The 124,443-nt window shown below is 31.2% G+C and overlaps 3 protein-coding genes across 5 annotated transcripts; 1 reads left to right on the top strand and 2 right to left on the bottom strand.

The window, feature by feature from the left end:
- Positions 1–21,221: 21,221 nt before the first annotated feature.
- SCAP (SREBP cleavage activating protein) lies at positions 21,222–33,584 on the bottom strand. Of its 2 annotated transcripts, none has more exons than XM_077445991.1 (23): positions 33,439–33,584; positions 31,774–31,953; positions 31,515–31,687; positions 30,144–30,272; positions 29,949–30,057; positions 29,486–29,672; positions 28,787–28,932; positions 27,291–28,628; positions 27,010–27,221; positions 26,497–26,677; positions 24,995–25,082; positions 24,761–24,924; positions 24,602–24,693; positions 24,459–24,523; positions 24,239–24,366; positions 23,583–23,895; positions 23,346–23,505; positions 23,050–23,217; positions 22,684–22,790; positions 22,461–22,605; positions 22,236–22,381; positions 22,036–22,159; positions 21,222–21,626 (listed from the first exon to the last, which is right to left on the bottom strand). In XM_077445991.1, exons 2-23 carry the CDS (start codon positions 31,890–31,892, stop codon positions 21,484–21,486), a joined length of 4,437 nt encoding a protein of 1,478 aa, XP_077302117.1. In that variant the 5' UTR covers positions 31,893–31,953; positions 33,439–33,584; the 3' UTR covers positions 21,222–21,483. The 2 variants fall into 2 exon arrangements, with proteins under 2 accessions (XP_077302117.1, XP_077302118.1); XM_077445992.1 differs by having other exon boundaries at positions 21,232–21,626; positions 24,239–24,363.
- Positions 33,585–40,270: 6,686 nt separating this feature from the next.
- On the top strand, positions 40,271–50,944 carry NUCB1 (Nucleobindin 1). 2 transcript variants are annotated; one of them, XM_077445670.1, is made up of 9 exons: positions 40,271–40,442; positions 45,351–45,480; positions 45,550–45,657; positions 45,743–46,024; positions 47,009–47,131; positions 47,218–47,320; positions 47,393–47,730; positions 48,245–48,298; positions 48,671–50,944. In XM_077445670.1, the coding sequence occupies exons 2-9, from the start codon at positions 45,358–45,360 to the stop codon at positions 49,400–49,402; spliced, it is 1,863 nt and encodes a 620-aa protein (XP_077301796.1). In that variant the 5' UTR covers positions 40,271–40,442; positions 45,351–45,357; the 3' UTR covers positions 49,403–50,944. The 2 variants fall into 2 exon arrangements, with proteins under 2 accessions (XP_077301796.1, XP_077301797.1); XM_077445671.1 differs by having other exon boundaries at positions 40,302–40,442; positions 48,707–50,944.
- Positions 50,945–56,330: 5,386 nt separating this feature from the next.
- On the bottom strand, positions 56,331–112,562 carry LOC143922314 (uncharacterized). Its single transcript, XM_077445539.1, has 11 exons — positions 112,466–112,562; positions 67,994–68,045; positions 66,758–66,984; positions 63,798–63,861; positions 62,058–62,254; positions 61,807–61,938; positions 61,559–61,729; positions 61,246–61,486; positions 60,133–61,152; positions 56,498–56,848; positions 56,331–56,383 (listed from the first exon to the last, which is right to left on the bottom strand). The coding sequence occupies exons 1-11, from the start codon at positions 112,466–112,468 to the stop codon at positions 56,331–56,333; spliced, it is 2,511 nt and encodes an 836-aa protein (XP_077301665.1). The 5' UTR covers positions 112,469–112,562.
- Positions 112,563–124,443: the final 11,881 nt, after the last annotated feature.

The following is a 124,443-nucleotide window of genomic DNA, read 5'->3' as shown; positions in this document are numbered from 1 at the left end:
GATGAGAATGAGCCGAAAGTCACGGTTAATCATCATCAAAGGATCATATTAATAAAATAAAGGTTGAGGCTATTTGCAGGTACTATATCTGCGAATTATTGGCTATTTGCAGGTACTATATCTGCGACAGGCGTAAAGCCTTCTGCGCATACGCGTGAACTGTCACTGTCAGCGTGTTTACTGTTAACGTAATCCAAATTAGTTAATGTTATTAATTGTTAGAAAATTATTATCATATACAACGTATAATACCTAGATACAAGTACAAGCCACGAACTAGCTAAATGATGTAAATCTATTATAATAACGTGCGAAATTTATTTGCCTCGTGTATAATGAACGATTGATTAAACAAGTCTAGCATACATTAAATGTAAGGAACTATAATCAGATTATAAGTTCACGCGCAAGCGCAGAAGGCTTTGCGCCTGTCGCAGATATAGAACCTGCAAATAGCCAATTATTCGCAGATATAGTACCTGCAAATAGCCACAACCTAAAATAAAATGGCTTTGAATAAATCCCCAGCCCCCAAAAAAAAGTATACCTGCATTTACCGTAATTTGAAAGTGGACACTTTTTCATTGACCGTTACTATACTTGATGCATTATTATTTTTGTACACTTCAATATACATACATACATATGTACATATGTACCTTTCTCGGAAAAAGTAAGTATACAGACTCTATTCCGTCGAGAAATGGGAATTTACGTTCAGCCAATGTCATAATTTATGAAATCGGAGAACGGTTTACGACTCATAAACCGTTCTCTGACTTCATGAACTGAAAAAAGCCAAAAAATTATATTTTTCTAATAAATTTTTGCTAATATGAAACACGTGTTGAAAGAAAAGATTTTTATTTTTCGGGAATGCATTTCACGATCATTTCGTTCTCAACTTTTGAGGAGTCAAATTGTTGGTTTCGATACTTTATCATAGCTAAAATAGTTAAAAACATTTTTTATACTTCAGCGATTTCGTTATTTTTTTGCTAAAATCTTCATTTGGAGGAATTCAAGGTAAAGTTCTTTATATATTTTTTTAATTTGTAAATTCAAAAATTCATGTTACAAATAAGTATATATGTATGTACGTATGTATGTATTATATTTTCTTAACTATAATTGGTTTTCATAAACATAAAATTTTGTATTTTCGAAAATTCTTATTTGTTTCCTTACCACACATTTTTTAATGGGGTTAATTATTGCATAAATTTATCATAGATCACAGAGATAATTATAAGTTACTAGTGGTTTTACCCGGCTTCGCTCGGTATTTGTAATATAAATAGCTTAAATATGGCAAAACAATCTATGTAAACAATCATTTGTTTTTTTATTAAATTTATTTGAATCGAAAAAAAAATAATATTCAACGATGTCGATACCGTCGTCATAGAAACTTTGATTTATTTTCGATGTACCCACCAAACCAAAAATTGAAGTCATTACTTTTGTTTTCAATTTTATTACGGGGAAATGTCATTGCAATTTAATCAAACACGTATAGTCATTAGCATATATACATAAGTAATGATCGTTATATGTTTAAATAAAATGAGAATGGGGGTTGGAGGGGCCTCGTAAGTGTTGTAGCCTAGGACTTTTTTTTATCTAAATCTGGCCCTGGATCAAGGCCATCACGATTGTGCTATATTGACATTTAAACAGATTCCTAACCTCAGATAAACCTACTAATCTCGACATAATCCTTCAAGAAGTGGAGAATTCCACCAGAAAGATGAAAGGTAACAAGTCTGCTGAAAAAAACGGAATTCAAGTCAAGCTTTTAAAGAGATTGGATGATCAAAATGCAACTGGGTTTTTGTTTATTCAGTTTGGAAATCGGGAAGAAGCGGCAGTTTATCAAACATTGAAAATAAGTGCTTGGGCCCTCCGAATCTTGGGGGCCCCGAAATGGGCCTTTGCTGCCCAAATTTACAACTTACAAATTATTATCATTGTCTACAATACGCTCGTGAGCCCAAGAAAAGATAAAATTAATACCTATTTCATACTACATATGTATGGAAAAAATTATACCATTTGTCTAAAGATTGGGATGAAAAGTCAATGGGTCAATTGAATTGATGCAATGTCATTGTCGAAAAATGGACTGATAATAAATATTATTCTGCACTCTCTTAGTATATGCACGTAATTTGTTATGCGTAATAATAATATTCCACGTTACGAGGTCAATGACCGTTTGTGTATAATCGGAAAATATTGCATTTTGTTAACTTTAATTAACATTTTGTTAACGTTAACTTTAAGAATTGAAAATTATTACAAATAAAGAATTGAAAACTATCTATGAGAGTCTACGAAAATAACGGTTCCGGTTCCGGATTTTTTTTTTTAGTTTTATACGAGTACATAATAATTTTTTACCCATGCGATGATATTTCATCGGGCTATCCACTAGTTTAATATATTATCCCTATTAATTCAATTCAGATTCGTGTAAATACGAGTAAACACTAGTACGAGCTTTTTGCTCGAAATTTTACCGGTTTAAAATTCACCACACATCCAATTAACCCTTTTAAACGAAATCAAAAAATAGTGTGGCCAGAACACTATTTTAATAAACATGTTTCAATAGAAAATACTTAATATAATATAGTATTAATAGTGGGAAAAAATCCCAAGTGAAAATACGTAATTTTGACTTTTGATTTGAACTGGACGACTACTTAGAGAGATTTGAAAGCTGAAAAGTACTACAAATGAAAGATAAAAGACCCGACTGTAGATTCCAATATTCATTTTGAACAGAAAATTAACAGATTTTGAGAAATCGACCGAACAACACCAAGATATAGAAAAATCGCGCGATTTAAAAAACACATATATCTCCGAATCTCGAGCTTATCAACACTTTTTATTACCAGATTCGTGTTCACTGGGCATTGATCTATAAGAAAAGTCATATCTCGTCTCTGAAACATTTTAACCGCTTAGCTGCCCAAAGCGCCTTAAGGCGCAAACAGCCGTATCTATTATACGCTCAGCGCGTCGGCTGGGCGTCTAAGCGGTTAAAAGTCGTCATTTGTCGAACAGTGTTATTGGTCACTAGTACAATTCTAATATGCCCTAATTCGATTCGAATATTGCTTTTATATAAAACTAGCACAATAGAAGTTTAAAATACGCGTTTTTAAAGTGAACACAATTGTACATAAATACATATGCACATACATATATAGAAAAAGCATACATATATAGAAAAAGCAAAAGGTTCAGTTTATGAGTGCTGATTATAAACTACATAAATATATCAGAAGTTATAAATAAGTTATATAAAGATATTAACTTATTTAGCTAATCTATGTAGGTGTATATTAGGGGGTCCATTCTCAATTGTATAGCTTTTTTTTTTTCAAATTAGGCCTACAAAAACATGGCGCAAGATACAAAAATGCCTCGTTTGTGAATTTGTGAAGATCCGATTTCATTTATATTTATGCATTTTTTAAACTGTCAACTTTCTACTATAACAAGGATAATTGAAAGACGAAATATAACAACATTTGAAGTTCAAGCTGAGATTAGCTTTATATTTATGTAGAATATGACGAATATTAATACTATTTGCCGTGCATTTTGACTGTAATATCTCATAATATACATTTTGAAATTATGCGATTCTTAGTTGACATCATTGATTCGACGTTTTGGATTCATGTGTAACAATAGCAGTGTATGAAAAACTATTATATTTTGTAAATTTAATATATAAAAATAATAAAAATGAATGTCTCTTTGTCTGTCTGTCTCGTATAGGCTCCTAAACCAGTCAACCGATTACGATGAAACGTTCAGGATTTGTTGTATGCATGTCTGGGAAGCTTACTGTGAAAAAAAAATCGCCCAAAAACGGGAATGAGTGGCATTGCAACGCAATAATTTCAAATGTATTCACGTCGCGACCTGCGTTGTTAGGGTAAAATAAACAAACAATTGAATAATTTCAAATGTGCCTGCTTGTTTCCTACAAATGGGAACGGGAACGAGACCGGGAACGGGAATTGCATGCGTTATTGTGGCATTGCAACGCATTCCGGGTTCAGCTAGTATCTAATAAAAGTAATAGAAGCAGTGCATTTTTTGTAAAAAAAAAATGGTGCCAGAACTCACCCTTTGTCAAGCTTTTTAAAATAATATTCAAATATCATTGCACTGAAAAGAAAGGTAAAAGAGCAAAAAAGTGCCAGAACACTGTTTTAGTGCATTGAATTACAAAAATAAAAAAGGATTTAATACAAGTATGAATTTTGATTTTCGTACTATATATTTAGGTTAAGGAGACCAGTATTTTCAAATTTAAAACCAGGACATCTTATCCAAAAAATATTTCTAAAAACTTCGATGCCAACATTTTTCGACTGAATTTAAAATCATTTACCATTTGGATTAGTAAGTCAAGATTAAACTGAGATTGATGCCAATATTTATAAACGTGGAGAAATAAAATACTACCCGTTAAACTTCTAATACAACATTGGAAAAAAATATGTAAAAATATATACTATTGACTTGTAAAATTCGATAGATAGTTAATCGTAAGTATTTAAAATAAAAATCACAATCATTAAGAAAAACTTCTGACTATTGATACCAATACTCACTTTTAGCATAGCAATACTTGATTTTGAGTTATAGACTGCAAAATCAAAAAAAACGCGCATTTTTTTTTAAACGCTCATATATCATAATCGAAAGCAAACCAACAAAAATCATTGTCATATTCGAATTTAATGAGTAAAACTTGGTAAAGATTGATTAGTCTCCCCTTTGGTAACTTAAAAATGTGATTTTTTGTTGCTCACACATAAATCACATTTATGAAAAAATTAATTCATTTTGTTGAATGCTCTTATAAAATTCTACACAAGACTGGTTAAAATTATATTTGTTAATTTTTGTACGAGTCATCATTTTTGCTGAAGAATTTGTATATTTTAATCCGTCTATTAGATACTATTGGTGAAGAAAGTGTACTGGTTTTATCTCACGACTTGCCAAGACAAATACCCAAAAAACCACTACTGTAATGGTAAAATCAGTACGAATGGTCACCTTAATTTAGGTGGCAAAAAAGAACACAAAATAATAATTTGTGTTTGTATGGGAAAATCTGGATTTAATAGAATATTATCATTATTACAAAAAATATATAATATTTGTATTATATAAGTGACTATTTTGGAAAAATAAATACGTATGTACTAAATATAGTAATTTTTTTTTATGTTCTATTAGAAATTGATTTGCATGCGCTTAAATATATATTATATAAAATTAAATAAATTTAAAAAAATGTACCTAAAATATAACACCGGTGGATTTGTTTACAATTTGTAAGCAAAACAACGTTCGCTTGGTACAGATATCAAAGTGACAGATACCACAACGTATACAAATACGACCATAGCAATTATAATTTTGAATACATACATTTATGAAAATTTCATAGGCTGCGCTAAGTTTAAAAGTGTATTGTAATTATAAAAAGAATCTTCGAGATGGCGCTCCATGTCATACGTCAAAATTGAGTAAAAATTACTGGCCTGGCCACACAAAATATTCGAATTTTGCTATGGCCTGGTAATTCACCCTATTTAAATGGTTCGGTGATTATATTGGTCACAAAGCGCTCGCCCAAAAGTTACTAAAATCTCAATAATGGAACATCTGGCAGCCGAAAAGTCCATCATACTAACGAGAACTCGAGTGTCAAATATTCTGTATTCGCGATTTTCATGGCAAAAATTGTCTTTTGGGCGATCGTGATGTGACTCATAATCCAATTACCGTTTAAATATAATTGAAAATTTTGTGGGGTATTAAAAAGTATTGTTTATAGCAGCCCTAATACTACGTTGGATAGTTTAATAGAAAAAATAATTCGTAAATCAAAAAAACAAGAGTAATGCATAGAGCATGCCGTGAAAGATTAGAGTGAAATCTCACAGGAAGGAACGCAGCACATGGTTTCTTTAGATACTTTTAAGCATGCAAAAAAAGTGGCATTACACACCGTCCCAAAATCACCCCCTGGAAATTTTTCGGTAAAATTTTATCCTTGCTTGACAGTAATCGATAACAGCGTATTCCATATTTGAAGAAATGTAGGAGAACCCCCACAACGGGGAGCCAAGCACACAACGTGCTGTTCTTCCCTATGTAATTTCGCTTCCCCGTGTCGTTCTTCCCTATGCTGTTATAAAAATAGGGAAGGGACCACTAAATATTAATTTAATTATAGTTTTTTTCGTAAATAATATTGATAAACATATTATGTACAGTAGCGGTCATGAAAAGGTGTTCACCTTAAAAAAATCGATATTTTGTTGAATACTGATGTATATATGTTTTCTAATATATTTATTGTACATTAATATTGAAATCAATGTATTTATGATATGTACGTTTTATTTGTAATAAATATTTAATTTTGTATTAAAGTTATATTATGCAAATTTTTTTTAGAGTAAATAAAAATTGAAAAATATTCTTTGTTTAAGATGTCTCAAGGATCGAGGAAAAAATCCGCGGTTAACAAATATTTTGAGAAGACTGAGGACGATCTATTTGTTGATTCTGAATTGGTTTATAATGAGGTTCGTTCAATTGACTGGCGCCAAATGTACCTCATGAATACTGGTGATGCTGTTGAATATTTGTATTATACACTTTATAATATTTTTGACAGTCATGTTCCTCGGTTCATCAGTTATCCTAGTTCAGAACAACATAGGCGGGTATTTCCACCGTGTTTTGGGTCCAAACTTAAAGCTGATGTCCGTGCAAAATGGTTGTTTTCTTCGTTTTCTTCGCATTTCTTAATATATAAAAAGCATTTCTTCGCATAAAAAGCATTTCTTCGTTTTCTATATAAGAAAGAGTTTGGGTATTACCCATATCTCTATCCTACTCCTTTCCTTTTGGGCATGCTTGGGTATAATTCCCTTGAACTTCGGAGAAACTTCTCATTAATTCGTTTCGTTCTCCAGCTACTGCGTGGTAATACGTCATGCCCGTTGTTGCTGGAACAATTGGGGCTTTATGTACCTAATAATTATGTGCGTGGTAGATATCATAATTTAATGGTTGTACCTTCTGCTCGCACAGTTCTTTTTCGAATGGCTCCTATACCTAGAGCTATTCGACTTATCAATGAAATCGTTGCTGCTGTCCCTGAATGTGATATTTTCCACCTTGGGGAGTGTAGATTATCGGAGGTTATTTTAACATATTTATCTGGTAACCTGCGCTCATCATTACTTTATTAATTTGAATGTGATGTATGAGTGGAATCTTAATCTACTCTCTTCCATTTGGGCCTCGCTGTGATTTTATTTTTTATTCATATTTTGTTTGATTTATTTTACTTTTTCTTTTTTCTTTGTACATTTTTATGTACTATTTTAATTGTATTATTATTTTCCTTTTGTTACTTTTTATTATTATTTTATTTTACCATGTTTTCTGCTTTCTAATTTTTCTGTTTTTTACTTGTATTTATCTTAATGTAGGCCATTGTGGCGCATTAGGTTCTTCCTGTAATGCCACGATGGTCCAAAACTATTAAATAAATAAATAAATATTTCAATGAACAAGATTAAATAAAGCGTCCTCGTTTGAGTCCCAATATAGCAAACAAAGAAGACTCGATTTAAAATTTTAAAAATAAATTTTACGATGCGTTGAAAATGGTGGAAAAAATTGACCGAGCTAATAATTTAAATGTTAAAATGGCAATACAGCAGTATCCAGAAATCATAAAAAAATTCAGCGTTGATCGTTACAGCATTGCCGCCAACCCAAGTGTCCGTAGAGCGGTTATTTTCCGCTCTTAAAATCCTTAATTCTGATTTGAGAGCTTCTATGAATACAGATTTATTAGAAGCAATGTTGTTTTTAAGAATAAATTCAAATAAATCTAATATATAATTTGGAAAGAGACTTTGTATATATGTATAAGTGCTGTATTACCCGGCTTCGCTCAGTATTTATAATATAAACCGCTTAAACATGACTAATCTAATAGTAAACATTTTATTAAAAAAAATTTAAAATTTTTTTTTTTCCTTCTAGTTGCTGTTAAGGGCTGCGCCCCTCTGCGCCCCCTTCGGGGCCCCATGCGGCTGTGCCCCCTGTGGCGCCCCTGGCGGGGCCTCATGAAACTACGCCCCTTGCACCCCCGCTGGGACTTTGAATCCATTGAATCGAAAAAAATCAAATCTGCGCCTATGAATCGAAAAAAAAAAAATCGAATCACGTGTTCGATGACGTCACCGATCTACGGACGACGAACCAACGAACGAACGAACCAAGGATATATACAAAGTCTCTTTCCAAATTATATATTAGAAGAAGATATGTATGTATTTAATTTTTTTAATTAAATGTTTACTATTAGATTAGTCATGTTTAAGCGGTTTATATTATAAATACTGAGCGAAGCCGGGTAATACAGCTAGTAATTAATAAAGTTTGATTTGATCTTGTTTTATTTTTATGCCTATAACAAAAAAAAATATTTGTAAATATAGGAAAACACCCTGATAAAATTTAACATTTTTGAGTCGGAGTCGGAGTCGTGTTATTGGTAAATATCGGAATCGGAGTCGGAGTCGGAGTCGTGATTTTTTTTAACGACTCCACAGCCCTGATTATATATATTGAAATTATCATCATTCTTGTAAATTAGTGTTTTTGGGAAAAAAATTCATAGTTCAATGAAATTTTTTTTTCTGCCAAACTAATTTATTTATCTAAAAAATTTAACTTAAATTATATTAAAAATAACAATAGCTATACAAAATACACAATTTAATATTTAGTTGGGCCCCCTTTATTTTTTAAGACTGCCTTTATTCTTCTAGGCATCGATTCTATCAGATTTTGTAGGTAATCGTCCGATATTTCGTTATGCCACTCATTTTCCAGACTTGAATGCAGTTCTCGTTTGCTACTGGGCTTCTTATCATTGAATTTAGAACCCATTATGGTTCCAAAAAAATGGTTTCATTTTATAATAAAATCGGCGGAAATGTAGTTTTACACTCGTAGAAAGAGTATTTTGTCATATGTCTGTATATGTACCTATGTATGCGCATATTTATCAACTTACTAATAATATAGTTGCCTAGAATAAATCAATCAAATTTCAATTAATAATAAAAAAGACAGTAAATTAATATTCGTATATTGTTTCCCAAATATTCAACATTACAGAAATACGCATTTACATATATATTTATGTATACATAACAAATAATCTGAAATTGTGACTAAGTCTAATCTGTAGAAACACATATCACATTTACACACAAACATGTACATAGTTCTAATAAATCTTTTTTAATATTACAACATTCATATTCTACCCATTGATGGAAACAAAAGAAAATTTTAGATACAACATACAAATACGTTTTGGAAATAGTCATGCACAGGGGTCTGTAGCTACAATTTTGACTGTCTCAAAATTATACATACATATATTATATTATAAAATAATATATTGCATTGTTATAATATAATATATTACAACGATACAATATTTGGAATAAAAATAATTGAAGAATCGATGTACATATGTATATGACTGCTTCATTGTTAAATATATTAGTCAACTTTTTTATGTATCCATTGCCACTAAGGATTCTAAAGTCTCGGACTGTTTTCGTTTGACTCGTAGAAAAAAAAACCTATTAAAAAACACACATATGTATATGTAAATTTATTGGATTTTTACTTTTGTAACAAATATATCAAAGCAATATTAACTACGGTTATTCGATCTTTCGTTAATTGATACATTCATAAAACAAAATAAATTATTCTACTCTACTTCTTTCAAAATATTCTAAGAATAACACGTGCGTCATATTTTTAGGAACGGCATCAAAAACTAAGCAGCGGCTTTCCCAATAAATTAATAATCACTAAATTAAATACATGTCCGCAGTGGAATTACTTCTTACTTTCATAACTAATAAACTAAAACCTCTTTTGAATTTCTAACGAATACTTTTATTTTTTTCTGTATGTATGTAATCAAAAAAATTAAAAAATCGTTAATATTCATTTTAAATGTTTGAAACCAAGCAAAGAAACAAGTAGCTCACCGATTTTCAAAAACAGGTGGACCGAGTAGGCTGCAGCACACCCCTGGTAATACACGTTATTAATGTATTATTCACATGTATACAGACTGTGTACAATTGCAGTAACATATGCATATGTATGTTACATATGCACTACGTTGTTTAAAAATTAAATGCATATTTAATAATACTGAACAAAAAAGAAAAATAACCAAAGTGGAGTATTTTAAAACAATAAAAATCACAATCAATAGAAAAATCATCTGACCATTGATTCCAATACTCACTTTTAGCACATCAATACTAGATTTTAAGTTAAAGACTGCAAAAGCATTTTTTAAACGTTCATATCTCATAAACGAGATGAAACCAGCAAAAATCATTTTCATATTCGAATTCAGTCGGTCAACCATAGTATAAAGATTGATTAGTCTCCGCTCCGGTAAGTAAAAACGTTATTTTTGGTTGCTCAGTGTTATTAGGCGAAAACCATTCACATTAAATATAATTGACATATGTACGTAAATATATGTACACACACATGTGTATGTACATATTACATACATTGGAGTACATCGAAAACAGCGAATTTTGGAATTTGGAAACACCCCTAGGTGGAAAAGATGTTTGTATTACGGAGAATCAGTAAAAAATAATATAAAAATTCTAAAAAATATATTTGCAAAGCTGCCAGCCCATTCAAAAAGTTGGAAATGAACCGCATAAGGATACAGGGGCGATTTCAAAATGTGTCAATCCGTCATAATACGTCACGCGACTTCTTAAAACTTCTTTTGAACCCTGTTTAAAAGTTTACACAATAAAACAACAATCCAATAGGATAATTCCTACTTTATTTCTGCTCAAATTAGATTTAACCATGTCTGCAACAAATTGACATCCATTTCATCAAATTAATTCACGCCAATAAAGTTTTACGAAGCTTTGAAAATTATTTATAGCTCTGGTCTTAAACTCATGACCGGTAGTGCAGTGCTTCCCAAATTGGAGTTCGCGATCCCCTGGGGGGGGCCGTAGGATTTCTCGCGGGGGTCGCGAAAATATTCAATAGAAAGTACAAATATTCATTTATGAATATTTCTCCACATTACATATTTAGGGAATGTATATATTTAAGGAAATATTTCCCAAACTTGAATGAGGATGAAGGGAACAATTGGATAAGAACACCATTTGCCAAGTCCTTAAAATATGATCATGTTACGTGGACAGCCCAAGAAGAGTTGATCAATATCAGATCAGATAATTTACTTGAAGTGGAATTTAATGAAAAAAGTATTTCAGAATTTTGGTTAAGGCGACAGCAAGAATATCCTGCTATTGGAAAAGAAGCCCTGGTAACTCTTATTCCTTTCGCGACTACGTACCTATGCGAAACAGCATTTTCGTCATTACTTATATTAAAAAATAAGCAAAGACCATGCCTTTCCACAGAGACTTTGGAAGATGCTTTGCGATTTTGTTATGTAAAAACATGCGACCTCATCTATCGCATTAAATTGTTTCATGTGTGTATAGATTTTATATTAGAAAAATGATTTTAAGCATGTTCCAATAATTTTGTACTGAATATAAATATGTGTATTATAATTGTAATAATCACTGCCAAATAAACCTTTTAACTAGAAAAACATTTTTTTTAGGGGCCGGGAACTAATTATTTCAAATTTAGGGGGTCGTGACATGAAAGTTATTGGGAAGCACTGCGGTAATGTACATACATACATATAAATGTATATATGAGGTAAAACATTAAAAAAAATCTTGATTATTGACTGTAACGTTTTAAATATCAATTTTGTAGGAAAATTTAAATATCAGTGAATGGATTAATGCTCACATAAATAATGCGGACATGGAAATTTAATTGTAATAGAAATAAATCCTTGGCGTATGTAATGGGTGGCACATTGTCGAATGTGCCATCTCCGAAGATCGTATCCTTTATTATTATTAGTTTATCTCCCAGTGCAAGAATTCTTTTGGGATCATTTAAGCCTGTATCGGGAAGCAGTACCGGTTTTATGGGGGGGGCTGGGTCCGATCCGCCAAAAGCGCTTTAAAAATAAAATTAAAATTAAAAAAGCGCTAAAGGTCCTACATTTGTACTCAGCAAATTCTATTCGATCTACTGGAAAAAGCCCATCTTTAAATTTAGCTCACCACGAATTCAAAATCTGATATTATTAGCAATGAAATTATCAATTTAAAAGCTTTTCTTTCAAATAAAGTTCTATGCTTTTGTTGACACTGCCTGAAACTGTAGCTAGGTCCCAAGGCCGGGAAAAAGATGGATGGTAATCCAGTTTTTATAATTTTATTCTAAGGGTGTTAAGAAAAAATTGCCCGAGGGCGTCATTGGGTGTAAGGCCGGCACTGCCAGGAAAAACAGAATCATAATATTGTTCAGGAATTACAAAATTGACCATCATAGAATTCGACTAGTAGAACTGTACTTCTCATCACGTTGCGTGAATTTGCACTGACTGCCCTCATTTTTACATACCTCCTTTGCATTTCACATGGTTTTCATGTTAGTGGTAATTGTTATACCTCTTATCTTTTATCCGATCGTTTTCATACTTTGCCATATTGTTCTCTTTGTGACATGAACTTCTGTTTAAGGGATGGAATCGTGACAATGCAATGATCACTCATTGATGAAATATCTTTTAGAAAACCTATTTTAACGTATGAACGTATAAGATAGTTTCTATTGATAAGCAGTAATAAAATTAAATAAAAAAAATCGTTTATTAATATATATATGTATATATATATATATATATATATATATATATATATATATATATATATATATATATATATATATATTGATAGTCAAAATTAAGTTCAAAATTAATTCGTTTATATACATATATATATATATATATATATATATATATATATATATATATATATATATATATATATATATATATATATATATATATATATAAATATATATATATATATATATATATATATATATATATATATATATATATATATATATATATATATATATATATATATATATATATATTGATAGTCAAAATTAAGAATACAATATCACATAGTGATATTGTATTCTTAATTTTGACTATCAATATATATATATATATATATATATATATATATATATATATATATATATATATATATATATATATATATATATATATATATATATATATATATATATATATATATATATATATATATATATATATTGATAGTCAAAATTAAGTTCAAAATTAATTCGTTTATATACATATATATATATATATATATATATATATATATATATATATATATATATATATATATATATATAATATATATATATATATATATATATATATATATATATATATATATATATATATATATATATATATATATATATATATATTGATAGTCAAAATTAAGAATACAATATCACTACAAAATTGAACAGGGAAATCTTAAAAAGTTTGAAAATAGTACCCATTGATATTGATGAAGAATTTAAAATAGCCTTGGAAAAAGGGTTGGCTGGAAAAAGTTATAAGCTACCTACCCTACCTCTCAAAATCAATTCATTGATTTCCTCTCATAGAATGTAAATTCATTCAAAACATCTATGAACATAAACTAATAAAAAAAAATAATGGTGACCATCAGGAACATGTTAATTATGAGCAAAAGACATTCAGATATATGTAAAGAAAATGCCATACCATCTTTAAAATAAATTTCGACTGCAATGTATTTACAGTTGAAAAGTAAATAGTGTAAATCAGGGTTTCGCAAATACTGGTGTTCCGCAGAGCCAAAATAGGTGTTCCGCGGAGCCTAAATAGATATTTCACAACAATTTGGAGTAAATTAAAAAACAAATTGAACATACAGTAGCGTTCATGCAAAGGTGTTTACCTCCAAAAAATCGATATTTTGTTGAATACTGATGTATATATGTTTTCTAATATATTTATTGTACATTAATAAGTGTTCTTAATGAGCAAGCCACTAAAAAAATAGATGCAATACAATTATTAAATAATACTGTTTCACGACGCATTAAAGATATTTCTACTAACATAGAGAAAGAGTTAATTCGTCAACTTGGACTTTGCAGTGGATATGCAAATGGATGAATCTACAGATGTCGCACGACTAGCTGTGCTATTAATATTTGTTCGATATATATATGATAAAAATATTGAAGAAGATTTACTCACGCTTGCATATCTACATGGAAAAACTACAGAAGAAGATATATTCAACTGTATTAATGATTATATTACAAAACAAGAGATAGGCTGGGAAAAGTGTATTGATATTTGTACAGATGGTGCTCGAGCAATGGTAGGAAAAATTTAAGGTGTTGTATCACGTATCCTGAAAGTAGCTACAAGAGCTACCAGCAGTCATCGTATTTTGCATAGGCATGTACTGGTGACTAAAAATATTTCCACAAATTTAAAAAATGTTATGTTCATAAGCCGTAAAAATGATAAACTATGTAAAATCTAGACCACTTCAATCCAGATTATTTAAAATTTTGTGCGATGAAATGGGTAGTAGACATAAAGCACTTTTATTACATACTGAAGTGAGATGGCTATCCAGAGGAAAAGCACTTTTAAGAATTTATAAACTTTGAAGTGAATTATTAGTATTCTTGTGGGCAGAAAAAAATAATTTGCAACATTTTATCGACTTTTTAAAAAATCCTTTCTGGTTGATATATCTTGCATATCTTGCGGATATTTTCACAAAGTGCAATGATGTCAACTTATCATTACTTATTTCGTATTAAAAAAGTATTACAATTTTTAATACGAGAGATAAAATTGCATCTTTTGATAAAAAAATACAATTTTGGATTTCATCAGTTGAATCTAACAATTTTGATTGTTTTCCAGTCTTACATGAATGTTTGAATGAATTGAATTTTTTAAGTTGAAAAAGAAGTTTCACAAGTATTTTTAGAACACCTACATAACTTGAAAACAACTCTTTCGGAATATTTTCCGAAAACTAGTATGGACGATTCCTGGTTTCGGAATAAGGACGATTCCTGGCTTAAGCACAAGTGATTATGAGAATTTAATTGATTTAATCAATGACTCTGAATGTGGAAGGCAACGGAAAACCACCACATTAAATGTTCCAAGTAAATATCATGATTGACAAAAGCCTCGGCCCTCAGTCCCCGGCAGGCCTTAGATGGTCAGAGGGTGCTAAGAATCTCCGGGTCAATCATGAAATTAGCAACATGGAAGTACGAAGCAGGGCAACCATGGATAGAGAGAAGATATATATCATGATATCCTACCTCCTACGAGGAGAGGAATAAAAAATAAGAAGAAGAATGACTGATTTGAAACAAAAATATAAAGATCAGCCATTAAATGAATTCTCGGCGAGTCTGACTGAAAAGTACCCCAATGTGTCAAAACAAGCTGTCATTTGTCTACTTCCGTTTTCCACGACGTACATATTTATGGGATTCTCTAATTATGTTGCAACGAAAACAAAATACAGAAATAGACTCGACGCCACGGCAGATATAAGAATTCATCTGACCAATATTGTGCCTGATATAAAAAAAAATTTCAATTCAAGAACTCAAAATCATCAGTCATTGAGAGTCTTATTTATTTGTATTTTTATGTTTATTAAATAAATGATATTTTTATTTTTTCTATTATGAATTACCCGACCTAAAAAATAAGCCAAGTGTTCCATCAAAATTTTCGGATTTGCCAAGTGTTCCGTCGCTGAAAAAGTTTGGGAAACCCTGGTGTAAATAAACCCGATGCGGTGCAAACGATCGAAAAGCGCCAGACAGACTGAACCACAGATTAACGACACGTGTACCTTATGCGTGCGCACTGCTCGCACTTACACTAAGCGAAATCTACCCGAAGTCCCGACATACCTACCCTGTATACGTTCTGTGCTTTTGATACTTAAGTTCCGAATTTTTCCTTATTAAATTATTAAAAACTCGCCAGAAAGATCCAACTCAATTTTAATAATTACCATTTCAATAATTGCATCTGTGCACATCGAAAGGTTACTCGCCATCTGATGTGCAATCTATCATTCGTGAAGACGAGAATTGCGTTTAAATCAGCCATCCAGTTAATCTGTGGTTCAATCTGTCTGTCGATTTTCGATCGTTTGCACCAAACCCAAATAAACCATACGAAGAACAAAAAAAAACCGTACACAAAAATGGCACCCCACTTTTGAAACATAGAGTTTTCAAACATTGGACCAAAATTCTGACGTTGACATGTCCCAATACATGTCACTTTTATTTTCGCATAGTAAATACAAACATATTTAAAAAAAATTTAAATAATTTATCACAATTCATGAAATCTATCAATGATTTATATATTCTAAACACTTATAATCTACAACTGGATTATTGGCATTATTACAACTAGGATATCCAGGATGCATAGTTTTCAAAAATTGTGAGCGAAATAAATTGATAACATGTTTTCCGTGAGTTTCCACGGCTATCTTAGCTCCAAATTATATACTACATTATAATTATTAACATAATAAAACTGAAAAACAATAAGTAATTTTGCGTAAGTAAAAACCAGAATAAATCAAATTAAACACCTTTTAAATGCAAGGCAATAAGAAAAAAAGTTTTATAGTATTTTTCGTATCTTTGGCGTTCGAACAGTATACAACCAAATGTCACATATATTTCAACAATGTCCACATTAAGGTCTGTTCATATGTAGTCGACACGTATCGTCAGCAGCAGGTAACCTGCACATACGGACAGTATTCTTTGGTACATTCTACATATATGGACGTATATGAATGCGTCCATAGAATGTACTAAAGAATACTGTCCATACTTGTAGGTTTCCTGCTGCTGCCGATACGATATGAAGAGACCTTTAAACGTTTTTTGACTGTTTTGCCCGTGAATTCGTATTGTTTTGTTCTCTCACTACACTGTGAGAGAAAAATATAAAGTAAAAAATGGATCCACACAGACAAATCGTTCGAAAAACGGCTAATGTGTCGAAAGCATTACTAAAAAATAGAGTTTTATTTTAAGTGCATAAATACCAACCAACTTTATCCAATAAAAAAAAAAAGAAAACTTATAATATATTTTATATTAAATATAGACGCTATTATTTGTATATACAAAAATATGTACAATAATAAAACTTAAATATTAAACTTTTGTTATATAAAAATTGCACACATTCAAATTAACGTACACAGGCAACTTTAATTTCATACTTCAGGTACTATTGAGTTCTTGTTTAAAATTTTTGATCTTTTATACAAACAAACGTTTATGTTCATTTTCAGAGTTGCGCAATTAAACGCTTTAAGTCTTTGATAAAAATATTTTTTATAAATTCTCCTTAGACTATAATATGTAGATACATACATACATACATATACTATGTACCCAATTATAATTTTTGCTCTTAAATTTACCATATGTGTAATGTCATAGAACATATATGTAATAAAAATATCTTATTGTTTTTATTTGTTTTTTCTTTAACATACATGCATATGTATGAACATTATTGAATGGTGAACTCTCAATTATCCATTTATGACATTTTTAATTAATTTTACTATGCATGTATAATACAATAATCCAGAAGCAACCAAGTCGGTACTTATTCGTTGCATTGGCGCAACCAAGCATCAAGTATACACACATTTACACTAGCACAAACAAATACACGGCAGTTAAATTAATGATATCTAGGTTTCGCACAAACAGTTTTCGTAAAGTGAAAGTACGCAACCATTGATTGACGCTGTACCGAACAATATATACTGAATTTGGGGGACACTCCCTTTGACAAAAGCAGTGAAATTAAGTTATTTAGGAAAATTAGGGGTGGTTTTCACAACGATTGCAATTTTTAGCATTCATAGAAGTATAAAAACCAGGGCTGTGGAGTCAGAGCATTTCAAGCCCAGTCGGAGCCGTCAAAAATCAACCGACTCTGACTCATTTGTTTAGTTTCTGTAATTATTAGTATTACGGTATGTTTCTACTGATTTTATTGAAGTAAATTCACTAATAAATTGAAATTTAATAATAATTTCTCTATAAAAATCATGAACTTAAATAAAATTATAATAAAAATCGTTAAATTGCATGTATTTTGATGTGTTCTGGCCAAATCGACTGTTTTCTCCGTCACGTCACATTTTTTTGTTAATTCTCATTTGTTTTTTTTTATTTTATTCTCATTTGATTGATTTATTTGTATATGAAATTCATCATACACATACATTATTAATGAACTTACATTTTATTTATACCTATTTAATTACGAATAATTCAATAAATTGGATAACATGTCAATTTTTAGTGATTATTTAAATTTTTTCTATTTTGAAAATATATGAATTGTAAATAGGTTTTTGATCTCTTTTTCTTATTATGCTGTAGATTAACATTAGAATAATATAATACTATGATTACTAACCAAATTAAATTAAATTGTAAAATAGAAAATGATCAGTAGATTAGTAGCTATTAAAGTAGATATAAGATGTATTGTGAACATAATTTCGTAATAATAAAAAGCATTTAAAAATCAAAAAATATTTTGAAAATCGCTATTTTTATTGCTAGTAATTTTATACGTTGGCAAAAGAAGTCGATGTTACTAAAACCGTTCAAATTGGAGTCGGAGTTGAATCATTCAATAAAGTCCGAGTTGGAGTCGGTATATTTTGAACCGACTCCATATCCCTAGTAAAAAGTATGACGCAGTAGTCAGTTACCTTTTTGATGAATAGACAATTTTTGATTGAATATTTTTAATTATTTAAAATATGGAGCTGTCAGACAGAAAATAAAGCAATTTCACATATTAAACACAATTATTTACTCTGATAAAATTCAAGTAACTGCCATGTATTTGTTTGAGTTAGTGTAAGTGTGTATACTGAATGCTTGGTTGCATCCGTATAACCAATATGTAGCCCCAAATCTACCAGCGGAAGCAGACGAGACAAGATTCGAGGTCATAGATACAATATACAAGATGCTTGGGTCATATTTACATATCAATATTGATTTTTAAAGCTGTCAACTAGTGGTTTGAGTCCTACTGAACCAAATAATAACCTTTTCAAAAAAGCTTTATATATACATACATATATGTAAATATTACAGCATTTGATTGGACCAACTGAACTCAAACTCTAGTTTATAAAGCTAGAATTTGGTGTTGAATTTTAAATACATAGATTTCACTGCATTAAAAAACAGTCCTAAGCAATTAGTTTCATGTCGATATTTTATTAAAAAGTATGTGTGTATATATGTACATGTTTTATTGTGTGCAATACAATAATTTACATACATACATAAAAGATATACCGAAAATTATTTTAGATTAATTTTAGTAAAATCACAGAATGTCATTAAATATTGTGCGTAAAATACACCTTAACCCATTGTATGCCAACGACACATGGGTGTGTCGGGCTTTGACATGCCCTGTATGCCAGCAATGCACAGGTGTGTTTTGTCGATTTCCTTCCAAATAGTACGACATTTAACGTTTAAACATAGTTTTACAGGTACCACCTATTAACGAAACATGGGACATGCGTTACGAATATGCATACAAGGTCACACCAATTCTGTGTGAGCCTTGAATTATGTCAAGTCAATTTATTTTGCATTTTCAACTAAATAGTAAAAAAATTGCTGGCGTACAGGTAAAGATCAAATTTTTCCCCAGTGGCAGTTAAATAGTTACATAAACTAACTTTGGAAATAGTTATAGTTTGAAAATACTAATAAAAATTCGGTCTATCCTCACCATCACTACTAATTTGGATAATTGGGAGTTTTTGTGTGCGAATACAGAAGTTGATTGGCATTAAATGGATGCTGTTCGCACAGAAAATGGTTAACTATTGTCAAATTCTTATAAAGAGCATGCTTTTTTCCTTTCTTGCTTTGAACACTGATGAAGTGGTCTATTGCTATTTGAAAAGCATCCATGGAACGCCGATCCCTGCATATCACTATTATTTTTTTTTTAAGTAAAACTTAATCACTAATAAATATGTATTATATTATGTATATAAGATTTATGAAGTAATGATTGGCGTAATTGCATTAAAATTCTCTCTATTTGCTCATTTTATTATCTACTAAGATCTTTTTATATAAAAGTTAAAACTTTGTCCTACGAATGAAAGGAAAATTTCAAAAAAATAAAAAAATATGAGTGTATTATATATACATTCAAAAGCAATACATAACAATGAATCACATTCAATACCGATCCTAAAAACGAAAATCGATAACCGTTTCAACTTAAATATACTATAACATGTATGTATGTATGTATGTATGTATGTATGTAGGAATAAAAATAATTCTTAGAGATAATCGTTTATAAATTGGTCAATTCAGATATTCGACACCCAAGAAACTCAATGTAGGTTTAACTTCAGTAAAAATATAAAGTGTTTGAAGTTATTATATATTAATACAATTTTAATTTGTTTATAAAAATATTGATTTAAATTTTAATGATAAAATTTAAAAAGTTCATCTGACAACGTGAGATAAATTGCTATGCAATATTTATTTATATATATTGTATTATATAAATAAATATATATATATATATATATATATATATATATATATATATATATATATATATATATATATATATATATATATATATATATATGTATTTAACTTATCCATTTATTTACATATTATTGTGCTGCAAAAATCTGAAAGATTTGTATGTACCTAATTATATACATATATATCATTATACAAATTAGTCATTTATCAACAATAGATCAAATCATCAGTACTTATTAATGAATTATTTTTAACGCGTATTTCTAATGCAACTTTCAAGATTACAGTTATCCTTTGGAATTTTCAACTTTAACCACTTAATCGCCACGCGCCTTTAGAAACCGATTCGATTATTTTATTACGTGTGTTTAGTGTCAATCTTTGACATTACCTCTTGAATATATCACAAACTAACGAAATATATTGACTTTTTTCAATTTCATTAGTATCATAGGATATTTATAGATGTCACTGTGAAGAAACCAAAATTAATTTCGAGTTATAGCTTTAACCGCTTGGACGCCCAGCTGACGCGCTAAGCGTATAATAGATACGGCTGTTTGCGCCTTAAGGCGCTTTGGGCAGCTAAGCGGTTAATAAATACGAAGGAGAGCACACCAGTTGTGCTTACGGCGATGGAGTGGTTTAAATATAATAAACATATTCACTGTTTTCTTTTCTTGCTTACAAAACAAATCAATTGTTTTTTCTTTCGAATTGACGGTCTATTCTAGAAACAATGGGAAAACGAATTATTCTAAGCTCGTTGGCATAATCACACACAATAGCATCTTTGAGGGGAAGTATTTGTCGGACGAATACATAACCATCGCTAGGACCTGAATAAAAAAAAATATATATATATGCTTTAGAATATATGTAATTAAACGCATTTTAAAATATAAAAGGCATGATCAAAACTACGGCGAATATGTTTAGTACATTGCATTCAAACTAGTAAATGCTACACAGTAAATATTTATTTTACTCATAAATGACATTCTATATATACACATAGTGATACAAATACAAGATTTCAATGACCACTTTATAAGTATATATCAAAACTACCTTTTGGAAGTCATTCAGTTGAAATAGTAGTATTATTTCAAACTACTTTTAGAATATCTCTTGAGATGAAATAAATTGCTCGAGCTTTTTTTATCATTATTCAATATTGTGTATGTGTATTCACCGAATATTTTGATCACACCTGGTATGTATATATAATTTGAATATATTTATAACCTAATACAACTTTTCGGACGGCCTCTCCTGTGCTGGCGTCCCAAACAATGAGACCACCTCGACCTCCAGTTATAACCAAAGAATGAGTTAGCGTTAACATTCCACAGTTACCAGCACCGTGACCCTAAAATAAATATTTAAGATTAATAAAATTAACAACACTTCGTATTAAAACATATGTATGTACAAAACTTAATTACAATATTCATGGAGTTCAAGAGATGTCCTCGAAAACGATCCCAAATGCATAGTCGTTCATCAGTACCCAATGAAATGACATATGATTCCGAATACACTAAACCCGATATGGGACCGTCGTGAGCTTGGATACTGTATAAACAAGCACCTAATAATATAAATAATATTAAAGATTGTCAAGGTTGAAAATCGAAATAGAAATAGTTCTTGTTATCGCAAATATTTACCGCTCATCAGATCCCAAACGCACAATAGCCCATCTTCAGATCCACTTCCGCTGATATGCCAAAAACGATCTATAAAAGCGCATGTTATGGGACCACAGTGCCCGTGTAACGTATATAATCCTGATAAATCGTACGCTGAAAATACCTGAAAATTTATTGCACTTATAATATATAATCAATAATCAATTGTTTGTAATGTTAATTTGTATTTTGTTGACAATACTTTGAGTGTATGATCCTGACTGCCAGTTAATATTCTCCTTCCATCACATTCAAGTATAGTTATCGGTTGTTGGTGGGCTCTAGCTATCGTTAATCGTCGACATTGAACTAAATGAGAGTATATAATAAAAATATATATACTGTTCAATTTTGAATAATATAAATGATATATTATTAATTTAAAGGGACAAACTTTAGATACAATTTCAAGTTTTTACTAATGAGCTTTATCCCAAAGAACTTTTTTTTAAAAAAAGCACTTAATTAATACAAATATAAACCTTAAAATGAAAGTTAAAATTACTAAGACATTTTTTTAAATGTTTGTCCGTTTAATTACACACTTAAAAGTGCATGTTCAAGTCACCACAGTTCGATTTTATGTTTTCTTCTATGTCGTTAGATTGAAATAAAAATTCAAAAGGTGGTGCATCATCACCAGGCATATTTAAAGGATCATGTTCGTGACCAAATCGATGGTGGGTTGATTTCTCTCTCAACAATATTGATCCAGCTGATCCAGAACGTACGTGTGCTATTAAAAAAAGGAAAAAAACGTATTGAGATTACAAAAATATTTGGTTAAACTGATTTTCATTATTCAAAAAAATCTCAAGTCAACATTTATAATTTAACTAGTGTTTGAATATTGAAATAACTAACTTTTTTTGTGAGGTTGTTGAGTCGAAGGGGGACATTCTAACAACAGAAGGTCCAGGTGTCCAGTGAGTCTCGCCACTACAACGTGCATGTCCCGACATGAAACTTCCTCTAATAGTTTCACATTACTGACACTGTTACCGAGACCATCATCGAAAATGCACTGAAAAAATATTCATAGACATAAAATTAAAAAAAAACTAAAACGACATTAATAATCGAGAGAAATGTAAGACTAACGTGGAACTTTGCTGTAGACGCTTCCCAAAACTCTAGCCGTCCATCAGAACAACCCAAGACGATGAGATCATCAGCGAAATCCATACACCAAATCGATGGTGGACAATTTTTATCATTTATTATATTAAAAATAGGCTTTTCGTGGGATTTACTATCCCCTGGTGGCGTTTGGTTGAATTTTTCGCAATATGTCGACTCGCCGATCGATTGCGATGGGGTCTTCTCTTGGCTAAGATGGTATGATTTTAAAATATCCCTTTTTAAATGAGATTTATTTAGCATCAGGGAAGGTTTCTCTTGAAGTTGCAAGTCACTGAAAGTTTAAAAGAATTAAAATCATACACATGTCACATGATAACTATTAGTCAGAAAAACAACGATAATAAATTGTAATTTTCATACAACATTCTATCACTTTATGTTTAGTTATGCACTGTTTTATTTAGTCATATTTTAGTTTTTATTCTTTTCTTTTTCATCTGTTTATCTATATGTACCATCTTATGTAATTTGTAAAATCTCTAATTGGGCTCAGATGTTATTTTGTTACATTTATTCTTTATTTTTATGCATTTCTACATCTGTTGTCTGTTGATTTTTCAATAAATAAATAAAAAAATAAATAAGTAAGTCTGAAATTAATCAATGAATATTACCTTGAACAATTTTCTTCATTTATGTGTGGTCGCAATGCAGAACTCTTGTTGTATAGATTAATTAAATCATTTTCTTGAGACAAATAATCGGATTCAATTGAAGTAAACGAAGTATTTGAACAAAACTTCTGGAAACAATATTTTAAAAACATTCATCATTATTTCAATAATTTAAAAATATACCCTCATGGTTATGTATAGTATTTTATTATTTTATTACATTAGTTGTGTTTGAAATTGATGAGTCTTCAACACAGCTTGAAAATTTCCTAGGAGGTGTCGAGTCTGAAATGAAAAACAAATTTAATTTTTCCTAATACCTTTTTTTTATCAACACATCCGTTTTAATAGTAAATTTTATACCTGATTCATCTGAAGAATGCAGTTCAAAAGTAGGCGTGTCCTTATGATGAAGTCTGTGGCTATTCTTTTGAAGTCCATACTTATATAAATATCTAAACAACGATCAAATAATTTGTGAGATGAAAACACAACATCAAAAATTATTTATAATATACTCACATATTATTCCTGGAAAAGTTAGCTATCAATTCACCGTTGGACGGATTCCACATTTTCAATTGTCCTTGAAGGCAAGAGCTGACAATGCTTTCGCCGTTGGTAGCTAAACATTCTATCTCTTGTGCGTGACCTGATACTACTATCGGCACAGCTTCCATCACGAACTATAAAATACAACGATAACATTAGCATACTATTAAAACATACCAAAAAATTTTAATTCATATATCCCACCTGTAAAGCAGGTCTCGTCGATTGATTTTCCTTTTCTAAAGTTCTCCAACTAGTTCGCCATTCGGCGTAATTTTTTGTACAAACACAACTGTGAAAAATAACACACATATTTATTTTTCAGTACATCAAACTTAAATGCATTCATATTTGAAATGATCTTAAATATTCGAGTAGCCAAAAATTAATTAATTGAAAGGAGTTATTTTTTTTTATTATACGTTTTATTCAACTTGATGGTGCTCAATAAAATTTTGAAGCACATATGTACAAAGAAAATTTACTTAAAATTTTGCAAACAAAAATATTTCCGATGACAAAACATTGTTACATCAAAATTTGAGTTGACCCCCTCCAAAAAAAAAAAAATTACATTGTCTATGAATCGTTAGTTCGAGTGATAGAAGCTATTTTGGAAAATGGTATACATACATATGTTTACTAGGTTACTATATCAATCAATCAACATTTGGATGTAGTGTGTGCGTATGTCCTGTTTCAAATGACAAATTAACCAACCATGCATCATAAAAAGTTTTCAACGATTTTATTAATTATGTGCATACATAAGTTAAAAAAACTTTAGTTAAAAACAAAGTAAAATTCAGATCACAAAACTTCATCTATTGTTACTACTGTCACATGAAAACACGGGAGAGAGAATCCACTGTCTAAGTGCATTTGGGGGTGAACAATAGAGCTCCGGATTAGGTTAAACGGGAGTCAGTAAGTGCCCGCTAGAATTTTCAGAACCGGGGCGAGTGCGTGTCACTCGCCAGAGTAGACCTATGTATCTACACAGTAGACACATTAATGGATCAGGGAAGCTGTGATGGGCAACTTGTCCTTTATAAGGAGGTACACACGGTAGAGTAGATTATTCTGGTGTGAGTGCTGATTACGTGTGGACCTCTTGGAATCATTAAACAAATGCTGACTTTGGCCTTTCATTTGGATCCTAAACCCACCCCTACGCAACACTACTTACATAGATAAAATAATAAGTAAATATATGTAAATATATGAATGTACTACCATCCAAAAATGCAAAACTCCAATACTTTGAATATAACGAATCCAATTAAATTATTTCAATAAATTCACCACATTGTTTATTCACACCGTGCATACGTATGTATTCTTACCCCGGTGGCCGTCACCGCATCGAAAGTCGAAAAATCGAAATATTTAGTCTTATTCGTTTACCATGCATACATATGAAGAGCTGGTAGTATATATATATATATATCAGTGGCGTGTGGTAAAATTCTCTCTCTTTTTGTCGTACAGCCTTACTTAATGTGCGCGAGCAGATACAAGAAGAACAGGCTGTTCCTCTTGTATCTTGCCCGTGATATATATATTATATATACATACTACCGTTTACCATGCATACATTTTTTTCGATCTTTCGACTTAATTACTTTCGATTTTCGATCTTTGCTTTCCGATATTTTCTTTTCGATCTTTCGACTTTCGATACAGTGAACCAGATCTATTCTTACCCATATAGTACAACCATTGTATAAGCTATAACTAAAACACTAATGAGACAGAGTATAGCCAATAGTAGAATTTCCATCGGTGACGATGGATAGTATGGAATTTCGTTAGGCGACTGAGGTATACCCCAATTTGTTTGCAGCTGAAGAGCAGGTATAGGTATGCCATGACCAATTTCAAAATCTGCAATTATAGTAAGAACATTTCAATATTACATCAATAGCATACCATGCAAAGCGCAAATATTAATATGTAATTAAACTGTTTTAAGATAACTGAAACTTATCTTAACTTAAGCTACTACAATTATTCTTATTTCTCGATGCGCCAAAACGAACTATCGTTTGGTCGCAGTGTTATGCAACATACCAACTTAAACGCTCAATTCAAGTATACCAACTTAATAATGTATATGTGCACTCTTCTGGGTTTGAAAACTTAATCCTACATATATAAAAATAATACGTTTATATATTTATTTTTATCACAACTTATAATCCAGTGTAATAAGTTACCTGTAAGGTCGAGAGGGTCTAGAGCAGCGACAAGAGCTCTCCAGCGGGACGATGGAGCAATGCTATCCTTTTCAGCAGGATTTCTAGCTGCTATGGCTCTTTCTGGAGAAACTCTATGCTTTATCAGTATGGGAGGAAGTACAGCCAAGTAACGTCCAGCACATGATACATTATATTGAGATAAAATTGACGACCAATGAAATTCTGACAACCTAAGACAATAATGGTTAAGTGAAGATTAAAATTAGAATAGAAGGACAACAAACGAAAAGGCAACAAACCTCAACCAAGGTTGTGGATAAGTCATGTGTTTCAACGAAATGTGTTGCAGTAAAGTTTTATTCAACATTTTTGGATTCAACTCTAAGTTTTCAAGGTCCAATTTGTCGAAATTTGTTTCGACGTTCAAACTGGAACCACCCTTGGAAATGTGCTCCACGTTTAATTCTATAGATTGATTCGATTTTTGCTGATTTTCTTTAGGTATTGAAACAAAATCGCCAAGTTTACTTTTTTCCTCTATGGTGACCGTTTTATTACTCATATTGTAGCTCACATTATTATTGTATTCAACTTTAGCATCGTGATTGCCCATATCAGTAATATCAAAAATGTTTTCAATTATGCCTGAATTGTATATAATCATTGATATCCAAACTATCATCCACACCATGAACGCTCGCTGAAAAAACCTTGTTCTTGCCCATATTTTAACAAGTCGTATCCTTTTTGGTATTTTTTTTTCATCTGTCTTTACCATCAAAGATGTGGAATTTTGGTGAAGGTTAGCCACGACATTAGTATGAGGCTGATATGTCAATCCATTTAGCTTCGGATGCGATTTTGATCGGATTATTTTCGAAGACGATGAATAAAAGTTGTGGCCAGAATTCAAATTTCCTTCAAAGTCGATCTTAGAAAATCCTGTGAAGTTTTGAATAAACAGCTTTCCTTGGTTCATGTGCCGATTCAGTTGGAATTCACTAGTGTTTTCTCTCAGAGCTTCTTTGCGTCTAATATCAATTCCTAAGACTGTCGTAAAGAAGACCATTTGTAAGAAAAAGTCAGAGAGTAGACTGACAATCATAAAAATGCTGAACTGTTGAATGACAGGTACAAACGTGAAAAGACTTATTGTCAAAATTGTAATTTCAATGAGCAAGTTCTTAGTTATCGACCAGCCCTCTTTGCTCAGTCCTTGGGCCAATCTCATCTTCACGTCTAATTTAGAATCAATAGACATCACACTTTTCGTGAGAACAAATACGTTTTCGACCCCAACAAGTATTACTAAATATGGAAATATCTCTTTTCCTTGAAAACTAAGAGTAATACCAAAAAAGAAACAAATTCCAATAGTCATTGTTAAGCTTGCAGCGACTGATGCGACCGCAGACACAGCAAGTCCAAGTTTTGATCTCACAAATTCCAATTTTCTTACTGAGAAATATATGTAGACAAATAGACCGACAAATGTCAAACAAAGTGGAACAAATTCACGATAGTTGAATTCGCCTGGATAATATATTAGCATGATTTGGTTGGTAGTTTGGTTTGAATCCCATTTGTGATGTAGTGGATACGCATTTGATAGCTTTTCTTTGAGGGAATTTATGTAACTAAAAATATATTACGTTATTAAAATCCAAATATAAATAAATTTTACATCCAAATTTACATTTACATCTAAATTTTACATAAAATCCAAATATAAATAAAATCCAAATATAAATAAATAAATTTTTAAAACATTTTTAAATAAATAAAAAAAAATTACTTGTCATTGAGCCGATGAAAAAAAATCGTCACCGCATATTGTAAAGCCCTGGGTCTCGCTCTTAAAGGATACCTCTTAATTCCAGTTTCTTTAATGTGCATACCAAAAACCATTTCTGCTAGAGAAACTTTACTTTTCAGTGAGTTCTAAAAGACCACATGAAATATTAAGACCACATGAAATATGTAAAAAAAACCTAATGCGAAGTGTAATAGAAAAATATGACGAATTTCGAACATAATACAGTACTTCAATTTCATTATTAGTCTGACATATGTATTTATAATAATATTAAAAACTACATATATGTATGTAATACAACGTCATATATGTATGAATTCGTTAGAGATAAGCCTAAAAACATATGAGTCACATTATATGTACATGAATTCTGCTAAAGTTTCTGTTTTTATAAATTTATATAAAATGCATAATTCGATTCAAAACTTATTATTTTTTAATTAAATGTTCCTAAAATAATACGCTGCGGTTTTCAGAATTTGTTAATTTTCGCATTTTTACCTTCCAATGGTTTAAATGATTCTAATTCTTTGAACTTAAATTTGATAATAAAAAGAGGCGAAAATTTTTAAATACATATGTGTAACTATCAAAAGATTATTTGCTCAAATTTATATTGCATTTTATACTGTTTCAGATTCACCATATTTTTAATCACACATTGCAGTTGATATTAACCTGATAACTGAACACCGTAGATACTATGTTTGCGTCCGATACGAATCGATGTACATTTTGCTGCCATAAGTTTGCTGGAGACAACAAAAGGCAACTGTATTCAGGCAAAACAGAAGTCGACTTGTGGGCGGCAATATCTCGCTTCACATTTTCGACATGGAAGCAAACGTGGCCGAGGGAAGTTTCTCTGTTAATTACGAGGAGCACACGGAAGAAATTTCAATTAAAACCACACAAACAAAGTTGATTAAAGAAACCAAATAAGTATACACATAAATATAGTATAATCTTAATTACATTAAACGATATACGCACTCAGATTTAAAACATATTACGCTAGCAAAAATATACATATGATCGCATAAAATAGTGCATCGCAATCGTGATAAACGATCACTTTAACCCTTTGTACTCTAAACCAAAAAAGAACACAAAAGGTTAAAATGAAGATTGTAACACCTACGTTTCTTGATCTTGGTGATTTCTAATGACTTCGACGAGTCTAAATACTTCTTGCAGGGGAGCTCGGAAAGCATCGCTGGATTTCAATTCATCACGCCATGGCCACACTCCTTTAAAACAACACAAATTTACTTTATAAATCGGTTTAAACTCTTTATAGAGTGTTTAAATGATACAACTTGTGTTACGACGATACCTGTTTTAAAAATAATTTGTTGCACATACAAAAGTGGTTCTTCTTTAGCCCATAGATATGGCAAACTTACAGTTTCGTTCATTAGAGATGACAGGTTGATTGTGGCGTTTGCGTCATTGTTCGATATATCTGAAAACAGAAAGCTTCGTAATAAATTTAAGGAGCTTAATTTTATTTAGTTTTTTACTCTGATTTAGCACAAAATATTCCCAATTCCTCCTGTATGTTCGAAACATTGACGATGAGTTTAAATACAAATTATACCATGTATTGTAAATTGGAAATCTTCAAACCCTTGCTTCTTACTTGGATCTAAATCTAATCATTATTTAAATAAAACATATGAAACTTAATCAATTTGTTAGTTTTAACTGATAACAATTTATATAAATGTAGATATTTACGTATTATAATATAAAAATAAAAGTTTCTTGATTATTATATTATATTTATGTGTACTATATATTATATTTATGTGTGTTATATTATATTAAGAAACTTATTTAAACTTATTATAATACGTAAATATATACATTTCAATAAATTGTTATCAGTTAAAACTAACAAATAGATTAAATTTCACATATTCTATTTAAATAATGATTAGATTTACATCCAAATAAGAAGCAAGCGTTTAAAGATTTCCAATTTACAATACATGGTATAATTTGTATTTAAACTCATCGTCAATGTTTCGAACATACAGGTGAAATTGGGAATATTTTGTGCTAAATCAGAGTAAAAAAATAAATTGACATTTTTTAATTCATTGTATGTATCATGCAATGAATTACTAATTGTTTTATGAAAATGAAACAATACTTCTTAGATAAAATAGTCAATATTTTAGGTTCGAATTCAGACTGGTGAATGAATATCATACTTCTACATACGGGTCTACCTCACGGGACCGAAAGTGAAACGCCCGAAAACGCAAATATCGGAAGGCAAAGATCGAAAATCGAAAGATCTTAAGTTGAAAGATAAAAAAAGGGTCTCTCCCCCCGTCGTACATACTCACTTAATTTGCGCGAGCAGGATACAACAGGAACAAGAGGAACAGGCTTTTCCTCCCGTATTCTGCGCGCGCACATTAAACAAGGCTGTATGACAAAAAGAGAGATAATTTCACCGCATGCCACTCATATATATTATATATACATAGTACAGTTTACCATGCACCCTTTTTTTTTATCATTCGACTTAAGATCTTTCGATTTTTGATCTATGCCTTCCGATATTTGCGTTTTCGGGCGTTTCACTTTCGGTCCCGTGGGGGAGACTGTTCTACATACATACATACATACATATGTAGTCCAAAATTTGAATACAAATTATGTAAATTGAAAACTCTAATATATATATACATACTTTCCATTAAATTTTCGGTCCGATTCTTGGCCTGATCGTTAGACACTGAAGCGTTCAATTGAACAAACAAATTCGTTGCATCATTCAATGTATTGTGCGTATCTGCATATTTGTATGGAAGATATGATTTATGGGGAATACTTCCCGGTAGCGGAATATTCATCAGAGGAATACTGCAATTAGATTTGTAAAATTGTTACTGAAAAGAATATACATACGTACATAACAGATGTTCGAGTTTCAATTTATGACTATTTACCAGCAAAATACAAAACAAATTATTGCAATGCATATTGACGCAATAGGGTGAGAAGAACAAAATAGACCATGTGAGTAGTAGTATTGAGATATCCTCTTTGGTAAGTCCGGCGTTGCCATGTTACGTCTTCTCACATTGTGATTCACAGCTCATATCAAAACATGTGGCATATTCAGTTATCTGTAAAATTTTATATGCGTAAAAAGAGCAGTAAATAATGTTATTCAATTTTAGATAACTTAGTTTTAAAAAGAAAAATACTTGGCATAAGAATTTTAATAAATAAATTGGATGTAGTTTTGAATAGTGGAATCACACAAGTAATTTTTTTACATTTGCAACTACATGAATCTTTTTTGTGCAATTTGAAAAAAAAAAATGTTTACTACGTCAGATAAACTGTATCGGCAACGTCGCGAATACCAAAATACGAACTAATGTTTGGTTACGTTTTATTTATTTATAGTTTGGTTAGGTTAGGTTAAGTTAGGGTTGGTTTTATTTATTTAACCGTTTGCCTACGGCCGTCTTCTATGGAAGCTTCCATCGAATTTCTGAACTTTGCACGGGATTTTGAGCCTTATATGCGCCTATTTCAACTGTTTTAAGGTTCAAAATTGGTTGAATATATTACTGAGAGTTAAATGCCATCTATTCAATTTGCTTAAAATTCATATATACCAGTCAAAAATTAGTTTTTTGTGGAACCATACTGAAACCTCGTTTATGTGACGTCACGTCGTCATACAATTATGAAGAATGATTATTTGACAATTAATCCAAAATTACGATATATATTATGTATTTTATTGTTTAAAATAATACTTTATGTGTTAATTATCATATCTGGTTACTTGAGTAAATATTAAAATCTGTATTTAAGGTCGAAAACTCGATTGCCAAATTCGCGAAAAAGGTGCCGCGTACATGGCTTGTTCGCTATATTTATTGCCGTGGGCAAAGGGTTAAGATTACATTTCACTAGTGAGACTATAATTTCACTAGTGATAAACATAAGTAAACAGTTTTGACAGTCGACAGTTGTCAATAGCGGAAGACTGCGACGTTGCTACTTTTTGTGTCTATTCTAATGCTAAAGTCTATTTTTTCGAATGATCGTTTCATATATTTTTTAATTGACACGTTATAATGCCAAAGTATTTTATTCGTTGCACAATACAAGATTGTTTAATGCACCGAAAATGATGCAAATATTTAATGCACAAACATTTCTTTTAAGATACAAAGTATTTTTCTCACTACAGTTAAATCGTACTCTAATGAAGCTTAAATACAAATTTAAAAATAAAAAATTGTATCGTCTCATTTGTAGGGATGACGAAATATTTTTGTTGAATTTTAAATTATTTTATAATTGCAGATGTTACTAGATAATTAAGATTACTGTATAATTTATAGGGATATATATTTAGTACAACTATTTAGTAGAAAAATGTTTTCCATACATCTCTACTGTTTATTTTTAATAGTGAACAAAGTTTGTGACTTTTGAAAATATTTTTTTAATCAATAATGGAAATTATACACATTTCATTAAAATTTGTATGATACTCATCAATTATTTTAAAGCAATGTGCGTGTTTAGACGAAAGGTTAGGTAGATATGGGAGGTGGGAGGGGGGGAGGTAAAATATGAAAACTAACCTATGAAAACCGAATTAGCTGAGGCAAATGATTAAGAAGGGGGCGTAGGTTCCAAAGGAGGCGCGAAGGAGCAGTAGCTCCAGCGCGAGAAGGTGCGCGCTCAATTTCAATCACTAAGTGACAGCGCACAATGCACCCAGACAAATATGATAACGGCCATTGCCAAGCAATACAAAATTAATAAAAAAATATATGACAGTCTACAATATAAATCTGTGATGTGGTAAACCCATTTTTATCAGTTAATAGTAATCAGGAGAACTACCGAGGACATAAAATATATAGATTTTTATTGCGTTGCTCTTTATTTCGTCCACAAACACGATAAGCAGGAATGAAAAATAGGGAACTTGCCACTCTTTCTTGCTCCCAAGAAATATTCTTCTGGAGGTACAAATCCTTCACTGTGTAGGAATATAGCACGACTTGTGCTATTACATCAAAACCAGTGATTTCATCATCGATGCTGTACAAACATGCATAACTCAAGGGCAACGACCCCTTCGACCATTCCAGGAGAAAGAGTTCATCGCTCGATCGTAAAACGAACAAAACCCAACAGTGATGTCATCAGGCAACCGCGACACATGTCCTGAAAAGTCGTTTTCGCGTGGCACGCTGACCCCATAGCTATAAACTACACGTGTACCGAGCACGCGCCTCGAAAATAGGTCAACACGTGTCTCTAGCACACGTGTCCTGGAAACGAAGACAAAGCGTCTGCACACGGCACGCTACAAGCCAGAACGTATATAAAGTGACGCACCAGCTCCCAACACTAAAGTGAACCGAACTTCATACATATAATAACCATTGTAACAATTGAACAAAAATAAACGATCCTCTTTCAAACACAAACGGTGTTTTCTTAGACCGAGACACGGTCAACACATTTGTCCCGCGTACTAAAACTGTTTATTTCAAAGTCTTTCTTTCAGCTATCTAGGGCTGTCCGACAGTCAATTGCTATCTATTGATCGATCATGGCGTAACTTTAAAAACCACGCAGATATACGACCGTTCTGAGTTTCGCGTTCGGACCGTCAAACCATTGGTCGGCAGTTAGACCGCCGCAATCTGACTGGTTGCTGTGTGCGTTGTTGTTAACAAGTCCATACTTGACAAAAAAATGTTGAACTCCGAACTCGGATCAGCGGACCGTTCTCTGTCTGCGTGGGCTCTTATAGTTGATCTTTACATCATTCCAAATATGTATTTATTTTGACAAATTTGACCTAAAAATATTTGAAACATAATCGAAGTATTCATTTTCTGATATGAACGATGAACTATTTGAATATTAAGTATGTAATTTAGAACTATTTACAACCGTGTCCTACTTCTACGGCTTCCAGAAACGTGGATGATGTAGTTAAACCAACTTTCGACTAACCTGGAGGATGACGTTACGTATAATTAGGTGGGCTCGTACTGGGTCGGCAAACTCGTCAAAGATCGGCTAGCTGGTTCAAATTGACCGAAGAGGTGGTGGAATCCAAATCACGAGGTGCACTCTCGTCGATGATGGACTGTGAACTTCTCAAGCTGCAATTGATAATTGATGACTGTTCTCAGCGGATCGCTCCACTCAACTCAGGACAAAGCTTTTATTCTTTGGCTCTAACTAGACTCCCACCCGCAACCGAGCGGTAGGGTGGGATAGTAAACTTACTAATTTAGCTCTCCAGCATAACTACAACCATGGACGTCATAGAACGTGGCGTTACAATTATATTTTAATTTTTTTATTTAAATTTGTAAATGTGAAATACCAATTTTTTTGCCAAACGAAGTAAATAAAATGAATCTGAAAACAGGGTTGCGTCTGTAAAATCAAATGAAGAAAATAATATCAATTTAGTATCTGTTAGTATAAATATAATAAATGATAGTAGAGATAGTGATGCGATATGTGTGTCTTCTTGGCCACGGAGTACGGAGATGTGGGAAGAAAAAAAACGCAAATATCCCTGGTTAATATGTAAGTCTAATAATATTCGATGTGATATTTGTTGTAATGTAAAGTCTTTCAACTTTTAAATCTAAAGGAGTTAGTATTTCTGAAGAATGGAGCTCGATTTCAATTTCTACGTACGGACACAATAGGAGCGCTAAACTAACAGCTTTGAGAAAAAAAATTGGCGATCATTTGAAATCACAAGCGCATATAAGCGCCGAAAAAATTATAGTAGGTTCGAAAGAGCAGCCTTTTGAAAAGATTTTAGATATTATGAATGACTCGGAAATTGTATCAACCAGTAAAGTTTTTAGAACCGCGTATTTTATAGCTAAACATGATCGACCATATTCTGATTGTTTTGATCTATTACGTTTACAATAATTAAATGGATCGGAAATAAGCCATGGTTTGCGTTCGCGTTATAATGCAACAAATATAATTGATCACGTCGGTCAAAACATGAAATCTCGGGTATGCGAAAAAATTATTGAAATTGATCGTAAAATATCTGTTCTTATCGATGAATCTACTACCGTCAACATAGATCAGCTAATAATACTCAGACGAGAACTTGTAATAAATCGATGTCATTGAAGATGAACTCTGGAAGATATTTTAGTTGTCTGAGTTTGTCACTACATTAAGTTTGTCTTTGTTAAATTAAAGTAATAATTAATTGCATGTTTCTAACTTTTTTTATCTGTAGTATCGTTATATTTACTAATTTTCAATACCACTCCAGCTTCTAAATTAACTTCCCTTTTCCATTTGCTTCCTTTCCCGGTAAGGTGTTGGGCTTCCACCTTCTCGTGGTCCTTACCGAACAGTACTTTTTAATCAAGTTTAAAAGTACTGACAAAGAGGAGCCTTCCGGCATGTAGCGTCATTTAAATAGAGTCGAAATTAATTATGTAAAAAAGCATGTATTGTAAAAATTGTACAAAATTTTTTGCAAAAATCGAAATTTTGCGAAATCGAGCGTACCGTCACCTCAAAATTTAGCACTACACCACTGAAAGCAGGGAAGGTATCTTGACCGTATCTCGGCCCAACGAAACACATGTTGTGTAGTTTGTAAGAGGATCGTTTATTTTTGTTCGATTGTTACAATGGTTATTGTATGTACGAAGAGGTTGAGCTTCGGAGAAGTGAGCTGGTTGAACTCCAGAGGTTCACTCTGGTGTTGGGAGCTGGTGCGTCGCTTTATATACGTTCTGACTTGAAGCGTGCCGTGTGCAGATGCTTTGTCTTCGTTTCCTGGACACGTGGTGACCTGTTTTCGGTACACGTGTGGTTTATAGCTATATGGGGTCTGCGCCAGGACGTCGTTCGTTTAAGAATGGGGTCGTGTGCCACGCGTAAACGCTTGCCACGTCTTTACGTTTGCCTGATGACATCACTGTTAGATTTCGTTCATTTTAAACTCTTTCTTCTGGAATGGCTGAAGGGGACGTTGCCCTTGGGTTATGCATGTTTGTACAGGATCGATGATGAGATCACTGGTTTTGATTCGTAATAGCACATGTTGTGCTAGATTCCTACAATGTCAATGATTAGTTTGGTATGGTTTACCGGGTTCCCACTCTCCGGACCAGATGGTTTCCGGGCGCGAATATACAGAACACAGGTCAGTTTTCCCTGGGCCAGAGTAGAATCAACACCCGGGGAGTTGGGCAGATTGTTCCCGCGTGCGCACGAGACCGGTGGTAGCGTCGACGCTCCCGGATCTTCCCGCCATTTTCTCTTTACGCAGTGTTGTTTAGCAGAACCTCATCACAGCCCAGCGCCGACGAGAGAGCACCTCGTGACCTGGTCTCCAGCTCCTCTCCAATCAGCTCGTACAGCTGACCGTGATTCGAAAAGACTACCAACAATGTCCTAGACGTGAGGCTGGGGGTAAAAACACTATATTTTCATGAATGAACTTGAAAACGTTGTCTCTCTTGTCGTCTGGTCCTGTTCAGAACTAAAAGTTTTGGTTTTCTGCCTGTTTTTCTGGTTAATTTTTATTGTGATTATAAAATTTTCAACACTATATTTCTCACAAGGCACTACTCGCATGCACTTTTGAACCATTGTGGTGTAGGCGGGGTAGCGATGTGTTGACCGTATCCCAGCCTAACGAAACACTGTTGTGCTAGTTTTATAAAGTTTTATTGTTTGCCTATGGTTGTACAAAGGTATTATATTTGTGGGCAAAAGTATGTCGTTCAGCGGTCTCTGGATATGGTAGAGTGTCGCTGGCTCGGCATTCGTTTATGTTCAGAAGGTCTCTGGATGCGGCAGTGTGTTGTTGGCTCGTCGTTCGGCTATGTTCGGAAGGTCTCTGGATACGGCATTGTGTTGCTGGCTCGTTCGGCTGGTTGATCTTCCAAGTCCGCGTGGTGTAGTGGTGGCAGGTCAGGAGCTGGATGTTGACTGGTCTGCTGCTGTGTGTCGACGCTTGCTGCTGTGGGTCGACTGGTCTGGTGCTGTGTGTCGACGCTTGCTGCTGTGGGTCGACTGGCGTTGTTTGGGTTGTACCTCCTTTTATAGTGTTTCTGGAATCACCTGATCGATGGTGGGGTTGTTGATGCGTAAGCGAGGAATTTGCTTTTGTCGAGGGGTAGAATTTTCTGGAATGATTGGCGCCGTTTCGCTTGATGTAGTTTAATGGTGGCGGCGTGTTTCGACCGTTTTGGTTCCACTCGACTGGTAGGGGCGTTCCGCTTGAGTTTAATATAATGACTGCAGGTGTGCGTCGTCTGGGTTTCGTTCCGCTTGTTTACGTGTGTGAGTTCTGCAAGGAATGTGGTTTGTTGTTGCGGAATATTCTCGAATGTTTCGATGACGATGACGATGACGAGATTCCTACAGTGGTATTACAGGAATGGGGCATGCTATCCTATCAATATTTGAAACAGTTTCACGCGTATCAAGATCCATATTGCTCGTGTAATAGGTTAGTATCGTGATAATCAGTAGTGTATTCGGGCTGTTAATACTACAATCATGATCTGTATTGACTGTGTAGCATGCGCCATTCGCTAATGCGCCACAATCGTTGAAAATATAATAGAGTATGTATATTAGCCAGCAGCATAGCTCGGTCGTTAAGCTTCTGCTTAGCGTCGATAGACGCCGGGTTCGATTCCTGGGCCGGGCCTCGAATGAAAATGAATTTTTCAGAGTATGCTGTTGGTCAGACCTGGATTTATGACTCCAGGTTGATCGTTTCCTATCAGAGTGTAGGAATCTCGTCACCGCAATCGAAACATCTATTGCGACGGAGAATACATTTTTCACGCTCAACCATTGACGTCATCTCGAGTCGAGAAACTTCCACCCCAACAAATCAAGCAGAACGACGCGAAGTCGAAGAACACCTGCACCCATTAAAGTGCACAAAAAACAACTACATTGTAACCCATTGAACAAACATCCAGACTCACTGGAACAAAGGGCGATAAAAACTAAATCGAGTGGAACGACGCCACATATTCGAGAATATTCCACCCTTACAACGCACCACATTCCTTGCAAACGTGTACTTCCAAGAAGCAAACACCACCTGCGGTTCTCAGAATCAATCTTCAGTAAACAAGTCACGTGGACCCCCAAAAACAATATAAAAGGAGATCCAACCCAGACAACTTCAGTCAACACACAGCAGCAGACCATGCTACATTGACAACCAGTCAAGCTACCACAGCCACCACGAGTCAACAACAACCCGTCAGACTTCAGTAACCACCACGGCAGCAGTCGACATCCAGCATCTGACCAGCTACCACTACACTACCCTACAATGGAAGAACGCTTGCAACTCAGCCGGATCTAGAGCAACGACACATTACAGATCCAGCAGCCGCACGACACCATTCAGCAGCCAATAGCCGCTTCGAGAAACTTCCCCAAATATTCTAATACACTTGTACAATATTTAGGCAAACAATAAAACAATTTAAAACAAGCACAACAGTGTTTCGTTAGGCTGGGATACGGTCAACACTTCCTACCCCGCCTACAAGAGTTTGCCAATTTTCTCTGATTTCATTGTTGAAACGGTTACCGGAAAAAAAAATTGGCTAAAAATCCTTCCTACCTACTATGTCACCACTATTTGAAGCATGATTGATGTACAATTCATAGATGTCTCGTTAATTTGCGAGTTTTTCAGTGTCTCGTAAATCAAAGAATTGTAATAAAAATGCTGCATTTGTAATTGTAATTGGCCAGGAATGCGCATTGGGATTTACCTGTAAGGCCTTCCTGGTATATATGTAAAAATGAAAATGAAATTCACTTACATCGGAACTTTCAAATATGTTTGAAGCAGTGGCGGCTCGTGCATATGGGCTGCGGGGCCGCAGTCCTCCCAATACAGAACAAATTCATGCTATTTTTGTCGTCCACGTGGGCTACGGGGCTGCAGACCTCCCAGTATAGTACATATTCAAGCTATTTTTGTTTTCATTCGATCAACGGTTTGGTTAACGAGCTAGTACAGCCTGAATAATCTCTGCAGCCCCCCCCCCCACTATGAAATCTCACAAGCCGCTACTGGTTTGAAGGCTATCAAAACCTATATTTGAAATCGCGTTTTTATATCATATCCATATTTACTAAGTTTAATCATATATGACGGGTTATTACCCACCCTATGCCATTATAGAAAACAAACATGGCCAGTGGCCACACTCTAAACTTTTCGAAAATGGGTGAATGTTACAATATTACAAAAGTTCATATTTTTTTTATTTTAAAATCCAAGCATATAACGACTGTAGGGTTTCTCTTGGTTTGGTTTTATTTGGTTAAAGAATATTTCATTTACTATTTAGGTATTCATTTTCAAATAACTAATCGTCCAAGTTCAAACGAATAAATGACACTTGAATGCGTTGGCAGCACTGGCACGACTAATCCTTTGATAGCCTAGCCCACGTCATTACGGACGCTCGGCGAGTTCAGTTGTCCGTTCGATCGATCCGATATTTCATCCCTTACTGCTCAGATTTAACCGGCCAAGTAAAAATCATCGCGCCGAGATCATCAGAGACGCGTATGATCATTATTCTAAAAAAAAAAATATTGTGTTGCTATGCCTTACATATATATACTTGATATAATATTTCGTTGTCTTCAAAATCAATTGACATGTACATAATTTCATCAAGACCTTCAATCACATATTACGTGCACTCACTATAAATTTTTCAAATGCCATTCTATGTAATTTATTATATCCATATGTTAAATGCTGTTTATCATTCACAACAACAATCCAAATCCGAATTTGTTTTCCTCATCACCTTCGAGTTCTCTATGTAAACGCATGTACCAAATTAAGTATGCAAACTGTCTTTGAATTGTTCGAATTTTGTTTTGCATATACATTGCATGCAAGGTTATTTGATATAAACACTACCAAAAGTACTATAGATATATACATTTATTTATGATTGTCAGGCTGTTGTATACTAATGACGGATTGATGACCTTTCCAAGAGCAAGTCCCGTAACGTGTACACATAGATACATATATATTTCTCCAGATGTAGTTATATCATCGTCATCATTCACAGTAGCCGTCTACTGCTGGTTAAAGGAGGCCTCTCTAACATGCTTCCATTCTTCATCTCTCTTCAACTCTCATCCTTCTCATACCACACATTTTTCTGATTTCTTCCTTACACCCTTTTAAATTGTCTCGGGTACCATTCGAACAGTGGTCCAATGCTAAAAAGATAAGTGCCGGAGTGCCAAACTTCTCCCCACCCTTAAAATTGTTCGAATTTGCCAGTATTGATTTTTCAGAAAAAAGTAGGGCTTCGTAAACACGTTTGCAGAATTTGAAATATTGCGAAACGAAACGTGTTTTTTTTTGTAACACCGTCGATTCCAGGGAAATATGTCCAGATCTGCGACAGTAATGGAATTCAGCGGAGAAAGAAAAAAATGTTGTAAAAGTGGTCGTACATATGTTAAAATAGAAATCATATGCACATATCAATCGTCCAACTTTAGCGAAGGATATTTTGAAAAAATAGATTTATAGCAAATAAAAGCATTATATTTTTATGGTCTTTTAATATAGAGGTTCGAAAATGAAGTACTGGCGCGTCTCGTTTGACCTCGCCCACCCCACACCACTTTTATCGCTTATCTATCGTCTGTTCTTCCAACTAATTGACCCACTAAGTGTCCATTGCCATTTCAATCTATTTACCCTAGCTATTACATCCAGGGCTGGCTAAAAAGCTACAGCAGACTAGCCACGTGCTTAGGGCACTGCGAGAGGTGCCCCCATTTTTCTTTTTTTGATTATTAAATTGGAAAAATAAGAAAAAACATAATTTGGCTTTCTTAGAACTTATAAAACCATTCTATATTCGACTTCATTTTTCTACCCAAAGTAACGATACTGTTTGTAAAATATTATAATTTACGAGGAACGCAGGAAGTCGACTGTCAAATATCAACGTCTCACGAATGAAACATGTAAAATAGCAAACTTTTGTCTTAATTTAGTATTGTATTTTATATAAAAGTAGCTGAACCCGGCATGCGTTGCAATGCCACAATAACGCATGCAATTGCCGTTCCCATTTGTCGGAAATACGTAGGCAGCGAACACATTTTAATTTATTCAATTGTTTATTTATTATTTATTTATTAGTTTGCTAATTTATTTATTACCCTAACAACGCAGGTCGCGACGCGAAAACATTTGAAACTATTGCGTTGCAATGCCACTCATTTCCGTTCCCGTTTTTGGGTGATTTGTTTTCACAGTAAGCTTCCCGGACATGCATACAACAAATCGTGAAAATTCCATCGTAATCGGTTGAGTGGATTAGGAGCCTATACGAGACAGACAGACATTCATTTATATATACATATATAGATACCGTTGAAACATATTTATGTATATATTCAGGGATGGATTCGATTCACTTAACCAATGATATTCAAAAGAAGAATCTATATATAATAACAATCAATGTTTGTCTGTTTGTTTCCGTTCCTATACAATTCAACCGATTGCGATGAAACTTACATGAGCTATTGTGTGTATGCCCGCGATGGTTTCTGTAAAAAAAAATCGCCCAAAAACGGGAATGGGAACACAGGAATGAGTGGCATTGCAATGCAATAATTTCAAATGTGTTCGCGTCGCCACCTGCGTTGTTAGGGTAAAATTAACAAACAATTGAATAATTTCAAATGTTTTCGCCGCCTGCGTTTGTCCGACTAACTATCATTACTGCAACTTAACTTGATTATTAAGTATTAGTTTGATACATCGAGAAACGGGAACGGGAACTGGAATTGTATGCGTTATTATGTCATTGCAACGCATGTTGGGTTCAGCTAGTGTCGCAATAAAATTCTTCAATTCATTTTTGAATATAAATTAATGTTTTCACTACCGAATTTATTCATAGCTATCCGTATTTTATTCATTTTTTAGATACGGGAATAATTCAGATTTTTCCTTTCAAGGTAATTTATGTCGTATACGTGTGTTTTCGATTTTTATCGATTTGTTCGATGTGACGTCAATCACTGGTTGCTTACCGTCTCTTTGCTAAATATGTTTGCGACACCTAAAGGTCATCCATGTACACGTCTGTTACTGAGAGTTGGCGCGTTCTCGAACGTCAGTAATATGCATACAGCGTCAGTTATACTGCATTCAGTAATAAAAAAACGGAGCGTCTTTTGATTACTGAATGCAGTGTGACAGCATGCTATACACCTATTCACTGACACTACACAAGTGGATTTGCTCGCGCCAACTCTCGTTAACAGACCTATAACTGCTGCGTAGTTGTATATGCTAGTGTGTAATTGATTACTTATAGCCGATGTGTTTACACTTATAATTAAGTTGTTTTTGCGCGTTAGATATTGTTGCGCAGGGGTGGGTTCAGGATCCAAATGAAAGGCCAAAGTCGCTTCACAGCATTTATTCAACGATCCCAGAGGTCCACATGGAACCATCACTCACTCCAGAATAATCTGATCTATCGTGTGTAGACCTCCTTATAAAGGTCAAGTTGCACAGCACAGCTTCCCCGATCCATCATGTGTCTATTGTCTAGGCACGTTAAGGTCTACCATGGCGAGTCTATTGTTTACGCACGCACTCGTCCAGGTCTGTGAGAACTCCAGCGTATCCTTTGTTCGGACACTTGCTGAGTCCTGTTAGCCTAATCCGGGGTCTCTATCGTTCACCCACGAATGCACTTAGACAGTGGATACTCTCGCTCATGTTCCCACGTTACAATATTTTTGCCGGTCTATACTAGCGCAGCATAGACCGGCGACTGCACGCACATAAACAGCAGTACGAAAAATATTCTTTAGTACATTCTATATAGACACATTAATATATTCCGTAACATGCACTTGGTTGCGTCACAGCAGTAGCCGACACTACGTATTTACATAAAACAGTAGTACATGTCACCAAAACGTATGAAGCAGAACCGGTTTTCTTTGGCCAGTGTGGAAATATTCACACATGACGTGACGTCATAGTGGCGAGTGCACCCGTACTAGCAAAAGTGCGCATGCGCATATGAATAGTTTCGGAAACGTCATATTGTGACAATATTAACTCGACGCAAGCAATATTGCGTTGTATCGTCACGCGGTACCGTGTATTTCTAAGCTGATTTTGCTTTGCACTCGGCCAAAACATGTCTAAACATACTGAAACGTGCGCTACTGTATAGTATGAACAGATATAGTCTGTTCTGTGCACTGCTGTGCCAGACGATTCCACGAAAAATCGTTCATGGACATTACACCCACAGATAAATGGCTTACGCGACATTAATTTCACGGGACAATACGCTCACGCGACAAATCGCTCACTGAATTATTCGTACGTACAAAAACGTTATTTTTTACACAAGAATTATTCAAAAACTCAAATTAAACGTATCGTGACGAATAAATACACCATCCTGTCACAGATAAATAAATAAAATATATACAAACCAGTTTGATCTCAATTTATTCACAAAGTAGAGTTATACTCTGTGAATAAATTGAGTGGAGTTATACTCAATTTATTCACAAAGGATTTTCGTTCAGTTACAATTATTTTTTTAATTGGTGTTAATGTATGTATATTATATATAATTAATAATGATTTATTAAGTGTTACGAACTCAAATCCGATATCAAGACAGGTGTTATCAATTAAAAAATTTTAAGTGCTAGACACCAATCCGGACGGTTGGCGTGCAGTGCCGGATAATGTAAATAGATCTTAACTTGTCTATTTCAATAATGAAACGTACAAGTCGATTGCAAAAGCGCACATTGTTATAGTCCAGATACTGAATTATCTATCAAAAGCTGTTGTGGGTTAGTTCCACATGTTTGACGATATCTTGTGTATATACATAGGTATATGTATGCTTATATTTTACAATAATACCAATATTGTTGTGAGAAATTTTGTGATAAGCGAAACTTGTTGATCCATTAAATGTTAACTTGTAGATTATTTTGTTTACATGAATTTTCTAGAATGGAGGTTATAAACCTATTTTATTTTATCATTGTTTGTTTTGCATTGTCTCCACAGCTTGAATGATTGATCTATATATGTATGTTTTTTTTATTGACATTATCTTTTATATCGATCTGATATATATATATATATATATATATATATATATATATATATATATATATATATATATATATATACATATATATATATATATATATATATATATATATATATATATATTATTTTTTGATTGTGCGCTATATGTGTATTGTACAGAAATGCATTTTTTTAAATTATATTTATGTTTATTTTATTATTGGAATTTATAAACATGGCGATTTCAATATGTACGAGTATTAATTTAACAATTTGCGATATTTGAAGTCACAAAAATATTATTTATATTAACTTCTCACTCTCGTTTTCTCTTTGTAGGTAAAACATGATGGATTTAAAACTTTTTTTAGTTTTTGCTTGTCTCGCTGTGGTTATCACAGCTCCGCCTGTAACGCAGAAGAAACCTGGCGACGAGAATGAAAAAGATAGCGATATAAAAGAAAATTTGGTTAGTGAATGTGTTGAATTTTATTCGATAGATTTCTTTTCATTTTAAAATAAATTATGCGTATTACAGGAAGATTACATGGAATATCATCGGTATCTAAAAGAAGTAGTTGCGGCGTTAGAGAGTGATCCCGAATTCCGTGAGAAACTAGAAAAGGCCGAATATATCGATATTAGAGTTAGTGTGATGAATCATTATTATTTTATATTAAAAAATCCATTGTGGATTGATGTTATGATTTTTTTCTAATTTTTATGTTCAGACTGGAAAAATCGCACACGAATTAGACTTTGTTCATCACAATGTGCGAACGAAATTGGATGAAATCAAGCGAAATGAATTGGAAAGGTTGCGTCATCTGGTTACTAAGCAGTTCGAATTGACGAATAATCTTGACGCAGCGCATGCTAAAATTGCCAGTCATGCGGAACATCTTGACCATAGTAATCCGCACACTTTTGAAATTGACGATTTAAAAAAACTTATATACAAAACAACAGCAGATTTGGAAGAAGCTGACAAAAAGAGACGGGCAGAATTCAAGGTTCTTTTTTTTTACCATTTGTTAAATATTCAGTTATATTTAAATATTTCAATTGTGAACAGAATATTGTTGTCGATTCTACAAAACTTGCCATTTTACATAAAACGTAATATATATATATATATATATATATATATATATATATATATATATATATATATATATATATATATATATATATATATATATATATATATATATATATATATATATATATATATATATGTGTGTGTATGTGTATATAAATCAATGTTTGTCTGTCTGTCACGGTGCCGCGACAATTGGTTCATCGTATGCGTTCCTATACCATTCAACCAATTGCGATAAAACTTACATGAGTTATTGTGTGCATGCCCGCGATAATTTCTGTAAAATAAAATCGCCCTAAAACAGGAACGGGAAAACGGTAATGAGTGGCATTGCAAGGCAATAATTTCAAATGTGTTTGCATCGCCACCTGCGTTGTTAGGGTAAAAAAAACAATTGAATAATTTCAAATGTATTCGCTGCCTGCGTTTTTCCGACAAATTATCATTACTGTAATTTAATTTGATTATGAAGTATTAATTTGAAACTGAAACATTGACCTATCGAAACGCATCGAGAAACGGGAACGGGAATTGCATGCGTTATTGTGGCATTGCAACGCATGCCGGGTTCAGCTAATTGTATATAATGTTATAATGACAGTAATATATTATAAAAGTAATATATAATTTGTGTCTATTGATATATGATGTATTTGTTTTTTATTTATTTTAATATCTTGTTAATTTTGAGCAAAAAGAATATGATAAAAAAAAATATAAGCTATCCTATGATAGGTTTAAATCAATATCGTTATTTGATGCATAACAAAAAGGTTTTGTCGAAACAACCTTTATGCTATTTATTATGTTATATATGTTGATTTTGTTGTGGCATATTTATTTTTATGCGGTTTATTGAATTTTTATTACTGTCACGTGTTTGTGATTGTTACAGGAATATGAAATGCAAAAAGAATTTGAAAAGCAACAAAAGTTGCATTCATTAGATGAAAATCACAGAAAAGAATATGAAGAAGAGATCCATACCCGTGATGAGAAACATAAGAAGCACGAACCAGTATTTTTTTTTTCAAACTTTCAAACTGAATTTATGCCTTATTATTATGCCTTAAAAGAAATTTATTATAATGTCTGTTTTCATAGCTTCATCACCCAGGAAGTCGCCAGCAGCTTGAAGAAGTGTGGGAAAAACAGGATCACATGGAAAATCAACAATTTGACCCAAAGATATTTTTCATGTTGCATGGTAATTATTAATTTCGACTACTCCGTACCTTGAAGTGTGTGAAAAGATATCATTTGTTATCATTGGTTGTAGATGTTGACGGTAACGGCGTCTGGGATCAAACCGAAGTCAAAGCCTTATTTTTGAAGGAACTCGATAAAATGTATGAAAACAATGCACCTGAAGACGATATGCGGGAAAGGCAAGAAGAAATGGAAAGAATGAGGGAGCATGTTTTTCAAGAATCTGATACCAATAAAGATGGTCTTATCAGTTATGAAGAATTTCTGGTACAGACGCGAAGGTCCGAGTTCGAGAAAGATCAAGGCTGGAAAGCGTTAGACGAACAGGAGGTATACTCACAGCAGGAGTATCAAGAATTCGAAAGGAACAGATTAGAAGAGGTTCAAAGGCTTATTCAACAAGGCGTTGTAATTATTGCTTGTTTTTATTTTTTTTTACATTTACTTTTGTTTTGATTTTTATTAATTTTTATACATACCTATATGTAGATTTTAATATCACTTATCAGTTTTATAATATTCTTTCATGATATTTAATAATTTGCTCTAAATTTTGCATAGTGAATTTTATAAATACATTTATGGTGAAGGTTGATGTGATCGTACAAGGGAAAAAACCATGTTGAAAGAACAGTTGTGTTTTTTTCTTCTTTAAAGCTTTTAAACTCCTAACATGTAATGTGTATTTCCAAACAAAGTACATGTACATATATAATTGAAATACGTGTATGAAAATAGTGCGTATGATCTTACCCACGTTCACCTTATAATTATGTATGTATTCTAATGTTTGGTAGTTAGTTGCCGTTAGAAAATTTAATTTTATATATAATTTTTAGACATTTTTACATTATTAGTATTCCGTATGAATTAATCGCATTTTTATGTTGTTTTTATTAAGTTTTAAACATTTGTTTTGTAGATTCCCCCTCATCCTAATTACAATCCAGGAATGCAACAATATCCAAATCCTAATGTATGTATTATTTTATATGCACGTTTTAAAATATTTTATTGTTAATATAATATTGCATCAAATAGGGATTAACTCGATACAAATTTGGTCATGCATCTCATCACACACACACACACACACACACACACATTTGATGAGATATTTTTTTGCACACTTTTGTATATGAATATTTATAGATAACATTGTTGTCAAGACATAAATTTTGATATTATTTGATGCATATTTTATCCAACCTGTTATTTGCTGTCGTTGGTTGTTTATAGACATTTGACTTGTTTAAAAGCGTGTATTTGCCAAGTGCTCAGTATGAAATTGTGACTTGTTATGGAAATATTCGATTTTTGATCTCATGTTTGATTCATATTGCGCCAGGTGATGCCGCCTCCACATCCCGGTTATCAACAACAGTATCAGCATCAACAACCTCAGCCCGCGCAGCAACAGTTTCATCCTAACGCAATACCCCAGGGACAACAGTATTATCCCCAAAATCAACAGCAATTCCACCAGAACGCCATACCTCAAGGTCAACCACAATATGTAGCTCCTCAGCAACAACAACAACAATATCATCCCAACGCAGTGCCTCAGGGTCAGCCTCAAATGCACCCCAATCAAAATTTGCACGGACAACAACAGCATCCAAATCAGATTCCACAGATGCAACAACATCCCAATCAAAATCCACAAGCACAACAACATTCCAATCAAAATCCACAAGCACAACAGCATCCCACTCTAAACGCAGGTGGCCAAAATCAACCAATCAATCAGAACAATGGACAACCTCAACAACAAAATCAACAGCCTCAACAACACAGTCAACAGCCTCAACAACAAAATCAACAGCCTCAACAACAAAATCAACAGCCTCAACAACAAAATCAACAGCCTCAACAACAAAATCAACAGCCTCAACAACAAAATCAACGGCCTCAACAGAAATTAGCTCAGCAGCCGTCTTATCAAAACAACGAAGTTGAATCTCAGAAGAAAAATGAAGCTGCATCTCCCAATTCTCACAATACTATTGAAAAACAACCTAATCCTCAAGTCGACAATCAAAAACCCCAATCTCCTCCTCAACTTAAAGCTATCCGCTAAATAATTATCTCAATTATAAATAATATATACATATTATAATTTTATTCGGTTTATCATCAGCGTAACATTTCACGTGTAAGTTCTGTTGTTACATTTATTTCAGGGAAACATTAAAGCTGTATCATTTTGACTTTTATCGGAATATGTACATATATACTAGGTTTGTCAAATTTTCATCCGTGTAAGATATAGAAGTTTTTTTGCAAAACTTTTTTTACCTTCTTGTAGCTATGGGCAAACCTTGAAATGGAGTTTTATAAACCACATATGTACATACAATAGGCCATGTTATCTGAAAGTGGAATTATTATATTATACCATAAAACATTTTATTCAGCCATTCAAAGAATTTGCATTATTTTTTGATAGCATATAAAATTTACACATGTCTTTTCCTTTAATAATGTTGGATTTTGTTTTGCTTTGTCATCGTTCTTCACTACAATTGATATGTAATTGTCTTGAGTAAAAACAAATTTTAAATTTTCAATATATACATACATACATATACATCAATGTGTGTAATGTATTTTATTTTTAATGTTTTGGTACATGTAAAATAGGCACTTTTTTGGTTATTTGAAACAGTTAGTAAATCTTATAAATTCTAATTATTTTTCATTTGGACTTTTTACCGAGCATAAATGTTGTGACTGTTGTCAGATTAGGTAAATATAGATATGTTTATATGTACATATGTATGTGAATATCCGAAATTTGTATAAAAACTTGCATAAATAAAACATATTTTTGGAATTTGCCATGTGGTACGGATTAATTGTACTTTTATTTAAAACGGCTTATATATAAACAATTTGTGTAAAACTCCAGTGATTAAAATATGTATGCTATATGTACTATTTTAGTACATATGTGCATACATATTAATGAAAATGTGATTGATTATTGAGTATTTAAATTATTCTGGCGCTAGTTAATGTTAAAAAAATGGCCTCTTATAGCAAAATGATATTATAATATTATGTAATATATTAAGGTTGAATTTCATTTCTAGATCTGTTACGTACTACTTCATTTTACTACACACAATATGTATGCATTTTTACTAATCTTTATCTATAAAAATTCGACACCTTAAATTCAAAATTGTATTATAATATGTATATATTATACTTAAGGCTCTTTGTGTCAAAATATTAGATTGTTAAACATTATTAAATCTTGTTGTAATATTTATATATGTATGTGTTTATGCACAACATAAATACATATGTATATTGAATCTGGGGTGCATTTTCTGATATGACATTATATATGCTTGGATGGATTTTTGTATATCTTAAATTATTTATAACTTTTTTAAAGTCAACAATGTCCACCAATAGACGACGGTTAACTATGTATTTTCCCAAATCTATTTTTCAACATTACCATTACTAAGCATTATTATTGGTCACAAATTAAGATAGAACAAACAGATGGATTTATATATTTTTCAATTTTTTTGTAATTTTTTTATCAAACAATTTTGTATTGAATTTTGTATCGATTGAAAAATATTTATTAATTTTTAATATCAGTATTTTAAATATTTTCATTGATTTTAACCCGTTTCCTCTCTCCTCTATCATTTTCAGGTGTAAAAACGATAGGAAAAGAGCCAAAATTTTTACTGAATTGTGATCGTAAGGCGAAGTAAGAAGAGGTATGTAAAAAAGGAAAAGACATTGCTGAGAATTATTCTTTTATTACTCAAAATAACATTTAAATAAACACCGTAGGCTATATTATGAGATGCGTTCATATCATGAACCATAGAAGCGTAAAGAAAAACTCGTTAGTTTCTTTTTGGTGAAATTTGACTGCATTTTTCCATGTTGATGGTGGATCGCGGCAAAATATCAGTATTTATAATATAATACATATACATTAAACATCTATTTCACACTGATTTTATAATTAGCAACAACAGTAATTGAATAACATTAAAACAGTATCATATTTAATAAGAGTATACAACAATAATGAAACGTATAAAATATCTTTAAACAAATCTTTCAATTTCTGAGATCTTTATTCTCTTAAAATCATACAAAACGTGTATGTATACATATAGTAATCTTATTCATAATGAGACATGTGACTATGACAAGGTTGTCAAACTACAAAGAAATTATTTAGGAACAAAAATCATTAACAGACTGCCATTCAATATTGTAATAGTTATTGTTAACACAAGATTAAGTGAATTCATTAATCTTTACTTGGGTCGTTCTCTACATACATAAGAAAGGACATACATTTTAATAAATGTCACTCCATATCTAATTAGAATGTAAACACTTAGTACACGATTAAATATTGATATTTAAACATACGTAAACATCAATTAATCAACCTTAACTGAATTGTGGAACATCAATAATAGTTTTGGATTTGTCCATTGGTTAAGTTGATATGAGTATTCTAAAACAAGGTTCTAAATTACCCGCTAACATTAAGTACATTTTGTCAAAATTATCATATAATAATAATTTGCCACTCGTAATATACATTCATAGTATATAATATATAATTATCAATATGTAAATTTACCCTTTTGAAGTTAAAACATAGGCCTTAGCCTAATTGGCCCGAGGACAACTGCTAATTATCTGCATCTTCATTTCATAACAATGATTGTGAAATGTGTAACTTGTCAACGCAACACGATGCTCTCATATTATGCATGGAAACTAATTCATTCAATGATATATTGTAACGATAATATGAAATTGTGACTAGTACACAACTCACACGTATGTACGTGTCGTAAATTAATCCGTGTTTTATCTCCACTAATGTGAATTAGATTTATGGTATTTAGGAATTATAACACACTTATAAATATATAATATTAATAGAATGACAGAATTATAAAAAATAAAAAATTTCGAAGAAAATTAGGTACAGTATACTATCGATTAACCGGGTGCACATTGTTTCTACATGAATCCACTATTTTTTCAAATGAGAAATGAAATTAAAGCATTTTGAAAGCGAACAACTGTATATAATCAAAATATTTACCACCTGAATAGGTGAACACTTTTAAATGTATTCAAACCGTGGCTTAGGGATTATTTCATCAGTGAAACATTATTGTACTGGTCTTCTTATAACTGCTGCTAATGACAATGATGATATTACAATGTATTTGGAATCAGTGCCGGTTTTAGGGGGGGGCTGGGTCGGGCGACGCCCGAGGGTGCCAAATAAGTTAGGGCGGCACACGATGCGCCAAAGGCGCTCTAAAATTTAAAATTAGAGCGCCAAAAGCCATACAAAATTTTAGATTAGAGCGTTAAAGGTGAAATCTTTTTCTAAGGGTGTTAAGAAAAAATTGACCGAGGGCGCCATTGGGTATAAGGCCGGCACTGTTTGGAATAACTCTTATCTTGGTCTAAAGATAATATGAAAATGTGTCATAAATCTACATATTTTCTTCTCATAAATGTATGAGAATAGTCTTTTTGTATATATGTACAGCTATTATCGTAAGAAGATAGTATTAATTTTCAGAATATCTAAAAGATAAATGATGCTGAATTTCAGAATCATTTCGTTGGAATTAAACTTCAGTTTAGTATCAAGTTAATTGGTTAATTATATATTTGAAGTCAATAACTTGAATAAACAGTGAATACATTTGGATCATATTATTGTTTGGTATAAAATCGGTTTTTCAGAATAAAATTGTATCTAATTTCAAGAAGATCAAATATTAATTTAGGAATAAAGTCGTATTTTGAAGAAAAAAAATCATATGTTCGAATTTTCGTTGATGTAGAAATGCATTTATTGGTTTCTAATGAACCCGAGAGGCAATAAATAAACGAAAAATGAATGGGGAAAAATATGTAATAATATTTATAAAGCAAAATGTCTGAGAATAAAACATTGAGTAGTACTATAATATGTAGAACGGTGGCTGGAAAATTGCACTCTCGAGACATCTGAACTTTCAAAGATGCTCACGGAGAACTCAAGCAATAGAATTCCACAAAAAGCGTCAAGGGGTATTTGTATGTTACCTGAGGGTGCTAACCCTTTTTTGTGGAATTCTATTGCGTAAGTTCTTCTTGATCGCCTTTGAAAATTAGGATTTCTCAAAACTGCGCTATTATTCAGTGCATTTTTCCGGGAACCAGGTAGAACATGATATAAGTGCTTTGGGATTTTGATATGTAAGTACATACATACATATTCGTGTAAATTCACCAATGCGGATTCATATCAATACATAAAAAATTATAATGGTTTGAAAGAATATTGGAATTAATACAAGAAAATCGTTAAGAAAAATATTTTAAAAATTCACAGAATTAAATGAAATATGTTTGAATTATACGAGTTTTTTTTTTCAATAATATCTATGCCCCCTTTCCCCATCATAAGATCAGATAATCGGAAGTATACTGTATGTAAAAATAAAAATAAACAAAAACATTATGAAACTAGATGAACAAATAAACAATTTATTTTTCGGTCACTCTTCAACATTAAATAAAGGTGTATAAAATATTATAAATAAATACAATAGTAGGAATTTATAAACCAAACGGAATCAATTTTTTTACTTAACAATCATAACTAAATTTAAAAATTCTGTTCAAAAAGCGAAAAAATTTTGGTTGAAATTATTTGTCAAACAAATAAGTTTGGTTAATGATATATTATAACTTAGAGAGCTAGTTACTTGTATACAAAACCACCAATGTTTTTTTTTATATTTAAACGCATATAAAATCAAAAAAGTTAAAATATAATTAATATTACACAAAAAGTAACTCTATGAATGTCTAGAAATATGGAACGGAACTAAATAAAATTCAGCCAAATTCAGGATATGGATTTATAATAAGCTATGTAGAAAATAAGTCATTATGAAACTCATTCCATGATTATAATTACATACATATACAAAAATATGTATATAAGGCGCAGATTCAATAAAAAATAATTGAAATCGATGTGCATCGAGTGTCATACTATTACATAAGTGTTTGGCTTTCTAGTTGTTGGGAGATAATTTCTGCGAAAATATTTATTTATTTATTTACATTACTCAAATAATTATATGAAAATCACCAAGATTATATAATCCATTTCGTCTTTGGAAATGATGTGTCGCATTATGACCATTCAAGTTGAATATGAAATTTTTTGTCCGTATTTACATAAGTCTTGTGCACATAAATATGCATGCATAAGCTTAAGAAATACTTTTACAAAAACAATATCTGTCTTTTGAGGCGATAAATTAACAATTGTGCATGTTTTTTTTTTTAAATGTACCGACAAACATCAAACGGTAACTTCTTAGTCAAATATCAGTCAAACTGAGTGGCACGAGAACGCTAATTTTAAACAATTTTATTTTTCAATATTTGGACACCAAAGATAAGTACTAGTACTATTTTTAAAAATATCAAATTTAGATTTGGCCCATATGCCTCTTAATACTGTTATTCCCTATCAATCACATAAAATTATCATTCCATGGGATATTATTTTGTTTCATTAGCTTACATATTTTTTATTGTTTCATAACATTTTGTAAGACTATGAGAAAAATAATTACATTTTAAACTACACATAGATATATATAAAGCCATATATTTTAAAACATTTCAGTTTAATAATTAAAAATTTTTTAGTTTTTGGTTTCATAAGAAATACATGATAAATATTTAGATTCATGTACATGTAAATACATAAATATATACAGTTAATATATATCATATTAAAATTAAACCACTTCTTCATAAAAAATAGCCTTTTTAAAAAGATAATTGGTTTTATAAAAAATATTTTTTTTGAAGAATACAGATTAACAACAATGTTTATATTTTCATTTATGAAAATAAATTGTTGACAATTTCTCAAACATATTCTGATCAAGATTTCAAGCACCATTTTAATTATAGTATACATTGTATTAGAGAAAAATATATGTACATACATATATATGTATGTATATATATATATATATATACATATATATATATATATATATATATATATATATATATATATATATTATATATTATTATATATATATATATATATATATATATATATATATATATATATATATATATATATATATATATATATATAATATGTATATAGAAAATAGTATTTAATTCCCAAATTTGCAAACGTACATAAATATGTACGTGCACATGTATTTACTTTAAGAAATCATCTTTTTGGAATTACATACATCACTTTTTTGGTGATCGTAATGAAATATTATCGTTGAAAGGGATCCATAATCAAACACTCGTAAGTATCTTATCAATCTCATGGTACATGCATTTCTTTATATTAAATATAAAATTTAAAAATATCTTTATACAAGACACATTTCCATTTCCAATCAATCATTTTGGTGGTGATTCTTGCCTTTCTTCTTGAATAATATCACAATGCCGAAATATTTTATAGTTTAATACATAATCAGACTCCAAACATTCGGATCCTAAAGTTAGGGAAAAGTAATGCCAAACAAAAGCTGCCATGACAATTATTTTAAAGTATTATATAAATAGATATTTTCATTTATTTAATTCAACTGACATTCATAAGTGTAACTATAAAATTTGAGAGCTTTTACATTCAATATCTTTCTTATATCAGTTGAAATATTATACATATTTATAGACAGTATAATTATACTGTCGAAAACAGATATGTTAAGGTTTAAAATAGTAATTCAACCCTATATTGGGCAAGAAAATTTTAATATCTATAGGTAGAGATATCCCATAAAGGTTAACAAACAATATTGTCTTTAGATAAATTTTATAAAATCAATATACATACTATCAATTCTTCAGTCGTTGAGTAAGTAAACTCATGCTTGTTCTGTTTAGAGTAGACGAAGCGTAATAAAATACATAAATTAATAATCAATATCATTCTATATTCTTGTTGGTCCAGGTCCGAATTTTGCAGAGGGCGGGGATAAGATTTCTGTTACATTCATATTATAAATTGATCAGTTTGATTTATCTGAAAATACACGATATATACTTATTAGTGTTAGTGAGAAAATTGAAGAAAAGAAATTGAGATAATGTTTCTTACCAGTCTCAGTGAGAGCTTCCAACGGAAGAGACCCATAATGCCTAATATCTAAATGACTGACATTTCTGAGATTGGACATTACCGACCAATTTGGGAGCCTGTTATTGTCGTCGACATCACTGTCACTTGGAATCAACTCAGCACCAATAGAATGTCGTCTTTGCAGAGATATTTTCTTATTTATATATTTTAAATTGTTACGATTTTTGGAGAATGATGATTTCCTGACGAAATTGGAATCTAAAGAGAACGAATCCGATCCTGTTTCCTCCATATTACATACGTGACATTTTTTCGACAATTTTTTTTGATCTTCATAGATCCTTTTCTTGGATTTTTCTATTGAATCACCTACAAATAAATCAATTCTCATGAAAACAAAATATTTATATGAAATATAATGAATTCAATGAAAAAAAAATCGCTTTTGAATGAAAATGAATGAAGTTCAAATTTACTGAACAGCAAAGCCCCTTAAATCAGTAGGTGAATGATGACGAAAATGATCACTTCGATAAGAATTTGAGTGTTGAATAAGTGCACATCATAAGTTCTTTGATTGTATAAAATAAAAATAAAGGGTTGGAAATATAATGAATGAATGAATGAATGATAGTGTTCTGTTGGAACGCCTTATTTTCGAAGCATTAACTTAACTCTGGGTAATTTCAATCCACATTAAAAACAAATTTCCTGTAATATTTTGTAAAAAAAAGAAATATAAAAAAATATATAAATAAAATAACATAAAATAATTGTTTAAATAATTTACTGAAAAAAATTGAGATGTACAGACATATTTTTAATAAATAAAATATAATAACATTTCGGTCACACAAATATGATTGACTTTCATAAACACACAAATTAAGAATATTAAAAATAAATTTCTACAATACATACCAACTATTACGTATCATATCTAATGTAATATCTTAATGGCACATTCGTCTCTTATATCATCGTTGAAAAATTAAAATAATTGTTTTAGTTTTTTAAACATAATACCATAATTGATTTAAAAACACATATGTATTAACATTATTCCAATAGTCCATACATACATATATATATATATATATATATATATATATATATATATATATATATATATATATATATATATATATATATATATATATATATGTATGTACATATTTATGTCATACATAAATTAATGGAATGAGATTAACGAAATTTTTAATATGAGAAAAAATAAAAAAGTTCAGAAAGTTAAGAAATAAAAAAAAAAATAATTATTAAATTATAATAGTAAGAAAAATGCTAAGCCAGCGAAAAACAATAAAAAGTTAATAAATACCATTTTTTTGGGTGTCAATTATTGAATTTTAATTTTGGTCATATTCACTTTCATAAAAATAATGTTCACTCATAACTAATCGCACGAATAATAGAATAATTCAACTTTAATTAAATGTATTCAATATTAAAAAAAATATTTCATTAATATATTGCACATGAGAAAAATTATTATCACTGGAATTTATTTATTTCCACTTTGAAATTACTAAATTACACGGTATTTTTTTTACTGGCAACGTTATATCTCCAATAAAGTACGTTTGTGTCCATAACCTTCTTTTGTGTCCATAATCTCCTTTTGTGTCCATAACCGTCAAACTGAACGTTATCTTGTTCATTAGTGACCTGGTATGTACATATGTATATATACATATTTATATATATATATATATATATATATATATATATATATATATATATATATATATATATATATATATATATATATATATATGTATATATATATATATATATATATATATATATATATATATATATATATATATATATATATATATATATAAATTCAATTTCAATTTTCTAAATTCAAATGCATGACATTTAGCTTATTGGTATTGGAAATTATGTACCAAGCGAATAATATTTATTTGTAAGTTAATAAAGAGCGTACGAAAATCGCAAATATGGAATATCTGGCAATCTAGTTTTCGTTAGTATGATAGTACGCGTGCGTAGCTCTCGATGGATGGAGTTTTCGGGTGCCAGATGTTCCGTGAGCGAGATTTTAGTGACGTGTGCGAGATCGTTTTGTGCGCAATAATCACCGAGCCTTACCAAATGTTTATTTTAAAGTAAAAATTATTCGAAATAAAGTTAAGGTGAACAGTATCTAATTGTAAGTGTTAAGTAGCCGAATTAAAGTCCAAATATATACTCCCTTTGTTGTGGATAAGGACAGCATTATATTTAGAGAAAATTTGTTGCACACCAAATTACATTTTGGGTGTTTGTGTTATATTTATATTATACCAATCACCAATTATTTATCATGCGGATCAAATATACCCAGAGTTTTCTAAATATTTCTCTATACATTTTATGTACATATGTCTCTATGAAATAATTGTATCCGAAGTAGTGAATATGATATGAAAAGAGGAAAATGGAAAAAAAAACAGTATCTCGCGAAAATTATACGATAATTGCATATTAAGTTTTGCATTTTAAAATTTCATTCAATGGAACAATGATGATTGGCAAGTTTTTTTTTTAAATTTCAACCTATTGAATATTTTCATAGTCCCTTGATTATTTAACTTTTTAAATTAGTAGGTACGTATGTATGTCAATCAAAGTGATAGCAATTTGCAAAAAAAAAATGTTTTTAATTAGCAATATTATAATCACTTTCATATGTAATGTATGTATATGTAAAACGGTACATTATTTTTTGTTAAAAACATTTATATTTCTCCTATTACATTATCGAAAGCCACAACCAAATGAATTAGTGAATTTTCAAAGATGCAACAATTATTCCAGTGGATGCAATTTCGAGGTTTTTGTTTTCAAATTATTGAGAACTCAAAAGTAATTTTAAAATGTAATTTGAGAAATGAAAAATCAGTTGGAAGTTGCTCAATGTTTTAGAATGTTAACACCACCACAGCCCAGTTCATGAGAGTTTAAAAAATCAAAGTAAGTAAAAATGAGAAGATTTATAAGTGTCTACTGATTTTATTGTTTATATTAAATATATTTAGTTATTCCTCCCCTGATTAAAGTACCACTGGAAATAATTTGTACTTTAATCTTAATATAATACTCGTATATTTACAGTATTGTGTTAGGATGGGATTTAGAAGGTACAAGAAAAATTAAAACTTTCCAAAGATAGAATGACTTTAAAAATACATATTATGATATTTTATATGAGTTTTTAACTAAAAAGAGTTATTTATATTTTATAAAAAAATATTCAAATATAACCGAGCTATTTTAATGTAATTGTTTAAGTACTGTATAATGACACTGCCATTGTAATAAGTATGTTTTGTTTTTAATTATAGATTTCAATGCAATAGAATTTTTAAAAAATTATAATTTCATCATTAAAAATCATTAGTCTCAATTCTAAACTTGTATTAAATTTTATATTTTAATTTAAAAATTGCAATAAATTTAAACGGCTTAATGGTTTGATAAAGTAATTAAAACATAGAAGTTTCTTTAGAGAAATAACCTAATTAAAAAATAACTTAATAGTCACTGGTATCTTAATGATAAATGGGGTATCAGTTATATGTGTTTAGAAATAAAGGAAAACATTAGTCTTTTAGGGTCATAAATACCATGGGATTCGACAGGTGCAGAACAGCGCCTCATAGCCAGTCTAGGAATTTCACTTGCATTACTTGTCGATGGAGCTGAACTTCTACGATTCAAGTGAAGTGTGCCAATCAGTGAATCGCCTTTTTCTTTTCCAAATTCGATATAAGTACTGTCAGAATTTTCGGTCCACTCGCTAGCGATATCAGTGTAGTCAAAATTTTGCCAATCATCCTCATCATGTTCTTGGAATGAGTCTACGCCAGCAAGACAAGGGGCGCCCATAGATGGACCTCTCATATCCAATGATTGAGATAGTGTCACTTGAAGTTCTGTGTTTTCAGATGAATACAAAAATGAAGAAATACTACCGGAATTTAAAGAATCACCGAAATTGTTATACGTTGATAAGGTAGAAGTCTCTCGAACGGGTGGACGTGGTTGCTGACGAATCAGCGTAATTGGTTCGTTTTCATTCAAAACAAGACTAATACGACTTCTCTCATTCGTGTTTGTTATTGATGCAATTGAAAATTGCGGTAGGAGACTCTCAGCGATAACTACACGTTTAACTTTAGGTTCTTTGATGGTACGGTTGAGACTAATTGCCGAATAGAAGAGAAATTGGCTATCTTTAAAACCCAATTTTTCTTCATCGGTAGTGGCAATTTCATCAAAAGTAGATAATTTTGAAATATCAAAGCTTTTTCTTCTCGAGGGATCGATAGGTGCTTGGGGTTCCAAATCGAACGGCACATAATATCCTCGATTATCTTCACATTTTATGACGTTAACACTTGGAGCTGTCGTAGTTTCAGCATTGGGAAGCAGTGTCGACAATTCAGCAGATTCTGCTTCCATATCTTCCAAAGATTTCTCCTCTGCTGCTTCAATTCTTTTTCTTTCGATACTTTCTTGGACAACCATAGACTCCCACTTCTTTTGATTGAAGTCAAGATTATAAATCATTTCTTGTGTCAGATCACTCATAAGGAAATTATGCCATTCGCTTACCAGAGGAGTAACAACAAATTTTAAGAACCCTGAAAATTTGATCAATTAACGGATCAATAAAATTATATTAGCATAATTATGTAAATACAAGCCCTACAAAAAAGCTTTCAGTTAGATTTTACCTGCTTGAATTTTAGGTATTGATGTAGTAGTACGATCGCACATTGATGTTATAGGCAATTGAAGGTTGCGTTCATGGTCTCCTTGGCGGAAAAATTCTTCGCACACTTTCATGCTCCATTTTCGACTCAAATCCCATGGCCGGCACGGGTTTGATATATCAGCACATTTCAGTGCAATCTGCAAGACAAAATGTCTGTCTTCGCGCTTATGCAAATCAAAGCTGGGGGTACCGACGGATTGCTAAAATAGATGACGGACGTTAAGTGGAAATTCAAACATATAACTAAACCATACGATCGATAGTATCCATACCTTGAATAGGGCCAAAAACTCTTGTTGTCTTGTAATATCTGTGGCCAATATCAGAGAATTGATTTGGTCTCTAAGCCGAGGCCATAAGTTGGCCATTTGTGCAGCGATTCCGCTCTCAATAACGCATCCTATGCCAGAGCGCCAGTGGTGATTTTCTAGTACGGATGTATTCTATGGGAAATAGATGCTGTTAAAAATAAAGTCACAAGAAAAACATTCAAAATTTTAATGAAATCAAATTGACTCACATTATATAATGCAGATAAGTGATTGGATGTAGAAATCATAAATGACTGGTTGACACCGGGATGCTCCATGTCATGAGCTACAGCACCGATCAAAGATGCCATTATTTCAATGGGCTCCAGATGATCTCGTATCTGAAGATTGAATCAAAGTTAACAACAGTACATTTATGTACATACATATATTCATATTGAGAAATATATAGTGATCGTGTGAGCAATTAAAAAAAGGAAATAAATAAAATTGTACTAACCTTCTTTTGCTGAAGGAAGCAATGCATTGCTTGGGTAACGTCAGCGGCGTGAATTGAATTATGGTAAGGATTCGCACTATGGTAGCCTTCTTCGATTAACATGAAGAGTTTCCATACACTTGTAACGTCAAGTTGAAAATGGTTCAGCAAACCATAGTAACGAAATAAGTGCAAACATAATGATGTGATGCACCGTCCTAAAATCAAAATTAAAAGTCAATTATCGAACTCTCACTTTATGTTTTGAGTTTAAAAGCGGAATTTAAAAAAATTTTTACGGTGAAATTTCTTACTTAAAATTAATTTAATATTATTAGGATACTAATCGATACAGATTAGAATAAAAAAATACATATTTCATTGTCATGAACTGGTTTAATTTATACTTTATCTATGTACGTAGTAACAAAAGATGAGGTTTTGTAATCATGCGTGAATTCGAACTCGAGATTTTGACAGATTCGAACTCAGAATCGATCACTGATCACTAAAGCCCGGACCCTGAGGGGGCTGTATATTGTTCAAATGCATTGTTAAAGGTTTGCCGAACCTTTTTTACAAAGGATTTACAACAATTGAACAATAAACGGCACGCTTCCGGTCCTACCTCTACTGATCACATTCTCATGGTCTAGAAAAATTTGTGTGTTAGTATGGGTGTTTGTGTATTTAATCAAACTGAAGCTTGTTACCACTTTCTAAATTGTTTATCGAGTTGATCGTTTATTTGTTCAAACTGGATTACAATAAGATTTATTTTATCCCGCCCCTCAAACATTTTGATATTCCGAACCGGCCCATTTCCCAAAGGTTATGTTTATATTTTTTCGACCCTTTAAATGTGTTCCTGTGTATACATACCTTATACCAATCAATCATTCAATTAAATAAACCGGCAGTGGGATTTTTTCCACACTACTAATGGTATGGGGCTGAAAATTTATATTTGTATTCTTTATGTAGAGCAAACTGATAAGGTTTCGATTAGAATTCGTATTCGTATAAGTATAAATTTTTGTTAAAACAATATTTCATTATTTTATTTCGACCTTTTAAACCATTTCTATTTTTATGATTATAATATTTATAGTGATATAAATTAATAAAAAAAATTTGAACAAAATCCAACAACCGGAAGTAGAACTGGTCTCGTGCTAGTTTACCTACATTAGCACTCAAGCTTGTATCGAAAATGCTCTCATAGCCGGTATGTGTGCGTCATTGTCGAATTTTGTTTTTGTATACTTCTTATATTCTTTAAATACATAGATAAAGTCATGGGTTGGTCACATTCGAATTTTTTTTAATAAAAATCAAAATTTATTTTCCAATTGATATTGATTCTTTGGGCTGAATAAAAATTAAATTGCAGAAAATGCTCACGTTACACTTACGTAAGTACATAAATAGGAATGATTAAATAGTTTGAGTATTCTTTTCCGATCTGGCAATTTCAAACCGAATTTCGATTTATTTCAATTTCGTTCCTTCAAAAATATCGGTTAATATCGTGATTTAATTTTTGATCTCATGAATTTAATAATGACTTTTACTTATTAATTAAAAAGCGATGTTTTATAAACCAATTAATTATATTTAATTAGAGGGCAATTCATGACAAGAAATAAAAATAGAGAAAGATTTACTACTTATATGTACTTATTATATAAAATAATACACTAATTTAGCCAATTTTAATTATCTATGAATGTACATAAGCAATTAATTTTTTTTTCTTACCGCCACTGACGTTTTCTAAGGTGAAGGCGTTGAAGCGCCATTGTACAGATTGCTCAAGGATGCACTGAAATTCAAGTGATTCAATAAATGGAAATGTGTATGTGGAAAAACAATAATAAATCAATAATACAGGTCGCAAGCGCGCGCTTTGCAAATCAAACATCGAAAAATATCCCGAACGCAACTGGCACATGTCGCAAAATAAGAAATTGCATTTAGATATAGAATAATATAGGACACATACATATGTAAGTAAGTATTCATTTACAAAGCAACTCGCATATGTCGCATAATACTAACTCATCTCCTCATTACAGAGAGGAGGGGATGGGATGTGAACGGTTAGATGGAATGTTAGAAGTAAAAAAAAAGAGGAAGAGCAAATTCTTAAAAAGTGTACATTTGTATTTATAATAATAATAAATAATATTTCCATGGGACCGGTCACGCTGTTTCTCACATATGCAAATTCAGTAAGAACGTTCCGACACTCTGACAAAAGAGCTACGCTGTTCCGCTGTTTATAATGTTACGTTCCTAAATTTGACAACAATTAATCTTGAGAACGATAGTAAGTACATTGACTCTTGAACCTCTCCTGTAGCTTTTCCTGAGCCTGAAAATGCAGTAAATGACGTTACGATATGGATTTTTTAGTGCTTTCATTATCAAAGATTCAAAAAGCACATACGTATGTACATATGTACATGCAGTACACACGTATGTAGATACCGAAATGTATATTGTACATGTGCTACGGCGATTACCATTTGATTATTTTAAATTTTGAACATTAAAGGATCGCTTGTTTTATCCTCACTGTAATGATGTTTGTTCAAAGTCACCAAAATATTGATAAATGAATGAATGAAAAAAAAGGTGTTGTGTCGACAGACAGAAGCTGTGATCGTTATATTACACAGATACACAATTGTTAATGGAATATAATATACGTACATAAACAACTGATATATTTTAGAATATTTTCTATATTTATTACGGTATCAGCGCGAGAGACAAAAGCGCCTCGACGTAACCGCCCCGACATAACCGCGAGGGGTCAAAGCCGCACGCTAACAAAACCACCCCAACAAAAAGCGCTCGGCGAGAAAACCACATATAGAAAAATTAAAATATCCATTTCGATTTCTATGTATAAATTTATTTACATAAACCGAATTTTAAAAGTGAAAGCGGAATGTCTCAGTCGAAGAAATCGAAGTTGAAAACGAAGTCGAAATTGATATTTGAATTTTTTCATATTTTCTAGTGTGGTTTTGTCTCCTGCGGTTTTGACGGTACGATTACGTCGGGGCGCTTTTGACTGGTCACCACTTATTACTAGTCACCGGACCCAGAAGGTGCCGCGTATTGTTCAAAGGTTGTAAATGCATTGTTAAAGGTTTGCCGAACCTTTTTTACAAAGGATTTACAACAATGGAACAATGGATAGCACTGTGAATATCCTACCTCTACTTATTGCACCGTTTAACGTCTTCTTTAGTATACTACATACGTATATTGTATATGTTGGATGATTTTTTTTCTAACTAACTAACTAATCAGAAAAAAACTCTCGCTTTTCGTAGCTTTTTTTTTAGCGGAATTTCGTTAGAATGAAATTTTAAAAGTTGTATTTTAAAATTTGATATACGAGGATAAAATTAATGGGTTTGGCACCTTTTTAAAAGTAATTTGATCGATAAAAATAGAAGAGCTCCTGTTGATAATAATCAAAATAATAAAATAAATAAACGGTAAAGTCGGAATTCTCGACAGGGCGAACCCTCTAGGCTCGGTCGACCTGCTCCTTCCTGTCATTGGTTGCTCTCTGCGAGTTCTCTAAGTATTGCCGTGCTCTGAATTAACTCGACTTTTACCAGATGAAATACTCCGACATATACTGCCTGGTTCGCATATGATTTTAGACGGTTGGGCAGCGTACGGAAATATTCCGAATTTCGGTAAAAGTGGTTATAATTTCGTGTATCCAAATGATAGTGAAATACATACGCAAAATATGTGGATGCGTGTGAAAAGAAAGATAAAGCGTCAATTTGGCACAACGCGTGCCCGTTTTGATTCAAATTTACATGGATTTGTATTGAACCACAAACGAATGCGTGTATATTTCATTCACATTATGTGGAATATTTCCGTACGCTACCCAACCGTCCGAAATTATATGCGAACCAGGCAGTATTTCATCAGGTAAAAGTCGAGTTAATTCAGGGCACGGCAATACTAGAGTACTCGCAAAGGGCAACCGATCATAAAGGGTATCCCCTGTCGAGAATTCCGACTTTTACCAAATAAGCAGTATGTATGTAGTTGTTGGAATATATATACATATATTCCAAGAAAAGGCAAAAAGACTAATTGAAACCCTAAGAGAGAAACATTTTGGAAGGAGCTCTCAAACAAAATCGTTCGAGATACCGATGGATGGATTCCTTTCGTAAAGCGAGGGATAGGCGTTCATTTTATAGACAAAATTTTCTACAGACAAAACAACAAATTGTTTTATATGTATGTATGTAGTTTGGAAAAGATTACGCTGTTTGGTATTTAAGCGGGTATAATATTGGGTAATACTGTAATTCAAGGAACGTGACCCAACTGAGCAACAGTATTTAAATCACCCTTGAACAATTATTTGATTTCGTGCGACACATGCAATGGTGCATAATCTCAGTAATGCCGATTGTACCCCGAACGAGCTCTGAGCACGTACGGTCGTCGTTATTGACAGAAGTGTGCAATTTGTAAATACATACATACATAGTTTATGCGTGTTTGGAGTTGGGTCGATTTATGAAAACGCATCGTGACAGTGATCAGAGGGATTTGATCACATAACCGACTGTTCGTACGTACGTGAGATGGACGACGGAGCTTGGATTTAGCCGATTAACGGGGAAAACGCATGCTATGTTTTTGATCGAAAGTATGTTGGATACCTTGACTTGTCCATTATGAAAATCATCAAGCAAAGCGACATCTTGGCGAAGAGTCTTTGTCCGGAGACGTTCCTTCCTCCTCTTGTTCAGAGTGAGGAATCTTCCGACGTGCACTGGATGGTCCACGGAGCAGTCCAGTGTGTCCAGCAGCATCTGGTCGGTCTCGGGGTGCTGCACGATGAGTTGTTCTATCTGCCCTGGCTCCCTCATCGGATCCTTGTTAGGAGCTGAGTCAGTCAAACACAATATACATATATATATAATGCATGTAATCGATTGAATTTGATGAATGCGTGTTTTTCGTTGATTTTGTGTACGTATTGAGGAATTGATGCATCAAAAATTGAAGTTAAAATTAAAGTAAAGCATAAAAGTACCTTTATATAAAAGAACTTGTTTTAATTGTGTGCGAGATACATATAATATTACGTGAATGTAACCCATTGTTAGCACGCTCTTTTCAGGGACTTTTCTTTTATCTATCTTAGTTTTTCTTTTGATATCATCTAAGACCTTTCTATACGGTTCATATTTCTAATTGATTCTTACTGCCCAATCTTGGAGCATATGTACATTGTTAACGTTAATGAGGGACTTCTAATATTACAAAATCTCTTGAAACCTTTGTACTTATTGACAATAGTTAGATCATAGACTTATTGACATAGACAAAGACGTACTACCTAATGATACATTAGTAGATGGGGGGATGTTTTTGATACCACCCCCTTTGACATCTCAATAGATTCTAATTTTGAATATTGTGCGTTTGTAGAATTTGAAATATATACGTAGATCTCGTGTATTTTGATACGAACTCATTGTTATTCGAAGTGAGATATGTATGTGTGTATCTGCAACAGTATTTGTCGCAGAAGGTTGGAAAAAGGACCAAATTTGATATTTCTTATCGCAAGGAAAATAAATCAACAGATGACTCGATTTAAAATTTTTTGATACATAACAATGTTTTTACCGATGCTTCAATTTTATTAACGGATGTAAAAAGTTTCAGCATATCGAAAGAAGATACATAAGTAGTTGATATATAGTAAATATATATATATATATATATATATATATATATATATATATATATATATATATATATATATATATATATATATATATATATATATATATATATATATATATATATATATATATACGTGGAAAACCTTCGATATGTTAAGACGTGTGTGTATATATCAAAACTCGAAGATATGTATTACTTACACGAAAATGTGATAATATCCTCGCTGGAAATCATAGCTAGCATCTCAACCGCCTGTAACAAAATAATATTATATTATAATATCTGTATGTTTAAAATTTAATGTAAAAAAAAATAAGACACGTCTATTTAATTATAATATAAACAATTGCAAGAAATAAAAATAGAGCTGAGAGAGAGGGCAGGCTAAACTATTTCGGCTAACTTTCGATGTGTGTAGATTTCGGATTGAAATTTTTGAAATATGGTGAAAAGAGTGACCATAAGCACCTTCGCTTGGGTAACAAAGTCTCCCGGTGTGACCGGGCTCTTATGTGACTGCTCGTAAACTTAATTATGAAGTAAGCGAACAAAACGGCGACTTTGAATGCTCGTTTATCAGCCAAAACTTATCATAATCAACCAAATAAACATCAATAGGTGAATATTTTAATATTTATTATATATATAAAAAAAAATTGTCGAGATAAATCGTTTGGTTGGAGGCACAGGATGACAGGGCATTGTTAAAAATTACTGATTTTTTTTATTTAAAGTTCCCTTGGGTACGATGACAGATTTCTACTATGCCACCGATCGTAATTAACATAATTAAAAATTCAAAAAATCTCGACTCGATGACAGCTCTCGATTGCGCTAGGGTGAAAGTCAAACATACCCATGCATGTTTGACTTTCCGTCCCCCACTCGTTTTACCAGATTTTAATTGTTTAAACGCCTATAACATTATCTTTTTTACTCTATATCTTATTTCTTATTGCCATGTTAGTTTAGAGATGAAGCACCATCAGTTAAAGCTTTGATATTTGAAATAAATTTAAATGAATAACTTTTTTATCGAAGTAAAAAGTGATGAGAACTGGATTAATTAAAACAATTAATTTTTTGGTTTTCCGAATTGCGTATCGATAAAAATTTATATACTCAAGATAATCAGTTAAATTTGAGATTTAATCCGTTTCAGCTACGATGTACAAGTCTAAAATCCAAAGATTTTTTTTTCAATTAATCATGCACACTCGCATGATTGCTCCAAAGCGGCAAGTGTGCTTAACAGATTATGACTCGAGAAAATTATATATTACATATATTAAATACATAGTTATTACATACATACACATGTAAATCGAAAAAATTCCTGACATCTATGGTCAGATATTACAAACATCGTATGCACAATACGATCAATAACATTTTTCATGTAACAATACGATTTTTACATTCAATAAACATCCACAGAGACATCTACGGAGAGAAATCTGGCGAAACCTGAGATATAACAATAACTCGAGGTTTGCAATAGAAAATTGGAGAGGAAAAGCCAATTTTTACAGGAACCGTTTCAATGAAAAATTTGGCAAATTCTGATAAGAAACGATCGACCTCGACAAACCAGGGTCTGGCCAACAACGAGACTCTAGTGGGAATCGAACCCACGACACTTCGCACGAAATAATGCAACACTCACCACTAGACCACGCTGCTGGTTAATTTATATATGTAATTTATGTATGTATAGTGTGCGCGCAACACGCAATTTTCCAATAGCGCTGCAGCGACCTCGATGCATACATATGTCTGTACGTACTCAGACGTCTAAAAAGAAACATCTCGACATTAGGCAAACATTAGTTTTTCTGCGTGGCGTTTCAATATGAAGTTGTGTTCTTTCACGTTGTGTTCTTTTGATGTCGGCGTACATACGTGTACGTGCGTACACCAACAAAAGCCGTGGCGTGGCATTGAAGAGCCGCGACTACTCGCACAAAAGCCTCAACGATAATTATTTCCGAAAGGAAATCAATGGAGTGTCTCTAACTGGGCTAATTTGCAACTTGTGTTCATGTGTTGTGCAGACGACAAACATCGTTCGACAATCATTGTCGATGGCCACGCCGATTAGCGCGTTTTGCAATTAGCCACAAAAGCACGTTTGCAAAAGCGTACGCGAACAACCGACCGGTAGCGTATTCGATTCAAACTATACACATGTTACAGACTACATACGTATATGTTGTATATTTCGGTACACATATGCGGGCACAGATCTATATAGGGAGGGGGGGGGGTGGGGTGGGTGGGTGGGCGTGCAATCCGTGCATTTTCCCAGAGCGGCAGATTTCAGGGGCGGCAAACATTGGAAAAATTAATAAAACATGAACGTGTCCTATATTCGAATTATTAGCCATTCGTTATTCGAATATTATTTGTGTATAATTTTTTTTATAAACTAAATACACAAAATCAACATGAAAAGAGTGATGACGAAGAAGCCGACGATTATGAAGATAAAGAAGAAGAAATGTCTACATGTGAAGAAGCGGATTTTTATTCATTAAATACGGAAATGTTTGAAGAAAATCACTTTTCGATCGATTATGATCTCTACGAAATTTTAGAAAACATCAGAAAAATAATAGGAATATTTAAGAAGTCACCGGTGATATATTGTACATTTTTAAAAGAAATCATAATGAAAAAAGAAAATAAAAATTGAAATTATTATTGGCTGTAAAAACGAGGTGGAATTCAATGGCAACAATGATAAGACGATTCATTCAAGATTCATTCAAATTTATGCTTGGTACATACATATGTACATATGTAATTACCATTTTTCTAAATTTTCGAATATATTCGAATAGCTCTTGATTTACTATTCGATATTCGAATAGTTGAATTCGACGAATATTTGGGATCCCTAGTTCAAACCTCACTAGTTTACAGACCTTTAAGTTTGCTGGAGCGGAAACTGATCAATATTTACTTAAGTTTGACCCATTGAATTCGAATATGACAATAATTTTTGTTGGCTTTATCGTTTATGAGATATGAGTGTATAACGATGTCCAATTTTAGAAGATTTTTGACATTTGTAGTATTTCATTAAAAATCTACATAGAATTGATGTGTCAAAAATGAGTATGTAGATCAATAGTTAGATGTTTTTTTCTATTGATTTTTGTTTTATATTGCATTGAGATTATTAACCAGCAGAATATGTATAATAGTGGTTAGCATATAATGCTTTGAACAAAGTGGTCATGGGTTAAAACCCCACTAGTTTACGCTGGCCAGACCTTGAAATTTTGTTACTCCAGGTTGATCGTTTCCTTTGAGTTTGCCAATTTGTATGATTTTCATTGAAACGGCTCCAACAAATTGGCAACCTTGCCCATTTTTTCGTAAAATCTCGAGTTTTTAGCAATCTCGAATTTCGTGGAATTGTATAAAATGCTGCAAATTTACAAATTTCAGCATAAATACATGTGTGGATGTTAATTGATATGTATTTTCTTTGTATAATATTAATAATAATTGTATCAAATGTACAATGTCTCTGGCCAGGAAGGTGGATTGGGGTACCTGTTAGGCCTTCGTGGTATAAAATAAATTTAAAAAATAAAATAAAAAGGGCTTGTATTTTACTGGTAAGTATTTTAGTCTATTTTTGTCAATATTCAAATATGAAAGGTCAGTATTTATATTAAATGGTCAGTATTAATATTAAATAGTAAGTTTTATTTTGACGAATAGCCAGTATTACTATTTGATCGGTATGAACACAAAGTTGATACGATCTTGATAGACCAGTGTTCGCCAAGTGAGCTGTTTTTGGGCGAAGTTTTTATTTTGGGTGTGAATCTTAATAAAGGACGAGTACTATTCAAGAAATTGATATTGTTCTCGTATATTTTGAAAGGAAATAACTGCAATTAATACTTATTGCATTTTAGTACCGGCTCTGCCCGTATATTGAGACTATTTTTGTATGAAATTACTGTTAACTAAATATTTATTTCTCTAAGCGAGACACTCTTTAGCTGCCAGCAGGGATTTTATTTAAAAAATAATACTCTCAAAAGAGCCGAATGGTTAAAAACAGGAAATAATGTTTATTGCGGACGGACAGACCGATGTCGTTAAATGTATGTACATATATATATATATATATATATATATATATATATATATATATATATATATATATATATATTTATATATATATATATATATATATATATATATATATATATATATATATATATATATATATATATTTATATACCGACATTTAATAATATAATACTGACCATTTTGCAATTAAAATACTGACCTAAAACTGATTTATATACTTACCGAAATTGATTAAAATACTGGCCACTTAATTTGTTAAACAATATGACCCTTCGGTGACAATGTTTAAAAGACGATTATCAATAAATAATGAAATTGATTCAAAGGAAAAATAATGGCGTCAAATTATGAGAAAAAATGGGTTGATCATTTCGCAGACACAAATATAGAAAAGACTGGGCAAAGTAATTTAAGAATTGCAATTTGTCAAAAAATAATGTTTTTTTAAACTTCGTTTGCATGACGATTAAAGGAAATTTAAGTTGTATTGTTTTTGACATAATATCTCAAATATAGATATATAATTCCTCACAAAGCGATCTCCCACACGCCACTAAAATCTCGACCGCGGAACATCTGGCACCCGAAAATTCCATACTAACGAGAACTCGAGTGTCAGATATTGCATATTCACGATTTTCATGGCAACGATTGTCGTGTGCACGATTGCAATGTGCGTAATAATCCGTTTAGTATTTAGAGATTACACTCAAAATTACCAGCACGAAGGACTCGGAGCATGCATTAGATATCGGCGTTTGAGCATAAACAATAAATAATTTCAACAAAATCTTTGTTCTATTTGACATTATATGTTAAAATTAAAGTCACTTGTGAATGGTGACCTTTATTCGGCGTGCTTCCTCAATTATGTTTTTACACCCTAATTTTGATAATTGGCAAGACATCTGCATGAGTGATATCTTAAAAGAAAAAACAATAAGCAGGCATGTTTTTAAAAAGGTTAAGGTAAATTTAGATTTTTTTTAATACAAAAGAACAAAACAGTTTTTTCTACTTGACAAATTTTAGAAAACTTATCGTGCCTCTTATATTTTTTTCCGTTGACACGGATGGTTGTGTTTGTTTTTGTTTAATTGAATAAACATTAGAAAACAAAAAAAAAATACTAACACACCACTTCTAACTTGGGTATTGGGTAGTATTTGAAATTAATTGTGAGATTTTGATGTATTTCTAAAAATCTTAAAATGAAATTGAAAAAAAAACCATAAGACTTTGTACTGTATGTGTATGTGTGGCTCAAAATATTATAAATGATATGAGATATCATCCATTTAAGGCCTATGTCCCAGGGAAATATGTATATATTATATAACAAAAAGGGTCGGTTTCGATTTCTTCAAGATAATTGACATATATTGTGTAGAAATTACATATTCAAAGATGTTCTCTTCAACTTATACATTCAAAATAATGCTGGGAATAAGCAAAATTAGGATTTTCTGAATAGACAGCTTCCGCCATTCAAATTGGTCGTGGTGAGCTTTTTATGAGAGTTCAAGGGAAAGTGGCGACTGGATTCCTACGTACATACAATACAAAGTAGATTAATTGATTTGATGTCGAGGTAAACAAATTTTCCGAACACATTTTCCATCTCAATGCCTTACAATCAATGGTAATTGGTGCAATTTTGTGTTATTTTTTCTATAGAAATATGACGAAGAGCATAGAGGGTAATACATATGGAAATTGGATTATTATTTTAATTTTCTTATGAATATATGTACAAACGTATAGAATATTGTTTTTTTGATGATTATATAATTACGAGTTTCTTCAAAGCGTCTGGGATTAGTAAAAAGAAAATTTCTACACAAGAGCTTAATATACCTACATATGTACTTATGTTATTAAATATTAGTCAAATGCCGTATATTGTGAATTATTGAAGCGGTATTTACTTACGTACATACTAAATTATTAACGTATACGTAAGTGAGAGAAAAAAGCCTTGAAATTACAACAAGTAACGTACAAATATATGTATGAACCAAAATCAATGTTTTTTAAATATGCATATAAATTTTATATCAATTAGGAAATATTTTTATGGGGTGACATTGGGAAAATTTTAGATCAAAAACAGTTTCACGACAGGAATCCGACCTGTTTTACACAATTGCAGCACAAAAGCAACAGAATAAACGCCAATTTTATACGTATTATGACGATAGGACGACTCGATGGGTTTATAAAATGGCGGTGTTTGAACAAACATTTTCACGTTTCAATAATAATATTTATACTTCATACACGTTCAAATAAACCGCAATGTGTACATTTTAAAGCGTAATCGATACAGAGCGTGATTCGATTTCGCCACTAAGTGAACGTTCATGCGAAATTAATTCGGAAAAAGACATGAAAATGATGATTCAGATAGTGTTGTGGTAAATTATATATGTATATTATATTATAAATACGCGTAATGAGGTGGAAATGTATAAATCAAACATTCTAATCGCATATAAAATTAATCCAAAATAATTTTGAGTATTATACTGTTTACGGCCACTTCAGAAAGATTGAGAGAACTAAGTTTTTTTTATAATTCAATTAATTGTATTATAGATATAGGTAGTGTTTTTATAGATGTTACACAGTATAAGGTATGCAATTATGCACTTGTTCAATGCATGATGCATGTAAATATGTATGTATGTATGTGATTACAGTATCGCGTTATAATTAATCTTCTATCTTTCTACACTATTTGCATAAATCAGATAAACAAAAATTATGTGTGGAATTAAGCGTTTTTTAGGTATACGAGAACTCGAGGAATTTTTGATGTCCCGTGTTCCGGGAAATTTGTATCTCGAATCCCGGGAAAAATATTTCAATCAAAACGTTATTTAAAAGGTTTAATAAAGGCGAACGTATGTCCTACGACGAATATTATGAAACGAGATTGTACTTCTTGTATTAACGATCCTTTAAGATTCTGAAGAAGATGAGAAAATTGTGTGTTCGAAGATGAATTAAGAATTAAATAAGGAGTTATCGAAGACAAAACTATAAAATAACACGAATAAAAATAGCTTCGACATTAAAAATTACATCATGTGTCTCGGGAACCCGGGAATCCTAGAAACGATCCCTACCTCCATCCCGCGTTCTAGGAATTGAAAATATCCGAAAAATCAGAAGCCGTAGTTTATATGCAAGCACATACAATATGTATATATATATTTTTTTTTACATAAATATATACCAGGAAGGCCTTACAGGTAAACCCCAATGCGCCTGCCTGGCCAATTACAAACAATGCAGCATTTTTATTACAAGTTGTTGAATTACGAGACATTTTATTGTATGTACATCAATCATACTCAAATAGTAGTGGCATAGTAGATAGGAAGGTTTTTTAGCCAATTTTAATCGGGAACCATTTCAACAATAAAATCAGAAAAATCGGCAAACTCTGATAGGAAATGATCGACTGTGAACTTTAAGCATTCGTCCATTGAATGTGATGGTAGCATAGAAAGCAGTTTTATTTCAGAAGTGCAGAAAGCCATTTCTATAAATTTATTATTGTATAATTCGATTGAAACTATTTTCCGGATAGTTATGTACATAGAAACCCTGTACGAGCATCGTATAGATGTACATATGTATGAGAATATACACTCAAATATTCTTATTACGGAATCTAAGCACCGTGGGTGAAATTACGTTGTATGAATAATTACATACATACGTGTACTGGTCATGTCAATCAAAACTTCATCAAAGGGGAGAGCCGTAAATGCAGGTTTAGCTATGCACATATGTACATATGAATGTCTGTAATTCGTTGTTAATTGCCGATGTCGAGAGACTTCGAATTGACCATTCCACTGAAAATCAATTCCAACACAGCAAATTCGATGCAGTTGTGTACATATGTATGTATGTACATGCATACATTCGATTCGATGTACATATGTATATAAAGCATCGGTACAAAGGATGCTTAAACTACAATAGTTATGTACCATACACGCGTATCAAATCAATTAGGAATGTCTACGTATATTTTATTCTCTAATTTTATAGCAAATGCAATAAGAACGCTGAAACTGTGATCCCGAATAAAATTTTCCAATCCCGTGCAATAATTACGTGCATAGTTTCTAACAGTTGCATTAGTTTTTCCCCCTTTGTGAGTACACCTATGTACATATGTACATATAATAAAATAATACGATTAATTTCAATTCGAATATTTTATGTAATATTTTCAAATTATTCCTACTATTATCATTGTCTAAATTATAATAAAAGAGCGTGTATTAAATTGGTCGACAACTGGTAAATGCTTTCTGGCGGTATATAATTATAATAAACGCTCAATTGTATAATACATTCATACGTGTTTTATATCAAACCGTATCTATTATAATGAAATGGTCTGTTAATTTGGAAAGTTCGATGGTAATTCGGCATATGTAGCTCTATTACGTTTTAAACAGAATGTAATTTTACAGAGTGGACATTTGATGATTCACTAAAAGTATTTACTAGCTGAACCGATAAATTGATTGAATAAAATTAATAAATACACTACATATGTATGTATGTTGTTGCTGACCACTTAATTAAACGGATACTAACCAAATGTAATTAATAATTGAAATTTGTATGGTCACAGATTGAAAATCTCCTAGTCCTTTAACAGAATGATTATTAATCAAACGGGAGGTTTTTTTTTAATCTTCATGTAATATATTGAATTATAATACTCATAATCAATACTCTGAAACAAAAGGTTTAGAATAAAATTTATTTTAATTCTCAATTTCATCAAATGTTGACATATTCATATTCATACGAGGCATATTCATTTACAAAATGCAATATCTAGTAGTGGTATGCCTCAAAAGATTGTTGCTGGGAATTGCGCTTTCTCAAAAAGAATGAATCCGGAGAGATGCAATTTTAAAAAATTTTGTAGTACATATGTATATGTATATGTATGTATGCATATAAGGTATTCCTTGTATAACTTTGAAAATTCAATAATCGTTATAATATTGGAATTAGTTTCCGAGAATTTCTTTATGTACATAATATATCAATAATCAATAGTTCAACATGCTCGCCTAGTACATGAAGTAAAAAAAATCATATGGACATAAAATATTATTATTACATGTTCCGTACAACTAGCAAGTAATGTACATAGATTAAAATATAGAGTGAAAATGATCACAATAAAACGTACATATCATGGCTGCAACCCAAATTATTATAAAATGCTTTGAAAAGAACTGTAAGTATTCATTAATTTTGTAAAGCCTTTTCAATAGTAATTTTCTGGAATACAAATAGGAAAACGTCATAAATATATGTAGATTATAGCAAAATTTTTAAGACAAGGGCTAAATAAGATTTTTTAAGTACAATATATATTTAATATTTTAGTACAATATATATTTAATATTTTTAAGACTAGGAAGACCGGATCTGGTTTATTACATTTTTTCGTACATTCTAGAAATTGACTGGAGTTGATGTTCCCATTTAAGATTCTTACGATCTGAGATGCATTGAGGGCCAGATAAAAAGCGGTCGTGGGCCACATTCTGGCGCACGGATCGTAGTTTGATGACCCCTGCTATAGTTTGAGGATTCCATATGTACATATGTATATAATATTACTACAGTTGCAATAATGCCCCAGTATTTTTATTAATTGAAAAATTTACAATAGACAGAATATGAGTATAAAATCAAGTATAATGTCATTTGAGAATGCATATAATCAGTGGTGTAGTGCTGAATAAAAAAGAACCAGGGCGGTGTTTAATTTTTACAACCCCCCCCCACGCGCTTTTTTCGATACTTAAAAAATATGTATCCTAATATTTATAAAAAAAATCAAATTCTAATTAACAAATATTCTTGTTGAAAACATGATGTTACTATAAAAACTTCCTTCCATATATCCTCTTCAACATCTTTGATTTTTCAAACCCGTGTTTGTGTTAAACAGCAACATTTGCTTTTAGCAATGCCAAAACCATATGTATGTATGTCAAAAAACTATGCAATTTTAACATGTGAATTTAGAGATGACTATTTATTAAGCTGAGTTCACTCATTTTATCTATCATCAAGTGCGTATGGTTAATAGTTTAAATAATGTTTTCTTTCGAAGTTGTGGGTGTTTTTACAAAAAAACGGCCATAAATTTCATCAAAACGTCTTTTAAATTTGAAAAAAAGAAGAATCAATTTATTCGATTGTTCTTTTTGGAGTCTGAGAATGTGACCTCTAAGATGAGTGTTTTCATTGAACATAACGAGTTTGGACATAGGACAATTATCATGATTATTTACTATTTTAAAGACTTCGATTAAGTCGCCTCTTATTTATTCTCGTCTCAAGTGTTACTAATATTAGCCAAAATATTTTTCAATTTTACTCATAGAACAATTTACATATCAATCAAAGTGCCAGGGCGGCGATTAGGCTCAAAAAGAAGTACCAGGGCGACGACCAGGCCCGACTACAGCACTGCATATAATAAAATGTGTACAATAGTACACATGTGTAAATAAATATACATATTGCAAATTGCCGGTTGCAGTGTCTCGTTGGGACGGACATTCGTTGACGACCTATCTGGTCCTTAGAAGGATGAAAAGGTCAATTCAAGCTATATTACGATTAATCGAACATTTTCTACCGTTTTGAGAATGACGATTCAATTTCGGCTCGATAATTCGTAATTATCGCCATATGCGAGAGCTTTGGAGTACGTGTGTGCATTAAACGTTGGCAACTCGTCAACTTGCCACTACACATCGATTCTGTATGTACATACATAGACTCAATCGGGTTTTAGATATCGGCACTGATTTGAACTCGGGACCTTTCGATCAGACGGCGTGGCGTGTAAGTTTAAATTCGAATAATTTAAATCGAAGAAATATTTTTGCGAGCAATAGATAAACACCTGCAAAATAAATTGTTTCAAAGTATTGTACATATATAAACATATGTGCATAGAATACGAGGGTCATTCCGTAAGAATCATTTTGTCTTCAACTTATTATAATTATAAGTATCACAATGATAACAGAAGATCTTAATGTATTTTTCAAAATAGTCTCCACCGACATTTCAGAGAGACATGAATATCAACTGTACGATAAACTTTAGCATTTTAAACTATGAATAATTAATGTTTTTTGCAAAGTTTGCCGTTTTTTGAGCGAATAAATAATCAATTGCGGGGATTGTTTGATAAATATTGTGGATTAAATTCTACAGAAAAACAACTTCCAAAGCACTCAAAAGCCCGGGATTAACTGACAGCGAAACAGACATTGTCCCAGATAGGTTAAAGTTCAAAGTTTAAACCTACGTTGTTAATAATATAACAAAAATTATTACGTAAACATGACCACTGTACATTAGTAGAAGGAATATTTTTGCATTTAAAGTTTTTGTTTATTTCTAATTTATATTTTTACTTTATCTATGTACGTAGTAACAATAGAAACGAATTTTTCCACACCATTGAACGTATCGAGCTGAAAAATAATAATATTTGTATTCTTTATGTACTAACTTATAGTTGGTACGATTTTGGTTAGAATTCATAAACCGGAAGTAATATATATATATATATTTTAAATAATATTTCATTATTTTATTTTGACCTTTTAATTTTTTTTGATCTTATTGATATTTTATATTTATAATAATTATAGTGAATTTAAGTAATAAAAAAAATTTGAACAAAATCCGACAACCGGAAGTAGAACTTTTGTCTTGTGTAAGTTTCCCTACATTTGTGGTCAATTTGTATCGAAAATGCTCTCATAGCCGGTATGTGTGAACGTGTATGTATGTTTCATTATCGAATTTTGCATTTTATACTTCTTATATTCCTCAAATTCATAGATAAAGTCGTCGGTTGGTCACATCGCAATTCTTATAATACAATTTAATTGTTGATTTTTTCACCAATTAATTATTATTAGTGCAGATTTTATATAGAAGTTATTAATGAATTTCCACGTCTAATATTTATTGTGTGACCTTTTGGTTTTACGACTGTTCAAACATACGCCTGTAGTATGTATAAGATTTTAACGATCAATTGTTGTTATTTATATTTCGAGAATGAACGCTCGTTCTAGCTAGAGTTTTATTTGCAGGGACGTTTCAATCTAGTAATCAGTTTTCCTGTCTTTACGGAAATAATTTGCCTGCCTTTTCCCGTCAATTCTACATATGTCCATATACCGTTCTGAATTCAAATTACATGCAATTTGAAAAATCCATCCAGCAAAAATCGTAGTCGTTCTTACACACCTAGTACGAAACAGGTATGCTAATTTGCCTAAAACAGAACTGCTTTTAATGAGCAACGCGTTACGCACAGCTCTCGACGAGTATTCGACATTGATATTAATACAAAATTTGTGAGAAAAACAATCCGTTCAACACGTGTTTGTGGCTCGAATAGAGTTTAAGACATAATCATCTACATATATGTATGTACATTCTACAACAATCATATACACATATGTATATTAACATCTATTTACTATAATAATAAAACCGGTTGTTTTCTTTCTTAACTCAAATCTTGACTTTTGATACGCAATAAATTATAAATAATACATAATATGTACATACATACATATATAGACGGGCAGTGTTGATCGATTTTGAATAGATTTATACGACAATCTAAAGAAATTTACGAAAAAAGACATATTGGTGACAAGAAATCACCAATCTTATCAAACATTTATCTTTCATTAAATATTATACGATCATAAGTAGAGTGCGTGTATGTCTTATATGTACATACATAGCTTTAAGCTACATATGTACATATATACGACTAATAATTTTAAAAATATTATATATGTATATAGCACATTATTTATAAGAATTATAAGAAAAAAATCGTCATAGTGATATAAAAATGCTACATTTATGTATTGTTAAAATTTGACAAAACTGACAGAATTTAATGTTGCGACAGATTGAAAATCGCACACAAAATTTCAAATACTTTGTAATGTTAACGGGTATTTTTTATATCAAAAGTATAATCAATGTATGTACTCAATATAATTGAATGCTAATAATTTCAATTTGTATATCATACATTCAAAACCTGCCTAAAAGAATTTGTAAAAAATACGCATTCGTCAGATAAAATCACGTACGTGGCGTGCCGTCATTGGACTATAGGATCAGCCCCCTAAAATTTAAAAATATCAATAATTCAATTACAATAAATTCAAATCGTTATTGTTCACTCGGATAAGCAGTGGTAGTGGATTGTTATGATATGGTCCGTCGCGTCGTTCGCTTGCACGGACTCGCTATCTCAATTCGGTTCCCTTCGCGGTACTGGCGAATTGTTATGTATAGGCGTTCCGTCGAAGCCAAAATAATTTTTAATTTATTCGCCTCCTCAAACATTTGTGGAATTTTCAATAAAAAAATTCTGATCATTCTGAACGGTGACACGACAATTCGTTCACAGATTTTCCGTAAACCGTTGATGCGCTCCAGGCATTACGTATACGGCCATCTCTTTCACACCCCATCTGTTCACCAATATCTCGTTTACTATGCCATTACGTATGCAGCCATCTCTTTCACAGACCGTCTGTTATCGATTGGAAAGAGATGGCCGTATACGTAATGCCTGGAGCGCATCCTCGGTTTACGGAAAATTTGTGAACGAGTTGTCAGGTAACCATTCTGAAATATCTTTTTTTTGTTAAAATAACTTTTTGAGTACAAATATGGCTCGCGAAACGATTCCCACTAATCAGTTCGGAAATATATAAAGAGGCCTTGAAATGTTACATTCTCGATCGATTCGACAAATCATTCAGAGGATTAAGTTTAGAAGACAAACAAGATGCTATTGAGGAAGGTAAGCAACTTGGGATATTTTTGTTAGAAACAAAAATGAAAAATCATACTCATCACTTCAAGGACAGACATTGAAATATTATTTTATATATGTACGTGCATATATTTGTCCATACCTAGTCCCCTGATTTAAAAGTCACGGCACGCTACTACTAGTACGTATGTATATACATACATATGTATACAACTAACTGGTTCACTGTGACCGAAACTTTGTAACAATTTCACGAACTGTCCAAGAAGATTTGGAACGGAAAAGGATATTCGAATCCCTCTGAGATGTTTCAAGATCCCGATTTCAGGAGTCAAATCCACGTACATGAGTGCCAGTATTTACTTACATACATACCTCTCAAATGCACACATTGGTACTTGAATACGCACATTTGTGTATGCATGCATAAAATGAGTATCATACATACATAACGAAGCGGTCGACGGTTGTTTTACATAATTAGCGTTGTTTGTTCATAGACGACAAGCCAGAGAATGGCCATCTCGATATTTGATTATTTTTATTTTATCTTTTTTTATTTATTTATTTTTTGCAAAACAAATGAACCTCACTCGGTGAGGTCATCAGTCATTGTTTTCCTGTGGAACCGTGCCGATTACAAAACGCGACGGTTTATTTTTATTATCGTTCTGTTCGAGCTCAAACATTGCTTTCGGACGAATGGAAATAATGGATTTATCACAAGTGGAGTGGTATTGCCGAGAGTTCAATTTAAATTTTGGTAGCGGTTGTGTTTGATTACTCAAACGAATCGAATCTGTTTTAACCCTTTGACTGCTACAACAACGATAAATCGTTGTTTTGAAATCGGCGAAGATTGCTACGACGATCGTTGTTGACGTCATTAATTGTCGTATTTCGATACTTTCTTTGAGCCACCAGCGCATCAGTGGCACGAAACATTTTTTTTATATACGTATTTATATTTATTTTTCAATCAAGCTTTATAAATATTTATCAATTTTTTAAATAAAAGCTCTTCAATTTCGGGTTCATCATCAAAGTAAATTTCGGGTTCGTTGTCAATGTCATATAAGGAGTTATTACTTGGGAATTGATTATTATCGATAAATTCATTTTCAGAATCAGTAGAGCTGCTGATTTGTCGAGTTCTTCGGCGAGGAGCTATTATTTCGCTTTCATCACTTTCACTGTCCGATATCATTTTGCAGAGTTAAAATAAATGGCAAAAAACAATAGAAATCCGCTTTCAATTATATAGGTCACGAGACGTCACGAATTCATGCAATCAATCAAATGCAACTGAAATTCATACAAAATGTTTATGATACATGTTGAAAAATTATTTGATTATTAGAAACTTCGCATCCTTGTGTGTCTCGCTCATACGTACACAATTAAAACCAAGAAAGAAAGAGAGAGAGACCGCTAACTGTTTCGAATATATCGCATGTTGTAAGGATACATCGATATCTAAAAATAGATTATTGAAAAGAATAAAGCCTCGGAAAACAATCGTCAAAACTTATTTAGTGTATATATGTAGGTATCTCTTTCGCACGCACGCATGTAAAAGCAAGACAGAAAGAGAGAGCACGAGTCCACGACTGCTTCTTAAAAATGTATATAAAGTATTATAAAAATTACGAGTGTTCGGCGAAGTAAGTATGTAAAAAAAAAATATTATATTAATTTTTTTCAAAATAATTACAAATGTTAGCATTTTTCGCTTGGACATTGAAAAACCTCGTAGCAGCCAAAGGGTTAAAGAGTAATGCTGTTTCAAAAGAAATTCTAACTGGGACATGCAGTTCTACGCTTACAAGCTTTTATCCTATGTTATTATATGATTCAGTTTGGGTTCAACATGATACATACATACATAAATACTACTTATACATATTCAGATTCCGGTTTTGGCGTTGAAGTTAAAAAAAAGTGGTTTTAGTCCAAAAATGTACAAACAAACAAATGTAATTAAAAAAAAAAGCTAAAAATTAAGAACTTTTATTTTTAAGATAGAATAATTTGATTTTGAATGTATCAACAAGATTTTTAAATATGCGAGAGCCTAAAAAATGACTTCATAATTAAGCTCAAAATTTTTTTGGTAATCCACAAGAGTAAATATTTATATTGGTATATTGTAAAGACGTCTCACACTAGATGTAAATATTTATTAGCAACCAACGCACACGCGGTTCTCGTATGTAATAATATAATACACGTACTTCAAATATCTACATATCTGTAATACATATGTATTGTATAATATTCCGAAGTGATCGAAATCAGTCAAAAATCAAACTTTTAACAGAAGCCACATACATAATGTACGTATATTAAAACCTTAATGATTTGTTTCAGAATTTTTTTTTGAGTGATTTCAGAATTTTTAAATAAATTTTTACGAAATCGACTTAAAACGAAAACATATTTATCTATGTATATTTTCCTGTCAGACGGGGAACAGACAGGAAATGTTTTATCTACGGATACGGTTTACATTCGTTGGCGTTTTCAACATTTATAGATATATTCAAAGCGTACATATATGTATTTGTATGTTTTCATATCCAACAAATGGCAGATATGATATGAATTATATAAAATATAAATTTAATAGCCGACTGTTAGCGCAATCGAAGATTTTCGCGCGGATTTCTCTATACGCGAGCGATTGCGATAGGGAACAACTGTTTTTTCCGCATTTTTTTCTGTTTGTTCAAGAAGTGTTCTTTTTCAGTAACTGTGTTTACAGCAAATTCTAATGTTTGGAGTGTTTTCTTTTGTCGGCTCTCGAAGCATTTATTGCTGCTACGATCCAGTGAGATTTATGCGAACGAGCGAGAATTTTTTATAGCTAGGCCGGTCGAAGCTTTCAGAAATACATATGTAGAAGATAAATAAATAATAAAAAGAAGCTTCGGCGAACAATTAAAAAGGGTTGTTTAATATATTGTTGAGACAAGGGCCGCTAAGCTGATTACGCTTGCTCTGTATTTACATACGTATATGTAGATATATATTTTTTTTGTTTTGTGCTCCCTTAATCTAACGTTATCTATTTATACAAATAAAGCTTATTTCGGTATTCATATTGGAAAAATGCGGTTATGCGTATTCAACATACGGATTATTTCTATACTTTTTTTCGTTATCATTTTCTTCGGCAAATGTATGAGGATTTTAATTAAAAGCAAATAAACATATTATGAGAGAGTAGAGACCGCATTATAAAAAATTATGCCATAAAAAAAAAACATTTACATTTATTAGATTTTATTTTATCATCTCATATAATTAAGTCCATTAAATGAGTATCAATACACATCTAATATGAAGTCAATTCATAACAATCATTACTATAAGAATGTAAATAGAAATATATTCAGGATAATTTATTTTGAATATTAACCATAGTTACATATGTACATATTCATAGATCAGAATAAAGTCACCTGAGTTTAATACAAAGCAATATGATAAAATTAATTCAATCCGAATACAACACGTACATACGTGCAAATAAAATGTTACACGATTTGAATGCTTGAATTTTTGCCTACATACATATATAATATTCACGAATATAAAATTGAAATATAATAGTATTACATTAGTGTATCTGTCTAATAACACTGTTCGACAAATGACGACTTTTTTTTGGTTCAGAGATGAGATATGACTTTTCTTATAGAATTATGGCCAGTGAACACGAATCTGGTAATAAAAAATGTTGATTGGCTCGAGATTCGGAGATATATGTATGTGTTTTTTAAATCGCGCGATTTTTCTATATCTTGGTGTTGTTCGCTCGATGTCTCAAAATCCGTCAATTTCCTGTTCAAAATGAATATTGGAATCTATAGTCGGGTATTTTATCTTTCATTTCTAGTACTTTTCAGCTTTAATATCTCTCTAAGTAGCCGTCCAGTTCAAATCAAAAGTCAAAAGTACGTATTTTCACTTGGGATTTTTTCCACTGTTAATACTATTTTATATTCAGTTTTTTTCTAGTGAAACATCTTTATTGGGATAGTCTTGAACGCTCAAAAATATTACTTAAAAATATATGCTCTAATATATTTAACTAAAAATATAATTACTTTTGTAGAAATTTTGATTTGAATATCCACCCCCGCCCCCCGAGTTTGATATTTTTTGTAAAAATTAAAAATTTCCCATACATAATTTTAAAAGAAGACTTCCACTTGACTTCGCCACGATTTTAATCAATTATTAAAGTTAATCTATTGAACTATAAGAAACCGCAAAAAATTAAGTCTTCACTTCTTACGTCAAACTTGTATCTACATTTGAAAATTGCTACACCGATAAACAAATTTTGACCTTTTTTGTATCTTCTGTATCTGTCAACCGGAAGTGGCAGTTTACTCTTGTTCGATTTTTCTTCCACTATTTTTTTCGACCCCTTAAACATGTGTGTTCGTCACAAAAAAATTCAAGTATAATTCTTGTAGCAATTTGATGAAAATAAAAAAAAATTATTAAATTTTATAAACCGGAAGTGGGATTTTTTTCACTTAGAAAGGTCAAAAATGTTGTGCCCACTACTCTGTCCGCACCCCTGAACGTATTAAGCTGAAAATTTATATTTCTATCCTTTATGTACTAACTTAGAGCCGGTAGGGTTTTGGTCAGAATTCGTAAACCGGAAGTGGTATTTTTTTTAAAAACAATATTTCATTATTTTTTCATTATTTTATTTTGACCTTTTAAATTGTTTTAAGCTTCTTGATATTTATTGAGTATAATAAAGATAGTGATTTTAAGTAAATTAAAAAAAAAATTACTTAATTTAATGAACCGGAAGTGGGATTTTTTTCCTCGTAGAAAGGTCAAAAATGTTGTGCCCACTACTCTGTCCGCGCCCCTGAACGTATTAAGCTGAAATATTTATATTTTTATCCTATATGTACTAACTTAGAGCTGGTAGGGTTTTGGTCAGAATTTGTAAACCGGTAGTATTTTTTTTAAAACAATATTTCATTATTTTATTTTGACCTTTAAAATTATTTTTATTTTCTTGATATTTGATGAGTATAATACTGATAGTGATTTTTAGTAATAAAAAAAATTTAAACAAAATCTGACAACCGGAAGTAGAACTTTTGTTTTGTGCAAGTTTCCATACATTTGCGCTCAATTTGTATCGCAATCATATTCATCAGTTCAATATCGAATTTTGTTTTGTAACCTTCTTATATTCCTCAAATACATAGATAAAGTCATGGGTTGGTCACACCCGAATTTTTTACTTTAATTACTTGGTATATGATAGCAATTAAAAAGTGGCGTTAATTAAATAGTGGATAGTATACATACATATGTAGGTAGAAATTAAAAAGTGTATTTAAATGTCAAGGCGACAGTAAATGTACACTGTAAATAATAATAATTCACTTGTGGAAATATGTAGAACATAGTCTCATCTATGTACTTCCTTTTCAAGGAAAAACGTAATTAAATGTTTTAATTACTACAAATGTATTTGCTTTGAGAGGTCTCATTTGAAACTGGTCGTGAACAAATTAATTAATTGAAACATTGCCATTCATAACAGAATGGCAAATATTTTATTCATATTTGAACGTGAGTAGATACGCAACGTTAATGATTTGAAAATCGCTTTTGCATAAAATTGACTTCAATTGCATTCAACCCTCTCTGCATGCACTTGAACGTGAAGTTCTTAAAAGTCAAAAGGGCATGAAATGAGAGATTCATCTGCATTTAATTTATGCCGACGTCGTTGAAACTAGAGCTATAGCTCACTTCGTTAATTCAACGCTAATTGCCTACAAAACACTAGGGACTTCTTCAGCACCGGTGCATTTTCGCTAATGAGTTACATACATACACTCGTCTATGTACATACCGCTTTCAAAAGGCGTGTACATTACCAGCTTCACTGTTTGAGACGTGCACGGAAACAAAAATCCATAAGTGAAAATATACATAAATATGTATGTACGTACATAGGTAGTATGGCGCTTCAAACACGAAATAAATTAAAAACATGCAAAGCATTCGACTGCCGCCGTTCAGTGTAGTCGAAGTTCAAAAGCAATCGTTCGAAAATAAACTCGTCCATCGGAAAAGCTCACAGTTACAAAATTGTATTAATTTACTCGCACCGGGCGAAAAGCTTTGAACTAGTTTTTCCACTTTAATTATGTTGGCAATGCAGAATTATTTACATACCTTTTTACCGATTGCATTTCGTGCATATTTGCGATGGAAAATACGTTTGCGCACCAATGACACAATCAATATTTACATATTCATTATGATGATTAACTTCGTAGGTTTGGTTGTAATTGAGATATTTCATAACAAAAAGATAGCTGTGGAAGAATATATATATATATATATATATATATATATATATATATATATATATATATATATATATTTTTAGCACCCCTCCCCAAACGTTTTTTTCTTATTTTTTAAAATTTTTATAAACTTATTTTTGGTTCGGAATTAAAATAAAAATTTTTACATTTAATTTCATGTTTTTCTAAATATGTTCTTCAAAGTGTGCATGTTATTAAATTGTTTAAAAAAAATGGGGAGCATTGAAAACTAAACTGGCTTGCCACTGAGAAATGAAAAATAGGACATTTTTATTGAATATATGATTGTATTAAAAAATTGCAATAAAGCCTCGACATAAAGATATAGTTCAAATTGTAACATAAAATCATTTAGATAAGAGGTCGCCAGCCTTTCGCATTATTATAAATAAAAATAAGTGCGTATTTAATTTAATACAAAGTCTAATTAACAAAAATATTACTGTAAGTATATACTTAGCGCAGGCGAATTTTTTTTACAAATTCTTAAAATTTCATTGCATATTTTCTGATAATGCACGAGTACATCTGCATTTTTCGCCCCGGCCTATTGTTTAATATATACTAAAGAAATGTCTGAATTAATTTATCAGACATATGCTAAAGTAGCTCAACATATAGTTATGATAAATTTAATACGGATTAGAAAATATCCATTGAAGGTATTAGGGATTATTCAATAAATTTTTAATTAGTGTTTTGTTTGAAAACTATGTATATACGTACTTATGTACAACTTGATATACATTAATACATATATGTATGGTTAACTCATTGAAGCTTTCTATTCACGTTGAACTTTTACACGGAAGCTGTGAACTCTTTAAACGGCCTACAAGGTTATTTTCTCGTTGTTATGAGACAGTAGAAAAATCTCGGAGCGTACGTAGGTAGACATATTGTGAGGAAGTTTCTCGGGTACACTTACGTAATGCTTTCTTATAAATACTTGTATACAAAATAAAACCAATAAAAAACATACGTGAGTAGTTAAAGAATAGGTGCTTTCCCAAATAAGATTTTATACATAAGAGCTTTTGTTGTTGGACTTTCCGTTTTGATGCCATTTGCAGCAATGTCTAGGCTTTGCTATACAAATCGATATCATATAAAGAATAATAAAGCAGTTGAACATTTATTTTTTAATAACAATAAAGACAGGAATGGAATATGAATCGCACTACATAGTAATGTAAAGTGTTTTCGGAAATAATAAATTGGATGCACTTCGGCAAAAATAATACTCATACATAATACATAAAAGCTTAAAAAATTATTGAAATGGGTATTTCAAAAGGAATATTAATGCAATACTACTAGCATCAATCGAGTTCGTAATACCGGTAGGCAATTTTAAACAAATTTGAATATGGAAATGGAAATTATAAATAACGATGTGATTTGATAGTAGAGGAAACACTACATATGTATATTCGCATGAAATATTACATATACACATACTAATGAAATTGAGGGATGATTTTCGCAAAATATACACATATTTTCAAATTTTATTATCAGTAAATGAATATATGTTTGCGTATGGCATTTTTTAAACATCACAAAATACTTAAATTCGCGTAAAATAACAATAATACATATTGTATGTGCATATATGTATAATTTTATTACTGGAAATCCATTGGTCTGGGAAAACGGAGCTCTTACTTAACGTGCTCGTTTCATATTATAGTGAGACAGAAATGCCACTGTAATAAATACATAAACTAAATCAATATGATCACTCGCAAACACTGCAAGATGCAAATTATGTTGTAATAGATGCATTGAAATGTAGCACGTATTGTAAATTGAAAATGCACAATGCATACAGAAATGAAGTCTAGTAATTTGACAATGGAGTCCATGCATTGTGCGATTCAAAACATCTCTACAAGAGGACACAAATGACAACCTCAATTGAATGTATTATTCGTATAATATAATCGCGCAATTCAAGTATGTATGTTTATAAATTTCAACTCGAAAACAGATCCAAGCATTTTTATGAAACTACCCTTTTCGACTCAACTTAAGGGAAACTCATCACACAATCATAATAAAATATCAAAGAGATTGAAGTGAAATGAATAAATAAATTAAAAAATATGGCCACTAATGACATCGAAGTTGAAGATAATAATGTGTTGTGTACATATGTTTATTGGCATTTTAAAAAGCTTTATGGGGATATACAAGTTTGATTCATTTAGCGTGAATGCACTAAAATTAAATGAAAAAATTATCTTTTAGATAATTTCTGGATAAGTAATGAAATGAAGAATACATTTTCACATATCTAGGAAAAGAAAAATTTATATTTTATGACGTGTTCTACACCTTATGTTGAATCTAGATTTATTTAGATAATTCGTCTGCTTATAAAAGCCCATAGCTGTTTTTAATGTCATAAAATGATCTTCGTTTATCGCTCATGAAATTAAATAAGACATTAAATAACTTTTTTAATGTCTGGCAAGAGAAAAATATTGAACATAAAAAGTGAACCCAGCAAAGATTAAGTACGTATGCGAATATAAAAGAAAAGAGATTTACGAAGAAATAAATACATGCAAGAATGAATACAGTTTGTACTTCCGTGTTATAACAGACATAATGTAAAGTAATAAATGAAAAATAGTTGTGAAACTTAGAACGGAGCGAAAAAAGGGAATTTTGAAATTTCTTCAATTTAGTATAAAACTTACATCGTATCAAGGATTAAATAAAATCATCGTATCAAGCGTTAAATAAATAAAAAAGATCAATTTTAAAAAATGTTCTGTGCCTCCAACTTATGTCGACGAAAATTTCGAAAACGTGTATTTTTTATATGTACATACATACATATACATATCTTCTTTTTTAGAATATTTTTTTTTTAAAAAAAATAAAGGCTTAATATTTACCTATTGGAATTTATTTCGGTCGATTAAGATAAAGTTTTGACGGATTAGCGAGAGTTCAAAGTCTCCGTTTCGACCGAAAATCCAAATTCTTCGTTCTTTTAAAGGAAACGTTCATTCCATTTTGCCGTGATTATTTTCAGAATAAATGTCGTTGAGAGTTTTCTTCTTTATATATGTTGAATTTGAACACTTTCATTTAACGTTTCCTTGATACTGCTTAAGTTTTCCAGTAGTTCCATTGATGGAAATTTAAAATATCGTTTTTCGATCAGACCTAATGTGCATGTATGTATGTACATATGTAGAATGTGTAACGACGAAGTTTAGTTTATTTTTATCAATATATTATATAACAAAATTATATTTGACGGATATTATCAAAAACAAAGCTGAAAGATTTGCCTACATCGCATCTCGTAACCAGACTATTAGAAACTTGCCTGCAGACAAAACAGCAGCTAAGTGAATGACCACCTTGACCCATATAGTTAATGATTTCTTCCGTCAAAAACCTCACTACCATCACATCCGGTATTTGGATGTAAGCATGTACATGCATATGTACATCGATCGATTTACCAAAGTTTTAGAGCGTGCCAAAAATGATTTAACATTGTTTTACGACGTCGATAAACAAGCGCGTCGAAATCGGCTAATTGGGCTTGTGGATTGCTACACACTATATGTAATACATATGTATTAATAGGTCACATCCAAGCCGATCCAAGAATATTAATTAAACCGGATACGGAAATAAATTTCGGATCTATTATTATAGAAACGCATGCGCGACGATACGTAAAACTCGCTCGGTCGGATGCAACGACTCTACACCCCCGAATTACATAATATTATACATACAAGTTAAATATACATTATGGTGTTCATTATCGGTTTACCGATAATCCGATAGTGGCCCAACATTGGGTTAATCCGCACTTCTACCGCTAAATACATAAATCATGGAATACTTCAACAATACTGATTGTTAACTGTGAAAATAAATAGAATGATTTGTTGGTTTTGCTAAAGCGCTTTTTAGTGATAGAAATGAAATCACATATCACATTAAATTTGAACTGATCGCTGAAATAATATCATGATTGCAGCCACTAAAAGTACATTAGCACAAAAAATTATTATTATTAAGTATTTTAAATACAACGATGATACAACTAGGATCATCCGACCGATTTTATTGTGTTGTAAACAAAAGCATCTCCTGTTGGCAAGCAAGTTGTTAACCATTAAGAAACTGTCGGATGCTTTTCTGTCGATTTCATTCACGGAGATATTCGTCTGTCTACGGACAAATATCTACGTGAATTCTTTACTTACGGATGCAAATAACGAAACAGGTGAGACATTGTTTTGTACCTATGAAAGCGTGCATATTTTATATCACGTTTCGCACTAGTAATATGGACGTATTTTATTCCCCCGTGTCAACAAGATTTTTACTATTATTGATCACAAATATATAATAGTTTCAATGGACGTGTATTTTTTTCGTGTAAATTGAAAACTCACTGATCTATGTACATATATTCAATAAAAATATATCATTTATAGCGTTAGCTGCGCGCAGATATTGAATCACAAAAGTGCATCCGTTGGAAAATGAAATGAGAAAAAAACCTCGGTTACATTTTACCGGATGTGAGAGAATATGAAGAGAAGCGCAGTATTTTTTTTTTATAATAAAATAGAAAAGAGAAAACTCACTTACAGGGGAAACATTGTCATGTACAATTTTAAAAATAAACTCCATCGGTAGCTCGCGGGTTTATAATCAATAGAAACAGGACAATTGTATGCTACATCATATTACAATATGTATATATAAATATTGTATACACACAAAAGAATAAAACATCAATTGAATGTAGAAAGGATAGGAGAGGATGTATGTATGTATATAGAAGAGCTTTTCGAATCAACTGAGCATTGGAAAAAAGTCCCCCGTTACTAACGAGCGATTTTTTCCCATTGTGTTCATCGCAAAATCTGTCAAAGGAATAAAAATGACAGGGAAATTCGATGCAAATTATTAAACAATAATAGGATACGAAAATAAAAGGCATAGAAAATGCATATACATATGTACATACAAAAGTAGCGCTTTCACATGTTATATGACTTTCATAATGTATAAGCATATTTGGATTTGTGGCATTTTGATGTATTATACATACTTCTTTTGATGTTAAATGTACATACATTTAAATGCACCTTATATAAATACAGATACATATTGTTATTTACATGTAAAATCATATCGGAAGAATGTAGGATATACATACATATGTATTGTCATACCGATGAGTGAAGCAAAATATATGTAGAAGAGAGTTGTAAAAAATATTCGAGTGGCATTTCCCAAGTCATTTTTAATCTCAAAATGCCTTCGAAATAATTAATTTCACAATGGATGAGAGACATTTGGGCGTGATCTTTAGAAGGAAAGTTTTGTTCTACGTATTATTGCTATATAATATTAACGTGGGACGGGATGTGATTTAAAAGCTACTCTATTTTGGGGATATTTCCCGAGTAATGTCAAAATCTCAAAAGACCTACGCAAAATAATTTCAGTCCGATTCAATCTGTTTTATGGAGCATCTGAATTTTTAAAATGTGTATTAGCATTATTGTTATTTGAATGTACCATTAGCCAATTGCTACAACTTTGTTATATACATATTTGGATGCTTCATTGTATACAAATCGTCAACGTTGATTGCTAAAATTTCTTGCCGACTTCTTTAATAACCGTTATAGTTATGTCGGAAAAGCGAAGTTGCGATATCAAGAGTTTTAATTTTAATTACAGTAAAATAAAATATTCTTCATTTTTAACGTGATCGAGGTTTCGATTCTTCGAGGTTTAATTATTTATTGATTTTAATAGTATTTGGTATATTTACTATTGAAATGTATCGAAATGGAATTTCAAAATGTCTAAATTATTTTTAGTGGCGTATTCCTCAAATTTTCCACAATCTAAGTTATCATAGTGACATAATCAATGGCGGCTCGGACATATGTAGGAGCAGCGACGCTGCAGCATCCCTAGAAAAATGACGTAAAAATCGTATTTACAAATTTCTGGGGGGTGCTGAAGAGCTGCTGCTTCTATGCACGAGCCGCCACTGGACATAACTAGCATATATTATAGCTTACATTTTTTAATCTAATAAATTGGTCTAAGGAATTGGTGGCCAATCTCACAACAAGTGGCTACGAAAGTCAGTTTCCATAGTGAATTTCAGATATCCACGTCTTAAACAAATTAAAATTTGAACTTATGCGAAACTCCACTTTTATTTAAATTGTTTTTATTTAAATTCATACAAGTTTAATCGTACATCGTGCGAAAATAATCCACAAAGTTGTGATTGTCATGACATTTACGCGGGTCGGTTCATTTGTTCTTTTGAGAAAATTATGCTAAAAATAATGTTCGTTTGCAATTATTGATATTAAATCAATGACTTTTTTAATGTGCGTTTCAAAATGACGTTCCAAAAGTTTACTCTTAGTAATTATATAATAAAGGTTAATATGTTGTACATTATATGTAATTTATTATTGGTTTATTTTTTGTGGTTGTTTTTCCAGATTCGATCACAGGACTTGTTTGTGCGCAAATTGACGCGGCCATGGCCTGTCGCAATTGATTATTCATTCGAGATGGTGAAGATGGTGTTTTATTAACATGTAGTGATAGAAGCTCCGAATTTTGACATGAAATCTAGTCACGACGAAAATACATATTTATCATGTGAAGAGAAAACAAAGCACCGTTGATAAAAGCATATGTACTTTCCCACGTTAGAGGTATTGAAATAATACAATTAAATTAACCGCACACAATTATTGGTTGAGTTTTGGCAACTACATACATAGTTGTGATACTAATACTAATCACGTACATCATTAACTAAATTTGTATGATAAATACACAATATTGTATATATATATATATTGTAATAAAACCATTGAAACACGACAGTTAATATTTTAAATGTGACCCATCGTGATTTGCAATAACCGAGTTGTACCAAAAATATTTCTATACGTAATTATGCACGTCAAAATCTCGAGGTCTAATTCTACATATGTATGTATTATATCGTATTCACGTATTACATGTGATAGTAAACATGATAATAAAATTAGCTAGTTTGCTGTACTTTTTATTATATATTGAAGATAGAAAAGTGGAAAAATAGAAAAAAATATAATATCGATTTAAAGTCACACTCGGCACGGTACGTACCTTCATATCGATGACAAGTGTATTATTATATATGTATGTAAACGAACAATTATGGAAAATTTAATTGATTAATTATCGCAATGTGATAAATTTATTGGTCATGAATAAATCGGTCTATTGCGTGCGAATTAATTATGCCACCCCTTTCCTCCCCTATGAATATCATAAACACCTCGTGGCATCTCCCCCATCCCCTTTCCACCCTTACTTTACAAGGTCTTGTGTCAAATTCGATTTATTTTTCGGGACCATCGTTCGTAACGGGGGAGACTGAACAACTCGAAAGACAGTTCAAGGGCTTTTAACTTGAAAGTCTAAAAAAAAAATTGACACCGACGACGGAGGCTTCAAGTTCTTTTATTTATATTTTCTTTCAATAAGTGGATTCGTCATCTCGTTGAAAGTGCGAAAATTTGATTGTCCGAAGTCAAACAACCTGAATTTGTAAGATCTACTCAAAGTTAAGCGATTAAAAATTCGTTTAGTCGTATATGAAATGTAATTATTATATAACCGCCTTTGCAGTAAACCTAAACAACATATGTATGTAAATTAATCAGTTAATTACAAAAAAAGGGACCACTGTATGTGATCCCTCATAAGTCTTTAGTATAGTTATAATGACGAGTTAGCACCACATTGATTTTCAAAATTAAAGAATTTTCTGAAAATTTGACATTTTGGAGAAAGGGGTGGGTTCACGTAACGATCACGCTAAAATGCGAGAGGATATGTGGAAGCAATAAATTTTAGTGGAGTAAAAACAGAAATCGACGTTAAAAGAGGATAAAAACAGATTTTGCGCGGTCGTATGAACAGTTAATGGTCAATTTGTGGCTTTTAACACCCAACACGGCGAAATAACAGCTATTTCAAATACGAACATTCATAATAAAAAAGGGGAAAAGATTAGTGTTAGCTAGATACATATGTACATGTGTAAGCAATGTCAACAAATGTCTATAATGTATGATACATACAATGATATACATTTCAATTATTCAAGCGGAGCTTTTTATATACATGTACGTATAAAAATATTTCCATTTGAAAATAAAGTATAAACTTGTACACATTTTATACTTTATTTTGTGTGAAACTGTGTGTGACAGACAGAATTTTCATCCAGCTTTAATTAAAATCTGGCTGCATTCATTATAAAAAATATGCTGACAAGTTCATGTGAATTCGAAGTACGGAATTTATTATATTATATTATATTTTGATTACACAGGCAAAACAAAACTACACAAATATGTAAGTGAAATGTTGATTTATTAATAAACAATTCCAGAAGCGTAAAAATCAATATTACCTTAAAATGTTGTATTTAATTTCCATTAGTATTATTTTTTAATCCTACACTTTTATATTGTTTGCAAATTTAATTGCACTTTTACATATATACATGTGTACATATGTATGTATATGTATTTACGTATATACATATGAAAACGAAGCGAAAAACACGAATTTGCGATTTTCATCGATGAACGTAGGGGAAAACTTTCGTGGGGGAGGCATTATTTTCAGAAAATCGTAATCTTTTTTCATGTTTTGGAAATTAAATTCGTTAAGAGTTTCCTTAGGTGTTTAATCTGAAAATAAAAAAAAATGGAAAAATTTTGAATGTTATGAAATTTTATGAGGTCATTTTGAGGCCTCCTTATATTCATAAAGTTCGTAATTTTTTTGTATTTTTTTAATCAAATTAAAGATATATACCAAAGGAAGCTCTTAACGACTTTTATTTTCAAACTAATCGTTAATGAGTCAAAACTTATCATAATCGACTTCAATGTGTGAATATTAAACGTTTATTATTTAAAATAGTATAAAAATCGAAACTATTTTGGATTTTTGTCGAAATAATCGATTGATTGGAGATTGTTTAAAATCAAATGAAATTTTTTTTAAACTTTCCCTTGTTAAGCGAAATGTCTCCCAAAAACTATTCCAACTATGAAAAAAGCACTCATAACTGATCCACTCATCATGTTGAATTTTATAACCGTATTATAAATTCATTCGTATAATATACATTAAACTGTTCAATTGTATAATATAAATTAAACACTATAATTTACAAAATGATAACGAACATTTAATCTTGTCAAAATTTGTATACCATATTCATAGTGTGTATATTTGTCTATGTAAATACATGCGTTACAAATTAGCCGCTCGAGAACATGTACTAATTACTATTGAGAATCATTGAAGCTGAGTGTATTCAGGAAATTTGCAAATTATGTCAAAGGTATGCGCTCAAAGCTGTGAAACACTGCAGTTATGTACATGTGCAGTATATCAGTAGAAATTTCGTTCATTCGAAAACGGTGAAACGGCACAAATTCCCAGTTGGAAACCATAGTAGAAATGTATCTACATATGTACATACATATATGTTTATGTATGCGTTTAGGTTGTTTCATAATTTGTCCGAAATGATTCACGGTTTTATTTGATTTATACATATGTACTAACGTTGATATAAAATGTACAATTGAATTCATTGTTTGATCCGAGTGCAGAGTTCCGAGATTTTTATTAACATATGTATGTATGTATGTATGTACATATGAACCGTTATACGTATTTGAAAGTGGCAAAGGTCAACTTTTCTTCATTTCGAGAAATTGTTAAACGAAAAACATTAAATATAATGTTTTGCGTTTAACAATATTTTAAAATACTGGTGGCCTGTAATACGTTTAATCTGCTGAAAATTGAGCTTCCGCCATTTTCAAATATAACGGCTCATATAGTATTCATGGGAAATTGATGAGATCGGTTTTGATACGAGAGGTGTATTGGGAGACTATTGAACGTGCATACAAAGGATTGAACATCCAACAAAAAGCTCCACTATAATAGAGTAAGCTCTATGCATACAAAATCAGCTTATATTAAAATTGATGGAAATTTCAAAACAATGTATGTAAAAAGTACAAAAGGAGGAGTTAATCAGTACGGCGAACAAGCCCAATGAACTAAATATTGAAAATGTTGATTGATCAAATTTTTCATTGCAAATAATATTTATACTATATTTAAATCAGCCAATTAATTAGAAAATATCATATTAAATATTGATTGTTGAACGTGTGGTTACATTTGGTAGAAATGTCTTATGCCAAGTATCAAATATGAAATATGAAAGCATTTATACAACATTTTTTTTAACCACAGAACATGACTATAAATAAACGTACCGGAAACAATTACATAAAGTATTTTCACGTCAAAATTTAATTTTAATTTTTTTAATTTAATAAAGTGATTCACGCAGATTTCATTTATTAAAACACATTCATCAATTTTGTGTGTACGATTTGTGCGACTTTTTGTATAATGAATCAATGTATATGTATGCATGTACTAGGGTTTCTGACTCGGGTCGATCCGAGACAGAAATTCCCGGGAATCCACGGCGTGTCCCGGCAATTCTTATCTCGAATCCCGGGAAAAATATTTCAATCAAAACATTCTTTAAATGCTATAATAAAGGCGAATGTACGTACATATATTCTACGGTGAAACTGATATGAAGCGTATATTAAACGATAAATGAAGAATTAAATACTGAGTTATCAAAGACATACATATATAAAGTAAAATAAAAACCTTATAAAAAAATAGTCTCAACTTTAAAAATAAATGAAAATATACATACATGCTAACAAGAGAAAAAGCAGATAATTAAAAAAAAGATTAATATATGTATAACAACTTTCTTGTACGTATTGTCAATGTTGTTTACGCCACAACAAAATTAAGCATGTTCGAAAGACTTTTGCAAATAAGTAAATAGTCATTCCTCTACCAAGAACTTTTTAGTCAATCCTCTACCAAGTACAAAACTGTTTATATTGAAACAGTCTGCAAGGTAGGGTGAAACTTTCTAAATATAAGGTAGCGGTTCCAGTCTTCACCAGTCAGGTAGGGATAAAACTTTACCGGAAAATATCAACTATAGGTATTAATAATATGGAAAATTTTCTAGCAATCTGTTTATGTAAACAGATTGACTATCCAGTTATATGATTTCCTTTTTTGAGACTCAATTTTAAGTATTTTAATTTTAATTTTTGTCAAAAGTGTGTCCCAGTCATTAAAAGATAAAGCGGTTATTACTTGTGCAGATTTCTATCACCAAGTGTCTGTCAAACATTGAACTTAAATGATCTCAAAATACTTAAACATACTTAAGCTGAAATCAGGATCATTTTCAGATAATCTTTTTTCAAAACATTTTTTTTGGAAATATTGACGCTTCGATTGATGATTATTCGCATTACCAAATGTACATATGTATGTAGTTAATATAAAAACGAAGTCCATTTGAAATTAAATTTAACAAGGACTAATTCACTGACGGATATACATACATATATTGCCTTATTAGATTATATACGTATATTGCAGTAATAATTTTATATATGTAATTTTCCATGTGGAGAGTCGAGTTGCCACGCCAAAGCCACAAAGCATAGGAGGCTTACTCTATATAAGTACATTCAAATTAACACGTGTACTTAGAATGTAAGTACATAAATACATCGAGGGGGATTTAAGTCTAGCATGTATGCAATATATGTACATATGTTCGTATATATAAATATATCAATATACAATATTATGTCTGATGAAAAATGCAGCATTTCGCAGGGAAATTCAGTATCAATGGATCGCAGAGGGGAGAGCTAACATTTTTATACCGACAAATGCACATTCATTGTTTTGATTTAATTTCAGAAATGTTGGTTAGCATTCCAATTAGTACGTGCGTATGAAAACAAATTGAATTTTAATTTAGTGCTTTGAGTTTGAAAATTTCATTTCAGACAATTATGTACATAATTGGCAACTATGGGAGCAGAATGAGGTTTAAGAATATTAAATCATAAATAATGTGAATGAAAGCAATTTGTGGAGAAAATCATCTGATTTCGATTCAAAATATACTGGCGGTACATTTCTTAGAATTTTTATAAGAATATTATGTATCAAATTCAGTCCTGGTATAATTCATTATTGATGTTGGGCTTCATATATAATACATGTACTTTATATACATATATGTACATACATGTAGATAAAAGCGTTCCGCGTATTACATAGCGTAATAGTGAATGAATGCATCATCGATATTCAACTCTCAGGTGAAATGAAATATTCATGCAACTTTTGGAATGCGTGGAAATCGATTAAATGGGATAATTTATGTAATTATTATGTAAGGGAATTCGATTGATGGTGCGGACATTTTTTTTAAAGAATTATAATTTATACAATACGATTCATGAAAAAAAATCATTTGCGATAAATGCTTGAAATTTGGAATCTCACTCTTCTATTATATTATTATATTAACGTTAGAATAATAATTTAACAAGCGAAAATCTATTGAGAAATCGACCCTTCCACGATAATGACGTTATTTCGCCCCTCTAGATTAATATGTACCTGTTACTCGAGGGAAAAGTGAGCAAACTGAGTAACATAATATCTTCCGGTTTTTGTGTCTTTTTTATTACTAACTTCTTATACGTTTCACATGGTTTTCGTGTAAGCGGTCATTTTTTATATCTCTTATTTATAAAAACTTGTTAAAAATGTTACTTTATGCTTTGTTCTGCAGCTTGACGAGAAATGTATAATATTTATCGATTACGATCAAGATTTGACTTATATACTTCAACTTATATTTTACATTCTGAGGTGTTGAGATAACGAGGCATTATTAATAATACGTACACGTTAGATACCTATGTACATATGTAAATATAGGTATTATACTTATTATAAGTTCTACGAAAAACCATATAAAAATCATATAACTGACCAGACCTGATATAACTACAAAAGTAGTGACGTATCCGAAGGGCTGGGGGAGTTATGTCTCCCTACTATACAAAAGAAGACATAGAAAAATACTAGAAGTTTTCAAAAGTCTTTTAATAAAAAAGTAAGCTGAAATTTATTTTTAAAGTAAATTATTATCACTCAATGAATGTCACGTTGCAAGAAAATGTTTTTACGTAAATATTTTATTTTATTTTATTTTATTTTATTTTTACATATATACCAGGAAGGCCTTACAGGTAAATCCCAATGCGCCTTCCTGGCCAATTACAAATACAAATACAGCATTTTTTATTATAAGTCGTTGAATTGCGAGACACTGAAAAAACTCGCAAATCAACGAGACATCTATGAATTGTACATAAATATTTATTATATGAATATTTATGTACAATTATATGAATATAAAAATATTTTAGCTCCCCTCCTCATTGATTAAATTCTGAATGGGTTATTGTAGATATGTACATATGAAGTAACATTTGTATTTATTATACATATGTTGCGATTTGTCTACTACAGCGGTTCCTCAGAGACAAATAAGATTTTTTTCATTGTAGAATCCAACCAATCAGGCGATTCTAGTTGTATTCAATGTTTTCTCTAATACATAATTCGAATAATATTACTAAACTAGTGTTTTGCCCGTTGATATTGCAACGGGTGGTTTCGGAAAAATAATTGATACGTGAATTAAGATAAAGTTATTAACGTATAATAATAATAACATTGTCATCTTAATCGTAATCGTAAATTTGAACCGAAGTCGGAATTGAAATAGGAATCTGGAATCGGTAACTAAAATAGTAAGTGCTGACGTCTTTTCTGTTGAAAGCCCGTCACGCTGAAAATTTCGCCAACATTTCCAATTTGAATTATTTAGAAATCCAATAAAAAGCAGGTATAAAAATTGTAGCTAATCCAAACAAACCCTGGATCACTACCGCCGAGGATTTCGAGCTTTGTAAATGTGTGTTTACACTCTCTAATATATCTTGCAACAATATAAAATAAACAACAGAAGTCTATTGATGAATGTATTTTCCCAAAACTAGTTCCATCTTCTTCATTGTTATTAAAATGTAATGCTAAATGCCAAGCCAAAATCTAAAATACTCAACAGTTAGGGATTTACATCGGGAAATTTTACTATGGTTATAAATTCAGCAATTCCGGTGTAAACCAATCTTTATAAACGTTGACAAACGAATGACATGGTCTTATGAATGACATGGCGTGGTCTTAGAAGGACCTCACATTTCCAAGGTAAAAAGTTTTATATTCACAAAAATACCAAAATTGCGTAACAGTGTTGAAATATTTAAACTTCGTTTAAACAAATTTTTGAAGAAGGTTGAAGTATAAAATATAATATGGAGAATAAATTCAGTTAGTATAAATATTTTAAATGCTTTTGTTATGATTTATACGTTGTATAGTATACAGGAAAATTCCTTTTCGGTTTGTTTCACTTTGGACGTATGTTATAGCTAAATTCGCTCAATTAATTTCTATCGTATCGTATTAATTTCTAAGTATCGTCTTTTTTGGAGTGAGGGTAGTAAAGCTGCCGAATTATGTAGGAACGTGCGGAACCTGAATTCGGTCTATATACATACCATATGTATATGAATATATGTAATATGTATGTATGTAAACATGTTTGTATATGTATATTCGATGATTGCATAAGTTCATACATGGCGGTAAACGGCACTAACTTATGCAATCAAATAATATGAATTTTAGTCAAAGCTGATCTGAGTGCACAATATAGTACGTAAGTGTGTATATGTACGTACATATAGAGATATAAATTGCATCCATTTTAGCTTTTGAAGTAAATTTTCCACGAATCTTTCGGTGAACAATCAAATTGAGTTCAAACGTAAAAAAATCGCAAAAATCGACCGAACTTTTACAAACTGAATTAAATCCAGGTAAGAGATATGTAGTTATGATCAGTAAGATTAATTCATAATTTGGTACGTTATATTAATTGAATATTTTGATTAATTGTTATAGTTTTTATATATTCATATTCCAGAAAAGATATACATACATACACATGTATGTACATATGTAATTGGCGTATGCTAGCTTAAGTAGGAAATGAAAGCTTTTGATTGTACTTTATTCATATCTCACAAAGAAATTACTTAAGTTTATAAAATTAAATTAAAAACTGTATATGGTTTCATGGTTTCATGTTATCTAGTATTACAATGTAAAATTTATTTATATCACAGTTTAAATAGAGATATAAAATAAAAACGGGGGCAATATTTTGTTGGTGATCGGATAAATGCACTCAAGAGAGAGGCACTCTCGAGACATCCAAACTGATGCAAAGATTTTCAAGAAGAACTAACGCAATAGAATTCCACAAAAAAGCGTCAAGGGGTATTTGTATATTATCCGAGGGTGGTAATCCTTTATTGTGGAATTATATTGCGTAAGTTCTTCTTAGGCGCCTTTGGAAATTAGGATTTCTCGAAACTGTGCCACTATTCAGTGCATTCTTCCGGGAACCATTTTTGTTAATGTAACACTTCGTAACGCAACGAGTCCCAAGAATTCAAACCAATACTCTTTGTATATAAAGTTTTACTTTATATACAAAATTTACTTAAATTTGAAACATGTTGAAATATTTCAATTTTCAGTCACATTTCATATGCTTTCTAAAAGTTTCTCCACGTGAAATGCAACTTTGTCAAGAATGAAAACTAGATGTATGTTCATACGTATGTAAGTATATATGTACAATATATGTCATACTCGTACATGTACGTACAAAAATACATATCTATACAGAATACAATAAAACGTTACGCGTATGATGTGCATATCGTGAAATTTTAATCAGTCGAACAACATTCGCCCGTTGCTTGTTTTCGAAATAAAATTGTGAATATAGTATAGAATATAACTATGTACATATGTAGTTCCGAGGGGTGAATTTGCATGTGAACTGAAATGAATTTTCCATTTAAATCAACGAGTTCTGATCAACTTTTGTATGTATTGCAATTCCACTCGATGAAATAAACGAACGATTCACAATTTAACCCTACAGAACATGATATACATACATATGTATGTACGTAATTCAAGTTACACGTTGCTAGGGAAAATGAACGAGCTTATTTTGAAAATTAATTCTCAAACTGAAAAACACTTCGTTACGCTGGATCGGAATGTCTGGTTTTATCGATCGGTTTTCAGTAATATTGACGCCAGTCGCAAAATTTAATACTAAAATTTCACGACTGACGTCACAAATTTTAGTTAAAAATTAAATTTGCTGGAAAAGTGCGTTGAGTAACTAACATAATAATGCGACAGAAATTTGAAACTGAGATTTTTATATAAATGAACTGACTGTCCCAAATTTAGTTAAGGATTTCGCTTTTAATCTACGGTGATTTAGACTGTCCTAGAATTAATAAATAATTTTCACCCCTTTTGATAAGCGCGATTATATTTGTAAAGAGCATCTTTTTCAATAAACTCAAACTTCCAAACACTTCAGCTTGAATTGATTACATGTTTAAGCCATTCGGACCACAGATACGTAAATCATGTCTAATGTGATTTTCCTTTCATGGAGACTTTTTTTAAAGTTTTTTTTTGAATTCAGTGTTTCCATATGTTAAACATGTTCGTGCGGAATTTATGAGAAAAATACCAATCCAATAAAATGCTAATTAAAAAAAATGTGTTTACATTCGATCGGTAATTGCCGGAAACCACTAGATCGCGAATTAAGTACATATACAAGCATATTATTGCAAAATATTAATTTATAAAATTGATGCTAAATCGTATTGTGGATTAGGTAGTATGGAATTTGTTTATTTTCAGTGTAAAATGTAACAATTTCAAATTCCAAATCCAAATCTAACTATGATCCAACTTTTAAATGGTCCAAACTTTAAATACATAAATATGATTGGTTAGAACATCATTATTACTTTGATGTTTATATATACATACATATTTGACATTAATCACCTAGTAAATATTTTTAATTATTTACGATTGAATCTAGGTTAACGTCTTAAGGAAAATCTAAGTCTACGGAAAAAATTTTTTTCATTTACCGGTAAATACTTATCCGTTTAAATTATTTTCCGTTTATGACATTTGACGGTAAATTGCAAAACCGGTGCTCTTTATAAGTTTTGTGATATGTACATCGATTTTTGTCAATGCATTGTACATACAACAATTGTATGAGCAGTACAAACTTGCTTTTTATATACATACACTATTAAAAAATGATTTTGGGGACTTGGACGTATTTCTGGAATAAAACCGATTTTGGATTTTTTGACACTTAAGATTCTTTTTTTTTTACCGGTATTCATATATGCATGTGCGTTTTATACATCCAATATTTTTCCGTTTTGTTTATTTACATCGCACAAAAATTACATGGGAGCATTGTAAACAAACGATATGATCGCAACACTACACGTAAAATGTGTTTTGATTTAGTTGAGTGAGCTAATCGTTTGGGTTATCGTCGCACTTGACGTAAACGATGATTGTGGCGTAGTAAAAAAATATCGACAAATATGTATATGCATACACATGTATGCGAGTGTGTATGTAATAGCTACTGAAATACATATACATACACATACGCATGTAAATATCAGATCTTGATTCACAATTTACAAATTAAATTAAAATTTATGATAATTCAATATGAAGCTGTGACTGCAATCGCCAACCTATGATATATCGCATACAATAGTTGACTCTTAAATGTAAGTTTAAAATTTGACTAAATTGATTAATTAATGTGGTTTTTTAATATTTACATTAGGGATTGCAATATCAGTATATCGGTTTACCATTAAATCGACAAAATTTCACCATTGGTAAATATTAAATTTTACCGAAATTATTTTATCACGAATTAAGTACATACATATAATAATTGCAAAATATAACATTGAAAATGGATTCAGATGGCGTATTGTGGATTATGCTGCCTAGAACTTGTTTTCAGTATTAAAATGTGGTTATTTCAAATTGATAAATTCACCGGCAATACAGACCAACCAAATCGTGATAAATGATATTAGATGGTTGTTTCAATTATGTATAATCGAAACTTTAAATGAATAAAAATGATTGGTTAAAAATAAAAATAAAAAATTTATTTACTACTAGTGATAGACCTGATGAAAATTTCATCGGGTGAATTATAAGTAAAAACTACGGTAGTAGTTTTAACTTATAATACCTATATATAATAATTAGTAGTAGTATACCGGTAGTAAGTCATTTACCGTTTACCGGTTTATCAAACTTGACGATAAATTGCAATCCCTAATTTTAAAACTCTATCAGAGTACATTGGTATCGTTTCAAAATAGCGTTGAATTTTTTTGGCAATACGAAGTACAAAAGTTATATTTTTCGATTTGGTATCAATTATTTTCCAAAAATACCCGTTGATATGTCAATAAGAATCGGGTATACTTATGTATTGTATTGCTAATGATAATAATCTAATATATAGGTATAATTTCGAAAGAGACTTTATAACCATGTAAGGTTTGGGCAGGAGCATCGAAAGCAAATCAAATTTTCTATGACGACGATATCATTGAATATATATTTTTTCGATTCAAATAAATTTAATAAAAAAAACAATGATTTTGTACTATTACATTAGTCATGTTTAAGCGGTTTATATTATAAATACCGAGCGAAGCCGGGTAAAACCACTAGTTATAAATAAATTTTACTTTGAACGATGGAAAGAATAGTGTGTGTCTTTAATACAATGTATAATTTTGAAAGAGACTTTGTATGTATGTAAGTATGTAAGAAAATATGTAATGTTGGTTGGGAACTTCAATTGGTTGAATATTTATATATTTTTTGGATTCAAATAAATTTAATAAAAAAACAAATGAATATTTGCTATTAGATTCGCCATGTTTAAGCTGTTTATATTAAAGGTTTTTGAGCTCTTTTTCCTATTATGCTGTACATTAACATTGGAATAATATAATACTATGATTACTAACGAAATTAAATTAAAACTGTAAAATATAAAATGATCAGTAGATCAGTAGATATTAAAATATATATAAATTGTGAACATAATTTAGTAATAATAAAAGCATTTAAAAATCAAAAATCAAAAATCAAAGCTGTTTATATTACAACACTGAGCGACGCCGGGTAATACAACTAGTTACGAATAAAATTGAAATAAATATAATTCTATTGTAAGCAGCAAGAAAGTAATTTGATAATAAAGAGACATCGGGAGCAAAAATCAAGTTTTAGAATTTACCTATTTATTGTATGTATGAAAGCGTTAAGGCGAGTGCACGCGTGGAGGTTCGTCTGCAGGCAAATCGGTAGACGTTAGCAATATCTAAGAAACTAGCACATTACATATGTACATACATACATACGTATGTTTAGGTATAGATAAGGCTTTTTGTTCACAACACAATACAATGGGTGATTCTGCTTACATAAAGAAAAATTTGCACTCTTAGTATTATTACATTATGGACCGAAGATTATAATCACAATTCTTTTTTAACAATGATTTTAAGGATTTTTTTATACTATACATACAAATGTAAAGAAGTTGTATTGTATTTTGTATTTGACAAAAGATCTTTAGAAACGAAGTCGATAGAAATTTCGTCAATTGGCGACATTTTTCTTGCACTCAAAGTGATAGGATCGAAATTTTTATATACAGAGGGTCAAAGGTGACTTAAAAATCACATTATTATAAAGCTGACGCATTTAAACGCCAATAATGAAACAGACAAAGAGCGCATGTTAAGATATTAAACATATTCAGATCCACAAGTAATTTGGCTTCACATTACAAATATTTTTCCATAACCTTACAAATCACGGGTATCATCGGTCAAAAAGCCCTGACTTCTATGCAAAAACATACCTTTTGAATGCAAATAATTCGAAATTATGTTAAATTTAAAGTTAACAAAGCAAACTTCGATTTGCTGATATAATTTCCGGGAGAAACGTGTTATTTCATTATCTTAAAAAAGTTCGATAACATGTCACACGTGATTTAAGCTGTCCACTTATGACTTTTATATCGCTTATACTAATTCTCTTGAAATGATTAATTAGCCAATCGAATGTATCCCAAAATATGCTATATTATTTTGCCGTATCAATTACTATTATACACATAATGATTCATATATTACATATATAACCAATTTAATTTTACCAACGCAGTTTTCTTATCTGTTCAAAATATTGAAGGGCGTGACGAGAAGATACATATGTAAGTATGCTTCTTATAAATTTCCAAAGATTTGCTGATTTGGCACGTTTTAATGGATTGCTTTATGTTCGATAGTCACTTTTTCGTCCTTTTGGAGCAATACTTAAACAATTTGTTTTCGCGATGTTTGGGTCGGTTGCAAAACAAAGTACAGCGTAGGAATAAAACAAAAGGTATTCATTAATGACGGTTGGAAATATGTATTGAATGTTGGAAGGAGGGTAGTTTGGTATAGATATTAATTATTCACTAATTATAATAATTGCAACGTGTTCGTGTTTCTCATACGTACGTATTTCCGAGTTTAACAATAACCCTACACTTGAATGCTACTTCGTAAACAAAACGATAGCACAACACTGATGTATAAAAATAATAATCCACAGACATTTTAAAGCGGCCTTGACAATAGCGTCTCGATTTTTATGCCATAAAACGTAAAAGACTAGAGAACAGGTAAGTTTAGTTATTATGATAACGGTTTTAACGTCAATAAAATTAAAAACAAATACTAAAAAAAATCCTTCGATTGAATTGAATCTAGTCAATGACTATATGCACACTGCACATTCATTAAAAACGATGAAAACTTTACTAAATCTACATGTATGTACATACATACATTGTGCATATATACATATGTACGAAGTAACAGAAGAAGCATTGTAATCTAAGAAATTTTGATTTCAGGATTTTAACCCATTCAATATTGTTCTCTGATCACGTTTTTATTAGGTTTTTATAGAAAATGGGTGTGTGTAGTGTATTGAGGACAATTCAAACACCATTGAATCATAAAAAATAATAATTGTTCTATTAAAGATTAAGGGTCGATCATGTAGCTATTTCTAAAGAAAGATAAATCTTTATAGCTGAATTTTAAATTAATAACGTCACACTGTATCATTTTGTTTGTGAGTGAAGTATTAACCGTGACGTTATGACTCTTTTTTCAAAATATAAAATTCATCAAACGAAAGTGACTTTTATTTTCTCCGAAGCTTCTTTATATAAATTTTAAGACATTTATTTTTCTAGTGAGGTAATCTGTTCACCGTGTTAAGCCCATTGAACCGAAAAATTATGTACATATATAATACTTGAATTTATCTTGGAATACATTATTTTAGAATCCACAATATTATTATGAAAATCTGAAAGTGTCAGTTCAGAGTTGCCAATATTTCTCTCTCATGGCCATTTGAACCTTCATACATATATTATAGTATAATTATTAAAGACGGCTTATATAACGATATTTATGCATACGTGTGTGTGGTTTTATACATTGTACATATATAGTTATAAAATACAGCCAATGTAATTGGAAAACTGTTTTTGATGAAAATCCAGCTTCGATGGTAACAAAATATTTATTCAATACCTTTTGTATCCACGGATGCATATATGTATGTACACGCTCGCCATCGCATCGGTTGCAGCTGAAGTAAATAAGCAAAATTCTAATCAGGGAAATGTTCACGTCCAGTAAGCTCCATAGGGACTATTGAAATATGCAGGTTATTTAAATATGTAAATTACAGGATTGATTTGATTCAGTGCATAAATCGTGCACGATATTGGTTGTTGCATTTGAAATATCGACCCCATTTACTCGTCGTATACTGTAGGTACATATATAAATTTGTTAAATGTATGTGTACTATGTACATACATACATACAAAAAAGGGGTTTAAATACGAATGACGAATGCACGCATTCTTTATAAAATACAATTACGCTTTACATACATTGTAATAGCAAATAAAATTTACCGTGAAGGAAACGATGTAATATTATTTCAAATCTTCATATAAGCGGAAAAATGTATTTCGGACACACGTACGTATGTATGTACATATTATATCAAACTATTCGTTTGCAATTTTTTTGCACTATGTCACTACGTATCGAAATATTCACCACCAATGGCTAGTAAAAGCATTAATATAAAAATTCCTATTCAAACACATGTATGTGAGTATGTATATGCACATAGATGCGTGTAAACAGAAAGTTATGATGTTATGAAATACTTAATGTTTTAATCCAGTTAGTAATCCTGAGCTAGCTAAACATGTTATAGATTAGATTAAAAAATTGTACTGGTTCGTGATATCTACCATCCTTTTACGCCTAATGAATATTAAATTGAACAGCGCAAATATACGAAAGATCATAGGGTAAAAACTTACGACCAAAGGTTATATCACAAAGCAGCGGGCTATAATTTCTGCCCGTTTCTTTGTGGAACTGCATATTATGCAATATCGTTTCGAATATCAATGAACACTTTGAATAATATTCAATTATTACAATTTTGCCATAGTGACATTACAGAGAAGTTCCAAGTCGTCACTATGGTTAAACAAAAAAAAGAAAAACATATACAGTATACAGTAATATGAAAATAAAATAAAACTAAAATAAATAAAATAATAGAAAACGTTACTAGATTAGCATATTTTAGATTAAAGAAATCTAATTTAATAGAAATATGGAACCATCAAATATCTACAAGTTGGCTGGGAACATCGAAGCTCAATTCTGCAAGCTCAATTGCTCAACAAAACAACCAGTAATTTATAGAAATATTTCCCCAAATACACTCTACGTCGTGACTCGAGAAGAATATAAAATAAATTCAAATCTTACTAGTTAACAATTGTGAAAAACAGTTTTTGAAATGGTCTTCCAGAATCAATTATCAAATTATGACAAAATACCTATTGATATTGTTTTTGAAAGACTAGGCAATTCGGTATTTTTTATTATTATATATCATATCCTATCTTGTTAAATCCAATTTTAGCCAATACAGTATTTTTACATTATTTTTAGAACTATTTATATGTATGCCCGTGTGTAAAGCTTTTAAAACTATGTATAGCTGTAAAAAGGTCAAAAAGCGCGACAAAAGCAACACCATATAGAGGTCGATAAAACAGTTTTTATTCTTCCCTGAATAAAATGTAATTTTGGATTTACGAGGTTTACAAGTTGCATAACGATAGGTAGTCGGGTAAAAATAAAAAGCCTGCTCGAAAACACTCAAATACTCAAAGATACATATATATATATATATATATATATATATATATATATATATATATATATATATATATATATATATATATATATATATATATATATATATATATATATTATAATTATTATTGTTATTATAAATGCTATTTTTTATGTATGTATGGATGTATTTATGTTTATGTTTAATTGTTATTTTGTTTTTTTTCTTTTTTGTGTTATATTTTTTGACCATTGTGGCGCTTTAGGAATTCCTGTTATGCCACAATGGTCTGTTTAAAATAAATAAATAAATAAATATATATATATATATATATATATATATATATATATATATATATATATATATATATATATATATATATATATCTTGACATATCAATTAAAACAAAATTGAAAATATCGCTTTAATATAAACTCTATCTTTAGATACGTGCAGGTATAATTGATATAATAAAAATGATATGCAATTTGCCGTACAAAAGTTTTTCAAGACCGTTCAACGACAGTGTGTGTCCACGAAATACATACATATATGAAGTGATGAAAGTCTTATTGCCAGACTTAGGCGGCCAGAATGCTTTAACACACAAAAAATGGTTCACTAATGTCAATCACATTGGGCTAAAGCATCCTGGCCGCCCAAGTCTGCTTTATTACAATGGATTGTTTTCTGAGAAGAGAGCTCATGGCTTTGGCAGTTGCGCACTAATGGTATGAGCTACGGTAGTATCTTCCCAGATCAATCAATCCATTCAAGTCAAACTTTGACATTTGACTATCGCCAGATAGCTCGTATCATCAATCGGTGCGCACCCACCGTGAAATTTGTAACACAACTGCACTTGCCATGCCGCTGCACCAGAATGCACCGAGGAACGCATCGTTGTAAGCGATGCACGTCGGAGATCACATGTCGACGCCTGCCGCCAGTTCAAACTCAACTAAATGAGTATTTTACGCCGTTGTGGAAAAAAAAAACGTTACCTAGCCCTTATCAACGGACACTATAAATAGACGACGTTATCGGGGTTCGACGAGCGGAGATCGATAGCTGGTCACCGGCGGTCAACGTGTTAAGCGAATGCTGCATGCATTATATTATGATTCTCAATGCTGAGGTTTTCAAACTGTGCGTTACGGTCCAGCGAAAGGGTAGCTTTCGGTCACGGGGTCAGAGGTTTCAGTCCTAACCTATCACTTTTAATTCAATTTTATCAGATGTCATATATGTACTACTTTATCTATGTATATATATGTACATATAAGTATATCACTAAAATAACGTCGTGTTTCTCAAATTTACAAATCGCTTGTATCTCTTAGGAGACAATGGATTTTATTGGTTTATGTACATATGTACATTCAGTTATTTGAAAAATAATTAAGATGTGTACATATGTATATTGGGAAAGTATAATGTACATGTGAAACGTAAAAAAACTTTTACTCCAAGAATAAGGGCGAAACCAGATAGCGGTGAATATGAGACGTGGTTTTTTTTTTGATAGTTTTACATATCGAAAAAGTGTGGCGTTCATGGGACGCGTACATGGGATAGTCCTTTCAAAACGATATAAAAAAAATCGCTTCGTGCTATTATTTTCATCATAAGTATTTTTAAATAATTGTAAAATACAATATTAAATTATATTCGATTGTTTTATTTTCGTCTTTCAAAGAAATTTAAATTCTCGTAAAAAGTATAATGCTTAACAAAGAAGAAATCAAAATATTCAATTGCACATACATAATTTATGGAATTATGGAAGTAGGTTTTTTTTTTAAGTAATTCTATTTTGAGAGCTATTCTAAATATTGATTGATTGGTAATATTCAAACACTGGAAAGGAAAATGTTTCTTATACATATTATTAAGAAAATAAGCACATTTAAGAGTCTTCAAATTTTTTTTAAGCTAACACGTGTTTTCATTTTATTTTTGTCTTTTTATACCGATAAAAAATATAATCTTTAAAAAGACTCAAGAATGCAAATGTGACGAGTGAGATTTTTTTTTCCGAAACTGACAAAATATTTTCATTAGATATTCATATTTTTAAACCTTCATAAAGAATATCATGAATATTCGTACTCTCAAAATATAACGGCTTCCTAGATATCTACTAAATATTTTGACAATCGCTAGTGTGACGATCTATGTACATATCTACATATGTATGTATACATAGTAGTAGTCACCTGCGACGCGATTGGGTACGAGAAATGTTTACATTCAGCGTTTGCCTTGTTTCTAGATCTGCGTAATGATTTACTAAAGAACCAATTCTACATACACATACATATGTACATATATAATATTTATATGTACAATACTAACAAGCTTTTTTATCTAATATATCCGAAAAACGATCAGTAACTTTCCGACATTCAAAACTTTGTGAATAATCTTTGTACAATTTATGTAGTACAAGTAAACTGAAACTTAATGATACTAAACATTTTATTATTGCTAATGTAACAACAAATTTGATGAGCTTACTTTAAAATTGAACAAAACAAGATAAACGAAGTTTATATTAAGCAAAACTACATATGTAATGAGTTTGCATGTATATTGATGTACATACATATGTACATATATACAATGGGGTCATCCAATTTACATGACAACGGGTTTCCAAAAAAGCTGCAATACGTACAAAGAATAAGTGTTGAGCATTCATAAACGGATGACACTGATAAACTCGGAGCTAAGTACACTTGATAAAATGCACGACTTTGCAAAACTGAATAATAATGTAATACAAATATAGAAAATCCAAAAAAATGAAGGCACATAGAAACAAAATTATTATTTTTTTTCAGTTGAAAAGATTTTTTGAAGAGAAAGACAAAATGCGTTCGAAACAGGTTGGCCGTTAGCTCTAGAATATATTAAACTCAAATATTAATGACGATTTTCTGAAAATAACGATTCCCCCATACAAACACCCATTGCGAGCGCGACGCGTTTTGTACGAGGACTTTCTAGCGAAACGACGACTCGTTAATCAGTCAAAACCATAGATATAGAATAACAACCATCTATGGTCAAATCTTATCATAATTCACACAAATAAACTTCAATAAGAAAGTATTAAGTGTTAAATTTTTTTAATAATAAAAATAATATATATGAAAAAAATCTACTTCTTCGAAATTTTTGGTTTGGTTGGTGGCACAGGACATTGTTTAAAATCAATGATTTTTTTTTTATTTAACCACTTAATCGCCACGCGTTTGTATAAACCGATTCGATTATTTTATTATACGTGTTTTTGGTGCCAAACTAATGAAAAATATTGACTTTTTTCAATTTCATTAGTATCACAGGATATTTTTAGATGTCACTGTGAATAAAACAAAATTAATTTCGAGTCATAGCCTTAAATACAAAAGAGCACCTATGAAAATCCAAAATTCGCGTTTTTCGCTCCGGCTTCACGTATATATCTGCATGTATGTAAGCAAGAAATAAATGACACGGTTATTATCTTTTTATCTTTTTTGGAAATAATTATAAAAATCGTTACACACATACATACATACATAGCCCTGAAACATTTGACTTAAAGACCCCTTTGCCTCCAGAGGTATTTATGAAAACATTTAACAACAGGTTTTTGGAGATTTTAAATTTCGAACAAAGGATTTCCGCAAACTGCCGGAAACCCATTGGACGACAACACTGTCTACATAATACGTAGTATGTATGTATGTATGTAGAACGGTAAGTGGTCCATAATACCGACATGCTTTGTTAGAATGCGAAAAACGTAAATGCGTAAGCTAAGAAACTGAAGGTACAAAAAAAATTAAGCGTCTTAACTTTTCATGTTCGACAATGCGTATCCCATCTGAAATACATATGCATGTACATTGTACAATAATAATACTACGAAGCAAAAAATTTAGTTTTGGTTTATAAAACAAGTACATAATATTAAAAAATGAAAACTTAATTGTAAATTTTAATTCAATCATACATGTGTGGCGGATGCGAACGAGTTGCGTTTTGAATTATATGTAGATTAAAAAAAAATATCTCTGACATATAGCACCGTCATAGATTTATCTACCTAAGATATTTTTACATAGTAGATATGTATGTACATATATCACCAACAATTGATACGTAGACATGTATGTATAGATTTCACATTAAATAAATACTTCGACAAAATCGACAAAAATTCCGTTAAGAGCGTTTTTAACCATTGATACTACACATGTACATATACGTACATATGTACATTAGGGAACATCGAAAACAGCGAGTTTTGGAATTTGGAAACACCTCTAGTTGGAAAAGATGCTCTGTATCATGGAGAATTGGTAAAAAATTAAATAAAAATTCTAAAAAATATATTTGCACTTCCGCCAGTCCATTAAAATTTGTGAACATCATAAACTTTACCGATTTTTGAAGGTTTTTTTTTAAATTTAAGCTCAGTTTTAGTACTTTATCTTTTTCAATTCACCTCATCATATAAATTGAATATTTTACATTAAAAAAAAACTAAAAATCTAAAACTTTCGCGCGTACCTTAAGAGGGCTGGACAGCAGCACCTTGTCCATACAAACGTACTATACTTCTCCCTTCCTCAATTATGGCACAAGAAAAAATTTTTATAGGAGCTAGGAGCCGCCAAACATCTATAAAATCGCCTCTTTTTTACACCCACGAAATGAGTCTAGCGTGGTTATTTAACGGTCGATTTTTAAAAAAATACGCTTATAGATGCACAGAAAATATCTTTCTCATACCGATGATGAAATTTTTTTTAAAATTGGTCCAGTTTTGGAGGAGAAAATAGTAGAATACGAACCCTCGATTTGGTCAATTTAAAACACGTTTTATCTGATCGAAGCGCAACTGTCGCATTCACTCAATATATATATTGATATATATTGTCGCACACAATATATATATCGAAGAAAGGAACGGTAACAAAATTAAGGTTTCGGGTGTAAAGCCCTCTTAAACGGGCTACCTCGTTCCACCAACTTGCAATATCTCAAAACTCGTTTTACCAACTTCTTCAGTGTTAAATTACATCGACGAATTTGTACACATATATACATATGTACAAAAGGCATATACGAAAAATTTTAACATAGTGAAATACTTATTGTGCGAGATAAAAATAAACTATAAAAATTGGATTTTTAAAAGTTTTTTTTAAATATTTTAAAGGTGTGTAAATAGTTTAAAAATCTATGAATGATTACAATATGTCTTTTATATTAAATATATGACATATGTACATGTATAAAAAAAAAACATTTTCTATATAGACGAAAAGTTGACAAAACGAGTCTCGAGCTATTGCAAGTTGGTAGAACGGAGCGCACCGCATTAAACGCCAGTCTAATTAGCATTTTCATTGTCCATGTTCCTTAAGCATGGACAATGAACTAAAACCGATAAAATTAAATTTAAAATATCCTTTAAAAATCGATAAAATTTACGAATTTCACATTCTTGAATGCGTTGGCGTCAGTGTAGATATTTTTTGAATTATTTTTATGCTATTTCTACGGATTCTCTGTGATAATGATCCTGCTGCATAATGCGAAATGGGTTAGTTAGTACACATGCGAAAGATAAGATAGAAGTACTGTATGACACATCAATTTTGTGTAAGTAAACAAAGTGAGGTTTATCGCAATGAGCATAAATAAATATTAAATAAATTACACACGTATACAAAATAAATAAAAAAGTACAATAAATCTAGTTCGACAAACAATGTAAAGCGTAAAGTTTGAGAGCGTTGCTATTTAATTATTGCGATTACACTGATTTTTTTTTAATGACACCACAGATAGTTAAAAATTATGAAAATAAGGCAAATCAAATTTATGACTCTTTCACAATGTGCTTGTTATTTTTAAAATCCAACTATAAATTTAATTAACACTACAGCATACAATACTAACCTACATACATACATACTATCGACAACATTTTGGAATTACATACGACCGTAGCTTCATATAAATCCAATGTGCATTTTATGTTTATTTATTAGTGACCTATTGTAGAAAAGTGTATATTAAGCGTATACGGAAGAAGTGCATTGATACTTTGTTTCGATCGATGTATTCAATTTTCCACTGATTAATGTTTCGTATTGATGAAAAAGGACCGGCATGCGCAATAAATCGAATACATATCGTCATAATTGGCAATCTTAATACATGTACAGATTAGTATCAAAGTAACGTTGAATTAAAAAAAAATATCATCTATTTCAAACTACATTCATACATATTAATTTTGCCTCATACAAAAGATTTATCTGAAAAATGGCCGAATTTATTTTATTTTCAAAAAGTTACGTTGCAACTTAAATATGATTAATTTTGACTGATTTGCGAAGATCCCTAAAGATGACCAAATGTCCAGGTTGACCTTTCAAGACAGCCAAACGTCCCGGTTTTATATAACTGCTAAGTGACTTCTCATTGTTCAGAAAACCAAACCCCCCCGCATTTACGAAATTGCAAAAAATGCATGAATCTTTTCAAACTACATACATATGTATATTTTTTTTCATTATTAGAAATTTAATTTCGATTTTTATAAAGGGTTTTAATTAAACATAAAAAAGACATTTTATTTTCCTTTACAACTAAATCAAGGTTTTTCTTAATCTTCTTTGGCAAATAAGAATAATTTTCATCTGATATTAAAATAATAACTTAAAAAAATAAAAGGAAGGATCTTAATCTACATAAGTGTACGCTTTTTATAAGCTTTTTTGTATCATTCTTGTAATATCTATCTTTTTATTTATGTACCTGTACCTACATATGTATGTTATTTTTATTTCATAAGAAGAAAATACCACAGCGCCTAAATCTTTTGTAAAATATAAATAATAAAAAAAAGATTCCTACATTTTTTAATTAACCTAAATATTCTATACCATAATGTATTGTAAATTAAATTTTCGATTAAGTGGTTGTATTTACGACTAAATTATCATTTTTAAATAAAGCTAATAAATATAAGACCATCTTCTGAAAACGAATCATATTAATATAAACCTTTCATTTTATTTAATATCAGTAAAATAATTTTTAATTTAATTTAAAATTCAATAGTTCGTAAAAATAATTACCTATTAGCATCCAACATACATATGTACTTCGCCAATGTTGAACAATAGTAGTCTCTTAAGTATTAGGCAAATTACATATATGTATAACATTATCAGTTAAATTTTCGCATTTGCAATTCAAACGTGGAAAAACAATACATATACAGTTTTAGCTTCGCGCAAATAATCATATGTAGATAAATACGTACATACATGCATGTTAAGAAGCAATATACGCTTAAGTAATATACATACATACATGAGACATATGTTATATAAATAAAATGATTAATTCACTAAGTCGCAATACTATACATAAATATGTATATTAAATTCGGAAAATGTCATATTGTTGGGAAATTGTTTACACGATAAAAAAAACACTGAAAATCCAAATATCTAACCAGTATTTAGTGTCAAAATCTCACATCCAACAACGAATAAATAACTGTTTTCCGGATATGAACGTTTCAATTAGAAAATTCGAATACTTAATTTTTATACAAAAAAAAGATGATGATGATGATGATGATAGTCAATTAATTGTTATCACGGCGAATAGAATTTTCCAATAATTGGGTATTGGATGGATTATAATAACAATATAAATGAACTACCATTCATGTGGCTTGTGTTATGCTGCGTACGGACCAAACCAACGACGATTTTGGTCCAACGTTTTAACCAGCAGGACCAAAATCGTAGCGTACAAAATATCGAAATAAAAATTAAATTTAAAAATTGAAATTAAATATCAAAATTAAAAATATTATTATTATATTAAAATTAAATTCAAATATCAAAATAAAATTATAATCAATATATTAAAATTAAAATAAAATATTGAAAGTTAAAACAGAACATGCCCAATTTAAATAAATTTTCGAGATTGACCTAAAATTAGATCATCAACAATCACATACAGGTAATCCTCGACTTTTGTTTGTCGAAGATGTTTTGACTTACGAAGATACGCACTAAGATCGAAAAAAAAATCAAAGAATTATTATTTTTACTTCCCCGTAATGCGCAGTTACTGAGAATATATCATGTGTTAGTATGGGTGACCGAGCGATGGTCCCAACCCGGTACGTAGTCGGTTTATCAAACGAAATTTTTTTAGTCTTCAATTGTTTCTCTCGTCGAAATAAATCAATTAATTAAATCATTTCAGAGGTAAATTTTATCGGATAATGTGTGATTATTAATTTTATTTCGACGAAAGAAAAAAAACCCTTTGACAAATCACCGACATCCGACACCGCGTTTTTTTATGAATTGTTTTTTTTTTATCGATCGTCGACGGTAGAAATACAGTAACATCTCGTGACGACTTTAACAATATTTTTTTTCGCTGGTAAGCAGAGAAATTATAATATTTCTCTGGTTTTAAATGCGTATCGTCATAATTCAAAACATTGTTGCAATTCAAAACATCAACGATGATCTAATTTTAGCTCAATCTCGCTCTTTAGCTTGATTTTGATGTTTAATTTCAATTTTAAAATTTAATTTTTATTTCGATATTTTGTACGCTACTGCTGGTTAAAAAGTTGGCCCAAAATCGTCGTTAGTTTAGTCCGTAAGCACCATTACGTAAGCCCTACATTTACGTGATTAATTGGTTCTTAGAAACGTATGTATATGCACCATATTGTACATGGGGATGTCATACATTCATACATATGTATGTACATAAATCTATGTAGTCTATCTTATTCAATGCTAATAATTTCGAACGGGTTAAAAAATATTACTAGAAAATATTGTATGGGGTGGTATCTATTATGTATGTACTACAAATGTATAATTAATAACAAAACGATCCGAGTACGATAAATTACACAAGACATACCTTTTACGTAAACAATAAATTGTTTTGTCATAATTAATTGGCATAAATTGGAGATTGTTATGTTGATCACGTTGTTACGTTTAAACTAAACATCAATGGTAATTAGCGCGAGTGAAACGACCCACAAAGGAAAAGGTTACTGAAAACGTCGAGGGCTGGAAAAATATTTCACTTTGAAATTGATTAATGATTTTCATTTTAAAACTACCGTACTTTTGAATGCGCCCAAAGGGCATATATACATAAGTACATGTACCTATATGTATTTTAATACGGTATGTCGATAAAATTAAATGTGGTTTCTTTGTTCATATGTCATATTAAATATTTTATCGAATCGACAGTACAAATATTGAATATTTTATACACGTTAATAATGTGTGTTGATTATATATGTATGTTGAATGTTAGCCACATAATCAGAAAAATGAGTATTCGTGAGAATTTATAGATTTGACACTCCCCATAAAAATTACGGCACGTTTCTTCGCATGTCGCTGATAAATTATTTAAATACAATATACTCATTTCGATAAATATGCATGTACATATGTTAAGGCCGGAGCAGAAAATGCGAAATTTGGATTTTCATCGGTGGACCTAGTGGAAAATTATCTTCGTATTAAGAAGCGTTAAATAAAAAATTTCATCGATTTTGAACAATATCCAGTGCTTCCAATCAATCGATTCATCTCGACGAAAATTTCGAAAAAGTGGTTTTATTCACATATCTCTTTTTCTAGAAAAGTTTAAATTTTAAGTATTTAAAAATAAAAAAAAAACAACATTTAACTGTAATTTATTTCAGTTTTAATGAGTCATTTATAATTATTTTTGACTGATTAGTGAGAATTCAAAGTCACCTTATCGCCCAAAACTCTTAAAACAAAATGCGCCGCGCTCGCAATGGGTGTTTATATGGTGAAAGCGTTTTTTTTTTCAAAAAATCGTCATTTTTTCATTACATCTAAACTATTTTAGATAAAGAGATATGAGCCGTTATGTTTGAATTGAATTCCACTTTTTACGTCCACTTTTCGTCATTTCGAGATATATTTTGCAAAATATTAAATATAATGTTTTGCGTTTTTTATTGTGAATTAAATCAAACAGAAATAGTATTTTTGGAACTGAAAATTGGACTTCTGCCACTTTCAAATATAACGGGTCATATGTACATATATGAAAAACCCATTTTTTCTAAATTTTCGTAGAGATAAATCGATTGGTTGGAAGCACAGGACATTGTTAAACATCGATGGAATTTTTATTTGACGTTCTCTTGATACGACTATAATTTTCCACTAGGTCCATCGATGAAAATCCAAAATTGTAATTTTTCGCTCCTGCCTAGTGTATGTATATATTATTTAAAAACGGGTTTACCTAATACTGATGTTACTTTCGGGGAAAAAATAATTGGCAATAAAAATCAATCTCAATTAATGTGTCATATAGTACGGTAAAAAAACATTCACGAGAGGGTTTAAAGTACATATACGTAGTATATAATTTGACTTTTTGTATTATTCTATTCATTTATGTATGTATGTATAATATTGAAACCCTTTATTTAAGACATGAGTACACTTATATTTATATATTTTTTAAATACTATTATTATATATTTAAAATATATAATAATTATCTTACTTTTGTTATCGTTTTCTAGAAAAAAATCTGTATAGAAATTCGACTGAAAGGACTCTCGGAAAAAATATCATTAATTCCACTCCCCACCATCGTGAGGATTAATTTAACGAATTTAGTCGTAAATACTTCAATAAGCGGACAAAACCTAAGGCAGCAATCAACCCATCAAAAATATCATCGCTCGAGCATTCTAACGGAAAAACAAATCGAATATCGGCGATCGCTCACTCCCCATAAAATTAAAATTAAAAATGCGATGAATATACTCATTAGCGATGAAGATTGACAAATGTGCTGTTACAGTTGGGAGAATTATGGCGATAAAATAAATATGATGGCGAACTAGTTATCAATCCGTCACCGTGACAAGAGCTTCGGCATTTTTTTATTCCAACCGACCCAGGTCAGCGAAATAGTCACACTCACCTGGGTATTATACATATGTTTGATGCATGTCGACAAATTATTCGATTATATGTGTGAATTATTAATACTATGTTGTTAAAATTGTATCGATTTACTTATAATGTGTGACATCTTTAAATACTAATGTGTATTTGGCATATTGACGTACAACTACAAGTATTTTACAAGGTTAACGCTAAATAGCCGCGACATGAAAATATGTCGCATTTAAAATCGCTATAAATCGGAAATTATCAGTTTATTCCGATTAGGCGTAGAATAAAGCAAGGATGATGCTTAGTAACGATAGTATGTAATTAGTGGGTCTGATTTGTAGTCAGTCCGCAACATTGCATCAAAGTGTGAAGTCACGTAAATGATTGTAATAATAAGTGATGTTCGCAAAGCAAATGTGACTGGCGAAAATGATGAAGAAAATGCAATTTTTTTTACTTTAACTATGTACGTAGTAATAATAGATGAAGTTTGGGTGATCATGCGAAAATTCGAAGTCGAGGTTTTGAATGATTTCAACTCGGGATCGATCACGTTTTTATGATCGAAATAAAATGTGTGCTTACTCTAGTTCGATTTTTCTTCCACTATTTGTTTCGTCCCTTTAAATTTGTGTACCCTTTACGAGAAAATTCGAGTATGATCTTGGTACCAATGAGATGAAAATAATAAAAAAAATCATGAAATTTAATAAACCGGAAGTCGGATTTTTTCCTCTTAGAAAAATAAAAATATTGTGACCACACAAATTTTTCCACAATACTGAACGTATCGAGCTGAAAATTTATATATTGCAGTCTTTATTAGTTAGAATTCGCAAAACGGAAGTAGTAGTTTTTTTAAACAATATTTCACTATCTCATTTTGACCTTTTAAATTTTTTTATCTTCTTGATATTTTATGCTCATAATATTTATGAAGACATTTAGTTATAAAAAAATTTTGAGCAAAATCTTACAACCGAAAGTAGAACTTTTGTCTGAGTTGCCCTACATTAGCCCTCAAATTTGTATCGAAAATGCCTCATATTCGGTATAGGTGAACGTGTATACGTGCGACATTATCAAAATTTTGTTTTTTATACATCTTATATTCCTCAAATACACAGATTAAATCATGGGTTAATCATATTCGAATATTTTTAAATACATGTACATATGTAATATCTTTAATATACGAGACTTATTGTGATTATTAATGTATTTCACTATATAAAACATTTTTGTATATTTACAATATCAACGACGACGAGACACAAAAAAGCCGAGAAAACGAGGACCGCTTAAGTAGTTGATTAATTCTTCACGAACCAATATTGAAAATGTTGAAGTGAAATTTACAAAGCGGTTAAAAAATCAATTTATGTACATACGTATAGTCCGAGTATATCCCTAGCCTCTTCAGTATAATAAATACACTATGTATTACGCTAAATTGTACATACATACCTGTTAGTGAAATGAACCGAATAATCTTTCTCAAAACTACCACAATATGTTCCACAAAAAATCACAGGAAGAGTGGGATGTAAACCAAGACTGTCCGCCAAAAAAGAGAATCGCACTGTCGTCGGACGACGAAAGTTACCTACGATACCAACGTGCCAACTAACTGGGACATGCTAAAATGCTATAATTTATTCCCTGTACACACACACGACAGTGTTGTTCAATTGGAGGATCAAAAGCCTCAAGGGATTACCTGAGGTAAGGAGGTGGAAGGTTGGGGGGAAAGGTGGGGGGGGGGTGCACCTTATCCAAGTATAAATAGGTACATAAACAAATAA

The sequence above is a fragment of the Arctopsyche grandis genome, chromosome 2 (assembly GCF_051622035.1).
Source record: "Arctopsyche grandis isolate Sample6627 chromosome 2, ASM5162203v2, whole genome shotgun sequence".
In the NCBI taxonomy this organism is placed as follows: Eukaryota; Metazoa; Arthropoda; class Insecta; order Trichoptera; family Hydropsychidae; genus Arctopsyche; species Arctopsyche grandis.
The sequence above is the reverse complement of the archived record's forward strand: the minus strand, read 5'-3'. Positions and strand labels throughout refer to the sequence as shown.

Bases quoted from the DNA above. Each gene is read 5' to 3' on its own strand.
- LOC143922314 (XM_077445539.1), bottom strand. The intron at 61,939-62,057 runs GTTAGTACAATT...TTCAATCTTCAG, and splicing joins GCTTCCTTCAGCAAAAGAAG to ATACGAGATCATCTGGAGCC. The intron at 61,153-61,245 runs GTAAAATCTAAC...TCAAATTTTCAG, and splicing joins AATACCTAAAATTCAAGCAG to GGTTCTTAAAATTTGTTGTT.
- SCAP (XM_077445991.1), bottom strand. From the start codon at position 31,892: ATGGCAACGCCGGACTTACCAAAGAGGATATCTCAATACTACTACTCA. The intron at 28,933-29,485 runs GTTAATATCAAC...GTGGTCTTTTAG, and splicing joins CTACGGTGTTCAGTTATCAG to AACTCACTGAAAAGTAAAGT. The intron at 24,694-24,760 runs GTGAGTATATTA...ATCGTTGTTTAG, and splicing joins AACTTTTCCAGGAATAATAT to ATATTTATATAAGTATGGAC.
- NUCB1 (XM_077445670.1), top strand. From the start codon at position 45,358: ATGATGGATTTAAAACTTTTTTTAGTTTTTGCTTGTCTCGCTGTGGTT. The intron at 45,481-45,549 runs GTTAGTGAATGT...TGCGTATTACAG, and splicing joins GCGATATAAAAGAAAATTTG to GAAGATTACATGGAATATCA. The intron at 47,132-47,217 runs GTATTTTTTTTT...CTGTTTTCATAG, and splicing joins AACATAAGAAGCACGAACCA to CTTCATCACCCAGGAAGTCG.